The following is a 144,179-nucleotide window of genomic DNA, read 5'->3' as shown; positions in this document are numbered from 1 at the left end:
CTATAGCTTAGGGAAATTAAAATCAAAAAGACACAGCCACCCCAAAGTTTGGAACGGCTCTGTTTACAAGAACCTCGTTTACAGTACAAGTTCAACATCGCAGAAAGTGAAAAATGGATAAAGAAGTTGTGGTATTTACTTACAAAGCAATATCACTCAGCAATGAAATCTGTGTCATCAGGCCCTTAGCAGCACAATGAGTGGATTCAGGTACGATGATTCTAACTAAAATAAGTCACACAGAAAAAGAAACATCATAAGATATCAGTAATACACGGAATGTAAACTTGGCTATACAGGAACTGAATTACAGAACAGAACAGGGTCTCAAATTTAGAAAAACAACTTATGCTTGCTTAAGGGGAAAGGTGAGTTGGGTTGCTGCATAAAACCAGAGATTGAAATGAGCACAGATAAAGTTCCTTAAGCCAAATATGGAATAGACAAGAGCTACTCCTTGCTCAACGAAATGGACTCAACACCGCATATTAAACGCCTAAGAATGTACCTGACTAGTAAGTATCTTAAAACCTATGGATTGCTATGTCTCCGAAAGAGAATCAAGCATGTGTACAGGGGCATAAACGCAGCAGTGATAGGATTGGAGAGGTTCGGTGAGCAAATGAAGACCCTTTGAAGTCATATTGCATGGTACCCATTCCACGGGTTTCAACTACCCAGGTTTTAGGTATTCTTCCTACAGCTAAAACATGCATGTGGAACCCAGAGTATGATCAACCATGTGATTGGGAGACGTGTTCAAATATGTCTCAGTTTTCCTCCCCTGGTACTCGGGTGCAACATTCCAGACGCTTTACTAACACTCTCCCCACTTGGAGAGTCAGCGCCTTTAACCTCCTGTTTGGCCCAGTTTGCAATTTCTGCAGAAGATGAACAGGAATAGTGAGAACCAATGAGAGACTAGCTGGAGGTGTCTGGACGGGCAAATTTAACTCTCATTTCCCACCAGGAAGAGGAAATAACCAAAGGCTCAGCGTGCCGTGCCGGAACCAGATTAGGGCCTGAAGCCATCCTGCGGTGTTGCGGCCAGGTCACAAGAAAGCGAGTTGAAGAAAGGAGCTCAGGGGCACTGTAATTCACAAACCTGCAGAGTTATAAATGACAGCTATCGTCCAAAAATAGACTGAAGTAAGGCTGCCAAAAGGACTTGAAAGCGGGGCAGAATTGCAGGAAACCGATTTCAGGAGGTAGACTGGAATTGCATTGAAAGCATAGGAAAAGAGGCAGAACGTCCACAATGATGCACTTGGCCAAAAAGGGCGTATGCGTTTTTTCCTGAATATATTCAGGAAAAAACGCATACGCCCTTTTTGGCCAACCAAGCAAACTTGCAAAGAAATCTGCACTACAATGAAGTCTCACTTCTCCCCGGTCAAAAGGTCCATCTGAAAAAAGTGTAAAATCCAGAAAGGCAGGACAGGCCATGGAGAACTGGGAGCCTTGTTATGCTGATGGGCGGGATGTAAATTGCCAACAGACACTCAGGAGAAGTGTATGGTGTTTCCTGAAACATCTAAAAAACAAAGCAACAGAGCCTAGGGCACTTCCACTTATGGTCCTATAGCTTAGGGAAATTAAAATCAAAAAGACACAGCCACCCCAAAGTTTGGAACGGCTCTGTTTACAAGAACCTCGTTTACAGTACAAGTTCAACATCGCAGAAAGTGAAAAATGGATAAAGAAGTTGTGGTATTTACTTACAAAGCAATATCACTCAGCAATGAAATCTGTGTCATCAGGCCCTTAGCAGCACAATGAGTGGATTCAGGTACGATGATTCTAACTGAAATAAGTCACACAGAAAAAGAAACATCATAAGATATCAGTAATACACGGAATGTAAACTTGGCTACACAGGAACTGAATTACAGAACAGAACAGGGTCTCAAATTTAGAAAACCAACTTATGCTTGCTTAAGGGGAAAGGTGAGTTGGGGTGCTGCATAAAAGCAGAGATTGAAATGAGCACAGATAAAGTTCCTTAAGCCAAATATGGAATAGACAAGAGCTACTCCTTGCTCAACGAAATGGACTCAACACCGCATATTAAACGCCTAAGAATGTACCTGACTAGTAAGTATCTTAAAACCTATGGATTGCTATGTGTCCGAAAGAGAATCAAGCATGTGTACAGGGGCATAAACGCAGCAGTGATAGGATTGGAGAGGTTTGGTGAGCAAATGAAGACCCTTTGAAGTCATATTGCATGGTACCCATTACACGGGTCTTAACTCTCCAGGTTTAAGGTATTCTTCCTTCAGCTAAAACATGCATGTGGAACCCAAGTATGATCAACCATGTGAACGGGAGACGTGTTCAAATATGTCTCAGTTTTCCTCCCCTGGTACTCGGGTGCAACATTCCAGACACTTTACTAACACTCTCCCCACGTGGAGAGTCAGCGCCTTTAACCTCCTGTTTGGCCCAGTTTGCAATTTCTGCGGAAGATGAACAGGAATAGCGAGAACCAATGAGAGACTAGCTGGAGGTGTCTGGACGGGCAAATTTAACTCTCATTTCCCACCAGGAAGAGGAAATAACCAAAGGCTCAGCGTGCCGTGCTGGAACCAGATTAGGGCCTGAAGCCATCCTGCGGTGTTGCGGCCAGGTCACAAGAAAGCGAGTTGAAGAAAGGAGCTCAGGGGCACTGTAATTCACAAACCTGCAGAGTTATAAATGACAGCTATCGTCCAAAAATAGACTGAAGTAAGGCTGCCAAAAGGACTTGAATGCGGGGCAGAATTGCAGGAAACCGATTTCAGGAGGTAGACTGGAATTGCATTGAAAGCATAGGAAAAGAGGCAGAACGTCCACAATGATGCACTTGGCCAAAAAGGGCGTATGCGTTTTTTCCTGAATATATTCAGGAAAAAACGCATACGCCCTTTTTGGCCAACCAAGCAAGCTTGCAAAGGAAATCTGCACTACAATGAAGTCTCACTTCCCCCCGGTCAAAAGGGCCATCTGAAAAAAGTGTAAAATCCAGAAAGGCAGGACAGGCCATGGAGAACTGGGAGCCTTGTTATGCTGATGGGCGGGATGTAAATTGCCAACAGACATTCGGGAGAAGTGTATGGTGTTTCCTGAAACATCTAAAAAACAAAGCAACAGAACCTAGGGCACTTCCACTTATGGTCCTATAGCTTAGGGAAATTAAAATCAAAAAGACACAGCCAGCCCAAAGTTTGGAACGGCTCTGTTTACAAGAACCTCGTTTACAGTACAAGTTCAACATCGCAGAAAGTGAAAAATGGATAAAGAAGTTGTGGTATTTACTTACAAAGGAATATCACTCAGCAATGAAATCTGTGTCATCAGGCCCTTAGCAGCACAATGAGTGGATTCAGGTATGATGATTCTAACTGAAATAAGTCACACAGAAAAAGAAACATCATAAGATATCAGTAATACACGGAATGTAAACTTGGCTACACAGGAACTGCATTCCAAAACAGAACAGGGTCTCAAATTTAGAAAACCAACTTATGCTTGCTTAAGGGGAAAGGTGAGTTGGGGTGCTGCATAAAACCAGAGATTGAAATGAGCACAGATAAAGTTCCTTAAGCCAAATATGGAATAGACAAGAGCTACTCCTTGCTCAACGAAATGGACTCAACACCGCATATTAAACGCCTAAGAATGTACCTGACTAGTAAGTATCTTAAAACCTATGGATTGCTATGTGTCCGAAAGAGAATCAAGCATGTGTACAGGGGCATAAACGCAGCAGTGATAGGACTGGAGAGGTTCGGTGAGCAAATGAAGACCCTTTGAAGTCATATTGCATGGTACCCATTACACGGGTTTCAACTACCCAGGTTTTAGGTATTCTTCCTTCAGCTAAAACATGCATGTGGAACCCAGAATATGATCAACCATGTGATCGGGAGACGTGTTCAAATATGTCTCAGTTTTCGTACCCTGGTACTCGGGTGCAACATTCCAGACGCTTTACTAACACTCTCCCCACTTGGAGAGTCAGTCCCTTTAACCTCCTGTTTGGCCCAGTTTGCAATTTCTGCGGAAGATGAACAGGAATAGCGAGAACCAATGAGAGGCTAGCTGGAGGTGTCTGGACGGGCAAATTTAACTCTCATTTCCCACCAGGAAGAGGAATTAACCAAAGGCTCAGCATGCCGGGCCGGAACCAGATTAGGGCCTGAAGCCATCCTGCGGTGTTGCGGCAAGCTCACAAGAAAGCGAGTTGAAGAAAGGAGCTCAGGGGCACTGCAATTGACAAACCAGCAGAGTTATAAATGACAGCTATCGTCCAAAAATAGACTGAAGTAAGGCTGCCAAGAGGACTTGAAAGTGGGGCAGAATTGCAGGAAACCGATTTCAGGAGGTAGACTGGAATTGCATTGAAAGCATAGGAAAAGAGGCAGAACGTCCACAATGATGCACCTGGCCAAAAAGGGCGTATGCGTTTTTTCCTGAATATATTCAGGAAAAAACGCATACGCCCTTTTTGGCCAACCAAGCAAGCTTGCAAAGGAAATCTGCACTACAATGAAGTCTCACTTCCACCTGGTCAAAAGGGCCATCTGAAAAAAGTGTAAAATCTAGAAAGGCAACAGGCCATGGAGAACTGGGAGCCTTGTTATGCTGATGGGTGGGATGTAAATTGCCAACAGCCACTCCGGAGAAGCGTATGGTGTTTCCTGAAACATCTAAAAAACAATGCTACAGAACCTAGGGCACTTCCACTTATGGTCCTATAGCTTAGGGAAATTAAAATCAAAAAGACACAGCCACCCCAAAGTTTGGGACGCCTCTGTTTACAAGAACCTCGTTTACCGTACAAGTTCAATATCACAGAAAGTGAAAAATGGATAAAGAATTTGTGGTACTCATGTACAAAGCAATATCACTCAGCAATGAAATCTATGTCACCAGGCCCGTAGCAGCATAATGAGTGGATTCGGGTATGGTGATTCTAACTGAAATAAGTCTAACAGAAAAAGAAACATCAAAAAATATCACTAATACATGGAATTTAAACTTGGCTACAGAGGAACTGAATTACAAAACAGAACAGGGTCTCAAATTTAGAAAACCAACTTATGCTTGCTTAAGTGGAAAGGTGAGTTGGGGTGCTGCATAAAACCAGAGATTGAAATGAGCAAAGATAAAGTTCCTTAAGCCAAATATGGAATAGACAAGAGCTACTCCTTGCTCAACGAAATGGACTCCACACCCCATATTAAACGCCTAAGAATATACCTGACTAGTAAGTATCTTAAAACCTATGGATTGCTATGTCTCCAAAAGAGAATCAAGCGTGTGTACAAGGGTCTTAAACGCAGCAGTGATAGGATTGGAGAGATTCGGTGAGCAAATGAAGACCCTTTGAAGTCATATTGCATGGTACCCATTCCCCGGGTCTCAACTCTCCAGGTTTAAGGTATTCTTCCTTCAGCTAAAACATGCATGTGGAACCCAGAGTATGATCAACCGTGTGATCGGGAGACGTGTTCAAATATGTCTCAGTTTTCATACCCTGGTACTCGGGTGCAACATTCCAGACGCTTTACTAACACTCTCCCGACTTGGACAGTCAGTGCCTTTAACCTCCTGTTTGGCCCAGTTTGCAATTTCTGCGGAAGATGAACAGGAATAGGGAGAACCAATGAGAGACTAGCTTGAGGTGTCTGGACGGGCAAATTTAACTCTCATTTCCCACTAGGAAGAGGAATTAACCAAAGGCTCAACGTGCCGTGGCGGAAACAGATTAGGGCCTGAAGCCATCACGCAGTGTTGCGGCCAGCTCACAAGAAAGTGAGTTGAAGAAAGGAGCTCAGGGGCTCTGTAATTCACAAACCTGCAGAGTTATAAATGACAGCTATCGTCCAAAAATAGACTGAAGTAAGGCTGCCAAGAGGACTTGAAAGCGGGGCAGAATTGCAGGATACCGATTTCAGGAGGTAGACTGGAATTGCATTGAAAGCGTAGGAAAAGAGGCAGAACGTCCACAATGATGCACTTTGCCAAAAGGGCGTATGCGTTTTTTCCTGAATATATTCAGGAAAAAACGCATACGCCCTTTTTGGCCAACCAAGCAAGCTTGCAAAGGAAATCTGCACTACAATGAAGTCTCACTTCCCCCCGGTCAAAAGGGCCATCAGAATAAAGTGTAAAATCCAGAAAGGCAGGACAGGCCATGGAGAACTGGGAGCCTTGTTATGCTGATGGGCGGGATGTAAATTACCAACAGACACTCGGGAGAAGTGTATGGTGTTTCCTGAAACATCTAAAAAACAAAGCAACAGAGCCTAGGGCACTTCCACTTATGGTCCTATAGCTTAGGGAAATTAATATCAAAAAGACACAGCAACCCCAAAATTTGGGACGGCTCTTTTTACAGGAATCTCTTCTACGGCACAAGTTAAATATCCCAGAGAGCAAATAATGGATAAAGAAGTTGCGGTACTTCTGTACAACAGAATACCACTCAGCAATGAAATCTATGTCACCAGGCCCGTACCAGCATAATGAGTGGATTGAGGCACGATGATTCTAAGTGAAATAAGTCACACAGAAAAAGAAACATCATAAGGTATCACTAATACACGGAATGTGAACTTGGCTACACATGAACTGAATTACAAAACAGAACAGGGTCTCAAGTTTAGAAAACCAACTTATGCCTGCTTAAGGGGGAAGGTGAGTTGGGGTGCTGCATAAAAGCAGAGTTTGAAATTAGCACAGATACCGGTCCATAAGCCAAATATGTAATAGACAAGAGCTACCCCTTGCTCAACGAAATGGATTCAACAATGAGGTATCACCTCACACCTGGTAGAATAGGCATCATTGAAAATCTACAAACAAAAAATGCTGGAAAGGGTGTGAAGAAAAGGAACCCTCTTCCACTATTGTTGGGAATATAAATTGATACAGTCATTATGGAGAACAATATGGAATTTCTTAAGAAACTAACAATAGAACTACCATATGATACAGCAATCCCAGTACTGGACATATACCCAGACAAAACCATAAATCAAAAAGAGTCATTCACCGCAATGTTCATTGCATCACTATTTACAATATCGAGGTAATGGAAGCAACCTAAATGCCCACAGACAGACGAATGCATAAAGCTGTGGTACATATATAAAATGGAATATTACTAAGCCATGAAAAGGAATGAAATTGGGTCATTTGTAGAGACGTCGATGGATCTAGAGACTGTCATACAGAGTGAAGTAAGTCAGAAAGAGAAAAACAAATCTTGTATATTCATGCATATATGTGGAACCTAGAAAAACTGTACAGATTAACCATTTTGCAAGGCATAAACAGAGCAACAGATGTAGACAACAAACGTATGGACAACAAGGGGGGAAAGCTGTTGGGGGGGTGGTGGTGGGAGGAGTTGAGAGACTGGGATTGGCATGTATACATTTATATGTATAAAATAGATAACCAATAAGAACCTGCTGTATAAAAATATAAAATAAAATTCAAAATTAAAAAGAAGTAAAATTTAAAAAATAAAACAGAAAAAACAATTATTCCCTGCACATACATGTATTTATATGAATAAATTATTTCCATGCTTATATCTGTAAATACAAAAAAGAGGAATAAAATCTACCTTGAACCAAAAACGAAAAAGAGAAAAAAAACACAGAACCCACCAGTTCCACAGAGGAAAACCGTATCAGGGCACTTGCTCCAGTTGTAAACAATTCTGAAGTTGGTCAGTGGTGGGGAATCGTCTCCCATTCAGCCAGCAGCCCCCACGCAACAAGCGTCCTCATTGCAAAGCTGGGGCACCGTGCCGAGGCATCTGTGAGTAAACGTGAGCTGAGCCCCAGGCCAGTTGCTGCTGAACTATTCCCACCCGTCCCAGGTAAAACACCTGAATATATACAAGGACTTGAAAGCCTAGAGGAAGGGCCATAGAGCCACACGAGTGACAGCATGCCGGCCGACTTGGTGCCTGCAGGCCAGCCAGGATGGTCCTGGCCCTGGGTGCTCTTCTGGAAGATTTCCATTTCCCTGCCTGAGATACCCGTCCTGTCCCTGCCCCCACTGCTTTTTTCCTTCCTCACCTCTGCCCAGGGAGAAATTCCAGCAGCAGGTATGGGTGACACATCCTCTTCTTTAGCAGGTGGCAGCCTGGCAACTGCTGCAGAAAGTCCAGCAGAGCCCCACTCACACTGGGCCACCCACAAAGCCGTGGCCTCTCACTCCCTCCCACCAGCCCAGCCCCGAGACTGCTGACAGGGCAGAGAAAATGGCGTCAGGCACGGCTGCAGGGGCTCTTGCTGCCTGGAGTGGTATTTATATTGATCTCAACCCAGGCACACCTGGGGAGGGCTGGCCGGCACGGTAAGGCTGCCCAGCTCAGCCAATCATCACCCCTCAGGGGCTCACAGTTGCAGAAAATGGAACTTGCTGAACCGGCCAGGTCCAAGGAACAGGTGTGGGCTCCTGAGAGTCAGGATAGACAAGGGGCTGCAGCTTTGGCTTGTTTTCTAATCATTTTATCTGGCCCATGAGTGGGAGACAACTTCAAGAAAACCCTTTCCTAATGAGAGGAACCCAGGAGTCAGGCAGAGGAGGGGTGGGTGGTGGTTGGAGACAGAGGCCTGGTGCCCCGGGTGCAGTGGAAGTCTCTGGAAGACCAGGTGGAGGGAGGCCTCACGGAGTGATGCCCAGGGTCACAGACCTGTCGCAGCTGCTGTTTGTTAGTTCAAGTCCTGCTCTGAGGTGCTCTGTGTCAGCTCTGAGCGACAGGTGAGCTGGGGGTGCTCTGCAATGAGGGCTATGTGCACGGTTCCTGTGTGCCCAGCCCTGCCACGGTACCTGCAAGGGTAGCTCTGTATCCTGGGAGGGGCCTGACCACGAGAGCCCCGTGGGCTGGGGTGGGGGTGGGGTACCTGCCCAGGTGAGCTCCATATTCTGGGATTGGTCTGACCACGAGAGCCCCATGGGCTGCTGGGGACCTGGTAAAGGATGTCAGGACAGTCAGTGAAGCCACCGAGGATATACCTCCAGTTGCTCCTAATTCCTACACCCTGCTGGTCATTCTACCAACCACCAGGACATGGTATTCTGTATTAGTCTTCAATGATGCCTTCTTTTGTATTCCATTAGTCCCAGAGTCACAAGAAATTTTGGCTTGTGAGTGGCAGGACTCCACATACAACTAAAACAATACTTCCGGGCCGTCTGGCCCCAAGGGTGCAAAAATTCCCACACCATCTTTGGGGAAAGCTTAGCTAAAGACCTAAAAGTTCTACCTCTGGAAAAGGAAACCCTCCTTCAATATGCAGACGACATTCTGATCACCAGCCCTACTAAGGAGGCCTCTGAACTACCAAGCCAATAAAGGATAGAAGTTGTCCAAGAAAAAGCTCAAATATCACAGACTGCGGTGACCTGCCTGGGCTTCATTCTCACAGAAGGTCAGAGAAGCCCATCCCAGGAAAGGGAAGAAACCATTTTCAGCCTTACCCCTTTCTAAAACTAGAAGACAGCTTAGGGGTTCCTGGGGAGGCCAGGGTTTGCTGCTTCTGGATCCCTAGCTACAGTCTACTAGCTGGGCCTCTATATGAAACACTGAAAGGAAAAGATGATGATCCTTTTGAATAGAATCCAGAAGTGGCCTTTCAAGAATGGAAAGAGCAGTCAATTCAGACCCTTGCCCTGGAACTCCCTAATTTAGCTAAACCCTTTGACCTTTACATTCCCGGTGAAAGGTGAATCGCCATTGGAGAATTAGTGCAAAAACTGGGACCACTTGAAATGGAACAATGCAAGAATGCCATCCAGGTAGGTTAAACTACGGTCACTAAGGGGCTTGGCCCACTGCCACATCTGGCCAAGATACTGGCGGTATCTAAAAACCTGGAAATCAGCAGCCCAAAAGGCCACCTCCCTCCTAAGGGAAAAGGACCCCACGTGGTGATCCTAACCACCAACCATGCCCTGAAGTTGCAGGGTTCGCTCCGTGGGCACACCGACCTCGAGTGAGGAGGCCCTCCAACTCCAACATCCAGAGAGATAACCGGGGGCAACAGGGCACCATGACGACTCGTGTGAACATCACTTGACCTGGAGTTTCTCTCATAAAACAACAAGAGTGTGTCCCAAAAGAGTAGACTACTGCTTGCAGGACTTACTGCACCCAGAGGGGAGCTAATAATCTTGGCGGGGGAACAGTATACCACACTGTCACCATAGAAAAGCCTACAGACACCATGATGATGGTGGCCAATAAGACCGGCTGGACTCCTGTTTACTTCAAAAGGCTGTTGACTCAGTAGCCATCATGGTCCTTGATCACCACTGACCCTGGACTGTCTGGGAGTTGAGCGGGCAGGGCTCTGACACCTGGTGCTGTTTGTACGTTAATTCAGGGGCCTAACTGAAGAAAGCGCAGACTACTGGTCAGAGCATCTAGGCTGGCAGAGACGGTCAGCCTAAGGTGGCCGAACAAATGTGGGGCGGGGTGAAACCGGCCCCCACAGCGTCTCTGCACATCTCTTTCCTGGACCCTTAAAGGTCATTAGAATCTATAACACTTCCAATGCTGGTGCTCAGGTGGACGAGCAGGGAGGCAGGGGTCCTGGGGACAATCAACGTCACCGGGAGGCTGCTGGGGAGAAGCTCTGACCCTCGCCCCAGGGTATGAGGGCTCCCAACTCAGCACTCAGCAGTTACAGAAGAAGGGTCTGCACCCTCAGCACTCCAAGAATGAGGAACGGGACAAAAGGCAGAGGAGGGGTTTGTCCCCAGCAAAGCCCATTAAAAATCCCTGGGAGATAAAAATAGAATCTGGGCAATAAAGTCAAGTCTAACCTTTTTTATCCTTTGTGCTTTGTCTAATTTCACGTGCTCCTAGGGTCCCGCATGCAGAGGTTCCACACCCGGCACTTCAGACCAGATTTCCTAGTGCAGAATGGCTGGGTCGACACCTCAGCTCCTGGGGCCCAGTGCAGACTCCACGATATAGAGCCTGAGCTACAGCCAACCCGGCCCTCGAGAGCTCCGCCGCCTCCCTCCCTCCCACTGACTCTGACAGGATCTCTACACAGCAGCCCAGCCCACAGCCCACGGGGTAGTGCATGCTCTCACCTCTCCATTCTCTGATCAAAATATAAAGTTTCCTTTGCTTGTGAACCAAACTCAGTCTCGATCTGTTGGCCCCAATGACACTGGGCAGGGGGACACTTGTTGGGGTCCACTCTGGAGGATCAGTAACAGAAATTGAGACTATTGTAACCTCAATGAACAGATGTGTGAGCCAAACTGTAGTTAACATAGAACAGTGTATAAGGCTCGGGTAAAATAAGATGTTTTTAACACTTCCATTTGATATTTCCATCACTTTTTATAAGCAAGTTCAGTGAAAAGGTTTGTCTTATTTGTCAGGTCAATATTAGAGAAACGAAGTGATTTCTTTCCAAGGATGTACAGCTAATAATCTTGGTTAAACCTTCAATCTTGTTTTAAATGCTTTTCCATTGAAAATGATACCTCTCTTTCAGCTCCCCCATTTCTGAGAAGTATAAAATCTTATAATTTATTATTACCAAAGGGGAAAGGTGGGAGGAGGGATAAATTAACAGTTTGGAATGAACACATACACACTGCTATGTATAAAATAGATCATCAACAAGGAACTACTGTATAGCACAGGGAACTACACTCAACATTTTGCAATAACCTATAAGGGGAAATAATCTGAAAAAGAATAGATATTTTTATTGACATCATCTATCAATGACAGTTAAAGTGTAGCCTAAGGGAAGCTGGTGGTGAGTGCTTCTGACCCTGAAGACTTCAATCATCTAAAGTTTGGACTCTGCCTACTTCCCAAGGCCCTTAATGAACATATGTGTAGCCGTAGCTTAAAAACTTCCCCAGTTTGGGTTTCGGGGAGACACTGATTTTGAAAAAGCCCTGGTGTTCTCCTTACATGAATGGGACTCTTCCTACTGCTAAAACATGTCTGTCACACCCAGAGGATGGTATACCATCTGATCGGGAAGAGTTTGGAAAAGGCATCTTATCTCCTCATCTCCTGGTGCTCGGGTTCACCCCTCCAGCGTCTTTACTAACAGTCTCCCCACTTGGAGATGTCAGCACTGTCAACATCCTGTTGCGTACAGTTTGGAATTTGTCCAGAGGATGAAGCGGAAGGATGAGGAACAATGAGAGACAAGTCCTAGGTGTTCAGACAGGCACATGTCACTCTAATTTCCAATCAGGAAGACGAATTGACCAAAGGCTAGGGTTGCCCATGGAAACAGTATAGGGCTTGAGGAAATCCCGCTGCTTTGTGGCCAGTTCCCATAAACACGAGTTGAACAATGGAACTCAGGGGCAGTAAAATTCACAAAACTGCAGAGTTGAAAATATCCATCACTGAAAAATGTCTTGAGGAAAGTCAGAGAAAAGGACTTGTAAGCAAGGGAGAATGGCAGGAAAGGGATTTGAGGAGGTAGAAAGGACTCGCCATTAAGCACAAGAAAAGGAGCTGAACATTGCCAACATTGCAGTTGGCCAAAAAGGGTGTATGCGTTCTTTTCTGTATATATTCAAGAAAAGGGCATACACTTTTTTAGCCAACCAAACAGGTGGGCACTGGAAGTCAATACTACAAAAGATATCACTTCGCATCAGTCAGAAGAGCCATCCTCATAAAGCGTAAACAACAGAAATGCAGGACAGGGCAACGAGAAGAGGGAGCCCTGTGAGACTTATAGTGGAAATGTATATTGCCAACGGCCATTCTGGAGAAGTGTATTGTGTTTACTAAAGCATCTAAAAAATGAGCTACAGAGCATAGGGCACTTGCACTCATGGGCGTATATCTTGGGAAAAACAAAAATCGAGAGGACACAGGCACCCCAATGTTTACCCCCTCTCTGTTTAAAAGATCCTCGACTAGGATATAACTTAAATGTCTCTGGAGGGAAAAAATGGATAGAGATGTGGTACTTAGGTAGAGTGGAATATTATTCAGCCTGGAAATCAATGAAATATGGCCAGTTGTAACGACTCCGGAGGAGTTACGTATGATCATTCTAAGTGACAGAATTCAAAAAGAAAAAGACACATATCATAAGATATCACTTAAAGGTGGAATCCAAAATGGCTACACATGAAATAAATTACAAAACAAAAACATAGTCAAATATGTAGAAAACACGCATAAGGCTGCTAAACGGGAAAGGTGGGGAGGGGTGAGGCATCATCCAGGAGGTTGAAATTAGCAAAGATACCATTCCAAATACCAAACTGATAATCAACAAGGCCTACACGGTAGCTAAAAGAACTGCACTCAGCACACTCAAGTCACCGGAAAAGAATATATACGACTGGTAAGAATCTGAAAAAGAATTTATTGATGTCTCTCTGTACGCGAATCAAGTGGATGTACAGCAGCAAGAAACAGAGCTTTGAAAATCAGCTGTAACCAATATAGTAATAAATTGAAAAAAATAAACGACAGAGAGACAGAGAAAACCTCTTACAACTTTTCCTCAGGGACGGTGATGCAACATGGATTGAACACATCTAGACCCACAGCAGGATGAGACATAAGGCTGGAAACTGTTTGCGCTAAGAGAAATGTGAGGTTGGGTGAGGAAATGCACACCCTTTAAAGTAATACTACCTGGTACCCATTCAATGGGTCCCAAATCTGCAGGTTCAAGGGATCTTCCTACAGCTAAAACATGCATGGAAAACCCAGAGGACTGTACACCATGTGATCGGGAGATGTGTCTAAAATGCACCTCATTTATCCTCTCCTGGTGCTCCTGTTCACCATTCCAGCCACGCTACTTAGAATCTCCCCACTTGGAGAATCAGCACATTTAAACTTCTGTTTCACACATTTTGCAAATTGTGAGGAGGATGAACGGGAAGAGGGGGAACCAATGAGAGAAGAGTTGTAGGGGTTTGGACGGGCACATATCACTCTAATTTCCCACTAAGAATAAGAATTAAAGAAAGGCTCAGCCTGCCTCGCCGGAGCCAAAATAGGGCCTGAAGCAATCCTGTGGGTTTGAGGCCAGCTCACAAAAGAGCAACTTAAAAAATGGAGCTCAGGGTCACTGCAATTCACAAACCTGCAGAGTTATAAATGAAAACTAACGTCCAAAAATATGTTGAGGTAAGGCAAAGAAGAGGATCTGAATGCAAGACAGAATTGCAAGAAACAGATTTCAAGAGATAGATTGGACTCGTCTTTAACGCACATGAAAAGCGGCAGAATTTCGACAATGATGCAGTTGGCCCAAAAGGGCGTATGCGTTTTTTCCTGATTATATCCAGGAAAAAACGCATACGCACTTTATGGGCAATGAAGCAAGCAAGCAATGCAAATGTGCACAACAAAGAAGTCTCACTTCCCACCGGTCAAAAGGGCCATCCTAAAAAATTGTAAAAACCAGAAATGCAGGACAGGCCATGGAGAACAGGGAGCCTTTATACGCTGATGGGCAGTGTGTGAACTGCCGAGAGCCACTCTGGAGAAGTGTATGGTGGTTCCTAAATCATCTAAAAAACAGAGCTACAGAGCATAGGACACTTCCAATCATGGGAGTATATCTAGGGAAGTCTAAAAATCAACAAGACACAAGCACACCACAGTTTAGGGCTACTCTGTTTACAAGAACCTCAACTTCAGTACACCTTAAATATCCCAGGAAAGAGAACAATGGATAAAGAAGATGTGGTACTTATGTACAATGGAATATCTCTTCACCATGAAATCAATGTAATAAGGCTAGTAGAAGGATAAAGAGTGGATTTAGGTCCGATAATACTACTTGAAATAAGTCAAACAGAAAAAGAAACATATCATAAGATATCACTTATAGAGGGAGGGTAAATATGGCTGCACAAGAAATGAATTACAGAACAGAACAGTGTCTCACACTTAGAAAACACACTTATGTCAGCTTAAGGGGAAAGGAGAGGTGGGGTGATGCATAAAACCAGAGTTTGAAATTAGCACAGATACCGTTCAATAAACCAAATAGGTATTAGACAAGATCTACACCTTGCTCAATGAACAGGCCTCAACACACCCTATACACCGCAGAGAAATATATCTGAGGAATAAGAATCTTAAAACCCATGTATTGATATATCTCCATAAGGGAATCAAGTGTGTGCAGAGCGGCACAAACACAGCAGTGAAAAGGAGCTAAACCCCATTATAGAAATAAATTTTAAAAACAAAACGCTGAAACAATGAAAGAGAGAAAAATTCTTACAAAATTCGCTCAGGGGCTGTGATGCAACCTGGATTGACCACATATAAACCCACAGCTGGATAAGACATAAGGCTGGACACTTGGGGCTGACAGGATTGGTGAGCTTTGGTGAGCAACTGCCGAAAGTTTAATGCAATACTTCATGCTACTCAGTCCAAGGGTCCCAACACTCCAGGTTGAAGGGAATCTTCCTACAGCTAAACCATGCTTGGGAAACCCAGCGACTGGTATACCATATGATCGGGAAAGGTTTCTAAAACGCACCTCATTTTTCCTCTCCTGGGGCTCCGGATCGACATTCCAGCCGCTTTACTAACAACATCCCCACATGGAGTCAATGCCTTTAAGTTCTGGTATCGCACAGTCTGCAGTTAGTGCAGAGGATGAATGGGAATAGGGGGAACCAGTGAGAAACTAGCTGTAGCGGTTTCAATGGGCACATGTCACTCTAATATCACATCAGTAAGAAGAATTAACCAAAGGCACAGCAGGTGCCCCAGAAGAAAAATAGGGCTTCAAGGAATCCTGTGGTTATGGGGCAATACCACAAAAATAAGAGCTAAAAAATGGAGCTAAGGGCCACTGCAATTCAAAAACCTGCAGAGTTATAAAGGCCAACTATTTTTAAAAAATATATTGAGGTAAGGCTATGAAGAGGCATTGAAAGCAAGGCAGAATTGCAGGAAACCGATTTCAGGAGGTAGACTGGAATTGCATTGAAAGCATATGAAGAGAGTCAGAAACTCGACAATGATGCACTTGGCCAAAAAGGGCGTATGTGTTTTTTCCTGAATATATTCAGGAAAAAACGCATACGCACTTTTTGGCCAACCAAGCAAGCTTGCAAAGGAAATCTGCACTACAATGAAGTCTCATTTCCACCTGGTCAAAAGGGCCATCTGAAAAAAGTGTAAAATCCATAAAGGCACGACAGGACATGGAGAACTGGGAGCCTTCTTATGCTGATGGGCGGGATGTAAATTGCCAACAGCCACACTGGAGAAGTGTATGGTGTTTCCTGAAACATCTAAAAAACAAAGAAACAGAACCTAGGGCACTTCCACTTATGGTCCTATAGCTTAGGGAAATTAAAATCAAAAAGACACAGCCACCCCAAAGTTTGGGACGGCTCTGTTTACAAGAACCTCGTTTACGGTACAAGTTCAATATCGCAGAAAGTGAAAAATGGATAAAGAACTTGTGGTACTTACGTACAATGCAATATCACTCAGCAATGAAATCTATGTCATCAGGCCCGTAGCAGCATAATGAGTGGATTCAGGTATGATGATTCGAACTGAAATAAGTCACACAGAAAAGAAACATCATAAGGTATCACTAATACACAGAATGTGAACTTGGCTACACATGAACTGAATTACAAAACAGAACAGTGTCTCAAGTTTAGAAAACCAACTTATGCTTGCTTAAGGGTAAAGGTGAGTTGGGGTGCTGCATAAAACCAGAGATTGAAATGAGCACAGATAAAGTTCCTTAAGCCAAATATGGAATAGACAAGAGCTACTCCTTGCTCAACGAAATGGACTCAACACCCCATATTAAACGCCTAAGAATGTACCTGACTAGTAAGTATCTTAAAACCTATGGATTGCTATGTCTCCGAAAGAGAATCAAGCATGTGTACAGGGGCATAAACGCAGCAGTGATAGGATTGGAGAGGTTCGGTGAGCAAATGAAGACCCTTTGAAGTCATATTGCATGGTACCCATTCCACGGGTTTCAACTACCCAGGAACTGAATTACAGAACAGAACAGGGTCTCAAATTTAGAAAACCAACTTATGCTTGCTTAAGGGGAAAGGTGAGTTGGGGTGCTGCATAAAACCAGAGATTGAAATGAGCACAGATAAAGTTCCTTAAGCCAAATATGGAATAGACAAGAGCTACTCCTTGCTCAACGAAATGGACTCAACACCGCATATTAAACGCCTAAGAATGTACCTGACTAGTAAGTATCTTAAAACCTATGGATTGCTATGTCTCCGAAAGAGAATCAAGCATGTGTACAGGGGCATAAACGCAGCAGTGATAGGACTGGAGAGGTTCGTGAGCAAATGAAGACCCTTTGAAGTCATATTGCATGGTACCCATTCCACGGGTTTCAACTACCCAGGTTTAAGGTATTCTTCCTTCAGCTAAAACATGCATGTGGAACCTAGAGTATGATCAACCATGTGATCGGGAGACGTGTTCAAATATGTCTCAGTTTTCGTACCCTGGTACTCGGGTGCAACATTCCAGACGCTTACTAACACTCTCCCCACTTGGCGAGTCAGTCCCTTTAACCTCCTGTTTGGCCCAGTTTGCAATTTCTGCGGAAGATGAACAGGAACAGCGAGAATCAATGAGAGACTAGCTGGAGGTGTCTGGATGGGCAAATTTAACTCTCATTTCCCACCAGGAAGAGGAATTAACGAAAGGCTCAGCGTGCCGTGCCAGAAGCAGATTAGGGCCTGAAGCCATCCTGCGGTGTTGCGGCCAGCTCAAAAGAAAGCGAGTTGAAGAAAGGAGCTCAGGGGCACTGTAATTCACAAACCTGCAGAGTTATAAGTGACAGCTATCGTCCAAAAATAGACTGAAGAAGGCTGCCAAGAGGACTTGAAAGCGGGGCAGAATTGCAGGAAACCGATTTCAGGAGGTAGACTGGAATTGCATTGAAAGCATAGGAAAAGAGGCAGAACGTCCACAATGATGCACTTGGCCAAAAAGGGCGTATGCGTTTTTTCCTGAATATATTCAGGAAAAAACGCATACGCCCTTTTTGGCCAACCAAGCAAACTTGCAAAGGAAATCTGCACTACAATGAAGTCTCACTTCTCCCCAGTCAAAAGGTCCATCTGAAAAAAGTGTAAAATCCAGAAAGGCAGGACAGGCCATGGAGAACTGGGAGCCTTGTTATGCTGATGGGCCGGATGTAAATTGCCAACAGACACTCAGGAGAAGTGTATGGTGTTTCCTGAAACATCTAAAACACAAAGCAACAGAGCCTAGGGCACTTCCACTTATGGTCCTATAGCTTAGGGAAATTAAAATCAAAAAGACACAGCCACCCCAAAGTTTGGGACGCCTCCGTTTACAAGAACCTCATTTACCGTACAAGTTCAATATCACAGAAAGTGAAAAATGGATAAAGAACTTGTGGTACTTACGTACAATGCAGTATCACTCAGCAATGAAATCTATGTCATCAGGCCCGTAGCAGCATAATGAGTGGATTCAGGTACGATGATTCTAACTGAAATAAGTCACACAGAAAAAGAAACATCATAAGATATCAGTAATACACGGAATGTAAACTTGGCTACACGGGAACTGCATTCCAAAACAGAACAGGGTCTCAAATTTAGAAAACCAACTTATGCTTGCTTAAGGGGAAAGGTGAGTTGGGGTGCTGCATAAAACCAGAGATTGAAATGAGCACAGATAAAGTTCCTTAAGCCAAATATGGAATAGACAAGAGCTACTCCTTGCTCAACGAAATGGACTCAACACCGCATATTAAACGCCTAAGAATGTACCTGACTAGTAAGTATCTTAAAACCTATGGATTGCTATGTCTCCGAAAGAGAATCAAGCATGTGTACAGGGGCATAAACGCAGCAGTGATAGGATTGGAGAGGTTCGGTGAGCAAATGAAGACCCTTTGAAGTCATATTGCATGGTACCCATTCCACGGGTTTCAACTACCGAGGTTTAAGGTATTCTTCCTTCAGCTAAAACATGCATGTGGAACCCAGAGTATGATCAACCATGTGATCGGGAGACGTGTTCAAATATGTCTCAGTTTTCGTACCCTGGTACTCGGGTGCAACATTCCAGACGCTTTACTAACACTCTCCCGACTTGGAGAGTCAGTCCCTTTAACCTCCTGTTTGGCCCAGTTTGCAATTTCTACGGAAGATGAACAGGAATAGCGAGAAGCAATGAGAGACTAGCTGGAGGTGTCTGGACGGGCAAATTTAACTCTCATTTCCCACCAGGAAGAGGAATTAACCAAAGGCTCAGCCTGCCGTGCCAGAACCAGATTAGGGCCTGAAGCCATCCTGCGGTGTTGTGGCCAGGTCACAAGAAAGCGAGTTGAAGAAAGGAGCTCAGGGGCACTGTAATTCACAAACCTGCAGAGTTATAAATGACAGCTATCGTCCAAAGATAGACTGAAGTAAGGCTGCCAAGAGGACTTGAAAGCGGGGCAGCATTGCAGGAAACCGATTTCAGGAGGTAGACTGGAATTGCATTGAAAGCATAGGAAAAGAGGCAGAACGTCCACAATGATGCACTTGGCCAAAAAGGGCGTATGCGTTTTTTCCTGAATATATTCAGGAAAAAACGCATACGCCCTTTTTGGCCAACCAAGCAAGCTTGCAAAGGAAATCTGCACTACAATGAAGTCTCACTTCCCCCCGGTCAAAAGGGCCATCTGAAAAAAGTGTAAAATCCAGAAAGGCAGGACAGGCCATGGAGAACTGGGAGCCTTGTTATGCTGATGGGCGGGATGTAAATTGCCAACAACCACACTGGAGAAGTGTATGGTGTTTCCTGAAACATCTAAAAAACAAAGCAACAGAGCCTAGGGCACTTCCACTTATGGTCCTATAGCTTAGGGAATTTAAAATCAAAAAGACACAGCCACCCCAAAGTTTGGAACGGCTCTGTTTACAAGAACCTCGTTTACAGTACAAGTTCAACATCGCAGAAAGTGAAAAATGGAGAAAGAAGTTGTGGTATTTACTTACAAAGCAATATCACTCAGCAATGAAATCTGTGTCATCAGGCCCTTAGCAGCACAATGAGTGGATTCAGGTATGATGATTCTAACTGAAATAAGTCACACAAAAAAAGAAACATCATAAGATATCAGTAATACACGGAATGTAAACTTGGCTACACAGGAACTGAATTACAGAACAGAACAGGGTCTCAAATTTAGAAAACCAACTTATTCTTGCTTAAGGGGAAAGGTGAGTTGGGGTGCTGCATAAAACCAGAGATTGAAATGAGCACAGATAAAGTTCCTTAAGCCAAATATGGAATAGACAAGAGCTACTCCTTGCTCAACGAAATGGACTCAACACCGCATATTAAACACCTAAGAATGTACCTGACTAGTAAGTATCTTAAAACCTATGGATTGCTATGTCTCCAAAAGAGAATCAAGCATGTGTACAGGGGTGTAAACGCAGCAGTGATAAGATTGGAAAGGTTCGGTGAGCAAATGAAGACCCTTTGAAGTCATATTGCATGGTACCCATTCCACGGGTTTCAACTACCCAGGTTTTAGGTATTCTTCCTTCAGCTAAAACATGCATGTGGAACCCAGAGTATGATCAACCATGTGATCGGGAGACGTGTTCAAATATGTCTCAGTTTTCGTACCCTGGTACTCGGGTGCAACATTCCAGATGCTTTACTAACACTCTCCCGACTTGGAGAGTCAGTCCCTTTAACCTCCTGTTTGGCCCAGTTTCCAATTTCTGCGGAAGATGAACAGGAATAGCGAGAACCAATGAGAGACTAGCTGGAGGTGTCTGGACGGGCAAATTTAACTCTCATTTCCCACCAGGAAGAGGAATTAACCAAAGGCTCAGCGTGCCGTGCCGGAACCAGATTAGGGCCTGAAGCCATCCTGCGGTGTTGCGGCCAGCTCACAAGAAAGCGAGTTGAAGAAAGGAGCTCAGGGGCACTGTAATTCACAAACCTGCAGAGTTATAAATAACAGCTATCGTCCAAAAATATACTGAAGTAAGCCTGCCAAGAGGACTTGAAAGCGGGGCAGAATTGCAGGAAACCGATTTCAGGAGGTAGACTGGAATTGCATTGAAAGCATAGGAAAAGAGGCAGAACGTCCACAATGATGCACTTGGCCAAAAAGGGCGTATGCGTTTTTTCCTGAATATATTCAGGAAAAAACGCATACGCCCTTTTTGGCCAACCAAGCAAACTTGCAAAGGAAATCTGCACTACAATGAAGTCTCACTTCCCTCTGGTCAAAAGGGCCATCTGAAAAAAGTGTAAAATCCAGAAAGGCAGGACAGGCCATGGAGAACTGGGAGCCTTGTTATGCTGTTGGGCGGGATGTAAATTGCCAACAGACACTCGGGAGAAGTGTATGGTGTTTCCTGAAACATCTAAAAAACAAAGCAACAGAGCCTAGGGCACTGCAACTTATGGTCCTATAGCTTAGGGAAATTAAAATCAAAAAGACACAGCCACCCCAAAATTTGGAACGGCTCTGTTTACAAGAACCTCGTTTACAGTACAAGTTCAACATCGCAGAAAGTGAAAAATGGATAAAGAAGTTGTGGTATTTACTTACAAAGCAATATCACTCAGCAATGAAATCTGTGTCATCAGGCCCTTAGCAGCACAATGAGTGGATTCAGGTATGATGATTCTAACTGAAATAAGTCACACAGAAAAAGAAACATCATAAGCTATCCGTAATACACGGAATGTAAACTTGGCTACACAGGAACTGAATTACAGAACAGAACAGGGTCTCAAATTTAGAAAAACAACTTATGCTTGCTTAAGGGTAAAGGTGAGTTGGGGTGCTGCATAAAACCAGAGATTGAAATGAGCACAGATAAAGTTCCTTAAGCCAAATACGGAATAGACAAGAGCTACTCCATGCTCAACGAAATGGACTCAACACACCATATTAAACGCCTAAGAATGTACCTGACTAGTAAGTATCTTAAAACCTATGGATTGCTATGTCTCCGAAAGAGAATCAAGCATGTGTACAGGGGCATAAACGCAGCAGTGATAGGATTGGAGAGGTTCGGTGAGCAAATGAAGACCCTTTGAAGTCATACTGCATGGTACCCATTCCACGGGTTTCAACTACCCAGGTTTAAGGTATTCTTCCTTCAGCTAAAACATGCATGTGGAACCAAGAGTATGATCATCCGTGTGAACGGGAGACGTGTTCAAATATGTCTCAGGTTTCGTACCCTGGTACTCGGGTGCAACATTCCAGACGCTTTACTAACACTCTCCCGACTTGGAGAGTCAGCGCCTTTAACCTCCTGTTTGGCCCAGTTTGCAATTTCTGCGGAAGATGAACAGGAATAGCGAGAACCAATGAGAGACTAGCTGGAGGTGTCTGGACGGGCAAATTTAACTCTCATTTCCCACCAGGAACAGGAAATAACCAAAGGCTCAGCATGCCGGGCCGGAACCAGATTAGGGCCTGAAGCCATCCTGCGGTGTTGCGGCCAGGTCACAAGAAAGCGAGTTGAAGAAAGGAGCTCAGGGGCACTGTAATTCACAAACCTGCAGAGTTATAAATGACAGCTATCGTCCAAAAATAGACTGAAGTAAGCCTGCCAAGAGGACTTGAAAGCGGGGCAGAATTGCAGGAAACCGATTTCAGGAGGTAGACTGGAATTGCATTGAAAGCATAGGAAAAGAGGCAGAACGTCCACAATGATGCACTTGGCCAAAAAGGGCGTATGCGTTTTTTCCTGAATATATTCAGGAAAAAACGCATACGCCCTTTTTGGCCAACCAAGCAAGCTTGCAAAGGAAATCTGCACTACAATGAAGTCTCACTTCCCCTCTGTCAAAAGGGCCATCTGAAAAAAGTGTAAAATCCAGAAAGGCAACAGGCCATTGAGAACTGGGAGCCTTGTTATGCTGATGGGCGGGATGTAAATTGCCAACAGACACTAGGGAGAAGTGTATGGTGTTTCCTGAAACATCTAAAAAACAAAGCAACAGAGCCTAGGGCACTTCCATTTATGGTCCTATAGCTTAGGGAAATTAAAATCAAAAAGACACAGCCACCCCAAAGTTTGGAACGGCTCTGTTTACAAGAACCCCGTTTACAGTACAAGTTCAACATCACAGAAAGTGAAAAATGGATAAAGAACTTGTGGTACTTACGTACAATGCAGTATCACTCAGCAATGAAATCTATGTCATCAGGCCCGTAGCAGCATAATGAGTAGATTCAGGTACGATGATTCTAACTGAAATAAGTCACACAGAAAAAGAAACATCATAAGATATCACTAATACACGGAATGTAAACTTGGCTACACAGGAACTGAATTCCAAAACAGAACAGGTTCTCAAATTTAGAAAACCAACTTATGCTTGCTTAAGGGGAAAGGTGAGTTGGGTTGCTGCATAAAACCAGAGATTGAAATGAGCACAGATAAAGTTCCTTAAGCCAAATATGGAATAGACAAGAGCTACTCCTCGCTCAACGAAATGGACTCAACACCGCATATTAAACGCCTAAGAATGTACCTGACTAGTAAGTATCTTAAAACCTATGGATTGCTATGTCTCCGAAAGAGAATCAAGCATGTGTACAGGGGCAAAAACGCAGCAGTGATAGGATTGGAGAGGTTGGGTGAGCAAATGAAGACCCTTTGAGGTCATATTGCATGGTACCCATTACACGGGTCTCAACTCTCCAGGTTTAAGGTATTCTTCCTTCAGCTAAAACATGCATGTGGAACCCAAGTATGATCAACCATGTGAACGGGAGACGTGTTCAAATATGTCTCAGTTTTCCTCCCCTGGTACTCGGGTGCAACATTCCAGACGCTTTACTAACACTCTCCCCACTTGGAGAGTCAGTCCCTTTAACCTCTTGTTTGGCCCAGTTTGCAATTTCTGCGGAAGATGAACAGGAATAGCGAGAACCAATGAGAGGCTAGCTGGAGGTGTCTGGACGGGCAAATTTAACTCTCATTTCCCACCAGGAAGAGGAAATAACCAAAGGCTCAGCGTGCCGTACCGGAACCAGATTAGGGCCTGAAGCCATCCTGCGGTGTTGCGGCCAGCTCAAAAGAAAGCGAGTTGAAGAAAGGAGCTCAGGGGCACTGTAATTCACAAACCTGCAGAGTTATAAATGACAGCTATTGTCCAAAAATATACTGAAGTAAGGCTGCCAAGAGGACTTGAAAGCGGGGCAGAATTGCAGGAAACCGATTTCAGGAGGTAGACTGGAATTGCATTGAAAGCATAGGAAAAGAGGCAGAACGTCCACAATGATGCACTTGGCCAAAACGGGGGTATGCGTTTTTTCCTGAATATATTCAGGAAAAAACGCATACGCCCTTTTTGGCCAACCAAGCAAGCTTGCAAAGGAAATCTGCACTACAATGAAGTCTCACTTCCCCCCGGTCAAAAGGGCCATCTGAAAAAAGTGTAAAATCCAGAAAGGCAGGACAGGCCATGGAGAACTGGGAGCCTTGTTATGCTGATGGGCGGGATGTAAATTGCCAACAACCACTCCGGAGAAGTGTATGGTGTTTCCTGAAACATCTAAAAAACAAAGCAACAGAACCTAGGGCACTTCCACTTATGGTCCTATAGCTTAGGGAAATTAAAATCAAAAAGACACAGCCACCCCAAAGTTTGGAACAGCTCTGTTTACAAGAACCTCGTTTACAGTACAAGTTCAACATCGCAGAAAGTGAAAAATGGAGAAAGAAGTTGTGGTATTTACTTACAAAGCAATATCACTCAGCAATGAAATCTGTGTCATCAGGCCCTTAGCAGCACAATGAGTGGATTCAGGTATGATGATTCTAACTGAAGTAAGTCACACAGAAAAAGAAACATCATAAGATATCAGTAATACACGGAATGTAAACTTGGCTACACAGGAACTGAATTACAGAACAGAACAGGGACTCAAATTTAGAAAAACAACTTATGCTTGCTTAAGGGTAAAGGTGAGTTGGGGTGCTGCATAAAACCAGAGATTGAAATGAGCACAGATAAAGTTCCTTAAGCCAACTATGGAATAGACAAGAGCTACTCCTTGCTCAACGAAATGGACTCAACACCGCATATTAAACGCCTAAGAATGTACCTGACTTGTAAGTATCTTAAAACCTATGGATTGCTATGTCTCCAAAAGAGAATCAAGCATGTGTACAGGGGCATAAATGCAGCAGTGATAGGATTGGAGAGGTTGGGTGAGCAAATGAAGACCCTTTGAAGTCATATTGCATGGTACCCATTCCATGGGTTTCAACTACCCAGGTTTAAGGTATTCTTCCTTCAGCTAAAACATGCATGTGGAACCTAGAGTATGATCAACCATGTGATCGGGAGACGTGTTCAAATATATCTCAGTTTTCGTACCCTGGTACTCGGGTGCAACATTCCAGACGCTTTACTAACACTCTCCCGACTTGGAGAGTCAGTCCCTTTAACCTCCTGTTTGGCCCAGTTTGCAATTTCTGCGGAAGATGAACAGGAATAGCGAGAACCAATGGAGACTAGCTGGAGGTGTCTGGACGGGCAAATTTAACTCTCATTTCCTACCAGGAAGAGGAATTAACCAAAGGCTCAGCGTGCCATGCCAGAATCAGATTAGGGCCTGAAGCCATCCTGCGGTGTTGCGGCCAGCTCAAAAGAAAGCGAGTTGAAGAAAGGAGCTCAGGGGCACTGTAATTCACAAACCTGCAGAGTTATAAATGACAGCTATCGTCCAAAAATAGACTGAAGTAAGGCTGCCAAGAGGACTTGAAAGCGGGGCAGAATTACAGGAAACCGATTTCAGGAGGTAGACTGGAATTGCATTGAAAGCATAGGAAAAGAGGCAGAACGTCCACAATGATGCACTTGGCCAAAAAGGGCGTATGCGTTTTTTCCTGAATATATTCAGGAAAAAACGCATACGCCCTTTTTGGCCAACCAAGCAAGCTTGCAAAGGAAATCTGCACTACAATGAAGTCTCACTTCCCCCCAGTCAAAAGGGCCATCTGAGAAAAGTGTAAAATCCAGAAAGGCAGGACAGGCCATGGAGAACTGGGAGCCTTGTTATGCTGATGGGCGGGATGTAAATTGCCAACAACCACTCGGGAGAAGTGTATGGTGTTTCCTGAAACATCTAAAAAACAAAGCAACAGAACCTAGGGCACTTCCACTTATGGTCCTATAGCTTAGGGAAATTAAAATCAAAAAGACACAGCCACCCCAAAGTTTGGAACGGCTCTGTTTACAAGAACCTCGTTTACAGTACAAGTTCAACATCGCAGAAAGTGAAAAATGGAGAAAGAAGTTGTGGTATTTACTTACAAAGCAATATCACTCAGCAATGAAATCTGTGTCATCAGGCCCTTAGCAGCACAATGAGTGGATTCAGGTATGATGATTCTAACTGAAGTAAGTCACACAGAAAAAGAAACATCATAAGATATCAGTAATACACGGAATGTAAACTTGGCTACACAGGAACTGAATTACAGAACAGAACAGGGACTCAAATTTAGAAAAACAACTTATGCTTGCTTAAGGGTAAAGGTGAGTTGGGGTGCTGCATAAAACCAGAGATTGAAATGAGCACAGATAAAGTTCCTTAAGCCAAATATGGAATAGACAAGAGCTACTCCTTGCTCAACGAAATGGACTCAACACCGCATATTAAACGCCTAAGAATGTACCTGACTTGTAAGTATCTTAAAACCTATGGATTGCTATGTCTCCAAAAGAGAATCAAGCATGTGTACAGGGGCATAAATGCAGCAGTGATAGGATTGGAGAGGTTGGGTGAGCAAATGAAGACCCTTTGAAGTCATATTGCATGGTACCCATTCCATGGGTTTCAACTACCCAGGTTTAAGGTATTCTTCCTTCAGCTAAAACATGCATGTGGAACCTAGAGTATGATCAACCATGTGATCGGGAGACGTGTTCAAATATATCTCAGTTTTCGTACCCTGGTACTCGGGTGCAACATTCCAGACGCTTTACTAACACTCTCCCGACTTGGAGAGTCAGTCCCTTTAACCTCCTGTTTGGCCCAGTTTGCAATTTCTGCGGAAGATGAACAGGAATAGCGAGAACCAATGGAGACTAGCTGGAGGTGTCTGGACGGGCAAATTTAACTCTCATTTCCTACCAGGAAGAGGAATTAACCAAAGGCTCAGCGTGCCATGCCAGAATCAGATTAGGGCCTGAAGCCATCCTGCGGTGTTGCGGCCAGCTCAAAAGAAAGCGAGTTGAAGAAAGGAGCTCAGGGGCACTGTAATTCACAAACCTGCAGAGTTATAAATGACAGCTATCGTCCAAAAATAGACTGAAGTAAGGCTGCCAAGAGGACTTGAAAGCGGGGCAGAATTGCAGGAAACCGATTTCAGGAGGTAGACTGGAATTGCATTGAAAGCATAGGAAAAGAGGCAGAACGTCCACAATGATGCACTGGGCCAAAAAGGGCGTATGCGTTTTTTCCTGAATATATTCAGGAAAAGACGCATACGCCCTTTTTGGCCAACCAAGCAAGCTTGCAAAGGAAATCTGCACTACAATGAAGTCTCACTTCCCCCCGGTCAAAAGGGCCATCTGAAAAAAGTGTAAAATCCAGAAAGGCAGGACAGGCCATTGAGAACTGGGAGCCTTGTTATGCTGATGGGCGGGATGTAAATTGCCAACAGACACTCCGGAGAAGTGTATGGTGTTTCCTGAAACATCTAAAAAACAAAGCAACAGAGCCTAGGGCACTTCCACTTATGGTCCTATAGCTTAGGGAAATTAAAATCAAAAAGACACAGCCACCCCAAAGTTTGGAACGGCTCTGTTTACAAGAACCCCGTTTACAGTACAAGTTCAATATCGCAGAAAGTGAAAAATGGATAAAGAACTTGTGGTACTTACGTACAATGCAGTATCACTCAGCAATGAAATCTATGTCATCAGGCCCGTAGCAGCATAATGAGTAGATTCAGGTACGATGATTCTAACTGAAGTAAGTCACACAGAAAAGAAACATCATAAGATATCACTAATACACGGAATGTAAACTTGGCTACACAGGAACTGAATTCCAAAACAGAACAGGTTCTCAAATTTAGAAAACCAACTTATGCTTGCTTAAGGGGAAAGGTGAGTTGGGTTGCTGCATAAAACCAGAGATTGAAATGAGCACAGATAAAGTTCCTTAAGCCAAATATGGAATAGACAAGAGCTACTCCTTGCTCAACGAAATGGACTCAACACCGCATATCAAACGCCTAAGAATGTACCTGACTAGTAAGTATCTTAAAACCTATGGATTGCTATGTCTCCGAAAGAGAATCAAGCATGTGTACAGGGGCATAAACGCAGCAGTGATAGGATTGGAGAGGTTCGGTGAGCAAATGAAGACCCTTTGAAGTCATATTGCATGGTACCCATTCCACGGGTTTCAACTACCCAGGTTTAAGGTATTCTTCCTTCAGCTAAAACATGCATGTGGAACCAAGAGTATGATCATCCGTGTGAACGGGAGACGTGTTCAAATATGTCTCAGTTTTCGTACCCTGGTACTCGGGTGCAACATTCCAGACGCTTTACTAACACTCTCCCGACTTGGAGAGTCAGCGCCTTTAACCTCCTGTTTGGCCCAGTTTGCAATTTCTGCGGAAGATGAACAGGAATAGCGAGAACCAATGAGAGACTAGCTGGAGGTGTCTGGACGGGCAAATTTAACTCTCATTTCCCACCAGGAACAGGAAATAACCAAAGGCTCAGCATGCCGGGCCGGAACCAGATTAGGGCCTGAAGCCATCCTGCGGTGTTGCGGCCAGGTCACAAGAAAGCGAGTTGAAGAAAGGAGCTCAGGGGCACTGTAATTCACAAACCTGCAGAGTTATAAATGACAGCTATCGTCCAAAAATAGACTGAAGTAAGCCTGCCAAGAGGACTTGAAAGCGGGACAGAATTGCAGGAAACCGATTTCAGGAGGTAGACTGGAATTGCATTGAAAGCATAGGAAAAGAGGCAGAACGTCCACAATGATGCACTTGGCCAAAAAGGGCGTATGCGTTTTTTCCTGAATATATTCAGGAAAAAACGCATACGCCCTTTTTGGCCAACCAAGCAAGCTTGCAAAGGAAATCTGCACTACAATGAAGTCTCACTTCCCCTCGGTCAAAAGGGCCATCTGAAAAAAGTGTAAAATCCAGAAAGGCAACAGGCCATTGAGAACTGGGAGCCTTGTTATGCTGATGGGCGGGATGTAAATTGCCAACAGACACTAGGGAGAAGTGTATGGTGTTTCCTGAAACATCTAAAAAACAAAGCAACAGAGCCTAGGGCACTTCCACTTATGGTCCTATAGCTTAGGGAAATTAAAATCAAAAAGACACAGCCACCCCAAAGTTTGGAACGGCTCTGTTTACAAGAACCCCGTTTACAGTACAAGTTCAACATCACAGAAAGTGAAAAATGGATAAAGAACTTGTGGTACTTACGTACAATGCAGTATCACTCAGCAATGAAATCTATGTCATCAGGCCCGTAGCAGCATAATGAGTAGATTCAGGTACGATGATTCTAACTGAAATAAGTCACACAGAAAAAGAAACATCATAAGATATCACTAATACACGGAATGTAAACTTGGCTACACAGGAACTGAATTCCAAAACAGAACAGGTTCTCAAATTTAGAAAACCAACTTATGCTTGCTTAAGGGGAAAGGTGAGTTGGGTTGCTGCATAAAACCAGAGATTGAAATGAGCACAGATAAAGTTCCTTAAGCCAAATATGGAATAGACAAGAGCTACTCCTTGCTCAACGAAATGGACTCAACACCGCATATTAAACGCCTAAGAATGTACCTGACTAGTAAGTATCTTAAAACCTATGGATTGCTATGTCTCCAAAAGAGAATCAAGCATGTGTGCAGCGACATAAATGCAGCAGTGATAGGATTGGAGAGGTTCGGTGAGCAAATGAAGACCCTTTGAAGTCATATTGCATGGTACCCATTCCACGGGTTTCAACTACCCAGGTTTTAGGTATTCTTCCTTCAGCTAAAACATGCATGTGGAACCCAGAGTATGATCAACCATGTGATCGGGAGACGTGTTCAAATATGTCTCAGTTTTCCTCCCCTGGTACTCGGGTGCAACATTCCAGACGCTTTACTAACACTCTCCCCACTTGGAGAGTCAGCGCCTTTAACCTCCTGTTTGGCCCAGTTTGCAATTTCTGCGGAAGATGAACAGAAATAGCGAGAACAAATGAGAGACTAGCTGGAGGTGTCTGGACGGGCAAATTTAACTCTCATTTCCCACCAGGAAGAGGAAATAACCAAAGGCTCAGCATGCCGGGCCGGAACCAGATTAGGGCCTGAAGCCATCCTGCGGTGTTGCGGCCAGGTCACAAGAAAGCGAGTTGAAGAAAGGAGCTCAGGGGCACTGTAATTCACAAACCTGCAGAGTTATAAATGACAGCTATCGTCCAAAAATAGACTGAAGTAAGGCTGCCAAGAGGACTTGAAAGCGGGGCAGAATTGCAGGAAACCGATTTCAGGAGGTAGACTGGAATTGCATTGAAAGCATAGGAAAAGAGGCAGAACGTCCACAATGATGCACTTGGCCAAAAAGGGCGTATGCGTTTTTTCCTGAATATATTCAGGAAAAAACGCATACGCCCTTTTTGGCCAACCAAGCAAGCTTGCAAAGGAAATCTGCACTACAATGAAGTCTCACTTCCCCCCGGTCAAAAGGGCCATCTGAAAAAAGTGTAAAATCCAGAAAGGCAGGACAGGCCATGGAGAACTGGGAGCCTTGTTATGCTGATGGGCGGGATGTAAATTGCCAACAACCACTCCGGAGAAGTGTATGGTGTTTCCTGAAACATCTAAAAAACAAAGCAACAGAACCTAGGGCACTTCCACTTATGGTCCTATAGCTTAGGGAAATTAAAATCAAAAAGACACAGCCACCCCAAAGTTTGGAACAGCTCTGTTTACAAGAACCTCGTTTACAGTACAAGTTCAACATCGCAGAAAGTGAAAAATGGAGAAAGAAGTTGTGGTATTTACTTACAAAGCAATATCACTCAGCAATGAAATCTGTGTCATCAGGCCCTTAGCAGCACAATGAGTGGATTCAGGTATGATGATTCTAACTGAAGTAAGTCACACAGAAAAAGAAACATCATAAGATATCAGTAATACACGGAATGTAAACTTGGCTACACAGGAACTGAATTACAGAACAGAACAGGGACTCAAATTTAGAAAAACAACTTATGCTTGCTTAAGGGTAAAGGTGAGTTGGGGTGCTGCATAAAACCAGAGATTGAAATGAGCACAGATAAAGTTTCTTAAGCCAAATATGGAATAGACAAGAGCTACTCCTTGCTCAACGAAATGGACTCAACACCGCATATTAAACGCCTAAGAATGTACCTGACTTGTAAGTATCTTAAAACCTATGGATTGCTATGTCTCCAAAAGAGAATCAAGCATGTGTACAGGGGCATAAATGCAGCAGTGATAGGATTGGAGAGGTTGGGTGAGCAAATGAAGACCCTTTGAAGTCATATTGCATGGTACCCATTCCATGGGTTTCAACTACCCAGGTTTAAGGTATTCTTCCTTCAGCTAAAACATGCATGTGGAACCTAGAGTATGATCAACCATGTGATCGGGAGACGTGTTCAAATATATCTCAGTTTTCGTACCCTGGTACTCGGGTGCAACATTCCAGACGCTTTACTAACACTCTCCCGACTTGGAGAGTCAGTCCCTTTAACCTCCTGTTTGGCCCAGTTTGCAATTTCTGCGGAAGATGAACAGGAATAGCGAGAACCAATGGAGACTAGCTGGAGGTGTCTGGACGGGCAAATTTAACTCTCATTTCCTACCAGGAAGAGGAATTAACCAAAGGCTCAGCGTGCCATGCCAGAATCAGATTAGGGCCTGAAGCCATCCTGCGGTGTTGCGGCCAGCTCAAAAGAAAGCGAGTTGAAGAAAGGAGCTCAGGGGCACTGTAATTCACAAACCTGCAGAGTTATAAATGACAGCTATCGTCCAAAAATAGACTGAAGTAAGGCTGCCAAGAGGACTTGAAAGCGGGGCAGAATTACAGGAAACCGATTTCAGGAGGTAGACTGGAATTGCATTGAAAGCATAGGAAAAGAGGCAGAACGTCCACAATGATGCACTTGGCCAAAAAGGGCGTATGCGTTTTTTCCTGAATATATTCAGGAAAAAACGCATACGCCCTTTTTGGCCAACCAAGCAAGCTTGCAAAGGAAATCTGCACTACAATGAAGTCTCACTTCCCCCCAGTCAAAAGGGCCATCTGAGAAAAGTGTAAAATCCAGAAAGGCAGGACAGGCCATGGAGAACTGGGAGCCTTGTTATGCTGATGGGCGGGATGTAAATTGCCAACAACCACTCGGGAGAAGTGTATGGTGCTTCCTGAAACATCTAAAAAACAAAGCAACAGAACCTAGGGCACTTCCACTTATGGTCCTATAGCTTAGGGAAATTAAAATCAAAAAGACACAGCCACCCCAAAGTTTGGAACGGCTCTGTTTACAAGAACCTCGTTTACAGTACAAGTTCAACATCGCAGAAAGTGAAAAATGGAGAAAGAAGTTGTGGTATTTACTTACAAAGCAATATCACTCAGCAATGAAATCTGTGTCATCAGGCCCTTAGCAGCACAATGAGTGGATTCAGGTATGATGATTCTAACTGAAGTAAGTCACACAGAAAAAGAAACATCATAAGATATCAGTAATACACGGAATGTAAACTTGGCTACACAGGAACTGAATTACAGAACAGAACAGGGACTCAAATTTAGAAAAACAACTTATGCTTGCTTAAGGGTAAAGGTGAGTTGGGGTGCTGCATGAAACCAGAGATTGAAATGAGCACAGATAAAGTTCCTTAAGCCAAATATGGAATAGACAAGAGCTACTCCTTGCTCAACGAAATGGACTCAACACCGCATATTAAACGCCTAAGAATGTACCTGACTTGTAAGTATCTTAAAACCTATGGATTGCTATGTCTCCAAAAGAGAATCAAGCATGTGTACAGGGGCATAAATGCAGCAGTGATAGGATTGGAGAGGTTGGGTGAGCAAATGAAGACCCTTTGAAGTCATATTGCATGGTACCCATTCCATGGGTTTCAACTACCCAGGTTTAAGGTATTCTTCCTTCAGCTAAAACATGCATGTGGAACCTAGAGTATGATCAACCATGTGATCGGGAGACGTGTTCAAATATATCTCAGTTTTCGTACCCTGGTACTCGGGTGCAACATTCCAGACGCTTTACTAACACTCTCCCGACTTGGAGAGTCAGTCCCTTTAACCTCCTGTTTGGCCCAGTTTGCAATTTCTGCGGAAGATGAACAGGAATAGCGAGAACCAATGGAGACTAGCTGGAGGTGTCTGGACGGGCAAATTTAACTCTCATTTCCTACCAGGAAGAGGAATTAACCAAAGGCTCAGCGTGCCATGCCAGAATCAGATTAGGGCCTGAAGCCATCCTGCGGTGTTGCGGCCAGCTCAAAAGAAAGCGAGTTGAAGAAAGGAGCTCAGGGGCACTGTAATTCACAAACCTGCAGAGTTATAAATGACAGCTATCGTCCAAAAATAGACTGAAGTAAGGCTGCCAAGAGGACTTGAAAGCGGGGCAGAATTACAGGAAACCGATTTCAGGAGGTAGACTGGAATTGCATTGAAAGCATAGGAAAAGAGGCAGAACGTCCACAATGATGCACTTGGCCAAAAAGGGCGTATGCGTTTTTTCCTGAATATATTCAGGAAAAAACGCATACGCCCTTTTTGGCCAACCAAGCAAGCTTGCAAAGGAAATCTGCACTACAATGAAGTCTCACTTCCCCCCAGTCAAAAGGGCCATCTGAGAAAAGTGTAAAATCCAGAAAGGCAGGACAGGCCATGGAGAACTGGGAGCCTTGTTATGCTGATGGGCGGGATGTAAATTGCCAACAACCACTCGGGAGAAGTGTATGGTGCTTCCTGAAACATCTAAAAAACAAAGCAACAGAACCTAGGGCACTTCCACTTATGGTCCTATAGCTTAGGGAAATTAAAATCAAAAAGACACAGCCACCCCAAAGTTTGGAACGGCTCTGTTTACAAGAACCTCGTTTACAGTACAAGTTCAACATCGCAGAAAGTGAAAAATGGAGAAAGAAGTTGTGGTATTTACTTACAAAGCAATATCACTCAGCAATGAAATCTGTGTCATCAGGCCCTTAGCAGCACAATGAGTGGATTCAGGTATGATGATTCTAACTGAAGTAAGTCACACAGAAAAAGAAACATCATAAGATATCAGTAATACACGGAATGTAAACTTGGCTACACAGGAACTGAATTACAGAACAGAACAGGGACTCAAATTTAGAAAAACAACTTATGCTTGCTTAAGGGTAAAGGTGAGTTGGGGTGCTGCATAAAACCAGAGATTGAAATGAGCACAGATAAAGTTTCTTAAGCCAAATATGGAATAGACAAGAGCTACTCCTTGCTCAACGAAATGGACTCAACACCGCATATTAAACGCCTAAGAATGTACCTGACTTGTAAGTATCTTAAAACCTATGGATTGCTATGTCTCCAAAAGAGAATCAAGCATGTGTACAGGGGCATAAATGCAGCAGTGATAGGATTGGAGAGGTTGGGTGAGCAAATGAAGACCCTTTGAAGTCATATTGCATGGTACCCATTCCATGGGTTTCAACTACCCAGGTTTAAGGTATTCTTCCTTCAGCTAAAACATGCATGTGGAACCTAGAGTATGATCAACCATGTGATCGGGAGACGTGTTCAAATATATCTCAGTTTTCGTACCCTGGTACTCGGGTGCAACATTCCAGACGCTTTACTAACACTCTCCCGACTTGGAGAGTCAGTCCCTTTAACCTCCTGTTTGGCCCAGTTTGCAATTTCTGCGGAAGATGAACAGGAATAGCGAGAACCAATGGAGACTAGCTGGAGGTGTCTGGACGGGCAAATTTAACTCTCATTTCCTACCAGGAAGAGGAATTAACCAAAGGCTCAGCGTGCCATGCCAGAATCAGATTAGGGCCTGAAGCCATCCTGCGGTGTTGCGGCCAGCTCAAAAGAAAGCGAGTTGAAGAAAGGAGCTCAGGGGCACTGTAATTCACAAACCTGCAGAGTTATAAATGACAGCTATCGTCCAAAAATAGACTGAAGTAAGGCTGCCAAGAGGACTTGAAAGCGGGGCAGAATTACAGGAAACCGATTTCAGGAGGTAGACTGGAATTGCATTGAAAGCATAGGAAAAGAGGCAGAACGTCCACAATGATGCACTTGGCCAAAAAGGGCGTATGCGTTTTTTCCTGAATATATTCAGGAAAAAACGCATACGCCCTTTTTGGCCAACCAAGCAAGCTTGCAAAGGAAATCTGCACTACAATGAAGTCTCACTTCCCCCCAGTCAAAAGGGCCATCTGAGAAAAGTGTAAAATCCAGAAAGGCAGGACAGGCCATGGAGAACTGGGAGCCTTGTTATGCTGATGGGCGGGATGTAAATTGCCAACAACCACTCGGGAGAAGTGTATGGTGCTTCCTGAAACATCTAAAAAACAAAGCAACAGAACCTAGGGCACTTCCACTTATGGTCCTATAGCTTAGGGAAATTAAAATCAAAAAGACACAGCCACCCCAAAGTTTGGAACGGCTCTGTTTACAAGAACCTCGTTTACAGTACAAGTTCAACATCGCAGAAAGTGAAAAATGGAGAAAGAAGTTGTGGTATTTACTTACAAAGCAATATCACTCAGCAATGAAATCTGTGTCATCAGGCCCTTAGCAGCACAATGAGTGGATTCAGGTATGATGATTCTAACTGAAGTAAGTCACACAGAAAAAGAAACATCATAAGATATCAGTAATACACGGAATGTAAACTTGGCTACACAGGAACTGAATTACAGAACAGAACAGGGACTCAAATTTAGAAAAACAACTTATGCTTGCTTAAGGGTAAAGGTGAGTTGGGGTGCTGCATGAAACCAGAGATTGAAATGAGCACAGATAAAGTTCCTTAAGCCAAATATGGAATAGACAAGAGCTACTCCTTGCTCAACGAAATGGACTCAACACCGCATATTAAACGCCTAAGAATGTACCTGACTTGTAAGTATCTTAAAACCTATGGATTGCTATGTCTCCAAAAGAGAATCAAGCATGTGTACAGGGGCATAAATGCAGCAGTGATAGGATTGGAGAGGTTGGGTGAGCAAATGAAGACCCTTTGAAGTCATATTGCATGGTACCCATTCCATGGGTTTCAACTACCCAGGTTTAAGGTATTCTTCCTTCAGCTAAAACATGCATGTGGAACCTAGAGTATGATCAACCATGTGATCGGGAGACGTGTTCAAATATATCTCAGTTTTCGTACCCTGGTACTCGGGTGCAACATTCCAGACGCTTTACTAACACTCTCCCGACTTGGAGAGTCAGTCCCTTTAACCTCCTGTTTGGCCCAGTTTGCAATTTCTGCGGAAGATGAACAGGAATAGCGAGAACCAATGGAGACTAGCTGGAGGTGTCTGGACGGGCAAATTTAACTCTCATTTCCTACCAGGAAGAGGAATTAACCAAAGGCTCAGCGTGCCATGCCAGAATCAGATTAGGGCCTGAAGCCATCCTGCGGTGTTGCGGCCAGCTCAAAAGAAAGCGAGTTGAAGAAAGGAGCTCAGGGGCACTGTAATTCACAAACCTGCAGAGTTATAAATGACAGCTATCGTCCAAAAATAGACTGAAGTAAGGCTGCCAAGAGGACTTGAAAGCGGGGCAGAATTACAGGAAACCGATTTCAGGAGGTAGACTGGAATTGCATTGAAAGCATAGGAAAAGAGGCAGAACGTCCACAATGATGCACTTGGCCAAAAAGGGCGTATGCGTTTTTTCCTGAATATATTCAGGAAAAAACGCATACGCCCTTTTTGGCCAACCAAGCAAGCTTGCAAAGGAAATCTGCACTACAATGAAGTCTCACTTCCCCCCAGTCAAAAGGGCCATCTGAGAAAAGTGTAAAATCCAGAAAGGCAGGACAGGCCATGGAGAACTGGGAGCCTTGTTATGCTGATGGGCGGGATGTAAATTGCCAACAACCACTCGGGAGAAGTGTATGGTGCTTCCTGAAACATCTAAAAAACAAAGCAACAGAACCTAGGGCACTTCCACTTATGGTCCTATAGCTTAGGGAAATTAAAATCAAAAAGACACAGCCACCCCAAAGTTTGGAACGGCTCTGTTTACAAGAACCTCGTTTACAGTACAAGTTCAACATCGCAGAAAGTGAAAAATGGAGAAAGAAGTTGTGGTATTTACTTACAAAGCAATATCACTCAGCAATGAAATCTGTGTCATCAGGCCCTTAGCAGCACAATGAGTGGATTCAGGTATGATGATTCTAACTGAAGTAAGTCACACAGAAAAAGAAACATCATAAGATATCAGTAATACACGGAATGTAAACTTGGCTACACAGGAACTGAATTACAGAACAGAACAGGGACTCAAATTTAGAAAAACAACTTATGCTTGCTTAAGGGTAAAGGTGAGTTGGGGTGCTGCATAAAACCAGAGATTGAAATGAGCACAGATAAAGTTTCTTAAGCCAAATATGGAATAGACAAGAGCTACTCCTTGCTCAACGAAATGGACTCAACACCGCATATTAAACGCCTAAGAATGTACCTGACTTGTAAGTATCTTAAAACCTATGGATTGCTATGTCTCCAAAAGAGAATCAAGCATGTGTACAGGGGCATAAATGCAGCAGTGATAGGATTGGAGAGGTTGGGTGAGCAAATGAAGACCCTTTGAAGTCATATTGCATGGTACCCATTCCATGGGTTTCAACTACCCAGGTTTAAGGTATTCTTCCTTCAGCTAAAACATGCATGTGGAACCTAGAGTATGATCAACCATGTGATCGGGAGACGTGTTCAAATATATCTCAGTTTTCGTACCCTGGTACTCGGGTGCAACATTCCAGACGCTTTACTAACACTCTCCCGACTTGGAGAGTCAGTCCCTTTAACCTCCTGTTTGGCCCAGTTTGCAATTTCTGCGGAAGATGAACAGGAATAGCGAGAACCAATGGAGACTAGCTGGAGGTGTCTGGACGGGCAAATTTAACTCTCATTTCCTACCAGGAAGAGGAATTAACCAAAGGCTCAGCGTGCCATGCCAGAATCAGATTAGGGCCTGAAGCCATCCTGCGGTGTTGCGGCCAGCTCAAAAGAAAGCGAGTTGAAGAAAGGAGCTCAGGGGCACTGTAATTCACAAACCTGCAGAGTTATAAATGACAGCTATCGTCCAAAAATAGACTGAAGTAAGGCTGCCAAGAGGACTTGAAAGCGGGGCAGAATTACAGGAAACCGATTTCAGGAGGTAGACTGGAATTGCATTGAAAGCATAGGAAAAGAGGCAGAACGTCCACAATGATGCACTTGGCCAAAAAGGGCGTATGCGTTTTTTCCTGAATATATTCAGGAAAAAACGCATACGCCCTTTTTGGCCAACCAAGCAAGCTTGCAAAGGAAATCTGCACTACAATGAAGTCTCACTTCCCCCCAGTCAAAAGGGCCATCTGAGAAAAGTGTAAAATCCAGAAAGGCAGGACAGGCCATGGAGAACTGGGAGCCTTGTTATGCTGATGGGCGGGATGTAAATTGCCAACAACCACTCGGGAGAAGTGTATGGTGCTTCCTGAAACATCTAAAAAACAAAGCAACAGAACCTAGGGCACTTCCACTTATGGTCCTATAGCTTAGGGAAATTAAAATCAAAAAGACACAGCCACCCCAAAGTTTGGAACGGCTCTGTTTACAAGAACCTCGTTTACAGTACAAGTTCAACATCGCAGAAAGTGAAAAATGGAGAAAGAAGTTGTGGTATTTACTTACAAAGCAATATCACTCAGCAATGAAATCTGTGTCATCAGGCCCTTAGCAGCACAATGAGTGGATTCAGGTATGATGATTCTAACTGAAGTAAGTCACACAGAAAAAGAAACATCATAAGATATCAGTAATACACGGAATGTAAACTTGGCTACACAGGAACTGAATTACAGAACAGAACAGGGACTCAAATTTAGAAAAACAACTTATGCTTGCTTAAGGGTAAAGGTGAGTTGGGGTGCTGCATGAAACCAGAGATTGAAATGAGCACAGATAAAGTTCCTTAAGCCAAATATGGAATAGACAAGAGCTACTCCTTGCTCAACGAAATGGACTCAACACCGCATATTAAACGCCTAAGAATGTACCTGACTTGTAAGTATCTTAAAACCTATGGATTGCTATGTCTCCAAAAGAGAATCAAGCATGTGTACAGGGGCATAAATGCAGCAGTGATAGGATTGGAGAGGTTGGGTGAGCAAATGAAGACCCTTTGAAGTCATATTGCATGGTACCCATTCCATGGGTTTCAACTACCCAGGTTTAAGGTATTCTTCCTTCAGCTAAAACATGCATGTGGAACCTAGAGTATGATCAACCATGTGATCGGGAGACGTGTTCAAATATATCTCAGTTTTCGTACCCTGGTACTCGGGTGCAACATTCCAGACGCTTTACTAACACTCTCCCGACTTGGAGAGTCAGTCCCTTTAACCTCCTGTTTGGCCCAGTTTGCAATTTCTGCGGAAGATGAACAGGAATAGCGAGAACCAATGGAGACTAGCTGGAGGTGTCTGGACGGGCAAATTTAACTCTCATTTCCTACCAGGAAGAGGAATTAACCAAAGGCTCAGCGTGCCATGCCAGAATCAGATTAGGGCCTGAAGCCATCCTGCGGTGTTGCGGCCAGCTCAAAAGAAAGCGAGTTGAAGAAAGGAGCTCAGGGGCACTGTAATTCACAAACCTGCAGAGTTATAAATGACAGCTATCGTCCAAAAATAGACTGAAGTAAGGCTGCCAAGAGGACTTGAAAGCGGGGCAGAATTACAGGAAACCGATTTCAGGAGGTAGACTGGAATTGCATTGAAAGCATAGGAAAAGAGGCAGAACGTCCACAATGATGCACTTGGCCAAAAAGGGCGTATGCGTTTTTTCCTGAATATATTCAGGAAAAAACGCATACGCCCTTTTTGGCCAACCAAGCAAGCTTGCAAAGGAAATCTGCACTACAATGAAGTCTCACTTCCCCCCAGTCAAAAGGGCCATCTGAGAAAAGTGTAAAATCCAGAAAGGCAGGACAGGCCATGGAGAACTGGGAGCCTTGTTATGCTGATGGGCGGGATGTAAATTGCCAACAACCACTCCGGAGAAGTGTATGGTGTTTCCTGAAACATCTAAAAAACAAAGCAACAGAACCTAGGGCACTTCCACTTATGGTCCTATAGCTTAGGGAAATTAAAATCAAAAAGACACAGCCACCCCAAAGTTTGGAACGGCTCTGTTTACAAGAACCTCGTTTACAGTACAAGTTCAACATCGCAGAAAGTGAAAAATGGAGAAAGAAGTTGTGGTATTTACTTACAAAGCAATATCACTCAGCAATGAAATCTGTGTCATCAGGCCCTTAGCAGCACAATGAGTGGATTCAGGTATGATGATTCTAACTGAAGTAAGTCACACAGAAAAAGAAACATCATAAGATATCAGTAATACACGGAATGTAAACTTGGCTACACAGGAACTGAATTACAGAACAGAACAGGGACTCAAATTTAGAAAAACAACTTATGCTTGCTTAAGGGTAAAGGTGAGTTGGGGTGCTGCATAAAACCAGAGATTGAAATGAGCACAGATAAAGTTCCTTAAGCCAAATATGGAATAGACAAGAGCTACTCCTTGCTCAACGAAATGGACTCAACACCGCATATTAAACGCCTAAGAATGTACCTGACTTGTAAGTATCTTAAAACCTATGGATTGCTATGTCTCCAAAAGAGAATCAAGCATGTGTACAGGGGCATAAATGCAGCAGTGATAGGATTGGAGAGGTTGGGTGAGCAAATGAAGACCCTTTGAAGTCATATTGCATGGTACCCATTCCATGGGTTTCAACTACCCAGGTTTAAGGTATTCTTCCTTCAGCTAAAACATGCATGTGGAACCTAGAGTATGATCAACCATGTGATCGGGAGACGTGTTCAAATATATCTCAGTTTTCGTACCCTGGTACTCGGGTGCAACATTCCAGACGCTTTACTAACACTCTCCCGACTTGGAGAGTCAGTCCCTTTAACCTCCTGTTTGGCCCAGTTTGCAATTTCTGCGGAAGATGAACAGGAATAGCGAGAACCAATGGAGACTAGCTGGAGGTGTCTGGACGGGCAAATTTAACTCTCATTTCCTACCAGGAAGAGGAATTAACCAAAGGCTCAGCGTGCCATGCCAGAATCAGATTAGGGCCTGAAGCCATCCTGCGGTGTTGCGGCCAGCTCAAAAGAAAGCGAGTTGAAGAAAGGAGCTCAGGGGCACTGTAATTCACAAACCTGCAGAGTTATAAATGACAGCTATCGTCCAAAAATAGACTGAAGTAAGGCTGCCAAGAGGACTTGAAAGCGGGGCAGAATTGCAGGAAACCGATTTCAGGAGGTAGACTGGAATTGCATTGAAAGCATAGGAAAAGAGGCAGAATGTCCACAATGATGCACTTGGCCAAAAAGGGCGTATGCGTTTTTTCCTGAATATATTCAGGAAAAAACGCATACGCACTTTTTGGCCAACCAAGCAAGCTTGCAAAGGAAATCTGCACTACAATGAAGTCTCACTTCCCCCCAGTCAAAAGGGCCATCTGAAAAAAGTGTAAAATCCAGAAAGGCAGGACAGGCCATGGAGAACTGGGAGCCTTGTTATGCTGATGGGCGGGATGTAAATTGCCAACAGACACTCGGGAGAAGTGTATGGTGTTTCCTGAAACATCTAAAAAACAAAGCAACAGAGCCTAGGGCACTGCCACTTATGGTCCTATAGCTTAGGGAAATTAAAATCAAAAAGACACAGCCACCCCAAAGTTTGGGACGCCTCTGTTTACAAGAACCTCGTTTACAGTACAAGTTCAACATCGCAGAAAGTGAAAAATGGATAAAGAAGTTGTGGTATTTACATACAAAGCAATATCACTCAGCAATGAAATCTATGTCATCAGGCCCTTAGCATCACAATGAGTGGATTCAGGTATGATGATTCTAACTGAAATAAGTCACACAGAAAAAGAAACATCATAAGATATCAGTAATACACGGAATGTAAACTTGGCTACACAGGAACTGAATTACAGAACAGAAAAGGGTCTCAAATTTAGAAAACCAACTTATGCTTGCTTAAGGGGAAAGGTGAGTTGGGGTGCTGCAAAAAACCAGAGATTGAAATGAGCACAGATAAAGTTCCTTAAGCCAAATATGGAATAGACAAGAGCTACTCCTTGCTCAACGAAATGGACTCAACACCGCATATTAAACGCCTAAGAATGTACCTGACTTGTAAGTATCTTAAAACCTATGGATTGCTATGTCTCCAAAAGAGAATCAAGCATGTGTACAGGGGCATAAACGCAGCAGTGATAGGATTGGAGAGGTTCGGTGAGCAAATGAAGACCCTTTGAAGTCATATTGCATGGTACCCATTCCACGGGTTTCAACTACCCAGGTTTAAGGTATTCTTCCTTCAGCTAAAACATGCATGTGGAACCTAGAGAATGATCAACCATGTGATCGGGAGACGTGTTCAAATATGTCTCAGTTTTCGTACCCTGGTACTCGGGTGCAACATTCTAGACGATTTACTAACACTCTCCCGACTTGGAGAGTCAGTCCCTTTAACCTCCTGTTTGGCCCAGTTTGCAATTTCTGCGGAAGATGAACAGGAATAGCGAGAACCAATGGAGACTAGCTGGAGGTGTCTGGACGGGCAAATTTAACTCTCATTTCCTACCAGGAAGAGGAATTAACCAAAGGCTCAGTGTGCCGTACCGGAGCCAGATTAGGGCCTGAAGCCATCCTGCGGTGTTGCGGCAAGCTCAAAAGAAACCGAGTTGAAGAAAGGAGCTCAGGGGCACTGTAATTCACAAACCTGCAGAGTTATAAATGACAGCTATCGTCCAAAAATAGACTGAAGTAAGGCTGCCAAGAGGACTTGAAAGCGGGGCAGAATTGCAGGAAACCGATTTCAGGAGGTAGACTGGAATTGCATTGAAAGCATAGGAAAAGAGGCAGAACGTCCACAATGATGCACTGGGCCAAAAAGGGCGTATGCGTTTTTTCCTGAATATATTCAGGAAAAGACGCATACGCCCTTTTTGGCCAACCAAGCAAGCTTGCAAAGGAAATCTGCACTACAATGAAGTCTCACTTCCCCCCGCTCAAAAGGGCCATCTGAAAAAAGTGTAAAATCCAGAAAGGCAGGACAGGCCATTGAGAACTGGGAGCCTTGTTATGCTGATGGGCGGGATGTAAATTGCCAACAGACACTCGGGAGAAGTGTATGGTGTTTCCTGAAACATCTAAAAAACAAAGCAACAGAGCCTAGGGCACTTCCACTTATGGTCCTATAGCTTAGGGAAATTAAAATCAAAAAGACACAGCCACCCCAAAGTTTGGAACGGCTCTGTTTACAAGAACCCCGTTTACAGTACAAGTTCAACATCGCAGAAAGTGAAAAATGGATAAAGAACTTGTGGTACTTACGTACAATGCAGTATCACTCAGCAATGAAATCTATGTCATCAGGCCCTTAGCATCACAATGAGTGGATTCAGGTACGATGATTCTAACTGAAGTAAGTCACACAGAAAAAGAAACATCATAAGATATCACTAATACACGGAATGTAAACTTGGCTACACAGGAACTGAATTCCAAAACAGAACAGGGTCTCAAATTTAGAAAACCAACTTATGCTTGCTTAAGGGGAAAGGTGAGTTGGGTTGCTGCATAAAACCAGAGATTGAAATGAGCACAGATAAAGTTCCTTAAGCCAAATATGGAATAGACAAGAGCTACTCCTTGCTCAACGAAATGGACTCAACACCGCATATTAAACGCCTAAGAATATACCTGACTAGTAAGTATCTTAAAACCTATGGATTGCTATGTCTCCGAAAGAGAATCAAGCATGTGTACAGGGGCATAAACGCAGCAGTGATAGGATTGGAGAGGTTTGGTGAGCAAATGAAGACCCTTTGAAGTCATATTGCATGGTACCCATTCCACGGGTTTCAACTACCCAGGTTTTAGGTATTCTTCCTTCAGCTAAAACATGCATGTGGAACCCAGAGTATGATCAACCATGTGATCGGGAGACGTGTTCAAATATATCTCTGTTTTCCTCCCCTGGTACTCGGGTGCAACATTCCAGACGCTTTATTAACACTCTCCCCACTTGGAGAGTCAGTCCCTTTAACCTCCTGTTTGGCCCAGTTTGCAATTTCTGCGGAAGACGAACAGGAATAGCGAGAACCAATGAGAGGCTAGCTGGAGGTGTCTGGACGGGCAAATTTAACTCTCATTTCCCAACAGGAAGAGGATATAACCAAAGGCTCAGCGTGCCGTACTGGAACCAGATTAGGGCCTGAAGCCATCCTGCGGTGTTGCGGCCAGGTCACAAGAAAGCGAGTTGAAGAAAGGAGCTCAGGGACACTGTAATTCACAAACCTGCAGAGTTATAAATGACAGCTATCGTCCAAAAATAGACTGAAGTAAGGCTGCCAAGAGGACTTGAAAGGGGGGCAGAATTGCAGGAAACCGATTTCAGGAGGTAGACTGGAATTGCATTGAAAGCATAGGAAATGAGGCAGAACGTCCACAATGATGCACTTGGCCAAAAAGGGCGTATGCGTTTTTTCCTGAATATATTCAGGAAAAAACGCATACGCCCTTTTTGGCCAACCAAGCAAGCTTGCAAAGGAAATCTGCACTACAATGAAGTCTCACATCCCCCCGGTCAAAAGGGCCATCTGAAAAAAGTGTAAAATCCAGAAAGGCAGGACAGGCCATGGAGAACTGGGAGCCTTGTTATGCTGATGGGCGGGATGTAAATTGCCAACAGACACTCGGGAGAAGTGTATGGTGTTTCCTGAAACATCTAAAAAACAAAGCAACAGAGCCTAGGGCACTGCCACTTATGGTCCTAGAGCTTAGGGAAATTAAAATCAAAAAGACACAGACACCCCAAAGTTTGGAACGGCTCTGTTTACAAGAACCTCGTTTACAGTACAAGTTCAACATCGCAGAAAGTGAAAAATGGATAAAGAAGTTGTGGTATTTACTTACAAAGCAATATCACTCAGCAATGAAATCTGTGTCATCAGGCCCTTAGCAGCACAATGAGTGGATTCAGGTATGATGATTCTAACTGAAATAAGTCACACAGAAAAAGAAACATCATAAGATATCAGTAATACACGGAATGTAAACTTGGCTACACAGGAACTGAATTACAGAACAGAACAGGGTCTCAAATTTAGAAAACCAACTTATTCTTGCTTAAGGGTAAAGGTGAGTTGGGGTGCTGCATAAAACCAGAGATTGAAACGAGAACAGATAAAGTTCCTTAAGCCAAATATGGAATAGACAAGAGCTACTCCTTGCTCAACGAAATGGACTCAACACCCCATATTAAACGCCTAAGAATGTACCTGACTAGTAAGTATCTTAAAACCTATGGATTGCTATGTCTCCGAAAGAGAATCAAGCATGTGTACAGGGGCATAAACGCAGCAGTGATAGGATTGGAGAGGTTCGGTGAGCAAATGAAGACTCTTTGAAGTCATATTGCATGGTACCCATTCCACGGGTTTCAACTACCCAGGTTTAAGTTATTCTTCTTTCAGCTAAAACATGCATGTGGAACCTAGAGTATGATCAACCATGTGATCGGGAGATGTGTTCAAATATGTCTCAGTTTTCCTCCCCTGGTACTCGGGTGCAACATTCCAGACGCTTTACTAACACTCTCCCCACTTGGAGAGTCAGTCCCTTTAACCTCCTGTTTGGCCCAGTTTGCAATTTCTGCGGAAGATGAACAGGAATAGCGAGAACCAATGAGAGGCTAGCTGGAGGTGTCTGGACGGGCAAATTTAACTCTCATTTCCCACCAGGAAGAGGAAATAACCAAAGGCTCAGCATGCCGTGCCGGAACCAGATTAGGGCCTGAAGCCATCCTGCGGTGTTGCGGCCAGGTCACAAGAAAGCAAGTTGAAGAAAGGAGCTCAGGGGCACTGTAATTCACAAACCTGCAGAGTTATAAATGACAGCTATCGTCCAAAAATAGACTGAAGTAAGGCTGCCAAGAGGACTTGAAAGCGGGGCAGAATTGCAGGAAACCAATTTCAGGAGGGAGACTGGAATTGCATTGAAAGCATAGGAAAAGAGGCAGAACGTCCACAATGATGCACTTGGCCAAAAAGGGCGTATGCGTTTTTTCCTGAATATATTCAGGAAAAAACGCATACGCCCTTTTTGGCCAACCAAGCAAGCTTGCAAAGGAAATCTGCACTACAATGAAGTCTCACTTCCCCCCGGTCAAAACGGCCATCTGAAAAAAGTGTAAAATCCAGAAAGGCAGGACAGGCCATGGAGAACTGGGAGCCTTGTTATGCTGATGGGCGGGATGTAAATTGCCAACAGACACTCGGGAGAAGTGTATGGTGTTTCCTGAAACATCTAAAAAACAAAGCAACAGAGCCTAGGGCACTTCCACTTATGGCCCTATAGCTTAGGGAAATTAAAATCAAAAAGACACAGCCACCCCAAAGTTTGGGACGCCTCCGTTTACAAGAACCTCGTTTACCGTACAAGTTCAATATCACAGAAAGTGAAAAATGGATAAAAAACTTTTGGTACTTACGTACAATGCAGTATCACTCAGCAATGAAATCTATGTCATCAGGCCTGTAGCAGCATAATGAGTGGATTCAGGTACGATGATTCTAACTGAAATAAGTCACACAGAAAAAGAAACATCATAAGATATCACTAATACACGGAATGTAAACTTGGCTACACAGGAACTGCATTCCAAAACAGAACAGGGTCTCAAATTTAGAAAACCAACTTATGCTTGCTTAAGGGGAAAGGTGAGTTGGGGTGCTGCATAAAACCAGAGATTGAAATGAGCACAGATAAAGTTCCTTAAGTCAAATATGGAATAGACAAGAGCTACTCCTTGCTCAACGAAATGGACTCAACACCGCATATTAAACGCCTAAAAATGTACCTGACTAGTAAGTATCTTAAAACCTATGGATTGCTATGTCTCCGAAAGAGAATCAAGCATGTGTACAGGGGCATAAACGCAGCAGTGATAGGATTGGAGAGGTTCGGTGAGCAAATGAAGACCCTTTGAAGTCATATTGCATGGTACCCATTCCACGGGTTTCAACTACCCAGGTTTTAGGTATTCTTCCTTCAGCTAAAATATGCATGTGGAACCCAGAGTATGATCAACCATGTGATCGGGAGACGTGTTCAAATATGTCTCAGTTTTCGTACCCTGGTACTCGGGTGCAACATTCCAGACGCTTTACTAACACTCTCCCGACTTGGAGAGTCAGTCCCTTTAACCTCCTGTTTGGCCCAGTTTGCAATTTCTGCGGAAGATGAACAGGAATAGCGAGAACCAATGAGAGGCTAGCTGGAGGTGTCTGGACGGGCAAATTTAACTCTCATTTCCCACCAGGAAGAGGAAATAACCAAAGGCTCAGCGTGCCGTACCGGAACCAGATTAGGGCCTGAAGCCATCCTGCGGTGTTGCGGCCAGCTCAAAAGAAAGCGAGTTGAAGAAAGGAGCTCAGGGGCACTGTAATTCACAAACCTGCAGAGTTATAAATGACAGCTATCGTCCAAAAATAGACTGAAGTAAGGCTGCCAAGAGGACTTGAAAGCGGGGCAGAATTGCAGGAAACCGATTTCAGGAGGTAGACTGGAATTACATTGAAAGCATAGGAAAAGAGGCAGAACGTCCACAATGATGCACTTGGCCAAAAAGGGCGTATGCGTTTTTTCCTGAATATATTCAGGAAAAAACGCATACGCCCTTTTTGGCCAACCAAGCAAGCTTGCAAAGGAAATCTGCACTACAATGAAGTCTCACTTCCCCCCGGTCAAAAGGGCCATCTGAAAAAAGTGTAAAATCCAGAAAGGCAGGACAAGCCATGGAGAACTGTGAGCCTTGTTACGCTGAAAGGCGGGATGTAAATTGCCAACAACCACTCGGGAGAAGTGTATGGTGTTTCCTGAAACATCTAAAAAACAAAGCAACAGAACCTAGGGCACTTCCACTTATGGTCCTATAGCTTAGGGAAATTAAAATCAAAAAGACACAGCCACCCCAAAGTTTGGAACGGCTCTGTTTACAAGAACCTCGTTTACAGTACAAGTTCAACATCGCAGAAAGTGAAAAATGGAGAAAGAAGTTGTGGTATTTACTTACAAAGCAATATCACTCAGCAATGAAATCTGTGTCATCAGGCCCTTAGCAGCACAATGAGTGGATTCAGGTATGATGATTCTAACTGAAGTAAGTCACACAGAAAAAGAAACATCATAAGATATCAGTAATACACGGAATGTAAACTTGGCTACACAGGAACTGAATTACAGAACAGAACAGGGACTCAAATTTAGAAAAACAACTTATGCTTGCTTAAGGGTAAAGGTGAGTTGGGGTGCTGCATAAAACCAGAGATTGAAATGAGCACAGATAAAGTTCCTTAAGCCAAATATGGAATAGACAAGAGCTACTCCTTGCTCAACGAAATGGACTCAACACTGCATATTAAACGCCTAAGAATGTACCTGACTTGTAAGTATCTTAAAACCTATGGATTGCTATGTCTCCAAAAGAGAATCAAGCATGTGTACAGGGGCATAAACGCAGCAGTGATAGGATTGGAGAGGTTCGGTGAGCAAATGAAGACCCTTTGAAGTCATATTGCATGGTACCCATTCCACGGGTTTCAACTACCCAGGTTTAAGGTATTCTTCCTTCAGCTAAAACATGCATGTGGAACCTAGAGTATGATCAACCATGTGATCGGGAGACGTGTTCAAATATGTCTCAGTTTTCGTACCCTGGTACTCGGGTGCAACATTCCAGACGCTTTACTAACACACTCCCGACTTGGAGAGTCAGTCCCTTTAACCTCCTGTTTGGCCCAGTTTGCAATTTCTGCGGAAGATGAACAGGAATAGAGAACCAATGGAGACTAACTGGAGGTGTCTGGACGGGCAAATTTAACTCTCATTTCCTACCAGGAAGAGTAATTAACCAAAGGCTCAGCGTGCCATGCCAGAATCAGATTAGGGCCTGAAGCCATCCTGCGGTGTTGCGGCCAGCTCAAAAGAAAGCGAGTTGAAGAAAGGAGCTCAGGGGCACTGTAATTCACAAACCTGCAGAGTTATAAATGACAGCTATCGTCCAAAAATAGACTGAAGTAAGGCTGCCAAGAGGACTTGAAAGTGGGGCAGAATTGCAGGAAACCGATTTCAGCAGGTAGACTGGAATTGCATTGAAAGCATAGGAAAAGAGGCAGAACGTCCACAATGATGCACTTGGCCAAAAGGGCGTATGCGTTTTTTCCTGAATATATTCAGGAAAAAACGCATACGCCCTTTTTGGCCAACCAAGCAAGCTTGCAAAGGAAATCTGCACTACAATGAAGTCTCACTTCCCCCCGGTCAAAAGAGCCATCAGAAAAAAGTGTAAAATCCAGAAAGGCAGGACAGGCCATGGAGAACTGGGAGCCTTGTTATGCTGATGGGCGGGATGTAAATTGCCAACAACCACTCGGGAGAAGTGTATGGTGTTTCCTGAAACATCTAAAAAACAAAGCAACAGAGCCTAGGGCACTTCCACTTATGGTCCTATAGCTTAGGGAAATTAAAATCAAAAAGACACAGCCACCCCAAAGTTTGGGACACCTCCGTTTACAAGAACCTCGTTTACCGTACAAGTTCAATATCACAGAAAGTGAAAAATGGATAAAGAACTTGTGGTACTTACGTACAATGCAGTATCAGTCAGCAATGAAATCTATGTCATCAGGCCCGTAACAGCATAATGAGTGGATTCAGGTATGATGATTCTAACTGAAATAAGTCACACAGAAAAAGAAACATCATAAGATATCACTAATACACGGAATGTAAACTTGGCTACACAGGAACTGCATTCCAAAACAGAACAGGGTCTCAAATTTAGAAAACCAACTTATGCTTGCTTCAGGGGAAAGGTGAGTTGGGTTGCTGCATAAAACCAGAGATTGAAATGAGCACAGATAAAGTTCCTTAAGCCAAATATGGAATAGACAAGAGCTACTCCTTGCTCAACGAAATGGACTCAACACCCCATATTAAACGCCTAAGAATGTACCTGACTAGTAAGTATCTTAAAACCTATGGATTGCTATGTCTCCAAAAGACAATCAAGCGTGTGTACAGGGGCATAAACGCAGCAGTGATAGGATTGGAGAGGTTCGGTGAGCAAATGAAGACCCTTTGAAGTCATATTGCATGGTACCCATTCCACGGGTCTCAACTCTCCAGGTTTAAGGTATTCTTCCTTCAGCTAAAACATGCATGTGGAACCCAGTGTATGATCAACCATGTGAACGGGAGACGTGTTCAAATATGTCTCAGGTTTCCTCCCCTGGTACTCGGGTGCAACATTCCAGACGCTTTACTAACACTGTCCCGACTTGGAGAGTCAGTCCCTTTAACCTCCTGTTTGGCCCAGTTTGCAATTTCTGCGGAAGATGAACAGGAATAGCGAGAACCAATGAGAGACTAGCTGGAGGTGTCTGGACGGGCAAATTTAACTCTCATTTCCCACCAGGAAGAGGAATTAACCAAAGGCTCAGCATGCCGGGCCGGAACCAGATTAGGGCCTGAAGCCATCCTGCGGTGTTGCGGCCAGGTCACAAGAAAGCGAGTTGAAGAAAGGAGCTCAGGGGCACTGTAATTCACAAACCTGCAGAGTTATAAATGACAGCTATCGTCCAAAAATAGACTGAAGTAAGGCTGCCAAGAGGACTTGAAAGCGGGGCAGAATTGCAGGAAACCGATTTCAGGAGGTAGACTGGAATTGCATTTAAAGCATAGGAAAAGAGGCAGAACGTCCACAATGATGCACTTGGCCAAAAAGGGCGTATGCGTTTTTTCCTGAATATATTCAGGAAAAAACGCATACGCCCTTTTTGGCCAACCAAGCAAGCTTGCAAAGGAAATCTGCACTACAATGAAGTCTCACTTCCCCCCGGTCAAAAGGGCCATCTGAAAAAAGTGTAAAATCCAGAAAGGCAACAGGCCATTGAGAACTGGGAGCCTTGTTATGCTGATGGGCGGGATGTAAATTGCCAACAGACACTCGGGAGAAGTGTATGGTGTTTCCTGAAACATCTAAAAAACAAAGCAACAGAGCCTAGGGCACTTCCACTTATGGTCCTATAGCTTAGGGAAATTAAAATCAAAAAGACACAGCCACCCCAAAGTTTGGAATGGCTCTGTTTACAAGAACCCCGTTTACAGTACAAGTTCAACATCGCAGAAAGTGAAAAATGGATAAAGAACTTGTGGTACTTACGTACAATGCAGTATCACTCAGCAATGAAATCTATGTCATCAGGCCCGTAGCAGCATAATGAGTAGATTCAGGTACGATGATTCTAACTGAAATAAGTCACACAGAAAAAGAAACATCATAAGATATCACTAATACACGGAATGTAAACTTGGCTACACAGGAACTGAATTCCAAAACAGAACAGGTTCTCAAATTTAGAAAACCAACTTATGCTTGCTTAAGGGGAAAGGTGAGTTGGGTTGCTGCATAAAACCAGAGATTGAAATGAGCACAGATAAAGTTCCTTAAGCCAAATATGGAATAGACAAGAGCTACTCCTTGCTCAACGAAATGGACTCAACACCGCATATTAAACGCCTAAGAATGTACCTGACTAGTAAGTATCTTAAAACCTATGGATGGCTATGTCTCCGAAAGAGAATCAAGCATGTGTACAGGGGCATAAACGCAGCAGTGATAGGATTGGAGAGGTTCGGTGAGCAAATGAAGACCCTTTGAAGTCATATTGCATGGTACCCATTCCACGGGTTTCAACTACCCAGGTTTTAGGTATTCATCCTTCAGCTAAAACATGCATGTGGAACCCAGAGTATGATCAACCATGTGAACGGGAGACGTGTTCAAATATGTCTCAGTTTTCCTCCCCTGGTACTCGGGTGCAACATTCCAGACGCTTTACTAACACTCTCCCCACTTGGAGAGTCAGTCCCTTTAACCTCCTGTTTGGCCCAGTTTGCAATTTCTGCGGAAGATGAACAGAAATAGCGAGAACCAATGAGAGACTAGCTGGAGGTGTCTGGACGGGCAAATTTAACTCTCATTTCCCACCAGGAAGAGGAAATAACCAAAGGCTCAGCATGCCGGGCCGGAACCAGATTAGGGCCTGAAGCCATCCTGCGGTGTTGCGGCCAGGTCACAAGAAAGCGAGTTGAAGAAAGGAGCTCAGGGGCACTGTAATTCACAAACCTGCAGAGTTATAAATGACAGCTATCGTCCAAAAATAGACTGAAGTAAGGCTGCCAAGAGGACTTGAAAGCAGGGCAGAGTTGCAGGAAACCGATTTCAGGAGGTAGACTGGAATTGCATTGAAAGCATAGGAAAAGAGGCAGAACGTCCACAATGATGCACTTGGCCAAAAAGGGCGTATGCGTTTTTTCCTGAATATATTCAGGAAAAAACGCATACGCCCTTTTTGGCCAACCAAGCAAGCTTGCAAAGGAAATCTGCACTACAATGAAGTCTCACTTCCCCCCGGTCAAAAGGGCCATCTGAATAAAGTGTAAAATCCAGAAAGGCAAGACAGGCCATGGAGAACTGGGAGCCTTGTTATGCTGATGGGAGGGATGTAAATTGCCAACAGACACTCGGGAGAAGTGTATGGTGTTTCCTGAAACATCTAAAAAACAAAGCAACAGAGCCTAGGGCACTGCCACTTATGGTCCTATAGCTTAGGGAAATTAAAATCAAAAAGACACAGCCACCCCAAAGTTTGGGACGCCTCTGTTTACAACAACCTCGTTTACAGTACAAGTTCAACATCGCAGAAAGTGAAAAATGGATAAAGAAGTTGTGGTATTTACTTACAAAGCAATATCACTCAGCAATGAAATCTATGTCAACAGGCCCTTAGCATCACAATGAGTGGATTCAGGTATGATGATTCTAACTGAAATAAGTCACACAGAAAAAGTAATATCATAAGATATCATTAATACACGGAATGTAAACTTGGCTACACAGGAACTGAATTACAGAACAGAACAGGGTCTCAAATTTAGAAAACCAACTTATGCTTGCTTAAGGGGAAAGGTGAGTTGGGGTGCTGCATAAAACCAGAGATTGAAATGAGCACAGATAAAGTTCCTTAAGTCAAATGTGGAATAGACAAGAGCTACTCCTTGCTCAACGAAATGGACTCAACACCGCATATTAAACGCCTAAGAATGTACCTGACTAGTAAGTGTCTTAAAACCTATGGATTGCTATGTCTCCGAAAGAGAATCAAGCATGTGTACAGGGGCATAAACGCAGCAGTGATAGGATTGGAGAGGTTCGGTGAGCAAATGAAGACCCTTTGAGGTCATATTGCATGGTACCCATTACACGGGTCTCAACTCTCCAGGTTTAAGGTATTCTTCCTTCAGCTAAAACATGCATGTGGAACCCAAGTATGATCAACCATGTGAATGGGAGACGTGTTCAAATATGTCTCAGTTTTCCTCCCCTGGTACTCGGGTGCAACATTCCAGACGCTTTACTAACACTCTCCCCACTTGGAGAGTCAGCGCCTTTAACCTCTTGTTTGGCCCAGTTTGCAATTTCTGCGGAAGATGAACAGGAATAGCGAGAACCAATGAGAGGCTAGCTGGAGGTGTCTGGACGGGCAAATTTAACTCTCATTTCCCACCAGGAAGAGGAAATAACCAAAGGCTCAGCGTGCCGTACCGGAACCAGATTAGGGCCTGAAGCCATCCTGCGGTGTTGCGGCCAGCTCAAAAGAAAGCGAGTTGAAGAAAGGAGCTCAGGGGCACTGTAATTCACAAACCTGCAGAGTTATAAATGACAGCTATTGTCCAAAAATATACTGAAGTAAGGCTGCCAAGAGGACTTGAAAGCGGGGCAGAATTGCAGGAAACCGATTTCAGGAGGTAGACTGGAATTGCATTGAAAGCATAGGAAAAGAGGCAGAATGTCCACAATGATGCACTTGGCCAAATCGGGCGTATGCGTTTTATCCTGAATATATTCAGGAAAAAACGCATACGCCCTTTTTGGCCAACCAAGCAAGCTTGCAAAGGAAATCTGCACTACAATGAAGTCTCACTTCCCCCCGGTCAAAAGGGCCATCTGAAAAAAGTGTAAAATCCAGAAAGGCAGGACAGGCCATGGAGAACTGGGAGCCTTGTTATGCTGATGGGCGGGATGTAAATTGCCAACAACCACTCGGGAGAAGTGTATGGTGTTTCCTGAAACATCTAAAAAACAAAGCAACAGAACCTAGGGCACTTCCACTTATGGTCCTATAGCTTAGGGAAATTAAAATCAAAAAGACACAGCCACCCCAAAGTTTGGAACGGCTCTGTTTACAAGAACCTCGTTTACAGTACAAGTTCAACATCGCAGAAAGTGAAAAATGGATAAAGAAGTTGTGGTATTTACTTACAAAGCAATATCACTCAGCAATGAAATCTGTGTCATCAGGCCCTTAGCAGCACAATGAGTGGATTCAGGTATGATGATTCTAACTGAAGTAAGTCACACAGAAAAAGAAACATCATAAGATATCAGTAATACACGGAATGTAAACTTGGCTACACAGGAACTGAATTACAGAACAGAACAGGGACTCAAATTTAGAAAACCAACTTATGCTTGCTTAAGGGTAAAGGTGAGTTGGGGTGCTGCATAAAACCAGAGATTGAAATGAGCACAGATAAAGTTCCTTAAGCCAAATATGGAATAGACAAGAGCTACTCCTTGCTCAACGAAATGGACTCAACACCGCATATTAAACGCCTAAGAATGTACCTGACTTGTAAGTATCTTAAAACCTATGGATTGCTATGTCTCCGAAAGAGAATCAAGCATGTGTACAGGGGCATAAACGCAGCAGTGATAGGATTGGAGAGGTTCGGTGAGCAAATGAAGACCCTTTGAAGTCATATTGCATGGTACCCATTACACGGGTCTTAACTCTCCAGGTTTAAGGTATTCTTCCTTCAGCTAAAGCATGCATGTGGAACCCAAGTATGATCAACCATGTGAACGGGAGACGTGTTCAAATATGTCTCAGTTTTCCTCCCCTGGTACTCGGGTGCAACATTCCAGACGCTTTACTAACACTCTCCTCACTTGGAGAGTCAGCGCCTTTAACCTCCTGTTTGGCCCAGTTTGCAATTTCTGCGGAAGATGAACAGGAATAGCGAGAACCAATGAGAGACTAGCTGGAGGTGTCTGGACGGGAAAATTTAACTCTCATTTCCCACCAGGAAGAGGAAATAACCAAAGGCTCAGCGTGCCGTGCCGGAACCAGATTAGGGCCTGAAGCCATCCTGCGGTGTTGCGGCCAGGTCACAAGAAAGCTAGTTGAAGAAAGGAGCTCAGGGGCACTGTAATTCACAAACCTGCAGAGTTATAAATGACAGCTATCGTCCAAAAATAGACTGAAGTAAGGCTGCCAAGAGGACTTGAAAGCGGGGCAGAATTGCAGGAAACCGATTTCAGGAGGGAGACTGGAATTGCATTGAAAGCATAGGAAAAGAGGCAGAACGTCCACAATGATGCACTTGGCCAAAAAGGGCGTATGCGTTTTTTCCTGAATATATTCAGGAAAAAACGCATACGCCCTTTTTGGCCAACCAAGCAAGCTTGCAAAGGAAATCTGCACTACAATGAAGTCTCACTTCCCCCAGGTCAAAACGGCCATCTGAAAAAAGTGTAAAATCCAGAAAGGCAGGACAGGCCATGGAGAACTGGGAGCCTTGTTATGCTGATGGGCGGGATGTAAATTGCCAACAGACACTTGGGAGAAGTGTATGGTGTTTCCTGAAACATCTAAAAAACAAAGCAACAGAGCCTAGGGCACTTCCACTTATGGCCCTATAGCTTAGGGAAATTAAAATCAAAAAGACACAGCCACCCCAAAGTTTGGGACGCCTCCGTTTACAAGAACCTCGTTTACCGTACAAGTTCAATATCACAGAAAGTGAAAAATGGATAAAGAACTTTTGGTACTTACGTACAATGCAGTATCACTCAGCAATGAAATCTATGTCATCAGGCCCGTAGCAGCATAATGAGTGGATTCAGGTACGATGATTCTAACTGAAATAAGTCACACAGAAAAAGAAACATCATAAGATATCACTAATACACGGAATGTAAACTTGGCTACACAGGAACTGCATTCCAAAACAGAACAGGGTCTCAAATTTAGAAAACCAACTTATGCTTGCTTAAGGGGAAAGGGGAGTTGGGGTGCTGCATAAAACCAGAGATTGAAATGAGCACAGATAAAGTTCCTTAAGTCAAATATGGAATAGACAAGAGCTACTCCTTGCTCAACGAAATGGACTCAACACCGCATATTAAACGCCTAAGAATGTACCTGACTAGTAAGTCTCTTAAAACCTATGGATTGCTATGTCTCCGAAAGAGAATCAAGCATGTGTACAGGGGCATAAACGCAGCAGTGATAGGATTGGAGAGGTTCGGTGAGCAAATGAAGACCCTTTGAAGTCATATTGCATGGTACCCATTCCACGGGTTTCAACTACCCAGGTTTTAGGTATTCTTCCTTCAGCTAAAATATGCATGTGGAACCCAGAGTATGATCAACCATGTGATCGGGAGACGTGTTCAAATATGTCTCAGTTTTCGTACCCTGGTACTCGGGTGCAACATTCCAGACGCTTTACTAACACTCTCCCGACTTGGAGAGTCAGTCCCTTTAACCTCCTGTTTGGCCCAGTTTGCAATTTCTGCGGAAGATGAACAGGAATAGCGAGAACCAATGAGAGGCTAGCTGGAGGTGTCTGGACGGGCAAATTTAACTCTCATTTCCCACCAGGAAGAGGAAATAACCAAAGGCTCAGCGTGCCGTACCGGAACCAGATTAGGGCCTGAAGCCATCCTGCGGTGTTGCGGCCAGCTCAAAAGAAAGCGAGTTGAAGAAAGGAGCTCAGGGGCACTGTAATTCACAAACCTGCAGAGTTATAAATGACAGCTATCGTCCAAAAATACACTGAAGTAAGGCTGCCAAGAGGACTTGAAAGCGGGGCAGAATTGCAGGAAACCGATTTCAGGAGGTAGACTGGAATTACATTGAAAGCATAGGAAAAGAGGCAGAACGTCCACAATGATGCACTTGGCCAAAAAGGGCATATGCGTTTTTTCCTGAATATATTCAGGAAAAAACGCATACGCCCTTTTTGGCCAACCAAGCAAGCTTGCAAAGGAAATCTGCACTACAATGAAGTCTCACTTCCCCCCGGTCAAAACGGCCATCTGAAAAAAGTGTAAAATCCAGAAAGGCAGGACAGGCCATGGAGAACTGTGAGCCTTGTTACGCTGAAAGGCGGGATGTAAATTGCCAACAACCACTCGGGAGAAGTGTATGGTGTTTCCTGAAACATCTAAAAAACAAAGCAACAGAACCTAGGGCACTTCCACTTATGGTCCTATAGCTTAGGGAAATTAAAATCAAAAAGACACAGCCACCCCAAAGTTTGGAACGGCTCTGTTTACAAGAACCTCGTTTACAGTACAAGTTCAACATCGCAGAAAGTGAAAAATGGAGAAAGAAGTTGTGGTATTTACTTACAAAGCAATATCACTCAGCAATGAAATCTGTGTCATCAGGCCCTTAGCAGCACAATGAGTGGATTCAGGTATGATGATTCTAACTGAAGTAAGTCACACAGAAAAAGAAACATCATAAGATATCAGTAATACACGGAATGTAAACTTGGCTACACAGGAACTGAATTACAGAACAGAACAGGGACTCAAATTTAGAAAAACAACTTATGCTTGCTTAAGGGTAAAGGTGAGTTGGGGTGCTGCATAAAACCAGAGATTGAAATGAGCACAGATAAAGTTCCTTAAGCCAAATATGGAATAGACAAGAGCTACTCCTTGCTCAAAAAAATGGACTCAACACCGCATATTAAACGCCTAAGAATGTACCTGACTAGTAAGTATCGTAAAACCTATGGATTGCTATGTCTCCAAAAGAGAATCAAGCATGTGTACAGGGGCATAAACGCAGCAGTGATAGGATTGGAGAGGTTCGGTGAGCAAATGAAGACCCTTTGAAGTCATATTGCATGGTACCCATTCCACGGGTCTCAACTCTCCAGGTTTAAGGTATTCTTCCTTCAGCTAAAACATGCATGTGGAACCCAGTGTATGATCAACCATGTGAACGGGAGACGTGTTCAAATATGTCTCAGTTTTCCTCCCCTGGTACTCGGGTGCAACATTCCAGACGCTTTACTAACACTCTCCCGACTTGGAGAGTCAGTCCCTTTAACCTCCTGTTTGGCCCAGTTTGCAATTTCTGCGGAAGATGAACAGGAATAGCGAGAACCAATGAGAGACTAGCTGGAGGTGTCTGGACGGGCAAATTTAACTCTCATTTCCCACCAGGAAGAGGAATTAACCAAAGGCTCAGCATGCCGGGCCGGAACCAGATTAGGGCCTGAAGCCATCCTGCGGTGTTGCGGCCAGGTCACAAGAAAGCGAGTTGAAGAAAGGAGCTCAGGGGCACTGTAATTCACAAACCTGCAGAGTTATAAATGACAGCTATCGTCCAAAAATAGACTGAAGTAAGGCTGCCAAGAGGACTTGAATGCGGGGCAGAATTGCAGGAAACCGATTTCAGGAGGTAGACTGGAATTGCATTGAAAGCATAGGAAAAGAGGCAGAACGTCCACAATGATGCACTTGGCCAAAAAGGGTGTATGCGTTTTTTCCTGAATATATTCAGGAAAAAACGCATACGCCCTTTTTGGCCAACCAAGCAAGCTTGCAAAGGAAATCTGCACTACAATGAAGTCTCACTTCCCCTCGGTCAAAAGGGCCATCTGAAAAAAGTGTAAAATCCAGAAAGGCAACAGGCCATTGAGAACTGGGAGCCTTGTTATGCTGATGGGCGGGATGTAAATTGCCAACAGACACTCGGGAGAAGTGTATGGTGTTTCCTGAAACATCTAAAAAACAAAGCAACAGAGCCTAGGGCACTTCCACTTATGGTCCTATAGCTTAGGGAAATTAAAATCAAAAAGACACAGCCACCCCAAAGTTTGGGACACCTCCGTTTACAAGAACCTCGTTTACCGTACAAGTTCAATATCACAGAAAGTGAAAAATGGATAAAGAACTTGTGGTACTTACGTACAATGCAGTATCAGTCAGCAATGAAATCTATGTCATCAGGCCCGTAACAGCATAATGAGTGGATTCAGGTATGATGATTCTAACTGAAATAAGTCACACAGAAAAAGAAACATCATAAGATATCACTAATACACGGAATGTAAACTTGGCTACACAGGAACTGCATTCCAAAACAGAACAGGGTCTCAAATTTAGAAAACCAACTTATGCTTGCTTCAGGGGAAAGGTGAGTTGGGTTGCTGCATAAAACCAGAGATTGAAATGAGCACAGATAAAGTTCCTTAAGCCAAATATGGAATAGACAAGAGCTACTCCTTGCTCAACGAAATGGACTCAACACCCCATATTAAACGCCTAAGAATGTACCTGACTAGTAAGTATCTTAAAACCTATGGATTGCTATGTCTCCAAAAGACAATCAAGCGTGTGTACAGGGGCATAAACGCAGCAGTGATAGGATTGGAGAGGTTCGGTGAGCAAATGAAGACCCTTTGAAGTCATATTGCATGGTACCCATTCCACGGGTCTCAACTCTCCAGGTTTAAGGTATTCTTCCTTCAGCTAAAACATGCATGTGGAACCCAGTGTATGATCAACCATGTGAACGGGAGACGTGTTCAAATATGTCTCAGGTTTCCTCCCCTGGTACTCGGGTGCAACATTCCAGACGCTTTACTAACACTGTCCCGACTTGGAGAGTCAGTCCCTTTAACCTCCTGTTTGGCCCAGTTTGCAATTTCTGCGGAAGATGAACAGGAATAGCGAGAACCAATGAGAGACTAGCTGGAGGTGTCTGGACGGGCAAATTTAACTCTCATTTCCCACCAGGAAGAGGAATTAACCAAAGGCTCAGCATGCCGGGCCGGAACCAGATTAGGGCCTGAAGCCATCCTGCGGTGTTGCGGCCAGGTCACAAGAAAGCGAGTTGAAGAAAGGAGCTCAGGGGCACTGTAATTCACAAACCTGCAGAGTTATAAATGACAGCTATCGTCCAAAAATAGACTGAAGTAAGGCTGCCAAGAGGACTTGAAAGCGGGGCAGAATTGCAGGAAACCGATTTCAGGAGGTAGACTGGAATTGCATTGAAAGCATAGGAAAAGAGGCAGAACGTCCACAATGATGCACTTGGCCAAAAAGGGCGTATGCGTTTTTTCCTGAATATATTCAGGAAAAAACGCATACGCCCTTTTTGGCCAACCAAGCAAGCTTGCAAAGGAAATCTGCACTACAATGAAGTCTCACTTCCCCTCGGTCAAAAGGGCCATCTGAAAAAAGTGTAAAATCCAGAAAGGCAACAGGCCATTGAGAACTGGGAGCCTTGTTATGCTGATGGGCGGGATGTAAATTGCCAACAGACACTCGGGAGAAGTGTATGGTGTTTCCTGAAACATCTAAAAAACAAAGCAACAGAGCCTAGGGCACTTCCACTTATGGTCCTATAGCTTAGGGAAATTAAAATCAAAAAGACACAGCCACCCCAAAGTTTGGAACGGCTCTGTTTACAAGAACCCCGTTTACAGTACAAGTTCAACATCGCAGAAAGTGAAAAATGGATAAAGAACTTGTGGTACTTACGTACAATGCAGTATCACTCAGCAATGAAATCTATGTCATCAGGCCCGTAGCAGCATAATGAGTAGATTCAGGTACGATGATTCTAACTGAAATAAGTCACACAGAAAAAGAAACATCATAAGATATCACTAATACACGGAATGTAAACTTGGCTACACAGGAACTGAATTCCAAAACAGAACAGGGTCTCAAATTTAGAAAACCAACTTATGCTTGCTTAAGGGGAAAGGTGAGTTGGGTTGCTGCATAAAACCAGAGATTGAAATGAGCACAGATAAAGTTCCTTAAGCCAAATATGGAATAGACAAGAGCTACTCCTTGCTCAACGAAATGGACTCAACACCGCATATTAAACGCCTAAGAATGTACCTGACTAGTAAGTATCTTAAAACCTATGGATGGCTATGTCTCCGAAAGAGAATCAAGCATGTGTACAGGGGCATAAACGCAGCAGTGATAAGATTGGAGAGGTTCGGTGAGCAAATGAAGACCCTTTGAAGTCATATTGCATGGTACCCATTCCACGGGTTTCAACTACCCAGGTTTTAGGTATTCATCCTTCAGCTAAAACATGCATGTGGAACCCAGAGTATGATCAACCATGTGAACGGGAGACGTGTTCAAATATGTCTCAGTTTTCCTCCCCTGGTACTCGGGTGCAACATTCCAGACGCTTTACTAACACTCTCCCCACTTGGAGAGTCAGTCCCTTTAACCTCCTGTTTGGCCCAGTTTGCAATTTCTGCGGAAGATGAACAGAAATAGCGAGAACAAATGAGAGACTAGCTGGAGGTGTCTGGACGGGCAAATTTAACTCTCATTTCCCACCAGGAAGAGGAAATAACCAAAGGCTCAGCATGCCGGGCCGGAACCAGATTAGGGCCTGAAGCCATCCTGCGGTGTTGCGGCCAGGTCACAAGAAAGCGAGTTGAAGAAAGGAGCTCAGGGGCACTGTATTTCACAAACCTGCAGAGTTATAAATGACAGCTATCGTCCAAAAATAGACTGAAGTAAGGCTGCCAAGAGGACTTGAAAGCAGGGCAGAGTTGCAGGAAACCGATTTCAGGAGGTAGACTGGAATTGCATTGAAAGCATAGGAAAAGAGGCAGAACGTCCACAATGATGCACTTGGCCAAAAAGGGCGTATGCGTTTTTTCCTGAATATATTCAGGAAAAAACGCATACGCCCTTTTTGGCCAACCAAGCAAGCTTGCAAAGGAAATCTGCACTACAATGAAGTCTCACTTCCCCCCGGTCAAAAGGGCCATCTGAAAAAAGTGTAAAATCCAGAAAGGCAGGACAGGCCATGGAGAACTGGGAGCCTTGTTATGCTGATGGGCGGGATGTAAATTGCCAACAACCACTCGGGAGAAGTGTATGGTGTTTCCTGAAACATCTAAAAAACAAAGCAACAGAACCTAGGGCACTTCCACTTATGGTCCTATAGCTTAGGGAAATTAAAATCAAAAAGACACAGCCACCCCAAAGTTTGGAACGGCTCTGTTTACAAGAACCTCGTTTACAGTACAAGTTCAACATCGCAGAAAGTGAAAAATGGATAAAGAAGTTGTAGTATTTACTTACAAAGCAATATCACTCAGCAATGAAATCTGTGTCATCAGGCCCTTAGCAGCACAATGAGTGGATTCAGGTATGATGATTCTAACTGAAGTAAGTCACACAGAAAAAGAAACATCATAAGATATCAGTAATACACGGAATGTAAACTTGGCTACACAGGAACTGAATTACAGAACAGAACAGGGACTCAAATTTAGAAAACCAACTTATGCTTGCTTAAGGGTAAAGGTGAGTTGGGGTGCTGCATAAAACCAGAGATTGAAATGAGCACAGATAAAGTTCCTTAAGCCAAATATGGAATAGACAAGAGCTACTCCTTGCTCAACGAAATGGACTCAACACCGCATATTAAACGCCTAAGAATGTACCTGACTTGTAAGTATCTTAAAACCTATGGATTGCTATGTCTCCGAAAGAGAATCAAGCATGTGTACAGGGGCATAAACGCAGCAGTGATAGGATTGGAGAGGTTCGGTGAGCAAATGAAGACCCTTTGAAGTCATATTGCATGGTACCCATTACACGGGTCTTAACTCTCCAGGTTTAAGGTATTCTTCCTTCAGCTAAAACATGCATGTGGAACCCAAGTATGATCAACCATGTGAACGGGAGACGTGTTCAAATATGTCTCAGTTTTCCTCCCCTGGTACTCGGGTGCAACATTCCAGACGCTTTACTAACACTCTCCTCACTTGGAGAGTCAGCGCCTTTAACCTCCTGTTTGGCCCAGTTTGCAATTTCTGCGGAAGATGAACAGGAATAGCGAGAACCAATGAGAGACTAGCTGGAGGTGTCTGGACGGGCAAATTTAACTCTCATTTCCCACCAGGAAGAGGAAATAACCAAAGGCTCAGCGTGCCGTGCCGGAACCAGATTAGGGCCTGAAGCCATCCTGCGGTGTTGCGGCCAGGTCACAAGAAAGCAAGTTGAAGAAAGGAGCTCAGGGGCACTGTAATTAACAAACCTGCAGAGTTATAAATGACAGCTATCGTCCAAAAATAGACTGAAGTAAGGCTGCCAAGAGGACTTGAAAGCGGGGCAGAATTGCAGGAAACCGATTTCAGGAGGGAGACTGGAATTGCATTGAAAGCATAGGAAAAGAGGCAGAACGTCCACAATGATGCACTTGGCCAAAAAGGGCGTATGCGTTTTTTCCTGAATATATTCAGGAAAAAACGCATACGCCCTTTTTGGCCAACCAAGCAAGCTTGCAAAGGAAATCTGCACTACAATGAAGTCTCACTTCCCCCCGGTCAAAACGGCCATCTGAAAAAAGTGTAAAATTCAGAAAGGCAGGACAGGCCATGGAGAACTGGGAGCCTTGTTATGCTGATGGGCGGGATGTAAATTGCCAACAACCACTCAGGAGAAGTGTATGGTGTTTCCTGAAACATCTAAAAAACAAAGCAACAGAGCCTAGGGCACTTCCACTTATGGCCCTATAGCTTAGGGAAATTAAAATCAAAAAGACACAGCCACCCCAAAGTTTGGGACGCCTCCGTTTACAAGAACCTCGTTTACCGTACAAGTTCAATATCACAGAAAGTGAAAAATGGATAAAGAACTTTTGGTACTTACGTACAATGCAGTATCACTCAGCAATGAAATCTATGTCATCAGGCCCGTAGCAGCATAATGAGTGGATTCAGGTACGATGATTCTAACTGAAATAAGTCACACAGAAAAAGAAACATCATAAGATATCAGTAATACACGGAATGTAAACTTGGCTACACAGGAACTGAATTACAGAACAGAACAGGGTCTCAAATTTAGAAAACCAACTTATTCTTGCTTAAGGGGAAAGGTGAGTTGGGGTGCTGCATAAAACCAGAGATTGAAATGAGCACAGATAAAGTTCCTTAAGCCAAATATGGAATAGACAAGAGCTACTCCTTGCTCAACGAAATGGACTCAACACCGCATATTAAACGCCTAAGAATGTACCTGACTAGTAAGTATCTTAAAACCTATGGATTGCTATGTCTCCGAAAGAGAATCAAGCATGTGTACAGGGGCATAAACGCAGCAGTGATAGGATTGGAGAGGTTCGGTGAGCAAATGAAGACCCTTTGAAGTCATATTGCATGGTACCCATTCCACGGGTTTCAACTACCCAGGTTTTAGGTATTCTTCCTTCAGCTAAATCATGCATGTGGCACCCAGAGTATGATCAACCATGTGATCGGGAGACGTGTTCAAATATGTCTCAGTTTTCCTCCCCTGGTACTCGGGTGCAACATTCCAGACGCTTTACTAACACTCTCCCCACTTGGAGAGTCAGTCCCTTTAACCTCCTGTTTGGCCCAGTTTGCAATTTCTGCGGAAGATGAACAGGAATAGCGAGAACCAATGAGTGGCTAGCTGGAGGTGTCTGGACGGGCAAATTTAACTCTCATTTCCCACCAGGAAGAGGAATTAACCAAAGGCTCAGCATGCCGGGCCGGAACAAGATTAGGGCCTGAAGCCATCCTGCGGTGTTGCGGCCAGGTCACAAGAAAGCGAGTTGAAGAAAGGAGCTCAGGGGCACTGTAATTCACAAACCTGCAGAGTTATAAATGACAGCTATCGTCCAAAAATAGACTGAAGTAAGGCTGCCAAGAGGACTTGAAAGCGGGGCAGAATTGCAGGAAACCGATTTCAGGAGGTAGACTGGAATTGCATTGAAAGCATAGGAAAAGAGGCAGAACGTCCACAATGATGCACTTGGCCAAAAAGGGCGTATGCGTTTTTTCCTGAATATATTCAGGAAAAAACGCATACGCCCTTTTTGGCCAACCAAGCAAGCTTGCAAAGGAAATCTGCACTACAATGAAGTCTCACTTCCGCCCGGTCAAAAGGGCCATCTGAAAAAAGTGTAAAATCCAGAAAGGCAGGACAGGCCATGGAGAACTGGGAGCCTTGTTATGCTGATGGGCGGGATGTAAATTGCCAACAACCACTCGGGAGAAGTGTATGGTGTTTCCTGAAACATCTAAAATACAAAGCAACAGAGCCTAGGGCACTTCCACTTATGGTCCTATAGCTTAGGGAAATTAAAATCAAAAAGACACAGCCACCCCAAAGTTTGGAACGGCTCTGTTTACAAGAACCCCGTTTACAGTACAAGTTCAACATCGCAGAAAGTGAAAAATGGATAAAGAACTTGTGGTACTTACGTACAATGCAGTATCACTCAGCAATGAAATCTATGTCATCAGGCCCGTAGCAGCATAATGAGTAGATTCAGGTACGATGATTCTAACTGAAGTAAGTCACACAGAAAAGAAACATCATAAGATATCACTAATACACGGAATGTAAACTTGGCTACACAGGAACTGAATTCCAAAACAGAACAGGTTCTCAAATTTAGAAAACCAACTTATGCTTGCTTAAGGGGAAAGGTGAGTTGGGTTGCTGCATAAAACCAGAGATTGAAATGAGCACAGATAAAGTTCCTTAAGCCAAATATGGAATAGACAAGAGCTACTCCTTGCTCAACGAAATGGACTCAACACCGCATATCAAACGCCTAAGAATGTACCTGACTAGTAAGTATCTTAAAACCTATGCATTGCTATGTCTCCGAAAGAGAATCAAGCATGTGTACAGGGGCATAAAAGCAGCAGTGATAGGATTGGAGAGGTTCGGTGAGCAAATGAAGACCCTTTGAAGTCATATTGCATGGTACCCATTCCACGGGTTTCAACTACCCAGGTTTAAGGTATTCTTCCTTCAGCTAAAACATGCATGTGGAACCTAGAGTATGATCAACCATGTGATCGGGAGACGTGTTCAAATATGTCTCAGTTTTCCTCCCCTGGTACTCGGGTGCAACATTCCAGACGCTTTACTAACACTCTCCCCACTTGGAGAGTCAGTCCCTTTAACCTCCTGTTTGGCCCAGTTTGCAATTTCTACGGAAGATGAACAGGAATAGCTAGAACCAATGAGAGGCTAGCTGGAGGTGTCTGGACGGGCAAATTTAACTCTCATTTCCCACCAGGAAGAGGAATTAACCAAAGGCTCAGCGTGCCGTACCGGAGCCAGATTAGGGCCTGAAGCCATCCTGCGGTGTTGCGGCCAGGTCACAAGAAAGCGAGTTGAAGAAAGCAGCTCAGGGGCACCGTAATTCACAAACCTGCAGAGTTATAAATGACAGCTATCGTCCAAAAATAGACTGAAGTAAGGCTGCCAAGAGGACTTGAAAGCGGGGCAGAATTGCAGGAAACCGATTTCAGGAGGTAGACTGGAATTGCATTGAAAGCATAGGAAAAGAGGCAGAACGTCCACAATGATGCACTTGGCCAAAAAGGGCGTATGCGTTTTTTCCTGAATATATTCAGGAAAAAACGCATACGCCCTTTTTGGCCAACCAAGCAAGCTTGCAAAGGAAATCTGCACTACAATGAAGTCTCACTTCCCCCCGGTCAAAAGGGCCATCTGAAAAAAGTGTAAAATCCAGAAAGGCAGGACAGGCCATGGAGAACTGGGAGCCTTGTTATGCTGATGGGCGGGATGTAAATTGCCAACAGACACTCGGGAGAAGTGTATGGTGTTTCCTGAAACATCTAAAAAACAAAGCAACAGAGCCTAGGGCCCTGCCACTTATAGTCCTATAGCTTAGGGAAATTAAAATCAAAAAGACACAGCCACCCCAAAGTTTGGGACGCCTCTGTTTACAAGAACCTCGTTTACAGTACAAGTTCAACATCGCAGAAAGTGAAAAATGGATAAAGAAGTTGTGGTATTTACTTACAAAGCAATATCACTCAGCAATGAAATCTGTGTCATCAGGCCCTTAGCATCACAATGAGTGGATTCAGGTATGATGATTCTAACTGAAATAAGTCACACAGAAAAAGAAACATCATAAGATATCAGTAATACACGGAATGTAAACTTGGCTACACAGGAACTGAATTACAGAACAGAACAGGGTCTCAAATTTAGAAAACCAACTTATGCTTGCTTAAGGGTAAAGGTGAGTTGGGGTGCTGCATAAAACCAGAGATTGAAATGAGCACAGATAAAGTTCCTTAAGTCAAATATGGAATAGACAAGAGCTACTCCTTGCTCAAAGAATTGGACTCAACACCGCATATTAAACGCCTAAGAATGTACCTGACTAGTAAGTATCGTAAAACCTATGGATTGCTATGTCTCCAAAAGAGAATCAAGCATGTGTACAGGGGCAAAAACGCAGCAGTGATAGGATTGGAGAGGTTCGGTGAGCAAATGAAGACCCTTTGAAGTCATATTGCATGGTACCCATTACACGGGTCTCAACTCTCCAGGTTTAAGGTATTCTTCCTTCAGCTAAAACATGCATGTGGAACCCAAGTATGATCAACCATGTGAACGGGAGACGTGTTCAAATATGTCTCAGTTTTCCTCCCCTGGTACTTGGGTGCAACATTCCAGACGCTTTACTAACACTCTCCCCTCTTGGAGAGTCAGCGCCTTTAACCTCCTGTTTGGCCCAGTTTGCAATATCTGCGGAAGATGAACAGGAATAGCGAGAACCAATGAGAGGCTAGCTGGAGGTGTCTGGACAGGCAAATTTAACTCTCATTTCCCACCAGAAAGAGGAAATAACCAAAGGCTCAGCGTGCCGTACCGCAGCCAGATTAGGGCCTGAAGCCATCCTGCGGTGTTGCGGCCAGCTGAAAAGAAAGCGAGTTGAAGAAAGGAGCTCAGGGGCACTGTAATTCACAAACCTGCAGAGTTATAAATGACAGCTATCGTCCAAAAATAGACTGAAGTAAGGCTGCCAAGAGGACTTGAAAGCGGGGCAGAATTGCAGGAAACCGATTTCAGGAGGTAGACTGGAATTGCATTGAAAGCATAGGAAAAGAGGCAGAACGTCCACAATGATGCACTTGGCCAAAAAGGGCGTATGCGTTTTTTCCTGAATATATTCAGGAAAAAACGCATACGCCCTTTTTGGCCAACCAAGCAAGCTTGCAAAGGAAATCTGCACTACAATGAAGTCTCACTTCCCCCCGGTCAAAAGGGCCATCTGAAAAAAGTGTAAAATCCAGAAAGGCAGGACAGGCCATGGAGAACTGGGAGCCTTGTTATGCTGATGGGCGGGATGTAAATTGCCAACAACCACTCGGGAGAAGTGTATGGTGTTTCCTGAAACATCTAAAAAACAAAGCAACAGAACCTAGGGCACTTCCACTTATGGTCCTATAGCTTAGGGAAATTAAAATCAAAAAGACACAGCCACCCCAAAGTTTGGAACGGCTCTGTTTACAAGAACCTCGTTTACAGTACAAGTTCAACATCGCAGAAAGTGAAAAATGGATAAAGAAGTTGTGGTATTTACTTACAAAGCAATATCACTCAGCAATGAAATCTGTGTCATCAGGCCCTTAGCAGCACAATGAGTGGATTCAGGTATGATGATTCTAACTGAAGTAAGTCACACAGAAAAAGAAACATCATAAGATATCAGTAATACACGGAATGTAAACTTGGCTACACAGGAACTGAATTACAGAACAGAACAGGGTCTCAAATTTAGAAAACCAACTTATGCTTGCTTAAGGGGAAAGGTGAGTTGGGGTGCTGCATAAAACCAGAGATTGAAATGAGCACAGATAAAGTTCCTTAAGTCAAATATGGAATAGACAAGAGCTACTCCTTGCTCAACGAAATGGACTCAACACCGCATATTAAACGCCTAAGAATGTACCTGACTAGTAAGTATCTTAAAACCTATGGATTGCTATGTCTCCGAAAGAGAATCAAGCATGTGTACAGGGGCATAAACGCAGCAGTGATAGGATTGGAGAGGTTCGGTGAGCAAATGAAGACCCTTTGAAGTCATATTGCATGGTACCCATTACACGGGTCTTAACTCTCCAGGTTTAAGGTATTCTTCCTTCAGCTAAAACATGCATGTGGAACCCAAGTATGATCAACAATGTGATCGGGAGACGTGTTCAAATATGTCCCAGTTTTCCTCCCCTGGTACTCGGGTGCAACATTCCAGACGCTTTACTAACACTCTCCCCACTTGGAGAGTCAGTCCCTTTAACCTCCTGTTTGGCCCAGTTTGCAATTTCTGCGGAAGATGAACAGGAATAGCGAGAACCAATGAGAGGCTAGCTGGAGGTGTCTGGACGGGCAAATTTAACTCTCATTTCCCACCAGGAAGAGGAATTAACCAAAGGCTCAGCATGCGGGGCCGGAACCAGATTAGGGTCTGAAGCCATCCTGCGGTGTTGCGGCCAGGTCACAAGAAAACGAGTTGAAGACAGGAGCTCAGGGGCACTGTAATTCACAAACCTGCAGAGTTATAAATGACAGCTATCGTCCAAAAATAGACTGAAGTAAGGCTGCCAAGAGGACTTGAAAGCGGGGCAGAATTGCAGGAAACCGATTTCAGGAGGTAGACTGGAATTGCATTGAAAGCATAGGAAAAGAGGCAGAACGTCCACAATGATGCACTTGGCCAAAAAGGGCGTATGCGTTTTTTCCTGAATATATTCAGGAAAAAACGCATACGCCCTTTTTGGCCAACCAAGCAAGCTTGCAAAGGAAATCTGCACTACAATGAAGTCTCACTTCCCGCCGGTCAAAAGGGCCATCTGAAAAAAGTGTAAAATCCAGAAAGGCAACAGGCCATTGAGAACTGGGAGCCTTGTTATGCTGATGGGCGGGATGTAAATTGCCAACAGACACTTGGGAGAAGTGTATGGTGTTTCCTGAAACATCTAAAAAGCAAAGCAACAGAGCCTAGGGCACTTCCACTTATGGTCCTATAGCTTAGGGAAATTAAAATCAAAAAGACACAGCCACCCCAAAGTTTGGAACGGCTCTGTTTACAAGAACCTCGTTTACAGTACAAGTTCAACATCGCAGAAAGTGAAAAATGGATAAAGAAGTTGTGGTATTCACTTACAAAGCAATATCACTCAGCAATGAAATCTATGTCATCAGGCCCTTAGCAGCACAATGAGTGGATTCAGGTATGATGATTCTAACTGAAATAAGTCACACAGAAAAAGAAACATCATAAGATATCAGTAATACACGGAATGTAAACTTGGCTACACAGGAACTGAATTACAGAACAGAACAGGGTCTCAAATTTAGAAAACCAACTTATGCTTGCTTAAGGGTAAAGGTGAGTTGGGGTGCTGCATAAAACCAGAGATTGAAATGAGCACAGATAAAGTTCCTTAGGCCAAATATGGAATAGACAAGAGCTACTCCTTGCTCAACGAAATGGACTCAACACCGCATATTAAACGCCTAAGAATGTACCTGACTAGTAAGTATCGTAAAACCTATGGATTGCTATGTCTCCGAAAGAGAATCAAGCATGTGTACAGGGGCATAAACGCAGCAGTGATAGGATTGGAGAGGTTCGGTGAGCAAATGAAGACCGTTTGAAGTCATATTGCATGGTACCCATTACACGGGTCTCAACTCTCCAGGTTTAAGGTATTCTTCCTTCAGCTAAAACATGCATGTGGAACCCAAGTATGATCAACCATGTGAATGGGAGACGTGTTCAAATATGTCTCAGTTTTCCTCCCCTGGTACTCGGGTGCAACATTCCAGACGCTTTACTAACACTCTCCCCACTTGGAGAGTCAGCGCCTTTAACCTCCTGTTTGGCCCAGTTTGCAATTTCTGCGGAAGATGAACAGGAATAGCGAGAACCAATGAGAGGCTAGCTGGAGGTGTCTGGACGGGCAAATTTAACTCTCATTTCCCACCAGGAAGAGGAAATAACCAAAGGCTCAGCGTGCTGTACCGGAACCAGATTAGGGCCTGAAGCCATTCTGCGGTGTTGCGGCCAGCTCAAAAGAAAGCGAGTTGAAGAAAGGAGCTCAGGGGCACTGTAATTCACAAACCTGCAGAGTTATAAATGACAGCTATCGTCCAAAAATAGACTGAAGTAAGGCTGCCAAGAGGACTTGAAAGCGGGGCAGAATTGCAGGAAACCGATTTCAGGAGGTAGACTGGAATTGCATTGAAAGCATAGGAAAAGAGGCAGAACGTCCACAATGATGCACTTGGCCAAAAAGGGCGTATGCGTTTTTTCCTGAATATATTCAGGAAAAAACGCATATGCCCTTTTTGGCCAACCAAGCAAGCTTGCAAAGGAAATCTGCACTACAATGAAGTCTCACTTCCCCCCAGTCTAAAGGGCCATCTGAAAAAAGTGTAAAATCCAGAAAGGCAGGACAGGCCATGGAGAACTGGGAGCCTTGTTATGCTGATGGGCGGGATGTAAATTGCCAACAACCACTCGGGAGAAGTGTATGGTGTTTCCTGAAACATCTAAAAAACAAAGCAACAGAACCTAGGGCACTTCCACTTATGGTCCTATAGCTTAGGGAAATTAAAATCAAAAAGACACAGCCACCCCAAAGTTTGGAACGGCTCTGTTTACAAGAACCTCGTTTACAGTACAAGTTCAACATCGCAGAAAGTGAAAAATGGATAAAGAAGTTGTGGTATTTACTTACAAAGCAATATCACTCAGCAATGAAATCTGTGTCATCAGGCCCTTAGCAGCACAATGAGTGGATTCAGGTATGATGATTCTAACTGAAGTAAGTCACACAGAAAAAGAAACATCATAAGATATCAGTAATACACGGAATGTAAACTTGGCTACACAGGAACTGAATTACAGAACAGAACAGGGTCTCAAATTTAGAAAACCAACTTATGCTTGCTTAAGGGGAAAGGTGAGTTGGGGTGCTGCATAAAACCAGAGATTGAAATGAGCACAGATAAAGTTCCTTAAGTCTAATATGGAATAGACAAGAGCTACTCCTTGCTCAACGAAATGGACTCAACACCACATATTAAACGCCTAAGAATGTACCTGACTAGTAAGTATCTTAAAACCTATGGATTGCTATGTCTCCGAAAGAGAATCAAGCATGTGTACAGGGGCATAAACGCAGCAGTGATAGGATTGGAGAGGTTCGGTGAGCAAATGAAGACCCTTTGAAGTCATATTGCGTGGTACCCATTACACGGGTCTTAACTCTCCAGGTTTAAGGTATTCTTCCTTCAGCTAAAACATGCATGTGGAACACCAGTATGATCAAGCATGTGAACGGGAGACGTGTTCAAATATGTCTCAGTTTTCCTCCCCTGGTACTCGGGTGCAACATTCCAGACGCTTTACTAACACTCTCCCCACTTGGAGAGTCAGCGCCTTTAACCTCCTGTTTGGCCCAGTTTGCAATTTCTGCGGAAGATGAACAGGAATAGCGAGAACCAATGAGAGGCTAGCTGGAGGTGTCTGGACGGGCAAATTTAACTCTCATTTCCCACCAGGAAGAGGAATTAACCAAAGGCTCAGCATGCCGGGTCGGAACCAGATTAGGGCCTGAAGCCATCCTGCGGTGTTGCGGCCAGGTCACAAGAAAACGAGTTGAAGACAGGAGCTCAGGGGCACTGTAATTCACAAACCTGCAGAGTTATAAATGACAGCTATCGTCCAAAAATAGACTGAAGTAAGGCTGCCAAGAGGACTTGAAAGCGGGGCAGAATTGCAGGAAACCGATTTCAGGAGGTAGACTGGAATTGCATTGAAAGCATAGGAAAAGAGGCAGAACGTCCACAATGATGCACTTGGCCAAAACGGGCGTATGCGTTTTTTCCTGAATATATTCAGGAAAAAACGCATACGCCCTTTTTGGCCAACCAAGCAAGCTTGCAAAGGAAATCTGCACTACAATGAAGTCTCACTTCCCCTCGGTCAAAAGGGCCATCTGAAAAAAGTGTAAAATCCAGAAAGGCAACAGGCCATTGAGAACTGGGAGCCTTGTTATGCTGAGGGGCGGGATGTAAATTGCCAACAGACACTTGGGAGAAGTGTATGGTGTTTCCTGAAACATCTAAAAAACAAAGCAACAGAGCCTAGGGCACTTCCACTTATGGTCCTATAGCTTAGGGAAATTAAAATCAAAAAGACACAGCCACCCCAAAGTTTGGAATGGCTCTGTTTACAAGAACCTCGTTTACAGTACAAGTTCAACATCGCAGAAAGTGAAAAATGGATAAAGAACTTGTGGTACTTACGTACAATGCAGTATCACTCAGCAATGAAATCTATGTCATCAGGCCCGTAGCAGCATAATGAGTAGATTCAGGTACGATGATTCTAACTGAAATAAGTCACACAGAAAAAGAAACATCATAAGATATCAGTAATACACGGAATGTAAACTTGGCTACACAGGAACTGAATTCCAAAACAGAACAGGTTCTCAAATTTAGAAAACCAACTTATGCTTGCTTAAGGGGAAAGGTGAGTTGGGTTGCTGCATAAAACCAGAGATTGAAATGAGCACAGATAAAGTTCCTTAAGCCAAATATGGAATAGACAAGAGCTACTCCTTGCTCAACGAAATGGACTCAACACCGCATATTAAACGCCTAAGAATGTACCTGACTAGTAAGTATCTTAAAACCTATGGATTGCTATGTCTCCGAAAGAGAATCAAGCATGTGTACAGGGGCATAAAAGCAGCAGTGATAGGATTGGAGAGGTTCGGTGAGCAAATGAAGACCCTTTGAAGTCATATTGCATGGTACCCATTCCACGGGTTTCAACTACCCAGGTTTAAGGTATTCTTCCTTCAGCTAAAACATGCATGTGGAACCTAGAGTATGATAAACCATGTGATCGGGAGACGTGTTCAAATATGTCTCAGTTTTCCTCCCCTGGTACTCGGGTGCAACATTCCAGACGCTTTACTAACACTCTCCCGACTTGGAGAGTCAGTCCCTTTAACCTCCTGTTTGGCCCAGTTTGCAATTTCTGCGGAAGATGAACAGGAATAGCGAGAACCAATGAGAGGCTAGCTGGAGGTGTCTGGACGGGCAAATTTAACTCTCATTTCCCACCAGGAAGAGGAATTAACCAAAGGCTCAGCATGCCGGGCCGGAACAAGATTAGGGCCTGAAGCCATCCTGCGGTGTTGCGGCCAGGTCACAAGAAAACGAGTTGAAGACAGGAGCTCAGGGGCACTGTAATTCACAAACCTGCAGAGTTATAAATGACAGCTATCGTCCAAAAATAGACTGAAGTAAGGCTGCCAAGAGGACTTGAAAGCGGGGCAGAATTGCAGTAAACCGATTTCAGGAGGTAGACTGGAATTGCATTGAAAGCATAGGAAAAGAGGCAGAACGTCCACAGTGATGCACTTGGCCAAAAAGGGCGTATGCGTTTTTTCCTGAATATATTCAGGAAAAAACGCATACGCCCTTTTTGGCCAACCAAGCAAGCTTGCAAAGGAAGTCTGCACTACAATGAAGTCTCACTTCCCCCTGGTCAAAAGGGTCATCTGAAAAAAGTGTAAAATCCAGAAAGGCAGGACAGGCCATGGAGAACTGGGAGCCTTGTTATGCTGATGGGCGGGATGTAAATTGCCAACAACCACTCGGGAGAAGTGTATGGTGTTTCCTGAAACATCTAAAAAACAAAGCAACAGAACCTAGGGCACTTCCACTTATGGTCCTATAGCTTAGGGAAATTAAAATCAAAAAGACACAGCCACCCCAAAGTTTGGAACGGCTCTGTTTACAAGAACCTCGTTTACAGTACAAGTTCAACATCGCAGAAAGTGAAAAATGGATAAAGAAGTTGTGGTATTTACTTACAAAGCAATATCACTCAGCAATGAAATCTGTGTCATCAGGCCCTTAGCAGCACAATGAGTGGATTCAGGTATGATGATTCTAACTGAAGTAAGTCACACAGAAAAAGAAACATCATAAGATATCAGTAATACACGGAATGTAAACTTGGCTACACAGGAACTGAATTACAGAACAGAACAGGGTCTCAAATTTAGAAAAACAACTTATGCTTGCTTAAGGGTAAAGGTGAGTTGGGGTGCTGCATAAAACCAGAGATTGAAATGAGCACAGATAAAGTTCCTTAAGCCAAATATGGAATAGACAAGAGCTACTCCTTGCTCAACGAAATGGACTCAACACCCCATATTAAACGCCTAAGAATGTACCTGACTAGTAAGTATCTTAAAACCTATGGATTGCTATGTCTCCGAAAGAGAATCAAGCATGTGTACAGGGGCATAAACGCAGCAGTGATAGGATTGGAGAGGTTCGGTGAGCAAATGAAGACCCTTTGAAGTCATATTGCATGGTACCCATTACACGGGTCTTAACTCTCCAGGTTTAAGGTATTCTTCCTTCAGCTAAAACATGCATGTGGAACCCAAGTATGATCAACCATGTGAACGGGAGACGTGTTCAAATATGTCTCAGTTTTCCTCCCCTGGTAATCGGGTGCAACATTCCAGACGCTTTACTAACACTCTCCCCACTTGGAGAGTCAACGCCTTTAACCTCCTGTTTGGCCCAGTTTGCAATTTCTGTGGAAGATGAACAGAAATAGCGAGAACCAATGAGAGACTAGCTGGAGGTGTCTGGACGGGCAAATTTAACTCTCATTTCCCACCAGGAAGAGGAAATAACCAAAGGGTCAGCGTGCCGTCCCGGAACCAGATTAGGGCCTGAAGCCATCTTGCGGTGTTGCGGCCAGGTCACAAGAAAGCGAGTTGAAGAAAGGAGCTCAGGGGCACTGTAATTCACAAACCTGCAGAGTTATAAATGACAGCTATCGTCCAAAAATAGACTGAAGTAAGGCTGCCAAGAGGACTTGAAAGCGGGGCAGAATTGCAGGAAACCGATTTCAGGAGGTAGACTGGAATTGCATTGAAAGCATAGGAAAAGAGGCAGAACGTCCACAATGATGCACTTGGCCAAAAAGGGCGTATGCGTTTTTTCCTGAATATATTCAGGAAAAAACGCATACGCCCTTTTTGGCCAACCAAGCAAGCTTGCAAAGGAAATCTGCACTACAATGAAGTCTCACTTCCCCCCGGTCAAAAGGGCCATCTGAAAAAAGTGTAAAATCCAGAAAGGCAGGACAGGCCATGGAGAACTGGGAGCCTTGTTATGCTGATGGGCGGGATGTAAATTGCCAACAGACACTCGGGAGAAGTGTATGGTGTTTCCTGAAACATCTAAAAAACAAAGCAACAGAGCCTAGGGCACTGCCACTTATGGTCCTATAGCTTAGGGAAATTAAAATCAAAAAGACACAGCCACCCCAAAGTTTGGGACGCCTCTGTTTACAAGAACCTCGTTTACAGTACAAGTTCAACATCGCAGAAAGTGAAAAATGGATAAAGAACTTGTGGTACTTACGTACAATGCAGTATCACTCAGCAATGAAATCTATGTCATCAGGCCCGTAGCAGCATAATGAGTGGATTCAGGTACGATGATTCTAACTGAAATAAGTCACACAGAAAAAGAAACATCATAAGATATCAGTAATACACGGAATGTAAACTTGGCTACACAGGAACTGCATTCCAAAACAGAACAGGGTCTCAAATTTAGAAAACCAACTTATGCTTGCTTAAGGGGAAAGGTGAGTTGGGGTGCTGCATAAAACCAGAGATTGAAATGAGCACAGATAAAGTTCCTTAAGCCAAATATGGAATAGACAAGAGCTACTCCTTGCTCAACGAAATGGACTCAAAACCCCATATTAAACCCCTAAGAATGTACCTGACTAGTAAGTATCTTAAAACCTATGCATTGCTATGTCTCCGAAAGAGAATCAAGCATGTGTACAGGGGCATAAACGCAGCAGTGATAGGATTGGAGAGGTTCGGTGATCAAATGAAGACCCTTTGAAGTCATATTGCATGGTACCCATTACACGGGTCTCAACTCTCCAGGTTTAAGGTATTCTTCCTTCAGCTAAAACATGCATGTGGAACCCAGAGTATGATCAACCATGTGAACGGGAGACGTGTTCAAATATGTCTCAGTTTTCCTCCCCTGGTACTCGGGTGCAACATTCCAGACGCTTTACTAACACTCTCCCGACTTGAAGAGTCAGTCCCTTTAACCTCCTGTTTGGCCCAGTTTGCAATTTCTGCGGAAGATGAACAGGAATAGCGAGAACCAATGAGAGGCTAGCTGGAGGTGTCTGGACGGGCAAATTTAACTCTCATTTCCCGCCAGGAAGAGGAATTAACCAAAGGCTCAGCATGCCGGGCCGGAACCAGATTAGGGCCTGAAGCCATCCTGCGGTGTTGCGGCCAGGTCACAAGAAAGCAAGTTGAAGAAAGGAGCTCAGGGGCACTGTAATTCACAAACCTGCAGAGTTATAAATGACAGCTATCGTCCAAAAATAGACTGAAGTAAGGCTGCCAAGAGGACTTGAAAGCGGGGCAGAATTGCAGGAAACCGATTTCAGGAGGTAGACTGGAATTGCATTGAAAGCATAGGAAAAGAGGCAGAACGTCCACAATGATGCACTTGGCCAAAAAGGGCGTATGCGTTTTTTCCTGAATATATTCAGGAAAAAACGCATACGCCCTTTTTGGCCAACCAAGCAAGCTTGCAAAGGAAATCTGCACTACAATGAAGTCTCACTTCCCCCCGGTCAAAAGGGCCATCTGAAAAAAGTGTAAAATCCAGAAAGGCAGGACAGGCCATGGAGAACTGGGAGCCTTGTTATGCTGAGGGGCGGGATGTAAATTGCCAACAACCACTCGGGAGAAGTGTATGGTGTTTCCTGAAACATCTAAAAAACAAAGCAACAGAACCTAGGGCACTTCCACTTATGGTCCTATAGCTTAGGGAAATTAAAATCAAAAAGACACAGCCACCCCAAAGTTTGGAACGGCTCTGTTTACAAGAACCTCGTTTACAGTACAAGTTCAACATCGCAGAAAGTGAAAAATGGATAAAGAAGTTGTGGTATTTACTTACAAAGCAATATCACTCAGCAATGAAATCTGTGTCATCAGGCCCTTAGCAGCACAATGAGTGGATTCAGGTATGATGATTCTAACTGAAATAAGTCACACAGAAAAAGAAACATCATAAGATATCAGTAATACACGGAATGTAAACTTGGCTACACAGGAACTGAATTACAGAACAGAACAGGGTCTCAAATTTAGAAAACCAACTTATGCTTGCTTAAGGGGAAAGGTGAGTTGGGGTGCTGCATAAAACCAGAGACTGAAATGAGCACAGATAAAGTTCCTTAAGCCAAATATGGAATAGACAAGAGCTACTCCTTGCTCAACGAAATGGACTCAACACCGCATATTAAACGCCTAAGAATGTACCTGACTAGTAAGTATCTTAAAACCTATAGATTGCTATGTCTCCGAAAGAGAATCAAGCATGTGTACAGGGGCATAAACGCAGCAGTGATAGGATTGGAGAGGTTCGGTGAACAAATGAAGACCCTTTGAAGTCATATTGCATGGTACCCATTCCATGGGTTTCAACTACCCAGGTTTAAGGTATTCTTCCTTCAGCTAAAACATACATGTGGAACCTAGAGTATGATCAACCATGTGATCGGGAGACGTGTTCAAATATGTCTCAGTTTTCCTCCCCTGGTACTCGGGTGCAACATTCCAGACGCTTTACTAACACTCTCGCCACTTGGAGAGTCAGTCCCTTTAACCTCCTGTTTGGCCCAGTTTGCAATTTCTGCGGAAGATGAACAGGAATAGCGAGAACTAATGAGAGACTAGCTGGAGGTGTCTGGACGGGCAAATTTAACTCTCATTTCCCACCAGGAAGAGGAATTAACCAAAGGCTCAGCGTGCCGTACCGGAACCAGATTAGGGCCTGAAGCCATCCTGCGGTGTTGCGGCCAGCTCAAAAGAAAGCGAGTTGAAGAAAGGAGCTCAGGGGCACTGAAATTCACAAACCTGCAGAGTTATAAATGACAGCTATCGTCCAAAAATAGACTGAAGTAAGGCTGCCAAGAGGACTTGAAAGCGGGGCAGAATTGCAGGAAACCGATTTCAGGATGTAGACTGGAATTGCATTGAAAGCATAGGAAAAGAGGCAGAACGTCCACAATGATGCACTTGGCCAAAAAGGGCGTATGCGTTTTTTCCTGAATATATTCAGGAAAAAACGCATACGCCCTTTTTGGCCAACCAAGCAAGCTTGCAAAGGAAATCTGCACTGCAATGAAGTCTCACTTCCCCCCGGTCAAAAGGGCCATCTGAAAAAAGTGTAAAATCCAGAAAGGCAGGACAGGCCATGGAGAACTGGGAGCCTTGTTATGCTGATGGGCGGGATGTAAATTGCCAACAACCACTCGGGAAAAGTGTATGGTGTTTCCTGAAACATCTAAAAAACAAAGCAACAGAACCTAGGGCACTTCCACTTATGGTCCTATAGCTTAGGGAAATTAAAATCAAAAAGACACAGCCACCCCAATGTTTGGAACGGCTCTGTTTACAAGAACCTCGTTTACAGTACAAGTTCAACATCGCAGAAAGTGAAAAATGGATAAAGAACTTGAGATACTTACGTACAATGCAGTATCACGCAGCAATGAAATCTATGTCATCAGGCCCGTAGCAGCATAATGAGTAGATTCAGGTACGATGATTCTAACTGAAATAAGTCACACAGAAAAAGAAACATCATAAGATATCAGTAATACACGGAATGTAAACTTGGCTACACAGGAACTGCATTCCAAAACAGAACAGGGTCTCAAATTTAGAAAACCAACTTATGCTTGCTTAAGAGGAATGGTGAGTTGGGTTGCTGCATAAAACCAGAGATTGAAATGAGCACAGATAAAGTTCCTTAAGCCAAATATGGAATAGACAAGAGCTACTCCTTGCTCAACGAAATGGACTCAACACCGCATATTAAACACCTAAGAATGTACCTGACTAGTAAGTATCTTAAAACCTATGGATTGCTATGTCTCCGAAAGAGAATCAAGCATGTGTACAGGGGCATAAACGCAGCAGTGATAGGATTGGAGAGGTTCGGTGAGCAAATGAAGACCCTTTGAAGTCATATTGCATGGTACCCATTCCACGGGTTTCAACTACCCAGGTTTTACGTATTCTTCCTTCACCTAAAACATGCATGTGGAACCCAGAGTATGATCAACCATGTGATCGGGAGACGTGTTCAAATATGTCTCAGTTTTCCTCCCCTGGTACTCGGGTGCAACATTCCAGACGCTTTACTAACACTGTCCCCACTTGGAGAGTCAGCGCCTTTACCTCCTGTTTGGCCCAGTGTACAATTTCTGCGGAAGATGAACAGGAATAGCGAGAACCAATGAGAGGCTAGCTGGAGGTGTCTGGACGGGCAAATTTAACTCTCATTTCCCACCAGGAGGAGGAAATAACCAAAGGCTCAGTGTGCCATGCCAGAACTAGATTAGGGCCTGAAGCCATCCTGCGGTGTTGCGGCCAGGTCACAAGAAAGCAAGTTGAAGAAAGGAGCTCAGGGGCACTGTAATTCACAAACCTGCAGAGTTATAAATGACAGCTATCGTCCAAAAATAGACTGAAGTAAGGCTGCCAAGAGGACTTGAAAGCGGGGCAGAATTGCAGGAAACCGATTTCAGGAGGTAGACTGAAATTGCATTGAAAGCATAGGAAAAGAGGCAGAACGTCCACAATGATGCACTTGGCCAAAAAGGGCGTATGCGTTTTTTCCTGAATATATTCAGGAAAAAACGCATACGCCCTTTTTGGCCAACCAAGCAAGCTTGCAAAGGAAATCTGCACTGCAATGAAGTCTCACTTCCCCCCGGTCAAAAGGGCCATCTGAAAAAAGTGTAAAATCCAGAAAGGCAGGACAGGCCATGGAGAACTGGGAGCCTTGTTATGCTGATGGGCGGGATGTAAATTGCCAACAGACACTCGGGAGAAGTGTATGGTGTTTCCTGAAACATCTAAAAAACAAAGCAACAGAGCCTAGGGCACTGCCACTTATGGTCCTATAGCTTAGGGAAATTAAAATCAAAAAGACACAGCCACCCCAAAGTTTGGAACGGCTCTGTTTACAAGAACCTCGTTTACAGTACAAGTTCAACATCGCAGAAAGTGAAAAATGGATAAAGAAGTTGTGGTATTTACTTACAAAGCAATATCACTCAGCAATGAAATCTATGTCATCAGGCCCTTAGCATCACAATGAGTGGATTCAGGTATGATGATTCTAACTGAAATAAGTCACACAGAAAAAGAAACATCATAAGATATCAGTAATACACGGAATGTAAACTTGGCTACACAGGAACTGAATTACACAACAGAACAGGGTCTCAAATTTAGAAAACCAACTTATGCTTGCTTAAGGGTAAAGGTGAGTTGGGGTGCTGCATAAAACCATAGATTGAAATGAGCACAGATAAAGTTCCTTAAGTCAAATATGGAATAGACAAGAGCTACTCCTTGCTCAACGAAAGGGACTCAACACCGCATATTAAACGCCTAAGAATGTACCTGACTAGTAAGTATCGTAAAACCTACAGATTGCTATGTCTCCGAAAGAGAATCAAGCATGTGTACAGGGGCATAAACGCAGCAGTGATAGGATTGGAGAGGTTCGGTGAGCAAATGAAGACCCTTTGAAGTCATATTGCATGGTACCCATTACACGGGTCTCAACTCTCCAGGTTTAAGGTATTCTTCCTTCAGCTAAAACATGCATGTGGAACCCAAGTATGATCAACCATGTGAATGGGAGACGTGTTCAAATATGTCTCAGTTTTCGTACCCTGGTACTCGGGTGCAACATTCCAGACGCTTTACTAACACTCTCCCCACTTGGAGAGTCAGTCCCTTTAACCTCCTGTTTGGCCCGGTTTGCAATTTCTGCGGAAGATGAACAGGAATAGCGAGAACCAATGAGAGGCTAGCTGGAGGTGTCTGGACGGGCAAATTTAACTCTCATTTCCCACCAGGAAGAGGAAATAACCAAAGGCTCAGCGTGCCGTACCGGAACCAGATTAGGGCCTGAAGCCATCCTGCGGTGTTGCGGCCAGCTCAAAAGAAAGCGAGTTGAAGAAAGGAGCTCAGGGGCACTGTAATTCACAAACCTGCAGAGTTATAAATGACAGCTATCGTCCAAAAATAGACTGAAGTAAGGCTGCCAAGAGGACTTGAAAGCGGGGCAGAATTGCAGGAAACCGATTTCAGGAGGTAGACTGGAATTGCATTGAAAGCATAGGAAAAGAGGCAGAACGTCCACAATGATGCACTTGGCCAAAAAGGGCGTATGCGTTTTTTCCTGAATATATTCAGGAAAAAACGCATACGCCCTTTTTGGCCAACCAAGCAAGCTTGCAAAGGAAATCTGCACTACAATGAAGTCTCACTTCCCCCCGGTCAAAAGGGCCATCTGAAAAAAGTGTAAAATCCAGAAAGGCAGGACAGGCCATGGAGAACTGGGAGCCTTGTTATGCTGATGGGCGGGATGTAAATTGCCAACAACCACTCGGGAGAAGTGTATGGTGTTTCCTGAAACATCTAAAAAACAAAGCAACAGAACCTAGGGCACTTCCACTTATGGTCCTATAGCTTAGGGAAATTAAAATCAAAAAGACACAGCCACCCCAAAGTTTGGAACGGCTCTGTTTACAAGAACCTCGTTTACAGTACAAGTTCAACATCACAGAAAGTGAAAAATGGATAAAGAAGTTGTGGTATTTACTTACAAAGCAATATCACTCAGCAATGAAATCTGTGTCATCAGGCCCTTAGCAGCACAATGAGTGGATTCAGGTATGATGATTCTAACTGAAGTAAGTCACACAGAAAAAGAAACATCATAAGATATCAGTAATACACGGAATGTAAACTTGGCTACACAGGAAATGAATTACAGAACAGAACAGGGTCTCAAATTTAGAAAACCAACTTATGCTTGCTTAAGGGTAAAGGTGAGTTGGGGTGCTGCATAAAACCAGAGATTGAAATGAGCACAGATAAAGTTCCTTAAGTCAAATATGGAATAGACAAGAGCTACTCCTTGCTCAACGAAATGCACTCAACATCGCATATTAAACGCCTAAGAATGTACCTGACTAGTAAGTATCTTAAAACCTATGGATTGCTATGTCTCCAAAAGAGAATCAAGCATGTGTACAGGGGCATAAACGCAGCAGTGATAGGATTGGAGAGATTCGGTGAGCAAATGAAGACCCTTTGAAGTCATATTGCATGGTACCCATTCCACGGGTTTCAACTACCCAGGTTTAAGGTATTCTTCCTTCAGCTAAAACATGCATGTGGAACCTAGAGTATGATCAACCATGTGATCGGGAGACGTGTTCAAATATGTCTCAGTTTTCGTACCCTGGTACTCTGGTGCAACATTCCAGACGCTTACTAACACTCTCCCCACTTGGAGAGTCAGTCCCTTTAACCTCCTGTTTGGCCCAGTTTGCAATTTCTGCGGAAGATGAACAGGAATAGCGAGAATCAATGAGAGACTACCTGGAGGTGTCTGGATGGGCAAATTTAACTCTCATTTCCCACCAGGAAGAGGAATTAACCAAAGGCTCAGCAGCCGTGCCAGAACCAGATTAGGGCCTGAAGACATCCTGCGGTGTTGCGGCCAGCTCACAAGAAAGCGAGTTGAAGAAAGGAGCTCAGGGGCACTGTAATTCACAAACCTGCAGAGTTATAAATGACAGCTATCGTCCAAAAATAGACTGAAGTAAGGCTGCCAAGAGGACTTGAAAGCCGGGCAGAATTGCAGGAAACCGATTTCAGGAGGTAGACTGGAATTGCATTGAAAGCATAGGAAAAGAGGCAGAACGTCCACAATGATGCACTTGGCCAAAAAGGGCGTATGCGTTTTTTCCTGAATATATTCAGGAAAAAACGCATACGCCCTTTTTGGCCAACCAAGCAAGCTTGCAAAGGAAATCTGCACTACAATGAAGTCTCACTTCCCCCCCGGTCAAAAGGGCCATCTGAAAAAAGTGTAAAATCCAGAAAGGCAGGACAGGCCATGGAGAACTGGGAGCCTTGTTATGCTGATGGGCGGGATGTAAATTGCCAACAGACACTTGGGAGAAGTGTATGGTGTTTCCTGAAACATCTAAAAAACAAAGCAACAGAGCCTAGGGCACTTCCACTTATGGTCCTATAGCTTAGGGAAATTAAAATCAAAAAGACACAGCCACCCCAAAGTTTGGGACGCCTCCGTTTACAAGAACCTCGTTTACCGTACAAGTTCAATATCACAGAAAGTGAAAAATGGATAAAGAACTTGTGGTACTTACGTACAATGCAGTATCACTCAGCAATGAAATCTATGTCATCAGGCCCGTAGCAGCATAATGAGTGGATTCAGGTACGATGATTCTAACTGAAATAAGTCACACAGAAAAAGAAACATCATAAGATATCAGTAATACACGGAATGTAAATTTGGCTACACAGGAACTGCATTCCAAAACAGAACAGGGTCTCAAATTTAGAAAACCAACTTATGCTTGCTTAAGGGGAAAGGTGAGTTGGGGTGCTGCATAAAACCAGAGATTGAAATGAGCACAGATAAAGTTCCTTAAGCCAAATATGGAATAGACAAGAGCTACTCCTTGCTCAACGAAATGGACTCAACACCGCATATTAAACGCCTAAGAATGTACCTGACTAGTAAGTATCTTAAAACCTATGGATTGCTATGTCTCCGAAAGAGAATCAAGCATGTGTACAGGGGCATAAACGCAGCAGTGATAGGATTGGAGAGGTTTGGTGAGCAAATGAAGACCCTTTGAAGTCATATTGCATGGTACCCATTCCACGGGTTTCAACTACCCAGGTTTTAGGTATTCTTCCTTCAGCTAAAACATGCATGTGGAACCCAGAATATGATCAACCATGTGAACGGGAGACGTGTTCAAATATGTCTCAGTTTTCCTCCCCTGGTACTCGGGTGCAACATTCCAGACGCTTTACTAACACTCTCCCGACTTGGAGAGTCAATCCCTTTAACCTCCTGTTTGGCCCAGTTTGCAATTTCTGCGGAAGATGAACAGGAATAGCGAGAACCAATGAGAGACTAGCTGGAGGTGTCTGGACGGGCAAATTTAACTCTCATTTCCCACCAGGAAGAGGAATTAACCAAAGGCTCAGCGTGCCGTGCCGGAACAAGATTAGGGCCTGAAGCCATCCTGCGGTGTTGCGGCCAGCTCACAAGAAAGCGAGTTGAAGAAAGGAGCTCAGGGGCACTGTAATTCACAAACCTGCAGAGTTATAAATGACAGCTATCGTCCAAAAATAGACTGAAGTAAGGCTGCCAAGAGGACTTGAAAGCGGGGCAGAATTGCAGGAAACCGATTTCAGGAGGTAGACTGGAATTGCATTGAAAGCATAGGAAAAGAGGCAGAACGTCCACAATGATGCACTTGGCCAAAAAGGGCGTATGCGTTTTTTCCTGAATATATTCAGGAAAAAACGCATACGCCCTTTTTGGCCAACCAAGCAAGCTTGCAAAGGAAATCTGCACTACAATGAAGTCTCACTTCCCCCCGGTCAAAAGGGCCATCTGAAAAAAGTGTAAAATCCAGAAAGGCAGGACAGGCCATAGAGAACTGGGAGCCTTTTTATGCTGATGGGTGGGATGTAAGTTGCCAACAGACACTTGGGAGAAGTGTATGGTGTTTCCTGAAACATCTAAAAAACAAAGCAACAGAGCCTAGGGCACTTCCACTTATGGTCCTATAGCTTAGGGAAATTAAAATCAAAAAGACACAGCCACCCCAAAATTTGGGACGGCTCTGTTTACAGGAACCTCTTCTGCAGCACAAGTTAAATATGCCAGAGAGCAAATAATGCATAAAGAAGTTGCGGTACTTACGTACAACAGAATACCTCTCAGCAATGAAAACTATGTCACCAGGCCTGTACCAGCATAATGAGTGGATTGAGGCACGGTGATTCTAAATGAAAAAAGTCACAGAGAAAAAGAAACATCATAAGGTATCACTAATACATGGAATGAGAACTTGGCTACACATGAACTGAATTACCAAATAGAACAGGGTCTCATGTTTAGAAAACCAACTTATGCTTGCTTAAGGGGGAAGGTGAGTTGGGGTGCTGCATAAAACCAGAGTTTGAAATTAGCACAGATACCGTTCCATAAGCCACATATGTAATAGCCAAGACCTACCCCTTGCTCAACAAAATGGACTCAACAATGAGGTATCACCTCACATCTGATTGAATGCACATCATCAGAAAATCTACAAACAAAAAATGCTGGAAAGGGTGTGGAGAAAAGGAACCCTCTTCCACTATTGTTGGGAATATAAATTGATACAGTCACTATGGAGAACAATATGGAGTTTCTTAAGAAACTAACAGTAGAATTACCATATGATACAGCAATCCCAGTTCTGGACATATACCCAGACAAAACCATAAATCAGAAAGAGACATTCACCGCAATGTTCATTGCCTCACTCTTTACAATATCGAGGTAATGAAAGCAACCTAAATGCCCACAGACAGACGAATGCATAAAGCTGTGGTACATATATAAAATGGAATATTACTAAGCCATGAAAAGGAATGAAATTGGGTCATTTGTAGAGACGTCGATGGATCTAGAGACTGTCATACAGAGTGAAGTAAGTCAGAAAGAGGAAAACAAATCTTGTATATTCATGCATATATGTGGAACCTAGAAAAACTGTACAGATTAACCATTTTGCAAGGCATAAATAGAGCAACAGATGTAGACAACAAACGTATGGACAACAAGGGGGGAAAGCTCTTGGGGGGGTGGTGGTGGGAGGAGTTGAGAGACTGGGATTGGCATGTATACATTTATATGTATAAAATAGATAACCAATAAGAACCTGCTGTATAAAAATATAAAATAAAATTCAAAATTAAAAAGAAGTAAAATTTAAAAAATAAAACAGAAAAAACAATTATTCCCTGCACATACATGTATTTATATGAATAAATTATTTCCATGCTTATATCTGTAAATACAAAAAAGAGGAATAAAATCTACCTTGAACCAAAAACGAAAAAGAGAAAAAAAACACAGAACCCACCAGTTACACAGAGGAAAACCGTATCAGGGCACTTGCTCCAGTTGTAAACAATTCTGAAGTTGGTCAGTGGTGGGGAATCGTCTCCCATTCAGCCAGCAGCCCCCACGCAACAAGCGTCCTCATTGCAAAGCTGGGGCACCGTGCCGAGGCATCTGTGAGTAAACGTGAGCTGAGCCCCAGGCCAGTTGCTGCTGAACTATTCCCACCCGTCCCAGGTAAAACACCTGAATATATACAAGGACTTGAAAGCCTAGAGGAAGGGCCATAGAGCCACACGAGTGACAGCATGCCGGCCGACTTGGTGCCTGCAGGCCAGCCAGGATGGTCCTGGCCCTGGGTGCTCTTCTGGAAGATTTCCATTTCCCTGCCTGAGATACCCGTCCTGTCCCTGCCCCCACTGCTTTTTTCCTTCCTCACCTCTGCCCAGGGAGAAATTCCAGCAGCTGGTATGGGTGACACATCCTCTTCTTTAGCAGGTGGCAGCCTGGCAACTGCTGCAGAAAGTCCAGCAGAGCCCCACTCATACTGGGCCACCCACAAAGCCGTGGCCTCTCACTCCCTCCCACCAGCCCAGCCCCGAGACTGCTGACAGGGCAGAGAAAATGGCGTCAGGCACGGCTGCAGGGGCTCTTGCTGCCTGGAGTGGTATTTATATTGATCTCAACCCAGGCACACCTGGGGAGGGCTGGCCGGCACGGTAAGGCTGCCCAGGTCAGCCAATCATCACCCCTCAGGGGCTCACAGTTGCAGAAAATGGAACTTGCTGAACCGGCCAGGTCCAAGGAACAGGTGTGGGCTCCTGAGAGTCAGGATAGACAAGGGGCTGCAGCTTTGGCTTGTTTTCTAATCATTTTATCTGGCCCATGAGTGGGAGACAACTTCAAGAAAACCCTCTCCTAATGAGAGGAACCCAGGAGTCAGGGAGAGGAGGGGTGGGTGGTGGTTGGAGACAGAGGCCTGGTGCCCCGGGTGCAGTGGAAGTCTCTGGAAGACCAGGTGGAGGGAGGCCGTACAGAGTGATGCCCAGGGTCACAGACCTGTCACAGCTGCTGTTTGTTAGTTCAAGTCCTGCTCTGAGGTGTTCTGTGTCAGCTCTGAGCGACAGGTGAGCTGGGGGTGCTCTGCAATGAGGGCTGTGTGCACGGTTCCTGTGTGCCCAGCCCTGCCACGGTACCTACAAGGGTAGCTCTGTATCCTGGGAGGGGCCTGACCACGAGAGCCCCATGGGCTGGGGTGGGGGTGGGGTACCTCCCCAGGTGAGCTCCATATTCTGGGATTGGTCTGACCACGAGAGCCCCATGGGCTGCTGGGGACCTGGTAAAGGATGTCAGGACAGTCAGTGAAGCCACCGAGGATATACCTCCAGCTGCTCCTAATTCCTACACCCTGCTGGTCATTCTACCAACCACCAGGACATGGTATTCTGTATTAGTCTTCAATGATGCCTTCTTTTGTATTCCATTAGTCCCAGAGTCACAAGAAATTTTGGCTTGTGAGTGGCAGGACTCAACATACAACTAAAACAATACTTCCGGGCCGTCTTACCCAAGGGTGCAAAAATTCCCACACCATCTTTGGGGAAAGCTTAGCTAAAGACCTAAAAGTTCTACCTCTGGAAAAGGAAACCCTCCTTCAGTACGCAGACGACATTCTGATCGCCAGCCCTACTAAGGAGGCCTCTGAACTACCAAGCCAATAAAGGATAGAAGTTGTCCAAGAAAAAGCTCAAATATCACAGACTGCGGTGATCTGCCTGGGCTTCATTCTCACAGAAGGTCAGAGAAGCCCATCCCAGGAAAGGGAAGAAACCATTTTCAGCCTTACCCCTTTCTAAAACTAGAAGACAGCTTAGGGGTTCCTGGGGAGGCCAGGGTTTGCTGCTTCTGGATCCCTAACTACAGTCTACTAGCTGGGCCTCTATATGAAACACTGAAAGGAAAAGATGATGATCCTTTTGAATAGAATCCAGAAGTGGCCTTTCAAGAATGGAAAGAGCAGTCAATTCAGACCCTTGCCCTGGAACTCCCTAATTTAGCTAAACCCTTTGACCTTTACATTCCCGGTGAAAGGTGAATCGCCATTGGAGAATTAGTGCAAAAACTGGGACCACTTGAAATGGAACAATGCAAGAATGCCATCCAGGTAGGATAAACTACGGTCACCAAGGGGCTTGGCCCACTGCCACATCTGGCCAAGATACTGGCGGTATCTAAAAACCTGGAAATCAGCAGCCCAAAAGGCCACCTCCCTCCTAAGGGAAAAGGACCTCACGTGGTGATCCTAACCACCAACCATGCCCTGAAGTTGCAGGGTTCGCTCCGTGGGCACACCAACCTCGAGTGAGGAGGCCCTCCAACTCCAACATCCAGAGAGATAACCGGGGGCAACAGGGCACCATGACGACTCGTGTGAACATCACTTGACCTGGAGTTTCTCTCATAAAACAACAAGAGTGTGTCCCAAAAGAGTAGACTACTGCTTGCAGGACTTACTGCACCCAGAGGGGAGCTAATAATCTTGGCGGGGGAACCGTATATCACACTGTCACCATAGAAAAGCATACAGACACCATGATGATGGTGGCCAATAAGACCGGCTGGACTCCTGTTTACTTCAAAAGGCTGTTGACTCAGTGGCCATCATGGTCCTTGATCACCACTGACCCTGGACTGTCTGGGAGTTGAGTGGCCAGGGCTCTGACACCTGGTGCTGTTTGTACGTTAATTCAGGGGCCTAATTGAAGAAAGCGCAGACTACTGGTCAGAGCATCTAGGCTGGCAGAAACGGTCAGCCTAAGGTGGCCGAACAAATGTGGGGTGGGGTGAAACCGGCCCCCACAGCGTCTCTGCACATCTCTTTCCTGGACCCTTAAAGGTCATTAGAATCTATAACACTTCCAATGCTGGTGCTCAGGTGGACGAGCAGGGAGGCAGGGGGCCTTTGGACAATCAATGTCACCTGGAGGCTGCTGGGGAGAAGCTCTGACCCTGCCACCAGGTATGAGGGCTCCCAACTCAGCACTCAGCAGTTACAGAAGAAGGGTCTGCACCCTCAGCACTCCAAGAATGAGGAACGGGACAAAAGACAGAGGAGGGGTTTGTCCCCAGCAAAGCCCATTAAAACTCCCTGGGAGATAAAAATAGAATCTGGGCAATAAAGTCAAGTCTAACCTTTTTTATCCTTTGTGCTTTGTCTAATTTCATGTGCTCCTAGGGTCCCGCATGCAGAGGTTCCACACCTGGCACTTCAGACCAGATTTCCTAGTGCAGAATGGCTGGGACGACACCTCAGATCCTGGGACCTAGTGCAGACTCCGCGATATAGAGCCTGAGCTGCAGCCAACCTGGCCCTCGAGAGCTCCGCCCCCTCCCTCCCACTGACTCTGACAGGATCTCTACACAGCAGCCCAGCCCACAGCCCACGGGGTAGTGCATGCTCTCACCTCTCCATTCTCTGATCAAAATATAAAGTTTCCTTTGCTTGTGAACCAAACTCAGTCTCGATCTGTTGGCCCCAATGACACTGGGCAGGGGGACACTTGTTGGGGTCCACTCTGGAGGATCAGTAACAGAAATTGAGACTATTGTAACCTCAATGAACAGATGTGTGAGCCAAACTGTAGTTAACATAGAACAGTGTATAAGGCTCAGGTAAAATAAGATGTTTCTAACACTTCCATTTGATATTTCCATCACTTTATTATAAGCAAGTTCAGTGAAAGGGTTTGTCTTATTTGTCAGGTCAATATTAGAGAAACGAAGTGATTTCTTTCCAAGGATGTACATCTAATAATCTTGGTTAAAGCTTCAATCTTGTTTTAAATGCTTTTCCATTGAAAATGATACCTCTCTTTCAGCTCCCCCATTTCTGAGAAGTATAAAATCTTATAATTTATTATTACCAAAGGGGAAAGGTGGGAGGAGGGATAAATTAACAGTTTGGGATTAACACATACACACTGCTATGTATAAAATAGATCATCAACAAGGAACTACTGTATAGCACAGGGAACTACACTCAACATTTTGCAATAACCTATAAGGGGAAATAATCTGAAAAAGAATAGATATTTTTATTGACATCATCTATCAATGACAGTTAAAGTGTAACCTAAGGGAAGCTGGTGGTGAGTGCTTCTGACCCTGAAGACTTCAATCATCTAAAGTTTGGACTCTGCCTACTTCCCAAGGCCCTTAATGAACATATGTGTAGCCGTAGCTTAAAAACTTCCCCAGTTTGGGTTTCGGGGAGACACTGATTTTGAAAAAGCCCTGGTGTTCTCCTTACATGAATGGGACTCTTCCTACTGCTAAAACATGTCTGTCACACCCAGAGGATGGTATACCGTCTGATCGGGAAGAGTTTGGAAAAGGCATCTCATCTCCTCAACTCCTGATGCTCGGGTTCACCCCTCCAGCGTCTTTACTAACAGTCTCCCCACTTGGAGATGACAGCACTGTCAACATCCTGTTGCGTACAGTTTGGAATTTGTCCAGAGGATGAAGCGGAAGGATGAGGAACAATGAGAGACAAGTCCTAGGTGTTCAGACAGGCACATGTCACTCTAATTTCCAATCAGGAAGACGAATTGACCAAAGGCTAGGGTTGCCCATGGAAACAGTATAGGGCTTGAGGAAATCCCGCTGCTTTGTGGCCAGTTCCCATAAACACAAGTTGAACAATGGAACTCAGGGGCAGTAAAATTCACGAAACTGCAGAGTTGAAAATATCCATCACTGAAAAATGTCTTGAGGAAAGTCAGAGAAAAGGACTTGTAAGCAAGGGAGAATGGCAGGAAAGGGATTTGAGGAGGTAGAAAGGACTCGCCATTAAGCACAAGAAAAGGAGCTGAACATTGCCAACATTGCAGTTGGCCAAAAAGGGTGTATGCGTTCTTTTCTGTATATATTCAAGAAAAGGGCATACACTTTTTTAGCCAACCAAACAGGTGGGCACTGGAAGTCAATACTACAAAAGATATCACTTCGCATCAGTCAGAAGAGCCATCCTCATAAAGCGTAAACAACAGAAATGCAGGACAGGGCAACGAGAAGAGGGAGCCCTGTGAGACTTATAGTGGAAATGTATATTGCCAACGGCCATTCTGGAGAAGTGTATTGTGTTTACTAAAGCATCTAAAAAATGAGCTACAGAGCATAGGGCACTTGCACTCATGGGCGTATATCTTGGGAAAAACAAAAATCGAGAGGACACAGGCACCCCAATGTTTACCCACTCTCTGTTTAAAAGATCCTCGACTAGGATATAACTTAAATATCTCTGGAGGGAAAAAATGGATAGAGATGTGGTACTTATGTAGAGTGGAATATTATTCAGCCTGGAAATCAATGAAATATGGCCAGTTGTAACAACTCCGGAGGAGTTACATATGATCTTTCTAAGTGACATAATTCAAAAAGAAAAAGACACATATCATAAGATATCACTTAAAGGTGGAATCCAAAATGGCTACACATGAAATAAATTACAAAACAAAAACATAGTCAAATATGTAGAAAACACGCATAAGGCTGCTAAACGGGAAAGGTGGGGAGGGGTGAGACATCATCCAGGAGGTTGAAATTAGCAAAGATACCATTCCAAATACCAAACTGATAATCAACAAGGCCTACACGGTAGCTAAAAGAACTGCACTCAGCACACTCAAGTCACCGGAAAAGAATATATATGACTGGTAAGAATCTGAAAAAGAATTTACTGATATCTCTCTGTACGTGAATCAAGTGGATGTACAGCAGCAAGAAACAGAGCTTTGAAAATCAGCTGTAACCAATATAGTAATAAATTGAAAAAAATAAACGACAGAGAGACAGAGAAAACCTCTTACAACTTTTCCTCAGGGACGGTGATGCAACATGGATTGAACACATCTAGACCCACAGCAGGATGAGACATAAGGCTGGAAACTGTTTGCGCTAAGAGAAATGTGAGGTTGGGTGAGGAAATGCACACCCTTTAAAGTAATACTACCTGGTGCCCATTCAATGGGTCCCAAATCTGCAGGTTCAAGGGATCTTCCTACAGCTAAAACATGCATGGAAAACCCAGAGGACTGTACACCATGTGATCGGGAGATGTGTCTAAAATGCAGCTCATTTATCCTCTCCTGGTGCTCCTGTTCACCATTCCAGCCACGTTACTTAGAATCTCCCCACTTGGAGAATCAGCACATTTCAACTTCTGTTTCACACATTTTGCAAATTGTGAGGAGGATGAACGGGAAGAGGGGGAACCAATGAGAGAATAGTTGTAGGGGTTTGGACGGGCACATATCACTCTAATTTCCCATTAAGAATAAGAATTGAAAAAAGGCTCAGCCCGCCTCGCCGGAGCCAAAATAGGGCCTGAAGCAATCCTGCGGGTTTGAGGCCAGCTCACAAAAGAGCAACTTAAAAAATGGAGCTCAGGGTCACTGCAATTCACAAACCTGCAGAGTTATAAATGAAAACTAACGTCCAAAAATATGTTGAGGTAAGGCAAAGAAGAGGATCTGAATGCAAGACAGAATTGCAAGAAACAGATTTCAAGAGATAGATTGGACTCGTCTTTAAAGCACATGAAAAGCGGCAGAATTTCGACAATGATGCAGTTGGCCCAAAAGGGCGTATGCGTTTTTTCCTGATTATATCCAGGAAAAAACGCATACGCACTTTATGGACAACGAAACAAGCAAACAATGCAAATGTGCACAACAAAGAAGTCTCATTTCCCACCGGTCAAAAGGGCCATCCTAAAAAATTGTAAAAACCAGAAATGCAGGACAGGCCATGGAGAACAGGGAGCCTTTATACGCTGATGGGCAGTGTGTGAACTGCCGAGAGCCACTCTGGAGAAGTGTATGGTGGTTCCTAAATCATCTAAAAAACAGAGCTACAGAGCATAGGACACTTCCAATCATGGGAGTATATCTAGGGAAGTCTAAAAATCAACAAGACACAAGCACACCACAGTTTAGGGCTACTCTGTTTACAAGAACCTCAACTTCAGTACACCTTAAATATCCCAGGAAAGAGAACAATGGATAAAGAAGATGTGGTACTTATGTACAATGGAATATCTCTTCACCATGAAATCAATGTAATAAGGCTAGTAGAAGGATAAAGAGTGGATTTAGGTCCGATAATACTACTTGAAATAAGTCAAACAGAAAAAGAAACATATCATAAGATATCACCTATAGAGGGAGGGTAAATATGGCTGCACAAGAAATGAATTACAGAACAGAACAGTGTCTCACATTTAGAAAACACACTTATGTCAGCTTAAGGGGAAAGGAGAGGTGGGGTGATGCATAAAACCAGAGTTTGAAATTAGCACAGATACCGTTCAATAAACCAAATAGATATTAGACAAGATCTACACCTTGCTCAATGAACTGGCCTCAACACACCCTATACACCGCAGAGAAATATATCTGAGTAATAAGAATCTTAAAACCCATGTATTGATATATCTCCATAAGGGAATCAAGTGTGTGCAGAGCGGCACAAACACAGCAGTGAAAAGGAGCTAAACCCCATTATAGAAATAAATTTTAAAAACAAAATGCAGAAACAATGAAAGAGAGAAAAATTCTTACAAAATTTGCTCAGGGGCTGTGATGCAACCTGGATTGACCACATATAAACCCACAGCTGGATAAGACATAAGGCTGGACACTTGGGGGTGAGAGGATTGGTGAGCTTTGGTGAGCAACTGCCAAAAGTTTAATGCAATACTTCATGCTACTCATTCCAAGGGTCCCAACACTCCAGGTTGAAGGGAATCTTCCTACAGCTAAACCATGCTTGGGAAACCCAGCGACTGGTATACCATATGATCGGGAAAGGTTTCTAAAACGCACCTCATTTTTCCTCTCCTGGGACTCCAGATCGACATTCCAGCCACTTTACTAAAAACATCCCCTCATGGAGAGTCAATGCCTTTAAGTTCTGGTATCGCACAGTCTGCAGTTAGTGCGGAGGATGAATGGGAATAGGGGGAACCAGTGAGAAACTAGCTGTAGCGGTTTCAATGGGCACATGTCACTCTAATTTCACATCAGTAAGAAGAATTAACCAAAGGCACAGCAAGGTGCCCCAGAAGAAGAATAGGGCCTGAAGGAATCCTGTGGTTATGAGGCAAGATCACAAAAATAAGAGCTGAAAAATGGAGCTAAGGGCCACTGCAAGTCAAAAACCTGCAGAGTTATAAAGGCCAACTATTTTCAAAAAATATATTGAGGTAAGGCTATGAAGTGGCAATGAAATGAAGGCAGAATTGCAGAAAAACCAATTTCAGGAGGTAGACTGGAAATGCACTGAAAACATATGAAGAAAGTCAGAACCTCGACAATGATGCACTTGGCCAAAAAGGGCGTATGCGTTTTTCCCTGAATATATTCAGGGAAAAACGCATACGCCCTTTCTGGCCAACCAAGCAAGCTTGCAAAGGAAATCTGCACTACAATGAAGTCTCACTTCCCCCCGGTCAAAAGGGCCATCTGAAAAAAGTGTAAAATCCAGAAAGGCAGGACAGGCCATGGAGAACTGGGAGCCTTGTTATGCTGATGGGTGGGATGTAAATTGCCAACAGACACTCGGGAGAAGTGTATGGTGTTTCCTGAAACATCTAAAAAACAAAGCAACAGAGCCTAGGGCACTTCCACTTATGGTCCTATAGCTTAGGGAAATTAAAATCAAAAAGACACAGCCACCCCAAAGTTTGGGACGGCTCTGTTTACAAGAACCTCGTTTACGGTACAAGTTCAATATCGCAGAAAGTGAAAAATGGATAAAGAATTTGTGGTACTTACGTACAATGCAATATCACTCAGCAATGAAATCTATGTCATCAGGCCCGAAGCAGCATAATGAGTGGATTCAGGTATGATGATTCTAACTGAAATAAGTCACAGAGAAAAAGAAACATCATAAGATATCACTAATACACGGAATGTAAACTTGGCTACACAGGAACTGGATTACAAAAGAGAACAGGGTTTCAAATTTAGAAAACGAACTTATGATTGCTTAAGGGGAAAGGTGAGTTGGGGTGCTGCATAAAACCAGAGATTGAAACGAGCACAGATAAAGTTCCTTAAGCCAAATATGTAATAGACAAGAGCTACTCCTTGCTACACGAAATGGACTCAACACCCCATATTAAACGCCTAAGAATGTACCTGACTAGTAAGTATCTTAAAACCTATGGATTGCTATGTCTCTGAAAGAGAATCAAGCGTGTGTACAGGGGCATAAACGCAGCAATGATAGGATTGGAGAGCTTCGGTGAGCAAATGAAGACCCTTTGAAGTCATATTGCATGGTACCCATTCCACGGGTCTCAACTCTCCAGGTTTAAGGGATTCTTCCTTCAGCTAAAACATGCATGTGGAATCCAGAATATGATCCACCCTAAACCTTCCCCGAAGCCTTACCCTCACCCGTTCCCTAGTCCTAACCCGTACGCTAACACTAACCCATGCCCTCACACGTACGCTCACCCTAAACCATTTTCGTAACCGCACCTGGACCCTAAACCGTACTCAAACCCTAACCCTAACCCTCGCCCGAACCCTAACCCTAACACTTCCCCGGAGCCTTCCCCTCACCCGTCACCTAATCCTAACGCGTACGCGAACACTAAACCGTGCCCTCACACGTACGCTCCCCCTAAACCGTTGCCGTACCCTCATCTGGACCCTAAACCATCCCCGTCCCCTACCCCTAACCCTAGACCGAACCCTAACCCTAACCCTTCCCCGAAGCCTTCCCGTCACACGTCCCCTAATCCTAACCTGTACGCTAACACTAACCCATGCCCTCACACGTACGATCAACCTGAAACGTTGTCATAACCTCACCTGGACCCTAAACCGTCCCCGTCCCCTAACCCTAACTCTAGCCCGAACCCTAACCCTAAACCTTCCCCGAAGCCTTCCCCTCACACGTCCCCTAATCCTAACCCTTACGCTAACACTAACCCGTGCCCTCACACGCACGTTCCCCCTAAACCATTGTCGTACCCTCACCTGGACCCTAAACCGTCCCCGTCCCCTAACCCTAACCCTAGCCCAAACCCTAACCGTAACACTTCCCAGAAGCCTGACCCTCACCCGTTCCCTAATCCTAACCCGTACACTAACAATAACACGTGCCCTCACACGTACGCTCCACCTAAACCGTTGTCGTACCCTCATCTGGACCCTAAACCGTACCCTTCCCTTAAGACTAATTATAGCCCGATCCCTAACCCTAACCCTTCCCCGAAGCCTTACCCTCACCCGTCCCCTAATCCTAACCCGTATGGTAACACTAACCCATGCCCTCACACGTACGCTCCCCCTAACCCGTCATCGTACCCTCACCTGGACCCTAAACCGTCCCCGTCCCCTAACCCTAACCCTAGCCCGAACCCTAACCCTAACCCTTCCCCTAATCCTCACCCTCACCCGTGCCCTAATCCTAACCCGTACGATAACACTAACCCGTGCTCTCACACGTACGCTCCCCCTAAACCGTTGTCGTACCCTCAACTGGACGCTAAACCGTCCCCTTCCCCTAACCCTAACCCTAGCCCGAACACTAACCCTAAGACTTCCCCGAAGCCTACCTCTCATCCGTCCCCTAATCCTAACCCGTACGCTCACACTAACCCGTGCCCTCACACATACGCTCCCCCTAAACCGTTGTCATACCCTCACTTGGACCCTAAACCGTCCCTATCCCCAAACCCTAACCCTAGCCGGAACCCTAACCCTAACCCTTCCCAGGAGCCTTCCCCTCACCCGTCCCCTAATCCGAACCCGTACGCTAACACTAACCCGTGCCCTACACGTACGCTCCCCGTGAACCATTGTCGTACCCTCACCTGGACCCTAAACCGTCCCCGTACACTAACCCTAACCCTAGCCCGAACCCTAAACATAACCCTTCCCGAAGCCTTCCCCTCATCCGTCCCCTATTCCTAAGCCGTACGCTAACACTAACCCGTGCCCTCACAGGTACGCTCCCCCTAAAATGTTGTCGTACACTCACTTGGAACCTAAACTGTCCCCGTCCCCTAACCCTAACCCTAGCCCGAACCGTAACCCTAACTCTTCCCCGAACCCTTCCCCTCACCCGTCCCCTAATCCTAAGCCGTATGCTAACACTAACCCGTTCCCTCACAAGTACGCTCCCCCTAAACGGTTGTCGTACCCTCACCTGGAACCTAACCGTCCCCGTCCCCTAACCCGAGCCCTAGCTGGAAACCTAACCCTAACACTTCCCCGAAGCCTGACCCTCACCCGTCCCCTAATCCTAACCCGTACGCTAACACTAACCCGCGCCCTCACACGCACGCTCCCCCTAAAGCGTTGTCGTACCCTCACCTGGACCCTAAACCGTCCCCTAACCCTAACCCTAACCCTAGCACGAACCCTAACCCTAACCCTTCCCCGAAGCCTGACCCTCACCCGTCCCCTAATCCTAACCCGTACGCTAACGCTAACCCGCGCCCTCACACATACACTCCCCCTAAAGCGTTGTCGTACCCTCACCTGGACCCTAAACCGTCCCCGTCCCCTAACCCTAGCCCGAACCCTAACCCTAACCCTTCCCCGAAGCCTGACCCTCACCCGTCCCCTAATCCTAACCCGTACGCTAACACTAACCCGCGCCCTCACATGAACACTCCCCCTAAAGCGTTGTCGTACCCTCACCTGGACCTAAACCGTCCCCGACCTTAACCCTAACCCTAGCCCGAACCCTAACCCTAACCCTTCCCCGAAGCCTGACCTTCACCCGTCCCCTAATCCTAACCTGTACGCTAACACTAACCCACGCCCTCACACGTACACTCCCCCTAAAGCGTTGTCGTACCCTCCCCTGGACCCTAAACTGTCCCCTAGCCCTAACCCTAACCCTAGTCCGAACCCTAACCCTAACCCTTCCCCGAAGCCTGACCCTCACCCGTCCCCTAATCCTAACCCGTACGCTAACACTAACCCCCGCCCTCACACGTACGCTCCCCCTAAAGCGTTGTCGTACCCTCACCTGGACCCTAAACCGTCCCCGACCTCAACCCTAACCCTAGCACGAACCCTAACCCTAAACCTTCCCCGAAGCCTGACCCTCACCCGTCCCCTAATCCTAACCGGTACGCTAACACTAACCGACGCCCTCACACGCATGCTCCCCCTAAAGCGTTGTCGTACCCTCCCCTGGACCCTAAACCGTCCCCTAACCCTAACCCTAACCCTAGCTCAAACCCTAACCCTAACCCTTCCCCGAAGCCTGACCCTCACCCGTCCCCTAATCCTAACCCGTACGCTAACACTAACCCGCGCCCTCACAGGTTCGCTCCCCCTAAAGCGTTGTCGTACCCTCACCTGGAATCTAAACCGTCCCGGTCCCCTAACCCTAACCCTAGCCCGAACACTAACCCTAACCCTTCCCCGAAGCCTAACCCTCACCCGTCCCCTAATCCTAACCCGTACGCTAACACTAACCCGCACCCTCACACGTACGCTCCCCCTAAAGCGTTGTCGTACCCTCACCTGGACCCTAAACCGTCCTCGTCCCCTAACCCTAACTCTAGCCCGAACCCTAACCCTAACCCTTCCCCGAAGCCTGACCCTCACACGTCCCCTAATCCTAACCCGTACGCTAACCCGAACACGCGCCCTCACACGTACGGTCCCCCTAAAGCATTGTCGTACCCTCCCCTGGAACCTACACCGTCCCCGTCCCCTAACCCTAACCCTAGCCCGAACCCTAACCCTAACCCTTCTCCGAAGCCTGACCCTCACCCGTCCCATAATCCTAACCCGTACGCTGACACTAACCGGCGCCCTCACACGTACGCTCCCCCTAAAGCGTTGTCGTACCCTCACCTGGACCCTAAACCGTCCCCGTCCCCTAACCCTAACCCTACCCCGAACCCTACCCTAACCCTTCCCCGAAGCCTGACCCTCACCCGTCCCCTAATCCTAACCCGTACGCTAACACTAACCCGCTCCCTCACATGAACGCTCCCACTAAAGCATTGTCGTACCCTCACCTGGACCCTAAACCGTCCCCGTCCCCTAACCCTAGCCCGAACCCTAACCCTACCACTTCCCCGAAGCCTGACCCTCACCCGTCCCCTAATCCTAACCCGTACGATAACACTAACCGGCGCCCTCACACGTACGCTCCCCCTAAAGCGCTGTCGTACCCTCATCTGGACCATAAACCGTCCCCGTCCCCTAACCCTAACCCTAGCCCGAACCCCAGCCCTAACCCTTCCCCGAAGCCTGACCCTCACCCATTCCCTAATCCTAACCCGTATGCTAACACTAACCCGTGCCCTCATACGTACGCTCACCTAAACCGTTGTCGTAACCTCACCTGGACCCTAAACCGTCCCTGTCCCCTAACCGTAACCCTAGCCCGAACCCTAAACCTAACACTTCCCCGAAGACTTCTCCTCACCCGTCCCCTAATCCTAACCCGTACGCTAACACTAACACGCGCCCTCACACGAAAGCTCCCCTAAAGCGTTGCCGTACCCTCACCTAGACCCTAAACCGTCCCAGTCTCCTAACCCTAATCCGAGACCGAACCCTAACCCTAACCCTTCCCTGAAGCCTTCCCCTCACCCGTCCCCATCCTAACCCGTACTCTAACACTAACCCGTGCCCTCACATGTACGCTCCCCCTAAACCATTGTCGTACCCTCACCTGGACCCTAAACTTTCCCCGTTCCCTAAACCTAACCCTAGCCCAAACCCTAACCCTAACACTTCCCCGAAGACTTCCCCTCACCCGTCCCCTATTTGTAAGCCGTACGCTAACACTAACCTGTGCCCTCACACCTACGCTCCCCATGAACCGTTGTCGTACCCTCACCTGGACCCTAAACCGTCCCCGTCCCCTAACCCTAACCCTAGCCCGAACCCTAACCCTACACCCTTCCCCGAAGCCTGACCCTCACCCGTCCCCTAATCCTAACCCGTACGCTAACACTAACCCGCGCCCTCACACGCACGCTCCCCCTAAAGCATTGCCGTACCCTCACCTGGACCCTAAACCTTCCCCGTCCCCTAACCCTAACCGTAGCCCGAACCCTAACCCCAACCCTTCCCCGAAGCCTGACCCTCACCCGTCCCCTAATCCTAACCCGTACGCTAACACTAACCCGCGCCCTCACACGCACGCTCCCCCTAAAGCGTTGCCGTACCCTCACCTGGACCCTAAACCGTCCCCGTCCCCTAACCCTAACCCTAGCCCGAACCCTAACCCTAACCCTTCCCCGTAGCCTGACCCTCACCCGTCCCCTAATCGTAACCCATACGCTAACACTAACCTTCGCCCTCACACGCACGCTCCCCCTAAAGCGTTACCGTACCCTCACCTGGACCCTAAACCGTCCCCGTCCCCTAACCCTAACCCTAGCCCGAACCCTAACCCTAAACCTTCCCCGAAGCCTGACCCTCACCCGTCCCCTAATCCTAACCCGTACGCTCACACTAACCCGCGCCCTCACACACACGCTCCCCCTAAAGCGTTGCCGTACCCTCAGCTGGACCCTAAACCGTCCCCGTCCCCTAACAATAACCCTAGCCCGAACCCTAACCCTAACCCTTCCCCGAAGCCTGACCCTCACCCGTCCCCTAATCCTAACCCGTACGCTCACACTAACCCGCACCCTCACACACACGCTCCCCCTAAAGCGTTGCCGTACCCTCACCTGGACCCTAAACCGTCCCCGTCCCCTAACACTAACCCTAGCCCGAACCCTAACCCTAACCCTTCCCCGTAGCCTGACCCTCACCCGTCCCCTAATCCTAACCCGTACACTAACACTAACCCGCGCCCTCACACGCACGCTCCCCCTAAAGCGTTGCCATACCCTCACCTGTACCCTAAACCGTCCCCGTCCCCTAACCCTAACCCTAGCCCGAACCCTAACCCTAACCCTTCCCTGAAGCCTGACCCTCACCCGTCCCCTAATCCTAACCCGTACGCTCACATTAACCCGCGCCCTCATACGCACGCTCCCCCTAAAGCGTTGCCGTACCCTCACCTGGACCCTAAACCGTCCCCGTCCCCTAACCCTAACCCTAGCCCGAACCCTAACCCTAACCCTTCCCCGAAGCCTGACCCTCACCAGTCCCCTAATCCTAACCCGTACGCTCACACTAACCCGCGCCGTCACACGCACGCTCCCCCTAAAGCGTTGCCGTACCCTCACCTGGACCCTAAACCGTCCCCGTCCCTTAACCCTAACCCTAGACCGAACCCTAACCCTAACCCTTCCCCGAAGCCTGACCCTCAACCGTCACCTAATCCTAACCCGTACGCTAACACTAACCCGGGCCCTCACACGCACGCTCCCCCTAAAGCGTTGCCGTACCCTCACCTGGACCCTAAACCGTCCCCGTCCCCTAACCCTAACCCTAGCCCGAACCCTAACCCTAACCCTTCCCCGAAGCCTGACCCTCACCCGTCCCCTAATCCTAACCCGTACGCTAACACTAACCCACACCCTCACACGCAAGCTCCCCCTAAAGCGTTGCCGTACCCTCACCTGGACCCTAAACCGTCCCCGTCCCCTAACCCTAACCCTAGCTCGAACCCTAACCCTAACCCTTCCCTGAAGCCTGACCCTCACCCGTCCCCTAATCCTAACCCGTACGCTCACACTAACCCGCGCCCTCACAGGCACGCTCCCGCTAAAGCGTTGCCGTACCCTCACCTGGACCCTAAACCGTCCCCATCCCCTAACCCTAACCCTAGCCCGAACCCAGCCCTAACCCTTCCCCGAAGCCTGACCCTCACCCGTCCCCTAATCCTAACCCGTACGCTCACACTAACCCGCGCCCTCACACGCACGCTCCCCCTAAAGCGTTGCCGTACCCTCACCTGGACCCTAAACCGTCCCCGTCCCCTAACCCTAACCCTAGCCCGAACCCTAACCCTAACCCTTCCCCGAAGCCTGACCCTCACCCGTCCCCTAATCCTAACCCGTACACTAACACTAACCCGCGCCCTCACACGCACGCTCCCCCTAAAGCGTTGCCGTACCTTCACCTGGACCCTCAACCGTCCCCGTCCCCTAGCCCTAACCCTAGCCCGAACCCTAACCCTAACCCTTCCCCGAAGCCTGACCCTCACCCGTCCCCTAATCCTAACCCGTACGCTAACACTAACCCGCGCCCTCACACGCACGCTCCCCCTAAAGCGTTGCCGTACCCTCACCTGGACGCTAAACCGTCCCCATCCCCTAACCCTAACCCTAGCCCGAACCCTAACCCTAACCCTTCCCCGAAGCCTGAACCTCACCTGTCCCCTAATCCTAACCCGTACGCTAACACTAACCCGTGCCCTCACACGCACGCTCCCCCTAAAGCGTTGCCATACCCTCACCTGGACTCTAAACCGTCCCCGTCCCCTAACCCTAACCCTAGCCCGAACCCTAACCCTAACCCTTCCCCGAAGCCTGACCCTCACCCGTCCCCTAATCCTAACCCGTACGCTAACACTAACCCGTGCCCTCACACGCACGCTCCCCCTAAAGCGTTGCCGTACCCTCACCTGGACCCTAAACCGTCCCCCTCCCCTAACCCTAACCCTAGCCCGAACCCTAAACCTAACCCTTCCCCGAAGCCTGACCCTCACCCGTCCCCTAATCCTAACCCGTACGCTAACACTAACCCGCGCCCTCACACTCATGCTCCCCCTAAAGCGTTGCTGTACCCTCACCTGGACCCTAAACCGTCCCCGTCCCCTATCCCTAACCCTAGCCTGAACCCTAACCCTGACCCTTCCCCGAAGCCTGACCCTCACACGTCCCCTAATCCTAACCCGAACGCTAACACTAACCCGCGCCCTCACACGCACGCTCCCCCTAAAGCGTTGCCGTACCCTCAGCTGGACCCTAAACCGTCCCCGTCCCCTAACCCTAACCCTAGCCCGAACCCTAACCCTAACCCTTCCCCGAAGCCTGACCCTCACCCGTCCCCTAATCCTAACCCGTACGCTAACACTAACCCACGCCCTCACACGCACGCTCCCCCTAAAGCATTGCCATACCCTCACCTGGACCCTAAACCGTCCCCGTCCCCTAACCCTAACCCTAGCCCGAACCCTAACCCTAACCCTTCCCCGAAGCCTGACCCTCACCCGTCCCCTAATCCTAACCCGTACGCTTACACTAACCCGCGCCCCCACATGCACGCTCCCCCTAATGCGTTGCCGTACCCTCAGCTGGACCCTAAACCGTCCCCGTCCCCTAACCCAAACCCTAGCCCGAACCCTAACCCTGACCCTTCCCCGAAGCCTGAACCTCACCCGTCCCCTAATCCTATCACGTACGCTAACACTAACCCGCGCCCTCACACGCACGCTCCCCCTAAAGCGTTGCAGTACCCTCAACTGGACCCTAAACTGTCCCCGTCCCCTAACCCTAACCCTAGCCCGAACCCTAACCCTAACCCTTCCCCGAAGCCTGACCCTCACCCGTCCCCTAATCCTAACCCGTACGCTAACACTAAACCGCGACCTCACACGCACGCTCCCCCTAAAGCATTGCCGTACCCTCACCTGGATCCTAAACCGTCCCCGTCCCCTAACCCTAACCCTAGCCCGAACCCTAACCCTAACCCTTCCCCGAAGCCTGACCCTCACCCGTCCCCTAATCCTAACCCGTACGCTTACACTAACCCGCGCCCTCACACGCACGCTCCCCCTAAAGCGTTGCCATACCCTCACCTGGACCCTAAACCGTCCCCGTCCCCTAACCCTAACCCTAGCCCGAACCCTAACCCTGACCCTTCCCCAAAGCCTGACCCTCACCCGTGCCCTAATCCTAACCCGTAGGCTAACACTAACCCGCGCCCTCACACGCACGCTCCCCCTAAAGCGTTGCCGTACCCTCACCTGGACCCTAAACCGTCCCCGTCCCCTAACCCTAACCCTAGCCCGAACCCTAACCCTGACCCTTCCCCGAAGCCTGACCCTCACCCGTCCCCTAAATCTAACCCGTACGCTAACACTAACCCGCGCCCTCACACGCACGCTCCCCCTAAAGCATTGCCGTACCCTCACCTGGACCCTAAACCGTCCCCGTCCCCTAACCCTAACCCTAGCCCGAACCCTAACCCTAACCCTTCCCTGAAGCCTGACCCACACCCGTCCCCTAATCCTAACCCGTACGCTTACACTAACCCGCGCCCTCACACACACGCTCCCCCTAAAGCATTGCCGTACCCTCACCTGGACCCTAAACCGTCCCCGTCCCCTAAGCCTAACCCTAGCTCGAACCCTAACCCTGACCCTTCCCCGAAGCCTGACCCTCACCCGTCCCCTAATCCTAACACTTACGCTAACACTAACCCGCGCCCTCACACGCACGCTCCCCCTAAAGCGTTGCCGTACCCTCACCTGGACCCTAAACCGTCCCCGTCCCCTAACCCTAACCCTAGCCCGAACCCTAACCCTGACCCTTCCCCGAAGCCTGACCCTCACACGTCCCCTAATCCTAACCCGTACACTAACACTAAACCGCGCCCTCACACACACGCTCCCCCTAAATCGTTGCCGTACACTCAGCTGGACCCTAAACCGTCCCCATCCCCTAACCCTAACCCTAGCCCGAACCCTAACCCTGACCCTTCCCCGAAGCCTGACCCTCACACGTCCACTAATCCTAACCCGTACGCTAACACTAACCCGCGCCCTCACACGCACGCTCCCCCTAAAGCGTTGCCGTACCCTCACCTGGACCCTAAACCGTCCCCGTCCCCTAACCCTAACGCTAGCCCAAACCCTAACCCTAACCCTTCCCCGAAGCCTGACCCTCACCCGTCCCCTAATCCTAACACTTACACTAACACTAAACGGCGCCCTCACACGCACGCTCCCCCTAAAGCGTTGCCGTACCCTCACCTGGACCCTAAACCGTCCCCGTCCCCTAACCCTAACCCTAGCCCGAACCCTAGCCCTAACCCTTCCCCGAAGCCTGACCCTCACACGTCCCCTAATCCTAACCCGTACGCTAACGCTATCCCGCGGCCTCACACGCACGCTCCCCCTAAAGCGTTGCCGTACCCTCACCTGGACCCTAAACCGTCCCCGTCCCCTAACCCTAACCCTAGCCCAAACCCTAACCCTGACACTTCCCCGAAGCCTGACCCTCACCCTTCCCCTAATCCTATCCCGTACGCTAACACTAACCAGCGCCCTCACACGCACGCTCCCCCTAAAGCGTTGCCGTACCCTCACCTGGACCCTAAACCGTCCCCGTCCCCTATCCCTAACCCTAGCCCGAACCCTAAACCTGACCCTTCCCCGAAGCCTGACCCTGACCCGTCCCCTAATCCTATCACGTACGCTAACACTAACCCGCGCCCTCACACGCACGCTCCCCCTAAAGCGTTGCAGTACCCTCAACTGGACCCTAAACCGTCCCCGTCCCCTAACCCTAACCTTAGCCCGAACCCTAACCCTAACCCTTCCCCGAAGCCTGACCCTCACCCGTCCCCTAATCCTTACCCGTACGCTAACACTAACCCGCGCCCTCACACGCACGCTCCCCCTAAAGCGTTGCCGTACCCTCACCTGGACCCTAAACCGTCCCCGTCCCCTAACCCTAACCCTAGCCCGAACCCTAACCCTAACCCTTCCCCGAAGCCTGACCCTCACCCGTCCCCTAATCCTAACCCGTACGCTTACACTAACCCGCGGCCTCACACGCACGCTCCCCCTAAAGCATTGCCGTACCCTCACCTGGACCCTAAACCGTCCCCGTCCCCTAACCCTAACCCTAGCCCGAACCCTAACCCTGACCCTTCCCCGAAGCCTGACCCTCACACGTCCCCTAATCCTAACCCATACGTTAACACTAACCCGCGCCCTCACACGCACGCTCCCCCTAAAGCGTTGCCGTACCCTCACCTGGACCCTAAACCGTCCCCGTCCCCTAAGCCTAACCCTAGCTCGAACCCTAACCCTGACCCTTCCCCGAAGCCTGACCCTCACCCGTCCCCTAATCCTAACACTTACGCTAACACTAACCCGCGCCCTCACACGCACGCTCCCCCTAAAGCGTTGCCGTACCCTCACCTGGACCCTAAACCGTCCCCGTCCCCTAACCCTAACCCTAGCCCGAACCCTAAACCTGACCCTTCCCCGAAGCCTGACCCTCACACGTCCCCTAATCCTAACCCGTACACTAACACTAAACCGCGCCCTCACACACACGCTCCCCCTAAATCGTTGCCGTACACTCAGCTGGACCCTAAACCGTCCCCATCCCCTAACCCTAACCCTAGCCCGAACCCTAACCCTGACCCTTCCCCGAAGCCTGACCCTCACACGTCCACTAATCCTAACCCGTACGCTAACACTAACCCGCGCCCTCACACGCACGCTCCCCCTAAAGCGTTGCCGTACCCTCACCTGGACCCTAAACCGTCCCCGTCCCCTAACCCTAACGCTAGCCCAAACCCTAACCCTAACCCTTCCCCGAAGCCTGACCCTCACCCGTCCCCTAATCCTAACACTTACACTAACACTAAACGGCGCCCTCACACGCACGCTCCCCCTAAAGCGTTGCCGTACCCTCACCTGGACCCTAAACCGTCCCCGTCCCCTAACCCTAACCCTAGCCCGAACCCTAGCCCTAACCCTTCCCCGAGCCTGACCCTCACACGTCCCCTAATCCTAACCCGTACGCTAACGCTATCCCGCGGCCTCACACGCACGCTCCCCCTAAAGCGTTGCCGTACCCTCACCTGGACCCTAAACCGTCCCCGTCCCCTAACCCTAACCCTAGCCCAAACCCTAACCCTGACACTTCCCCGAAGCCTGACCCTCACCCTTCCCCTAATCCTATCCCGTACGCTAACACTAACCAGCGCCCTCACACGCACGCTCCCTCTAAAGCGTTGCCGTACCCTCACCTGGACCCTAAACCGTCCCCGTCCCCTAACCCTAACCCTAGCCCGAACCCTAAACCTGACCCTTCCCCGAAGCCTGACCCTGACCCGTCCCCTAATCCTATCACGTACGCTAACACTAACCCGCGCCCTCACACGCACGCTCCCCCTAAAGCGTTGCAGTACCCTCAACTGGACCCTAAACCGTCCCCGTCCCCTAACCCTAACCCTAGCCCGAACCCTAACCCTAACCCTTCCCCGAAGCCTGACCCTCACCCGTCCCCTAATCCTTACCCGTACGCTAACACTAACCCGCGCCCTCACACGCACGCTCCCCCTAAAGCGTTGCCGTACCCTCACCTGGACCCTAAACCGTCCCCGTCCCCTAACCCTAACCCTAGCCCGAACCCTAACCCTAACCCTTCCCCGAAGCCTGACCCTCACCCGTCCCCTAATCCTAACCCGTACGCTTACACTAACCCGCGGCCTCACACGCACGCTCCCCCTAAAGCATTGCCGTACCCTCACCTGGACCCTAAACCGTCCCCGTCCCCTAACCCTAACCCTAGCCCGAACCCTAACCCTGACCCTTCCCCGAAGCCTGACCCTCACACGTCCCCTAATCCTAACCCATACGTTAACACTAACCCGCGCCCTCACACGCACGCTCCCCCTAAAGCGTTGCCGTACCCTCACCTGGACCCTAAACCGTCCCCGTCCCCTAACCCTAACGCTAGCCCGAACCCTAACCCTAACCCTTCCCCGAAGCCTGACCCTCACCCGTCCCCTAATCCTAACACTTACGCTAACACTAAACGGCGACCTCACACGCACGCTCCCCCTAAAGCGTTGCTGTACCCTCAGCTGGACCCTAAACCGTCCCCGTCCCCTAACCCTAACCCTAGCCCGAACCCTAACCCTAACCCTTCCCCGAAACCTGACCCTCACCCGTCCCCTAATCCTAACCCGTACGCTAACACTAACCCGCGACCTCACACGCACGCTCCCACTAAAGCATTGCCGTACACTCACCTGGACCCTAAACCGTCCCCGTCCCCTAACCCTAACCCTAGCCCGAACCCTAACCCTAACCCTTCCCCGAAGCCTGACCCTCACCCGTCCCCTAATCCTAACCCGTACGCTAACACTAACCCGCGACCTCACACGCACGCTCCCACTAAAGCATTGCCGTACCCTCACCTGGACCCTAAACCGTCCCCATCCCCTAACCCTAACCCTAGCCCGAACCCTAGCCCTAACCCTTCCCCGAAGCCTGACCCTCACCCGTCCCCTAATCCTAACCCGTACGCTAACGCTATACCGCGGCCTCACACGCACGCTCCCCCTAAACCGTTGCCGTAACCTCACCTGGACCCTAAACCGTCCCCGTCCCCTAACCCTAACCCTAGCCCGAACCCTAACCCTGACCCTTCCCCGAAGCCTGACCCTCACCCGTCCCCTAATCCTATCCCGTACGCTAACACTAACCAGCTCCCTCACACGCACGCTCCCCCTAAAGCGTTGCCGTACCCTCACCTGGACCCTAAACCGTCCCCGTCCCCTAACCCTAACCCTAGCCCGAACCCTAACCCTGACACTTCCCCGAAGCCTGACCCTCACACGTCCCCTAATCCTAACCCGTACACTAACACTAACCCGTGCCCTCACACACACGCTCCCCCTAAATCGTTGCCGTACCCTCACCTGGACCCTAAACCGTCCCCGTCCCCTAACCCTAACCCTAGCCCGAACTCAAACACTAACCCTTCTCCGAAGCCTGACCCTCACCCGTCCCCTAATCCTAACCCGTACGCTAACACTAACGCGCGCCCTCACACGCACGCTCCCCCTAAAGCGTGGACGTACCCTCACCTGGACCCTAAACCGTCCCCGTCCCCTAACCCTAACCCTAGCCCGAACCCTAACCCTAACCCTTCCCCGAAGCCTGACCCTCACCCGTCCCCTAATCTTAACCCGTACGCTAACACTAACCCGCGCCCTCACACGCACGCTCCCCCTAAAGCGTTGCCGTACCCTCACCTGGACCCTAAACCGTCCCCGTCCCCTAACCCTAACCCTAGCCCGAACCCTAACCCTAACCCTTCCCCGAAGCCTGACCCTCACCCGTCCCCTAATCCTAACCCGTATGCTAACACTAACCCGCGGCCTCACACGCACGCTCCCCCTAAAGCATTGCCGTACCCTCACCTGGACCCTAAACCGTCCCCGTCCCCTAACCCTAACCCTAGACCGAACCCTAACCCTAACCCTTCCCCAAAGCCTGACCCTCACCCGTCCCCTAATCCTAAGCCGTACGCTAACACTAACCCGTGCCCTCACACGCACGCTCCCCCTAAAGCGTTGCCGTACCCTCACCTGGACCCTAAACCGTCCCCGTCCCCTAACCCTAACCCTAGCCCGAACCCTAACCCTAACCCTTCCCCGAAGCCTGACCCTCACCCGTCCCCTAATCCTAACCCGTACTCTAACACTAACGCGCGCGCTCACACGCACGCTCCCCCTAAAGCGTTGCCGTACCCTCACCTGGACCCTAAACCGTCCCCGTCCCCTAACCCTAACCCTAGCCCGAACCCTAACCCTAACCCTTCCCCGAAGCCTGACCATCACCCGTCCCCTAATCCTTACCCGTACGCTAACACTAACCCGCGACCTCACACGCACGCTCCCCCTAAAGCATTGCCGTACCCTCACCTGGACCCTAAACCGTCCCCGTCCCCTAACCCTAACCCTAGCCCAAACCCTAACCCTAACCCTTCCCCGAAGCCTGACCCTCACCCGTCCCCTAATCCTAACCCGTACGCTTACACTAACCCGCGCCCTCACACGCACGCTCCCCCTAAAGCGTTGCCATACCCTCACCTGGACCCTAAACCGTCCCCGTCCCCTAACCCTAACCCTAGCCCGAACCCTAACCCTGACCCGACCCCGAAGCCTGACCCTCACCCGTGCCCTAATCCTAACCCGTACGCTAACACTAACCCACGCCCTCACATGCACGCTCCCCCTAAAGCGTTGCCGTACCCTCACCTGGACCCTAAACCGTCCCCGTCCCCTAACCCTAACCCTAGCCCGAACCCTAACACTAACCCTTCCCCGAAGCCTGACCCTCACCCGTCCCCTAATCCTAACCCGTACGCTAACACTAACCCGCGCCCTCACACGCACGCTCCCCCTAAAGCGTTGCCGTACCCTCACCTGGACCCTAAACCGTCCCCGTCCCCTAACCCTAAACCTAGCCCGAACCCTAACCCTAACCCTTCCCCGAAGCCTGACCCTCACCCGTCCCCTAATCCTAACCCGTACGCTTACACTAACCCGCGGCCTCACACGCACGCTCCCCCTAAAGCATTGCCGTACCCTCACCTGGACCCTAAACCGTCCCCGTCCCCTAACCCTAACCCTAGCCCGAACCCTAACCCTGACCCTTCCCCGAAGCCTGACCCTCACACGTCCCCTAATCCTAACCCATACGTTAACACTAACCCGCGCCCTCACACGCACGCTCCCCCTAAAGCGTTGCCGTACCCTCACCTGGACCCTAAACCGTCCCCGTCCCCTAACCCTAACGCTAGCCCGAACCCTAACCCTGACCCTTCCCCGAAGCCTGACCCTGACCCGTCCCCTAATCCTATCACGTACGCTAACACTAACCCGTGCCCTCACACGCACGCTCCCCCTAAAGCGTTGCAGTACCCTCAACTGGACCCTAAACCGTCCCCGTCCCCTAACCCTAACCCTAGCCCGAACCCTAACCCTAACCCTTCCCCGAAGCCTGACCCTCACCCGTCCCCTAATCCTTACCCGTACGCTAACACTAACCCGCGCCCTCACACGCACGCTCCCCCTAAAGCGTTGCCGTACCCTCACCTGGACCCTAAACCGTCCCCGTCCCCTAACCCTAACCCTAGCCCGAACCCTAACCCTAACCCTTCCCCGAAGCCTGACCCTCACCCGTCCCCTAATCCTAACCCGTACGCTTACACTAACCCGCGGCCTCACACGCACGCTCCCCCTAAAGCATTGCCGTACCCTCACCTGGACCCTAAACCGTCCCCGTCCCCTAACCCTAACCCTAGCCCGAACCCTAACCCTGACCCTTCCCCGAAGCCTGACCCTCACACGTCCCCTAATCCTAACCCATACGTTAACACTAACCCGCGCCCTCACACGCACGCTCCCCCTAAAGCGTTGCCGTACCCTCACCTGGACCCTAAACCGTCCCCGTCCCCTAACCCTAACGCTAGCCCGAACCCTAACCCTAACCCTTCCCCGAAGCCTGACCCTCACCCGTCCCCTAATCCTAACACTTACGCTAACACTAAACGGCGACCTCACACGCACGCTCCCCCTAAAGCGTTGCTGTACCCTCAGCTGGACCCTAAACCGTCCCCGTCCCCTAACCCTAACCCTAGCCCGAACCCTAACCCTAACCCTTCCCCGAAGCCTGACCCTCACCCGTCCCCTAATCCTAACCCGTACGCTAACACTAACCCGCGACCTCACACGCACGCTCCCACTAAAGCATTGCCGTACACTCACCTGGACCCTAAACCGTCCCCGTCCCCTAACCCTAACCCTAGCCCGAACCCTAACCCTAACCCTTCCCCGAAGCCTGACCCTCACCCGTCCCCTAATCCTAACCCGTACGCTAACACTAACCCGCGACCTCACACGCACGCTCCCACTAAAGCATTGCCGTACCCTCACCTGGACCCTAAACCGTCCCCATCCCCTAACCCTAACCCTAGCCCGAACCCTAGCCCTAACCCTTCCCCGAAGCCTGACCCTCACCCGTCCCCTAATCCTAACCCGTACGCTAACGCTATACCGCGGCCTCACACGCACGCTCCCCCTAAACCGTTGCCGTACCCTCACCTGGACCCTAAACCGTCCCCGTCCCCTAACCCTAACCCTAGCCCGAACCCTAACCCTGACCCTTCCCCGAAGCCTGACCCTCACCCGTCCCCTAATCCTATCCCGTACACTAACACTAACCAGCTCCCTCACACGCACGCTCCCCCTAAAGCGTTGCCGTACCCTCACCTGGACCCTAAACCGTCCCCGTCCCCTAACCCTAACCCTAGCCCGAACCCTAACCCTGACACTTCCCCGAAGCCTGACCCTCACACGTCCCCTAATCCTAACCCGTACACTAACACTAACCCGTGCCCTCACACACACGCTCCCCCTAAATCGTTGCCGTACCCTCACCTGGACCCTAAACCGTCCCCGTCCCCTAACCCTAACCCTAGCCCGAACTCAAACACTAACCCTTCTCCGAAGCCTGACCCTCACCCGTCCCCTAATCCTAACCCGTACGCTAACACTAACGCGCGCCCTCACACGCACGCTCCCCCTAAAGCGTGGACGTACCCTCACCTGGACCCTAAACCGTCCCCGTCCCCTAACCCTAACCCTAGCCCGAACCCTAACCCTAACCCTTCCCCGAAGCCTGACCCTCACCCGTCCCCTAATCTTAACCCGTACGCTAACACTAACCCGCGCCCTCACACGCACGCTCCCCCTAAAGCGTTGCCGTACCCTCACCTGGACCCTAAACCGTCCCCGTCCCCTAACCCTAACCCTAGCCCGAACCCTAACCCTAACCCTTCCCCGAAGCCTGACCCTCACCCGTCCCCTAATCCTAACCCGTATGCTAACACTAACCCGCGGCCTCACACGCACGCTCCCCCTAAAGCATTGCCGTACCCTCACCTGGACCCTAAACCGTCCCCGTCCCCTAACCCTAACCCTAGACCGAACCCTAACCCTAACCCTTCCCCAAAGCCTGACCCTCACCCGTCCCCTAATCCTAAGCCGTACGCTAACACTAACCCGTGCCCTCACACGCACGCTCCCCCTAAAGCGTTGCCGTACCCTCACCTGGACCCTAAACCGTCCCCGTCCCCTAACCCTAACCCTAGCCCGAACCCTAACCCTAACCCTTCCCCGAAGCCTGACCCTCACCCGTCCCCTAATCCTAACCCGTACTCTAACACTAACGCGCGCGCTCACACGCACGCTCCCCCTAAAGCGTTGCCGTACCCTCACCTGGACCCTAAACCGTCCCCGTCCCCTAACCCTAACCCTAGCCCGAACCCTAACCCTAACCCTTCCCCGAAGCCTGACCCTCACCCGTCCCCTAATCCTTACCCGTACGCTAACACTAACCCGCGACCTCACACGCACGCTCCCCCTAAAGCATTGCCGTACCCTCACCTGGACCCTAAACCGTCCCCGTCCCCTAACCCTAACCCTAGCCCAAACCCTAACCCTAACCCTTCCCCGAAGCCTGACCCTCACCCGTCCCCTAATCCTAACCCGTACGCTTACACTAACCCGCGCCCTCACACGCACGCTCCCCCTAAAGCGTTGCCATACCCTCACCTGGACCCTAAACCGTCCCCGTCCCCTAACCCTAACCCTAGCCCGAACCCTAACCCTGACCCGACCCCGAAGCCTGACCCTCACCCGTGCCCTAATCCTAACCCGTACGCTAACACTAACCCACGCCCTCACATGCACGCTCCCCCTAAAGCGTTGCCGTACCCTCACCTGGACCCTAAACCGTCCCCGTCCCCTAACCCTAACCCTAGCCCGAACCCTAACACTAACCCTTCCCCGAAGCCTGACCCTCACCCGTCCCCTAATCCTAACCCGTACGCTAACACTAACCCGCGCCCTCACACGCACGCTCCCCCTAAAGCGTTGCCGTACCCTCACCTGGACCCTAAACCGTCCCCGTCCCCTAACCCTAAACCTAGCCCGAACCCTAACCCTAACCCTTCCCCGAAGCCTGACCCTCACCCGTCCCCTAATCCTAACCCGTACGCTTACACTAACCCGCGGCCTCACACGCACGCTCCCCCTAAAGCATTGCCGTACCCTCACCTGGACCCTAAACCGTCCCCGTCCCCTAACCCTAACCCTAGCCCGAACCCTAACCCTGACCCTTCCCCGAAGCCTGACCCTCACACGTCCCCTAATCCTAACCCATACGTTAACACTAACCCGCGCCCTCACACGCACGCTCCCCCTAAAGCGTTGCCGTACCCTCACCTGGACCCTAAACCGTCCCCGTCCCCTAACCCTAACCCTAGCCCGAACCCTAACCCTAACCCTTCCCCGAAGCCTGACCCTCACCCGTCCCCTAATCCTAACACTTACGCTAACACTAAACGGCGACCTCACACGCACGCTCCCCCTAAAGCGTTGCTGTACCCTCAGCTGGACCCTAAACCGTCCCCGTCCCCTAACCCTAACCCTAGCCCGAACCCTAACCCTAACCCTTCCCCGAAGCCTGACCCTCACCCGTCCCCTAATCCTAACCCGTACGCTAACACTAACCCGCGACCTCACAGCACGCTCCCACTAAAGCATTGCCGTACCCTCACCTGGACCCTAAACCGTCCCCGTCCCCTAACCCTAACCCTAGCCCGAACCCTAACCCTAACCCTTCCCCGAAGCCTGACCCTCACCCGTCCCCTAATCCTAACCCGTACGCTAACACTAACCCGCGACCTCACACGCACGCTCCCACTAAAGCATTGCCGTACCCTCACCTGGACCCTAAACCGTCCCCATCCCCTAACCCTAACCCTAGCCCGAACCCTAGCCCTAACCCTTCCCCGAAGCCTGACCCTCACCCGTCCCCTAATCCTAACCCGTACGCTAACGCTATACCGCGGCCTCACACGCACGCTCCCCCTAAAGCGTTGCCGTAACCTCACCTGGACCCTAAACCGTCCCCGTCCCCTAACCCTAACCCTAGCCCGAACCCTAACCCTGACCCTGCCCCGAAGCCTGACCCTCACCCGTCCCCTAATCCTAACCCGTACGCTAACACTAACCAGCTCCCTCACACGCACGCTCCCCCTAAAGCGTTGCCGTACCCTCACCTGGACCCTAAACCGTCCCCGTCCCCTAACCCTAACCCTAGTCCGAACCCTAACCCTGACACTTCCCCGAAGCCTGACCCTCACACGTCCCCTAATCCTAACCCGTACACTAACACTAACCCGTGCCCTCACACACACGCTCCCCCTAAATCGTTGCCGTACCCTCACCTGGACACTAAACCGTCCCCGTCCCCTAACCCTAACCCTAGCTCGAACTCAAACACTAACCCTTCCCCGAAGCCTGACCCTCACCCGTCCCCTAATCCTAACCCGTACGCTAACACTAACCCGTGCCCTCACACGCACGCTCCCCCTAAAGCGTTGCCGTACCCTCACCTGGACCCTAAACCGTCCCCGTCCCCTAACCCTAACCGTAGCCCGAACCCTAACCCTAACCCTTCCCCGAAGCCTGACCCTCACCCGTCCCCTAATCCTAACCCGTACGCTTACACTAACCCGCGCCCCAACACGCACGCTCCCCCTAAAGCTTTGCCGTACTCTCACCTGGACCCGAAACCGTCCCCGTCCCCTAACCCTAACCCTAGCCCGAACCCTAACCCTAACACTTCCCCGAAGCCTGACCCTCGCCCGTCCCCTAATCCTAACCCGTACGCTAACACTAACCCGCGCCCTCACACGCACGCTCCCCCTAAAGCGTTGCCGTACACTCACCTGGACCATAAACCGTCCCCATCCCCTAAACCTAACCCTAGCCCGAACCCTAACCCTAACACTTCCCCGAAGCCTGACCCTCGCCCGTCCCCTAATCCTAACCCGTACGCTAACACTAACCCGCGCCCTCACACGCACGCTCCCCCTAAAGCGTTGCCGTACCCTCACCTGGACCCTAAACCGTCCCCGTCCCCTAACCCTAACAGTAGCCCGAACCCTAACCCTAACCCTTCCCCGAAGCCTGACCCTCACCCGTGCCCTAATCCTAACCCGTATGCTAACACTAACCCGTGCCCTCACACGCACGCTCCCCCTAAAGAGTTGCCGTACCCTCACCTGGACCCTAAACCGTCCCCGTCCCCTAACCCTAACCCTAGCCCGAACCCTAACCCTAACCCTTCCCCGAAGCCTGACCCTCACCCGTCCCGTAATCCTAAGCCATACGCTAACACTAACGCGCGCCCTCACACGCACGCTCCCCCTAAAGCGTGGACGTACCCTCACCTGGACCCTAAACCGTCCCCGTCCGCTAACCCTAACCCTAGCCCGAACCCTAACCCTAACCCTTCCCCGAAGCCTGACCCTCACCCGTCCCATAATCCTAAGCCGTACGCTAACACTAACCCGCGCCCTGACACGCACGCTCCCCCTAAAGCGTTGCCGTACCCTCACCTGGACCCTAAACAGTCCCCGTCCCCTAACCCTAACCCTAGCCCGAACCCTAACCCTAACCCTTCCCCGAAGCCTGACCCTCACCCGTCCCCTAATCCTAACCCGGACGCTAACACTAACCCGCGCCCTCACACGCACGCTCCCCCTAAAGCGTTGCCGTACCCTCACCTGGACCCTAAACCGTCCTCGTCCCCTAACCCTAACCCTAGCCCGAACCCTAACCCTAACCCTTCCCCGAAGCCTGACCCTCACCCGTCCCCTAATCTTAACCCGTACGCTAACACTAACCCGCGCCCTCACACGCACGCTCCCCCTAAAGCGTTGCCGTACCCTCACCTGGACCCTAAACCGTCCCCGTCCCCTAACCCTAACCCTAGCCCGAACCCTAACACTAACCCTTCCCCGAAGCCTGACCCTCACCCGTCCCCTAATCCTAACCCGTATGCTAACACTAACCCGCGGCCTCACACGCACGCTCCCCCTAAAGCATTGCCGTACCCTCACCTGGACCCTAAACCGTCCCCGTCCCCTAACCCTAACCCTAGACCGAACCCTAACCCTAACCCTTCCCCAAAGCCTGACCCTCACCCGTCCCCTAATCCTAAGCCGTACGCTAACACTAACCCGCGCCCTCACACGCACGCTCCCCCTAAAGCGTTGCCGTACCCTCACCTGGACCCTAAACCGTCCCCGTCCCCTAACCCTAACCCTAGCCCGAACCCTAACCCTAACCCTTCCCCGAAGCCTGACCCTCACCCGTCCCCTAATCCTAACCCGTACTCTAACACTAACGCGCGCCCTCACACGCACGCTCCCCCTAAAGCGTTGCCGTACCCTCACCTGGACCCGAAACCGTCCCCGTCCCCTAACCCTAACCCTAGCCCGAACCCTAACCATAACCCTTCCCCGAAGCCTGACCCTCACCCGTCCCCTAATCCTAAGCCGTACGCTAACACTAACCCGCGCCCTGACACGCACGCTCCCCCTAAAATGTTACCGTACCCTCACCTGGACCCTAAACCGTCCCCGTCCCCTAACCCTAACCGTAGCCCGAACCCTAACCCTAACTCTTCCCCGAAGCCTGACACTCACCCGTCCCCTAATCCTAACCCGTACGCTTACACTAACCCGCGCCCCAACACGCACGCTCCCCCTAAAGCGTTGCCGTACCCTCACCTGGACCCTAAACCGTCCCCGTCCCCTAACCCTAACCCTAGCCCGAACCCTAACCCTAACACTTCCCCGAAGCCTGACCCTCGCCCGTCCCCTAATCCTAACCCGAACGCTAACACTAACCCGCGCCCTCACACGCACGCTCCCCCTAAAGCGTTGCCGTACACTCACCTGGACCCTAAACCGTCCCCATCCCCTAAACCTAACCCTAGCCCGAACCCTAACCCTAACCCTTCCCCGAAGCCTGACCCTCACCCGTCCCCTAATCCTAACCCGTACGCTTACACTAACCCGCGCCCTCACATGCACGCTCCCCCTAAAGCATTGACGTACCCTCACCTGGACCCTAAACCGTCCCCATCCCCTAACCCTAACCCTAGCCCGAACCCTAACCCTGACCCTTCCCCGAAGCCTGACCCTCACCCGTGCCCTATTCCTAACCCGTACGCTAACACTAACCCGCGCCCTCACACGCACACTCCCCTTAAAGCGTTGCCGTACCCTCACCTGGACCCTAAACCGTCCCCGTCCCCTAACCCTAACCCTAGCCCGAACCCTAACCCTAACCCTTCCCCGAAGCCTGACCCTCACCCGTGCCCTAATCCTAACCCGTACGCTAACACTAACCTGTGCCCTCACACGCACGCTCAACCTAAAGCGTTGCCGTACCCTCACCTGGACCCTAAACCGTTCCCGTCCCCTAACCCTAACCGTAGCCCGAACCCTAACCCTAACACTTCCCCGAAGCCTGACCCTCACCCGTCCCCTAATCCTAACCCGTACGCTTACACTAACCCGCGCCCCTACACGCACGCTCCCCCTAAAGCGTTGCCGTACCCTCACCTGGACCCTAAACCGTCCCCGTCCCCTAACCCTAACCCTAGCCCGAACCCTAACCCTAACATTTCCCCGAAGCCTGACCCTCGCCCGTCCCCTAATCCTAACCCGTACGCTAACACTAACCCGCGCCCTCACACGCACGCTCCCCCTAAAGCGTTGCCGTACCCTCACCTGGACCCTAAACCGTCCCCGTCCCCTAACCCTAACAGTAGCCCGAACCCTAACCCTAACCCTTCCCCGAAGCCTGACCCTCACCCGTGCCCTAATCCTAACCCGTACGCTAACACTAACCCGTGCCCTCACACGCACGCTCCCCCTAAAGCGTTGCCGTACCCTCACCTGGACCCTAAACCGTCCCCGTCCCCTAACCCTAACCGTAGCCCGAACCCTAACCCTAACCCTTCCCCGAAGCCTGACCCTCACCCGTGCCCTAATCCTAACCCGTACGCTAACACTAACCCGTGCCCTCACACGCACGCTCCCCCTAAAGCGTTGCCGTACCCTCACCTGGACCCGAAACCGTCCCCGTCCCCTAACCCTAACCCTAGCCCGAACCCTAACCCTAACCCTTCCCCGAAGCCTGACCCTCACCCGTCCCCTAATCCTAACCCGTACGCTAACACTAACCCGCGCCCTCACACGCACGCTCCCCCTAAAGCGTTGCCGTACCCTCACCTGGACCCGAAACCGTCCCCGTCCCCTAACCCTAACCCTAGCCCGAACCCTAACCCTAACCCTTCCCCGAAGCCTGACCCTCACCCGTCCCGTAATCCAGAGCCGTACGCTAACACTAACCCGCGCCCTCACACGCACGCTCCCCCTAAAGCGTTGCCGTACCCTCACCTGGACCCTAAACCGTCCCCATCCCCTAACCCTAACCCTAGCCCGAACCCTAACCCTAACCATTCCCCGAAGCCTGACCCTCACCCGTCCCCTAATCCTAAGCCGTACGCTAACACTAACGCGCGCCCTCACACGAACGCTCCCCCTAAAGCGTTGCCGTACCCTCACCTGGACCCGAAACCGTCCCCGTCCCCTAACCCTAACCCTAGCCCGAACCCTAACCCTAACCCTTCCCCGAAGCCTGACCCTCACCCGTCCCGTAATCCTAAGCCGTACGCTAACACTAACGCGCGCCCTCACACGCACGCTCCCCCTAAAGCGTGGCCGTACCCTCACCTGGACCCTAAACCGTCCCCGTCCGCTAACCCTAACCCTAGCCCGAACCCTAACCCTAACCCTTCCCCGAAGCCTGACCCTCACCCGTCCCCTAATCCTAACCCGTACGCTAACACTAACCTGCGCCCTCACACGCACGCTCCCCCTAAAGCGTTGCCGTACCCTCACCTGGACCCTAAACAGTCCCCGTCCCCTAACCCTAACCCTAGCCCGAACCCTAACCCTAACCCTTCCCCGAAGCCTGACCCTCACCCGTACCCTAATCCTAACCCGTACGCTAACACTAACCCGCGCCCTCACACGCACGCTCCCCCTAAAGCGTTGCCGTACCCTCACCTGGACCCTAAACCGTCCCCGTCCCCTAACCCTAACCCTAGCCCGAACCCTAACCCTAACCCTTCCCCGAAGCCTGACCCTCACCCGTCCCCGAATCTTAACCCGTACGCTAACACTAACCCGCGCCCTCACACGCACGCTCCCCCTAAAGCGTTGCCGTACCCTCACCTGGACCCTAAACCGTCCCCGTCCCCTAACCCTAACCCTAGCCCGAACCCTAACCCTAACCCTTCCCCGAAACCTGACCCTCACCCGTCCCCTAATCCTAACCCGTATGCTAACACTAACCCGCGCCCTCACACGCACGCTCCCCCTAAAGCGTTGCCGTACCCTCACCTGGACCCTAAACCGTCCCCGTCCCCTAACACTAACCCTAGACCGAACCCTAACCCTAACCCTTCCCCGAAGCCTGACCCTCACCCGTCCCCTAATCCTAAGCCGTACGCTAACACTAACCCGCGCCCTCACACGCACGCTCCCCCTAAAGCGTTGCCGTACCCTCACCTGGACCCTAAACCGTCCCCGTCCCCTAACCCTAACCCTAGCCCGAACCCTAACCCTAACCCTTCCCCGAAGCCTGACCCTCACCCGTCCCCTAATCCTAACCCGTACTCTAACACTAACGCGCGCCCTCACACGCACGCTCCCCCTAAAGCGTTGCCGTACCCTCACCTGGACCCTAAACCGTCCCCGTCCCCTAACCCTAACCCTAACCCGAACCCTAACCCTAACCCTTCCCCGAAGCCTGACCCTCACCCGTCCCCTAATTCTAAGCCGTACGCTAACACTAACGCGCGCCCTCACACGCACGCTCCCCCTAAAGCGTTGCCGTACCCTCACCTGGACCCGAAACCGTCCCCGTCCCCTAACCCTAACCCTAGCCCGAACCCTAACCCTAACACTTCCCCGAAGCCTGACCCTCACCCGTCCCCTAATCCTAAGCCGTACGCTAACACTAACCCGCGCCCTCACACGCACGCTCCCCCTAAAACGTTGCCGTACACTCACCTGGACCCTAAACCGTCCCCGTCCCCTAACCCTAACCCTAGCCCGAACCCTAACCCTAACCCTTCCCCGAAGCCTGACCCTCACCCGTCCCCTAATCCTACGCCGTACGCTAACACTAACGCGCGCCCTCACACGCACGCTCCCCCTAAAGCGTTGCCGTACCCTCACCTGGACCCTAAACCGTCCCCGTCTGCTAACCCTAACCCTAGCCTGAACCCTAACCCTAAACTTTCCCCGAAGCCTGACCCTCACCCGTCACCTAATCCTAAGCCGCACGCTAACACTAACCCGCACCCTCACACGCACGCTCCCCCTAAAGCGTTGCCGTACCCTCACCTGGACCCTAAACCGTCCCCGTCCCCTAACCCTAACCCTAGCCCGAACCCTAACCCTAACCCTTCCCCGAAGCCTGACCCTCACCCGTCCCCTAATCCTAACCCGGACGCTAACACTAACCCGCGCCCTCACACGCACGCTCCCCCTAAAGCGTTGCCGTACCCTCACCTGGACCCTAAACCGTCCCCGTCCCCTAACCCTAACCCTAGCCCGAACCCTAACCCTAACACTTCCCCGAAGCCTGACCCTCACCCGTCCCCTAATCCTAAGCCGTACGCTAACACTAACCCGCGCCCTCACACGCACGCTCCCCCTAAAACGTTGCCGTACCCTCACCTGGACCCTAAACCGTCCCCGTCCCCTAACCCTAACCCTAGCCCGAACCCTAACCCTAACCCTTCCCCGAAGCCTGACCCTCACCCGTCCCCTAATCCTAAGCCGTACGCTAACACTAACGCGCGCCCTCACACGCACGCTCCCCCTAAAGCGTTGCCGTACCCTCACCTGGACCCTAAACCGTCCCCGTCCCCTAACCCTAACCCTAGCCCGAATCCTAACCCTAACCCTTCCCCGAAGCCTGACCCTTACCCGTCCCCTAATCCTAACCCGGACGCTAACACTAACCCGCGCCCTCACACGCACGCTCCCCCTAAAGCGTTGCCGTACCCTCACCTGGACCCTAAACCGTCCCCGTCCCCTAACCCTAACCCTAGCCCGAACCCTAACCCTAACCCTTCCCCGAAGCCTGACCCTCACCCGTCCCCTAATCTTAACCCGTACGCTAACACTAACCCGCGCCCTCACACGCACGCTCCCCCTAAAGCGTTGCCGTACCCTCACCTGGACCCTAAACCGTCCCCGTCCCCTAACCCTAACCCTAGCCCGAACCCTAACCCTAACCCTTCCCCGAAGCCTGACACTCACCCGTCCCCTAATCCTAACCCGTACGCTAACACTAACCCGCGCCCTCACACTCACGCTCCCCCTAAATCGTTGCCGTACCCTCACCTGGACCCTAAACCGTGCCCGTCCCCTAACCCTAACCCTAGACCTAACCCTAACCCTAACCCTTCCCCGAAGCCTGACCCTCACCCGTCCCCTAATCCTAAGCCGTACGCTAACACTAACCCGCGCCCTCACACGCACGCTCCCCCTAAAGCGCTGCCGTACCCTCACCTGGACCCTAAACCGTCCCCGTCCCCTAACCCTAACCCTAGCCCGAACCCTAACCCTAACCCTTCCCCGAAGCCTGACCCTCACCCGTCCCCTAATCCTAACCCGTACGCTAACACTAACCCGCGCCCTCACACGCACGCTCCCCCTAAAGCGTTGCCGTACCCTCACCTGGACCCTAAACCGTCCCCGTCCCCTAACCCTAACCCTAGCCCGAACCCTAACCCTAACCCTTCCCCGAAGCCTGACCCTCACCCGTCCCCTAATCCTAACCCGTACGCTAACACTAACCCACGCCCTCACATGCACGCTCCCCCTAAAACGTTGCCGTACCCTCACCTGGACCCTAAACCGTCCCCGTCCCCTAACCCTAACCCTAGCCCGAACCCTAACCCTAACCCTTCCCCGAAGCCTGACCCTCACCCGTGCCCTAATCCTAACCCGTACGCTAACACTAACCCGTGCCCTCACACGCACGCTCCCCCTAAAGCGTTGCCGTACCCTCACCTGGACCCTAAACCGTCCCCGTCCCCTAACCCTAACCGTAGCCCGAACCCTAACCCTAACCCTTCCCCGAAGCCTGACCCTCACCCGTGCCCTAATCCTAACCCGTACGCTAACACTAACCCGTGCCCTCACACGCACGCTCCCCCTAAAGCGTTGCCGTACCCTCACCTGGACCCGAAACCGTCCCCGTCCCCTAACCCTAACCCTAGCCCGAACCCTAACCCTAACCCTTCCCCGAAGCCTGACCCTCACCCGTCCCCTAATCCTAACCCGTACGCTAACACTAACCCGCGCCCTCACACGCACGCTCCCCCTAAAGCGTTGCCGTACCCTCACCTGGACCCGAAACCGTCCCCGTCCCCTAACCCTAACCCTAGCCCGAACCCTAACCCTAACCCTTCCCCGAAGCCTGACCCTCACCCGTCCCCTAATCCTAAGCCGTACGCTAACACTAACCCGCGCCCTCACACGCACGCTCCCCCTAAAGCGTTGCCGTACCCTCACCTGGACCCTAAACCGTCCCCGTCCCCTAACCCTAACCCTAGCCCGAACCCTAACCCTAACCATTCCCCGAAGCCTGACCCTCACCCGTCCCCTAATCCTAACCCGTACGCTAACACTAACGCGCGCCCTCACACGAACGCTCCCCCTAAAGCGTTGCCGTACCCTCACCTGGACCCTAAACCGTCCCCGTCCCCTAACCCTAACCCTAGCCCGAACCCTAACCCTAACCCTTCCCCGAAGCCTGACCCTCACCCGTCCCCTAATCCTAACCCGTACTCTAACACTAACGCGCGCCCTCACACGCACGCTCCCCCTAAAGCGTTGCCGTACCCTCACCTGGACCCTAAACCGTCCCTGTCCCCTAACCCTAACCCTAGCCCGAACCCTAAACCTAACCCTTCCCCGAAGCCTGACCCTCACCCGTCCCCTAATTCTAAGCCGTACGCTAACACTAACGCGCGCCCTCACACGCACGCTCCCCCTAAAGCGTTGCCGTACCCTCACCTGGACCCTGAACCGTGCCCGTCCCCTAACCCTAACCCTAGCCCGAACCCTAACCCTAACCCTTCCCCAAAGCCTGACCCTCACCCGTCCCCTAATCTTAAGCCGTACGCTAACACTAACCCGCGCCCTCACACGCACGCTCCCCCTAAAGCGTGGCCGTACCCTCACCTGGACCCTAAACCGTCCCCGTCCCCTAACCCTAACCCTAGCCCGAACCCTAACCCTAACCCTTCCCCGAAGCCTGACCCTCACCCGTCCCCTAATCCTAACCCGTACGCTAACACTAACCCGCGCCCTCACACGCACGCTCCCCCTAAAGCGTTGCCGTACCCTCACCTGGACCCTAAACCGTCCCCGTCCCCTAACCCTAACCCTAGCCCGAACCCTAACCCTAACCCTTCCCCGAAGCCTGACCCTCACCCGTCCCCTAATCCTAACCCGTACGCTAACACTAACCCGCGCCCTCACACGCACGCTCCCCCTAAAACGTTGCCGTACCCTCACCTGGACCCTAAACCGTCCCCGTCCCCTAACCCTAACCCTAGCCCGAACCCTAACCCTAACCCTTCCCCAAAGCCTGACACTCACCCGTCCCCTAATCCTAAGCCGTACGCTAACACTAACGCGCGCCCTCACACGCACGCTCCCCCTAAAGCGTTGCCGTACCCTCACCTGGACCCTAAACCGTCCCCATCCCCTAACCCTAACCCTAGCCCGAACCCTAACCCTAACCCTTCCCCGAAGCCTGACCCTCACCCGTCCCCTAATCCTAACCCGGACGCTAACACTAACCCACGCCCTCACACGCACGCTCCCCCTAAAGCGTTGCCGTACCCTCACCTGGACCCTAAACCGTCCCCGTCCCCTAACCCTAACCCTAGCCCGAACCCTAACCCTAACACTTCCCCGAAGCCTGACCCTCACCCGCCCCTAATCTTAACCCGTACGCTAACACTAACCCGCGCCCTCACACGCACGTTCCCCCTAAAGCGTTGCCGTACCCTCACCTGGACCCTAAACTGTCCCCGTCCCCTAACCCTAACCCTAGCCCGAACCCTAACCCTAACCCTTCCCCGAAGCCTGACCCTCACCCGTCCCCTAATCCTAAGCCGTACGCTAACACTAACCCGCGCCCTCACACGCACGCTCCCCCTGAAGCGTTGCCGTACCCTCACCTGGACCCTAAACCGTCCCCGTCCCCTAACCCTAACCCTAGCCCGAACCCTAACCCTAACCCTTCCCCGAAGCCTGACCCTCACCCGTCCCCTAATCCTAAGCCGTACGCTAACACTAACCCGCGCCCTCACACGCACGCTCCCCCTAAAACGTTGCCGTACCCTCACCTGGACCCGAAACCGTCCCCTAACCCTAACCCTAACCCTAGCCCGAACCCTAACCCTAACCCTTCCCCGAAGCCTGACCCTCACCCGTCCCCTAATCCTAACCCGTACGCTAACACTAACCCGCGCCCTCACACGCACGCTCCCCCTAAAGCGTTGCCGTACCCTCACCTGGACCCGAAACCGTCCCCGTCCCCTAACCCTAACCCTAGCCCGAACCCTAACCCTAACCCTTCCCCGAAGCCTGACCCTCACCCGTCCCCTAATCCTAAGCCGTACGCTAACACTAACCCGCGCCCTCACACGCACGCTCCCCCTAAAGCGTTGCCGTACCCTCACCTGGACCCTAAACCGTCCCCGTCCCCTAACCCTAACCCTAGCCCGAACCCTAACCCTAACCCTTCCCCGAAGCCTGACCCTCACCCGTCCCCTAATCGTAACCCGTACGCTAACACTAACCCGCGCCCTCACACGCACGCTCCCCCTAAAACGTTGCCGTACCCTCACCTGGACCCTAAACCGTCCCCGTCCCCTAACCCTAACCCTAGCCCGAACCCTAACCCTAACCCTTCCCCGAAGCCTGACCTTCACCCGTCCCCTAATCCTAAGCCGTACGCTAACACTAACGCGCGCCCTCACACGCACGCTCCCCCTAAAGCGTTGCCGTACCCTCACCTGGACCCTAAACCGTCCCCATCCCCTAAACCTAACCCTAGTCCGAACCCTAACCCTAACCCTTCCCCGAAGCCTGACCCTCACCCGTCCCCTAATCCTAACCCGGACGCTAACACTAACCCGCGCCCTCACACGCACGCTCCCCCTAAAGCGTTGCCGTACCCTCACCTGGACCCTAAACCGTCCCCGTCCCCTAACCCTAACCCTAGCCCGAACCCTAACCCTAACCCTTTCCCGAAGCCTGACCCTCACCCGCCCCTAATCTTAACCCGTACGCTAACACTAACACGCGCCCTCACACGCACGTTCCCCCTAAAGCGTTGCCGTACCCTCACCTGGACCCTAAACCGTGCCCGTCCCCTAACCCTAACCCTAGACCGAACCCTAACCCTAACCCTTCCCCGAAACCTGACCCTCACCCGTCCCCTAATCCTAAGCCGTACGCTAACACTAACCCACGCCCTCACACGCACGCTCCCCCTAAAGCGTTGCCGTACCCTCACCTGGACCCTAAACCGTCCCCGTCCCCTAACCCTAACCCTAGCCCGAACCCTAACCCTAACCCTTCCCCGAAGCCTGACCCTCACCCGTCCCCTAATCCTAAGCCGTACGCTAACACTAACCCGCGCCCTCACACGCACGCTCCCCCTAAAGCGTTGCCGTACCCTCACCTGGACCCTAAACCGTCCCCGTCCCCTAACCCTAACCCTAGCCCGAACCCTAACCCTAACCCTTCCCCGAAGCCTAACCCTCACCCGTCCCGTAATCCTAACCCGTACGCTAACACTAACCCGCGCCCTCACACGCACGCTCCCCCTAAAACATTGCCGTACCCTCACCTGGACACGAAACCGTCCCCGTCCCCTAACCCTAACCCTAGCCCGAACCCTAACCCTAACCCTTCCCCGAAGCCTGACCCTCACCCGTCCCCTAATCCTAACCCGTACGCTAACACTAACCCGCGCCCTCACACGCACGCTCCCCCTAAAGCGTTGCCGTACCCTCACCTGGACCCGAAACCGTCCCCGTCCCCTAACCCTAACCCTAGCCCGAACCCTAACCCTAACCCTTCCCCGAAGCCTGACCCTCACCCGTCCCCTAATCTTAACCCGTACGCTAACACTAACCCGCGCCCTCACACGCACGCTCCCCCTAAAGCGTTGCCGTACCCTCACCTGGACCCTAAACCGTCCCCGTCCCCTAACCCTAACCCTAGCCCGAACCCTAACCCTAACCCTTCCCCGAAGTCTGACCCTCACCCGTCCCCTAATCCTAACCCGTATGCTAACACTAACCCGCGCCCTCACACGCACGCTCCCCCTAAAGCGTTGCCGTACCCTCACCTGGACCCTAAACCGTGCCCGTCCCCTAACCCTAACCCTAGACCGAACCCTAACCCTAACCCTTCCCCGAAGCCTGACCCTCACCCGTCCCCTAATCCTAAGCCGAACGCTAACACTAACCCGCGCCCTCACACGCACGCTCCCCCTAAAGCGTTGCCGTACCCTCACCTGGACCCTAAACCGTCCCCGTCCCCTAACCCTAACCCTAGCCCGAACCCTAACCCTAACCCTTCCCCGAAGCCTGACCCTCACCCGTCCCCTAATCCTAACCCGTACGCTAACACTAACCCGCGCCCTCACACGCACGCTCCCCCTAAAGCGTTGCCGTACCCTCACCTGGACCCGAAACCGTCCCCGTCCCCTAACCCTAACCCTAGCCCGAACCCTAACCCTAACCCTTCCCCGAAGCCTGACCCTCACCCGTCCCCTAATCCTAACCCGTACGCTAACAGTAACCCGCGCCCTCACACGCACGCTCCCCCTAAAGCGTTGCCGTACCCTCACCTGGACCCGAAACCGTCCCCGTCCCCTAACCCTAACCCTAGCCCGAACCCTAACCCTAACCCTTCCCCGAAGCCTGACCCTCACCCGTCCCCTAATCCTAACCCGTACGCTAACACTAACCCGCGCCCTCACACGCACGCTCCCCCTAAAGCGTTGCCGTACCCTCACCTGGACCCGAAACCGTCCCCGTCCCCTAACCCTAACCCTAGCCCGAACCCTAACCCTAACCCTTCCCCGAAGCCTGACCCTCACCCGTCCCCTAATCCTAACCCGTACACTAACACTAACCCGCGCCCTCACACGCACGCTCCCCCTAAAGCGTTGCCGTACCCTCACCTGGACCCTAAACCGTCCCCGTCCCCTAACCCTAACCCTAGCCCGAACCCTAACCCTAACCCTTCCCCGAAGCCTGACCCTCACCCGTCCCCTAATCCTAAGCCGTACGCTAACACCAACGCGCGCCCTCACACGCACGCTCCCCCTAAAGCGTTGCCGTACCCTCACCTGGACCCGAAACCGTCCCCGTCCCCTAACCCTAACCCTAGCCCGAACCCTAACCCTAACCCTTCCCCGAAGCCTGACCCTCACCCGTCCCCTAATCCTAAGCCGTACGCTAACACTAACGCGCGCCCTCACACGCACGCTCCCCCTAAAGCATTGCCGTACCCTCACCTGGACCCGAAACCGTCCCCGTCCCCTAACCCTAACCCTAGCCCGAACCCTAACCCTAACCCTTCCCCGAAGCCTGACCCTCACCCGTCCCCTAATCCTAACCCGGACGCTAACACTAACCCACGCCCTCACACGCACGCTCCCCCTAAAGCGTTGCCGTACCCTCACCTGGACCCTAAACGGTCCCCGTCCCCTAACCCTAACCCTAGCCCGAACCCTAACCCTAACCCTTCCCCGAAGCCTGACCCTCACCCGTCCCCTAATCTTAACCCGTACGCTAACACTAACCCGCGCCCTCACACGCACGCTCCCCCTAAAGCGTTGCCGTACCCTCACCTGGACCCTAAACCGTCCCCGTCCCCTAACCCTAACCCTAGACCGAACCCTAACCCTAACCCTTCCCCGAAGCCTGACCCTCACCCGTCCCCTTATCCTAAGCCGTACGCTAACACTAACCCGCGCCCTCACACGCACGCTCCCCCTAAAGCGTTGCCGTACCCTCACCTGGACCCTAAACCGTCCCCGTCCCCTAACCCTAACCCTAGACCGAACCCTAACCCTAACCCTTCCCCGAAGCCTGACCCTCACCCGTCCCCTAATCCTAAGCCGTACGCTAACACTAACCCGCGCCCTCACACGCACGCTCCCCTTAAAGCGTTGCCGTACCCTCACCTGGACCCGAAACCGTCCCCGTCCCCTAACCCTAACCCTAGCCCGAACCCTAACCCTAACCCTTCCCCGAAGCCTGACCCTCACCCGTCCCCTAATCCTAAGCCGTACGCTAACACTAACCCGCGCCCTCACACGCACGCTCCCCCTAAAACGTTGCCGTACCCTCACCTGGACCCTAAACCGTCCCCGTCCCCTAACCCTAACCCTAGCCCGAACCCTAACCCTAACCCTTCCCCGAAGCCTGACCCTCACCCGTCCCCTAATCATAAGCCGTACGCTAACACTAACCCGCGCCCTCACACGCACGCTCCCCCTAAAGCGTTGCCGTACCCTCACCTGGACCCTAAACCGTCCCCGTCCCCTAACCCTAACCCTAGCCCGAACCCTAATCCTAACCCTTCCCCGAAGCCTGACCCTCACCCGTCCCCTAATCCTAAGCCGTACGCTAACACTAACCCGCGCCCTCACACGCACGCTCCCCCTAAAACGTTGCCGTACCCTCACCTGGACCCTAAACCGTCCCCGTCCCCTAACCCTAACCCTAGCCCGAACCCTAACCCTAACCCTTCCCCGAAGCCTGACCCTCACCCGTCCCCTAATCATAAGCCGTACGCTAACACTAACCCGCGCCCTCACACGCACGCTCCCCCTAAAGCGTTGCCGTACCCTCACCTGGACCCTAAACCGTCCCCGTCCCCTAACCCTAACCCTAGCCCGAACCCTAATCCTAACCCTTCCCCGAAGCCTGACCCTCACCCGTCACCTAATCCTAAGCCGTATGCTAACACTAACGCGCGCCCTCACACGCACGCTCCCCCTAAAGCGTTGCCGTACCCTCACCTGGACCCTAAACCGTCCCCGTCCCCTAACCCTAACCCTAGCCCGAACCCTAACCCTAACCCTTCCCCGAAGCCTGACCCTCACCCGTCCCCTAATCCTAAGCCGTACGCTAACACTAACCCGCGCCCTCACACGCACGCTCCCCCTAAAGCGTTGCCGTACCCTCACCTGGACCCTAAACCGTCCCCGTCCCCTAACCCTAACCCTAGCCCGAACCCTAACCCTAACCCTTCCCCGAAGCCTGACCCTCACCCGTACACTAATCCTAACCCGGACGCTAACACTAACCCGCGCCCTCACACGCACGCTCCCCCTAAAGCGTTGCCGAACCCTCACCTGGACCCTAAAACGTCCCCGTCCCCTAACCCTAACCCTAGCCCGAACTCTAACCCTAACCCTTCCCCGAAGCCTGACCCTCACCCGTCCCCTAATCTTAACCCTTACGCTAACACTAACCCGCGCCCTCACACGCACGCTCCCCCTAAAGCGTTGCCGTACCCTCACCTGGACCCTAAACCGTCCCCGTCCCCTAACACTAACCCTAGCCCGAACCCTAACCCTAACCCTTCCCCGAAGCCTGACCCTCACCCGTCCCCTAATCCTAACCCGTACGCTAACACTAACCCGCGCCCTCACACGCACGCTCCCCCTAAAGCGTTGCCGTACCCTCACCTGGACCCTAAACCGTCCCTGTCCCCTAAACCTAACCCTAGCCCGAACCCTAACCCTAACCCTTCCCCGAAGCCTGACCCTCACCCGTCCCCTAATCCTAAGCCGTACGCTAACACTAACCCGCGCCCTGACACGCACGCTCCCCCTAAAGCATTGCCGTACCCTCACCTGGTCCCTAAACAGTCCCCGTCCCCTAACCCTAACCCTAGCCCGAACCCTAACCCTAACCCTTCCCCGAAGCCTGACCCTCACCCGTCCCCTAATCCTAACCCGGACGCTAACACTAACCCGCGCCCTCACACGCACGCTCCCCCTAAAGCGTTGCCGTACCCTCACCTGGACCCTAAACCGTCCCCGTCCCCTAACCCTAACCCTAGCCCGAACCCTAACCCTAACCCTTCCCCGAAGCCTGACCCTCACCCGTCCCCTAATCTTAACCCGTACGCTAACACTAACCCGCGCCCTCACACGCACGCTCCCCCTAAAGCATTGCCGTACCCTCACCTGGACCCTAAACCGTCCCCGTCCCCTAACCCTAACCCTAGCCCGAACCCTAACCCTAACACTTCCCCGAAGCCTGACCCTCACCCGTCCCCTAATCCTAAGCCGTACGCTAACACTAACCTGCGCCCTCACACGCACGCTCCCCCTAAAGCGTTGCCGTACCCTCACCTGGACCCTAAACCGACCCGTCCCCTAACCCTAACCCTAGCCCGAACCCTAACCCTAACCCTTCCCCGAAGCCTGACCCTCACCCGTCCCCTAATCCTAACCCGGACTCTAACACTAACGCGCGCCCTCACACGCACGCTCCCCCTAAAGCGTTGCCGTACCCTCACCTGGACCCTAAACCGTCCCCGTCCCCTAACCCTAACCCTAGCCCGAACCCTAACCCTAACCCTTCCCCGAAGCCTGACCCTCACCCGTCCCCTAATCCTAAGCCGTACGCTAACACTAATGCGCGCCCTCACACGCACGCTCCCCCTAAAGCGTTGCCGTACCCTCACCTGGACCCGAAACCGTCCCCGTCCCCTAACCCTAACCCTAGCCCGAACCCTAACCCTAACCCTTCCCCGAAGCCTGACCCTCACCCGTCCCCTAATCCTAAGCCGTACGCTAACACTAACCCGCGCCCTCACACGCACGCTCCCCCTAAAACGTTGCCGTACCCTCACCTGGACCCTAAACCGTCCCCGTCCCCTAACCCTAACCGTAGCCCGAACCCTAACCCTAACCCTTCCCCGAAGCCTGACCCTCACCCGTCCCCTAATCCTAACCCGTACGCTTACACTAACCCGCGCCCCAACACGCACGCTCCCCCTAAAGCGTTGCCGTACCCTCACCTGGACCCTAAACCGTCCCCGTCCCCTAACCCTAACCCTAGCCCGAACCCTAACCCTAACACTTCCCCGAAGCCTGACCCTCGCCCGTCCCCTAATCCTAACCCGTACGCTAACACTAACCCGCGCCCTCACACGCACGCTCCCCCTAAAGCGTTGCCGTACACTCACCTGGACCCTAAACCGTCCCCATCCCCTAAACCTAACCCTAGCCCGAACCCTAACCCTAACCCTTCCCCGAAGCCTGACCCTCACCCGTCCCCTAATCCTAACCCGTACGCTTACACTAACCCGCGCCCTCACATGCACGCTCCACCTAAAGCGTTGCCGTACCCTCACCTGGACCCTAAACCGTCCCCGTCCCCTAACCCTAACCCTAGCCCGAACCCTAACCCTAACCCTTCCCCGAAGCCTGACCCTCACCCGTCACCTAATCTTAACCCGTACGCTAACACTAACCTGCGCCCTCACACGCACGCTCCCCCTAAAGCGTTGCCGTACCCTCACCTGGACCCTAAACCGTCCCCGTCCCCTAACCCTAACCCTAGCCCGAACCCTAACCCTAACCCTTCCCCGAAGCCTGACCCTCACCCGTCCCCTAATCCTAACCCGTATGCTAACACTAACCCGCGCCCTCACACGCACGCTCCCCCTAAAGCATTGCCGTACGCTCACCTGGACCCTAAACCGTCCCCGTCCCCTAACCCTAACCCTAGACCGAACCCTAACCCTAACCCTTCCCCAAAGCCTGACCCTCACCCGTCCCCTAATCCTAAGCCGTACGCTAACACTAACCCGCGCCCTCGCACGCACGCTCCCCCTAAAGCGTTGCCGTACCCTCACCTGGACCCGAAACCGTCCCCGTCCCCTAACCCTAACCCTAGCCCGAACCCTAACCCTAACCCTTCCCCGAAGCCTGACCCTCACCCGTCCCCTAATCCTAAGCCGTACGCTAACACTAACGCGCGCCCTCACACGCACGCTCCCCCTAAAGCGTTGCCGTACCCTCACCTGGACCCGAAACCGTCCCCGTCCCCTAACCCTAACCCTAGCCCGAACCCTAACCCTAACCCTTCCCCGAAGCCTGACCCTCACCCGTCCCCTAATCCTAAGCCGTACGCTAACACTAACCCGCGCCCTCACACGCACGCTCCCCCTAAAACGTTGCCGTACCCTCACCTGGACCCTAAACCGTCCCCGACCCCTAACCCTAACCGTAGCCCGAACCCTAACCCTAACCCTTCCCCGAAGCCTGACCCTCACCCGTCCCCTAATCCTAACCCGTACGCTTACACTAACCAGCGCCCCAACACGCACGCTCCCCCTAAAGCGTTGCCGTACCCTCACCTGGACCCTAAACCGTCCCCGTCCCCTAACCCTAACCCTAGCCCGAACCCTAACCCTAACACTTCCCCGAAGCCTGACCCTCGCCCGTCCCCTAATCCTAACCCGTACGCTAACACTAACCCGCGCCCTCACACGCACGCTCCCCCTAAACCGTTGCCGTACCCTCACCTGGACCCTAAACCGTCCTCGTCCCCTAACCCTAACCCTAGCCCGAACCCTAACCCTAACCCTTCCCCGAAGCCTGACCCTCACCCGTCCCCTAATCCTAACCCGTATGCTAACACTAACCCGCGCCCTCACACGCACGCTCCCCCTAAAGCATTGCCGTACCCTCACCTGGACCCTAAACCGTCCCCGTCCCCTAACCCTAACCCTAGACCGAACCCTAACCCTAACCCTTCCCCAAAGCCTGACCCTCACCCGTCCCCTAATCCTAAGCCGTACGCTAACACTAACCCGCGCCCTCACACGCACGCTCCCCCTAAAGCGTTGCCGTACCCTCACCTGGACCCGAAACCGTCCCCGTCCCCTAACCCTAACCCTAGCCCGAACCCTAACCCTAACCTTTCCTCGAAGCCTGACCCTCACCCGTCCCCTAATCCTAAGCCGCACGCTAACACTAACCCGTGCCCTCACACGCACGCTCCCCCTAAAGCGTTGCCGTACCCTCACCTGGACCCGAAACCGTCCCCGTCCCCTAACCCTAACCCTAGCCCGAACCCTAACCCTAATCCTTCCCCGAAGCCTGACCCTCACCCGTCCCCTAATCCTAACCCGTACGCTAACACTAACCCGCGCCCTCACACGCACGCTCCCCCTAAAGCGTTGCCGTACCCTCACCTGGACCCGAAACCGTCCCCGTCCCCTAACCCTAACCCTAGCCCGAACCCTAACCCTAACCCTTCCCCGAAGCCTGACCCTCACCCGTCCCCTAATCCTAAGCCGTACGCTAACACTAACCCGCGCCCTCACACGCACGCTCCCCCTAAAGCGTTGCCGTACCCTCACCTGGACCCTAAACCGTCCCCGTCCCCTAACCCTAACCCTAGCCCGAACCCTAACCCTAACCATTCCCCGAAGCCTGACCCTCACCCGTCCCCTAATCCTAAGCCGTACGCTAACACTAACGCGCGCCCTCACACGAACGCTCCCCCTAAAGCGTTGCCGTACCCTCACCTGGACCCGAAACCGTCCCCGTCCCCTAACCCTAACCCTAGCCCGAACCCTAACCCTAACCCTTCCCCGAAGCCTGACCCTCACCCGTCCCGTAATCCTAAGCCGTACGCTAACACTAACGCGCGCCCTCACACGCACGCTCCCCCTAAAGTGTGGTCGTACCCTCACCTGGACCCTAAACCGTCCCCGTCCGCTAACCCTAACCCTAGCCCGAACCCTAACCCTAACCCTTCCCCGAAGCCTGACCCTCACCCGTCCCCTAATCCTAAGCCGTACGCTAACACTAACCCGCGCCCTGACACGCACGCTCTCCCTAAAGCGTTGCCGTACCCTCACCTGGACCCTAAACAGTCCCCGTCCCCTAACCCTAACCCTAGCCCGAACCCAAACCCTAACCCTTCCCCGAAGCCTGACCCTCACCCGTCCCCTAATCCTAACCCGGACGCTAACACTAACCCGCGCCCTCACACGCACGCTCCCCCTAAAGCGTTGCCGTACCCTCACCTGGACCCTAAACCGTCCCCGTCCCCTAACCCTAACCCTAGCCCGAACCCTAACCCTAACCCTTCCCCGAAGCCTGACCCTCACCCGTCCCCTAATCTTAACCCGTACGCTAACACTAACACGCGCCCTCACACGCACGCTCCCCCTAAAGCGTTGCCGTACCCTCACCTGGACCCTAAACCGTCCCCGTCCCCTAACCCTAACCCTAGCCCGAACCCTAACCCTAACCCTTCCCCGAAGCCTGACCCTCACCCGTCCCCTAATCCTAACCCGTATGCTAACACTAACCCGCGCCCTCACACGCACGCTCCCCCTAAAGCATTGCCGTACCCTCACCTGGACCCTAAACCGTCCCCGTCCCCTAACCCTAACCCTAGACCGAACCCTAACCCTAACCCTTCCCCAAAGCCTGACCCTCACCCGTCCCCTAATCCTAAGCCGTACGCTAACACTAACCCGCGCCCTCACACGCACGCTCCCCCTAAAGCGTTGCCGTACCCTCACCTGGACCCTAAACCGTCCCCGTCCCCTAACCCTAACCCTAGCCCGAACCCTAACCCTAACCCTTCCCCGAAGCCTGACCCTCACCCGTCCCCTAATCCTAACCCGTACTCTAACACTAACGCGCGCCCTCACACGCACGCTCCCCCTAAAGCGTTGCCGTACCCTCACCTGGACCCTAAACCGTCCCCGTCCCCTAACCCTAACCCTAGCCCGAACCCTAACCCTAACCCTTCCCCGAAGCCTGACCCTCACCCGTCCCCTAATCCTAAGCCGTACGCTAACACTAACGCGCGCCCTCACACGCACGCTCCCCCTAAAGCGTTGCCATACCCTCACCTGGACCCGAAACCGTCCCCGTCCCCTAACCCTAACCCTAGCCCGAACCCTAACCCTAACCCTTCCCCGAAGCCTGACCCTCACCCGTCCCCTAATCCTAAGCCGTACGCTAACACTAACCCGCGCCCTCACACGCACGCTCCCCCTAAAACGTTGCCGTACCCTCACCTGGACCCTAAACCGTCCCCGTCCCCTAACCCTAACCGTAGCCCGAACCCTAACCCTAACCCTTCCCCGAAGCCTGACCCTCACCCGTCCCCTAATCCTAACCCGTACGCTTACACTAACCCGCGCCCCAACACGCACGCTCCCCCTAAAGCGTTGCCGTACTCTCACCTGGACCCTAAACCGTCCCCGTCCCCTAACCCTAACCCTAGCCCGAACCCTAACCCTAACACTTCCCCGAAGCCTGACCCTCGCCCGTCCCCTAATCCTAACCCGTACGCTAACACTAACCCGCGCCCTCACACGCACGCTCCCCCTAAAGCGTTGCCGTACACTCACCTGGACCCTAAACCGTCCCCATCCCCTAAACCTAACCCTAGCCCGAACCCTAACCCTAACCCTTCCCCGAAGCCTGACCCTCACCCGTCCCCTAATCCTAACCCGTACGCTTACACTAACCCGCGCCCTCACATGCACGCTCCCCCTAAAGCGTTGCCGTACCCTCACCTGGACCCTAAACCGTCCCCGTCCCCTAACCCTAACCCTAGCCCGAACCCTAACCCTAACCCTTCCCCGAAGCCTGACCCTCACCCGTCACCTAATCTTAACCCGTACGCTAACACTAACCCGCGCCCTCACACGCACGCTCCCCCTAAAGCGTTGCCGTACCCTCACCTGGACCCTAAACCGTCCCCGTCCCCTAACCCTAACCCTAACCCGAACCCTAACCCTAACCCTTCCCCGAAGCCTGAACCTCACCCGTCCCCTAATCCTAACCCGTATGCTAACACTAACCCGCGCCCTCACACGCACGCTCCCCCTAAAGCATTGCCGTACCCTCACCTGGACCCTAAACCGTCCCCGTCCCCTAACCCTAACCCTAGACCGAACCCTAACCCTAACCCTTCCCCAAAGCCTGACCCTCACCCGTCCCCTAATCCTAAGCCGTACGCTAACACTAACCCGCGCCCTCACACGCACGCTCCCCCTAAAGCGTTGCCGTACCCTCACCTGGACCCTAAACCGTCCCCGTCCCCTAACCCTAACCCTAGCCCGAACCCTAACCCTAACCGTTCCCCGAAGCCTGACCCTCACCCGTCCCCTAATCCTAACCCGTACTCTAACACTAACGCGCGCCCTCACACGCACGCTCCCCCTAAAGCGTTGCCGTACCCTCACCTGGACCCTAAACCGTCCCCGTCCCCTAACCCTAACCCTAGCCCGAACCCTAACCCTAACCCTTCCCCGAAGCCTGACCCTCACCCGTCCCCTAATCCTAAGCCGTACGCTAACACTAACGCGCGCCCTCACACGCACGCTCCCCCTAAAGCGTTGCCGTACCCTCACCTGGACCCGAAACCGTCCCCGTCCCCTAACCCTAACCCTAGCCCGAACCCTAACCCTAACCCTTCCCCGAAGCCTGACCCTCACCCGTCCCCTAATCCTAACCCGTACGCTAACACTAACCCGCGCCCTCACACGCACGCTCCCCCTAAAGCGTTGCCGTACCCTCACCTGGACCCGAAACCGTCCCCGTCCCCTAACCCTAACCCTAGCCCGAACCCTAACCCTAACCTTTCCCCGAAGCCTGACCCTCACCCGTCCCCTAATCCTAAGCCGCACGCTAACACTAACCCGTGCCCTCACACGCACGCTCCCCCTAAAGCGTTGCCGTACCCTCACCTGGACCCGAAACCGTCCCCGTCCCCTAACCCTAACCCTAGCCCGAACCCTAACCCTAATCCTTCCCCGAAGCCTGACCCTCACCCGTCCCCTAATCCTAACCCGTACGCTAACACTAACCCGCGCCCTCACACGCACGCTCCCCCTAAAGCGTTGCCGTACCCTCACCTGGACCCGAAACCGTCCCCGTCCCCTAACCCTAACCCTAGCCCGAACCCTAACCCTAACCCTTCCCCGAAGCCTGACCCTCACCCGTCCCCTAATCCTAAGCCGTACGCTAACACTAACCCGCGCCCTCACACGCACGCTCCCCCTAAAGCGTTGCCGTACCCTCACCTGGACCCTAAACCGTCCCCGTCCCCTAACCCTAACCCTAGCCCGAACCCTAACCCTAACCATTCCCCGAAGCCTGACCCTCACCCGTCCCCTAATCCTAAGCCGTACGCTAACACTAACGCGCGCCCTCACACGAACGCTCCCCCTAAAGCGTTGCCGTACCCTCACCTGGACCCGAAACCGTCCCCGTCCCCTATCCCTAACCCTAGCCCGAACCCTAACCCTAACCCTTCCCCGAAGCCTGACCCTCACCCGTCCCGTAATCCTAAGCCGTACGCTAACACTAACGCGCGCCCTCACACGCACGCTCCCCCTAAAGCGTGGTCGTACCCTCACCTGGACCCTAAACCGTCCCCGTCCGCTAACCCTAACCCTAGCCCGAACCCTAACCCTAACCCTTCCCCGAAGCCTGACCCTCACCCGTCCCCTAATCCTAAGCCGTACGCTAACACTAACCCGCGCCCTGACACGCACGCTCCCCCTAAAGCGTTGCCGTACCCTCACCTGGACCCTAAACAGTCCCCGTCCCCTAACCCTAACCCTAGCCCGAACCCTAACCCTAACCCTTCCCCGAAGCCTGACCCTCACCCGTCCCCTAATCCTAACCCGGACGCTAACACTAACCCGCGCCCTCACACGCACGCTCCCCCTAAAGCGTTGCCGTACCCTCACCTGGACCCTAAACCGTCCCCGTCCACTAACCCTAACCCTAGCCCGAACCCTAACCCTAACCCTTCCCCGAAGCCTGACCCTCACCCGTCCCCTAATCTTAACCCGTACGCTAACACTAACCCGCGCCCTCACACGCACGCTCCCCCTAAAGCGTTGCCGTACCCTCACCTGGACCCTAAACCGTCCCCGTCCCCTAACCCTAACCCTAGCCCGAACCCTAACCCTAACCCTTCCCCGAAGCCTGACCCTCACCCGTCCCCTAATCCTAACCCGTATGCTAACACTAACCCGCGCCCTCACACGCACGCTCCCCCTAAAGCATTGCCGTACCCTCACCTGGACCCTAAACCGTCCCCGTCCCCTAACCCTAACCCTAGACCGAACCCTAACCCTAACCCTTCCCCAAAGCCTGACCCTCACCCGTCCCCTAATCCTAAGCCGTACGCTAACACTAACCCGCGCCCTCACACGCACGCTCCCCCTAAAGCGTTGCCGTACCCTCACCTGGACCCTAAACCGTCCCCGTCCCCTAACCCTAACCCTAGCCCGAACCCTAACCCTAACCCTTCCCCGAAGCCTGACCCTCACCCGTCCCCAAATCCTAACCCGTACTCTAACACTAACGCGCGCCCTCACACGCACGCTCCCCCTAAAGCGTTGCCGTACCCTCACCTGGACCCTAAACCGTCCCCGTCCCCTAACCCTAACCCTAGCCCGAACCCTAACCCTAACCCTTCCCCGAAGCCTGACCCTCACCCGTCCCCTAATCCTAAACCGTACGCTAACACTAACGCGCGCCCTCACACGCACGCTCCCCCTAAAGCGTTGCCGCACCCTCACCTGGACCCGAAACCGTCCCCGTCCCCTAACCGTAACCCTAGCCCGAACCCTAACCCTAACCCTTCCCCGAAGCCTGACCCTCACCCGTCCCCTAATCCTAAGCCGTACGCTAACACTAACCCGCGCCCTCACACGCACGCTCCCCCTAAAACGTTGCCGTACCCTCACCTGGACCCTAAACCGTCCCCGTCCGCTAACCCTAACCGTAGCCCGAACCCTAACCCTAACCCTTCCCCGAAGCCTGACCCTCACCCGTCCCCTAATCCTAACCCGTACGCTTACACTAACCCGCGCCCCAACACGCACGCTCCCCCTAAAGCGTTGCCGTACTCTCACCTGGACCCTAAACCGTCCCCGTCCCCTAACCCTAACCCTAGCCCGAACCCTAACCCTAACACTTCCCCGAAGCCTGACCCTCGCCCGTCCCCTAATCCTAACCCGTACGCTAACACTAACCCGCGCCCTCACACGCACGCTCCCCCTAAAGCGTTGCCGTACACTCACCTGGACCCTAAACCGTCCCCATCCCCTAAACCTAACCCTAGCCCGAACCCTAACCCTAACCCTTCCCCGAAGCCTGACCCTCACCCGTCCCCTAATCCTAACCCGTACGCTTACACTAACCCGCGCCCTCACATGCACGCTCCCCCTAAAGCGTTGCCGTACCCTCACCTGGACCCTAAACCGTCCCCGTCCCCTAACCCTAACCCTAGCCCGAACCCTAACCCTAACCCTTCCCCGAAGCCTGACCCTCACCCGTCACCCAATCTTAACCCGTACGCTAACACTAACCCGCGCCCTCACACGCACGCTCCCCCTAAAGCGTTGCCGTACCCTCACCTGGACCCGAAACCGTCCCCGTCCCCTAACCCTAACCCTAGCCCGAACCCTAACCCTAATCCTTCCCCGAAGCCTGACCCTCACCCGTCCCCTAATCCTAACCCGTACGCTAACACTAACCCGCGCCCTCACACGCACGCTCCCCCTAAAGCGTTGCCGTACCCTCACCTGGACCCGAAACCGTCCCCGTCCCCTAACCCTAACCCTAGCCCGAACCCTAACCCTAACCCTTCCCCGAAGCCTGACCCTCACCCGTCCCCTAATCCTAAGCCGTACGCTAACACTAACCCGCGCCCTCACACGCACGCTCCCCCTAAAGCGTTGCCGTACCCTCACCTGGACCCTAAACCGTCCCCGTCCCCTAACCCTAACCCTAGCCCGAACCCTAACCCTAACCATTCCCCGAAGCCTGACCCTCACCCGTCCCCTAATCCTAAGCCGTACGCTAACACTAACGCGCGCCCTCACACGAACGCTCCCCCTAAAGCGTTGCCGTACCCTCACCTGGACCCGAAACCGTCCCCGTCCCCTAACCCTAACCCTAGCCCGAACCCTAACCCTAACCCTTCCCCGAAGCCTGACCCTCACCCGTCCCGTAATCCTAAGCCGTACGCTAACACTAACGCGCGCCCTCACACGCACGCTCCCCCTAAAGCGTGGTCGTACCCTCACCTGGACCCTAAACCGTCCCCGTCCGCTAACCCTAACCCTAGCCCGAACCCTAACCCTAACCCTTCCCCGAAGCCTGACCCTCACCCGTCCCCTAATCCTAAGCCGTACGCTAACACTAACCCGCGCCCTGACACGCACGCTCCCCCTAAAGCGTTGCCGTACCCTCACCTGGACCCTAAACAGTCCCCGTCCCCTAACCCTAACCCTAGCCCGAACCCTAACCCTAACCCTTCCCCGAAGCCTGACCCTCACCCGTCCCCTAATCCTAACCCGGACGCTAACACTAACCCGCGCCCTCACACGCACGCTCCCCCTAAAGCGTTGCCGTACCCTCACCTGGACCCTAAACCGTCCCCGTCCCCTAACCCTAACCCTAGCCCGAACCCTAACCCTAACCCTTCCCCGAAGCCTGACCCTCACCCGTCCCCTAATCTTAACCCGTACGCTAACACTAACCCGCGCCCTCACACGCACGCTCCCCCTAAAGCGTTGCCGTACCCTCACCTGGACCCTAAACCGTCCCCGTCCCCTAACCCTAACCCTAGCCCGAACCCTAACCCTAACCCTTCCCCGAAGCCTGACCCTCACCCGTCCCCTAATCCTAACCCGTATGCTAACACTAACCCGCGCCCTCACACGCACGCTCCCCCTAAAGCATTGCCGTACCCTCACCTGGACCCGAAACCGTCCCCGTCCCCTAACCCTAACCCTAGCCCGAACCCTAACCCTAACATTTCCCCGAAGCCTGACCCTCACCCGTCCCCTAATCCTAACCCGTACGCTAACACTAACCCGCGCCCTCACACGCACGCTCCCCCTAAAGCGTTGCCGTACCCTCACCTGGACCCGAAACCGTCCCCGTCCCCTAACCCTAACCCTAGCCCGAACCTAACCCTAACCCTTCCCCGAAGCCTGACCCTCACCCGTCCCCTAATCCTAAGCCGTACGCTAACACTAACCCGCGCCCTCACACGCACGCTCCCCTTAAAGCGTTGCCGTACCCTCACCTGGACCCTAAACCGTCCCTGTCCCCTAACCCTAACCCTAGCCCGAACCCTAACCCTAACCCTTCCCCAAAGCCTGACCCTCACCCGTCCCCTAATCCTAACCCGTAAGCTAACACTAACCCGCGCCCTCACACGCACGCTCCCCCTAAAGCGTTGCCATACCCTCACCTGGACCCTAAACCGTCCCCGTCCCCTAACCCTAACCCTAGCCCGAACCCTAACCCTAACCCTTCCCCGAAGCCTGACCCTCACCCGTCCCCTAATCCTAACCAGGACGCTAACACTACCCAGCGCCCTCACATGCATGCTCCCCCTAAAGCGTTGCCATACCCTCACCTGGACCCTAAACCGTCCCTGTCCCGTAACCCTAACCCTAGCCCGAACCCTAACCCTAACCCTTCCCCGAAGCCTGACCCTCACCCGTCCCCTAATCCTAACCCGTACGCTAACACTAACCCACGCCCTCACACACATTCTCCCCCTAAAGTGTTGCCGTACCCTCACCTGGACCCTAAACCGTCCCCGTCCACTAACCCTAACCCTAGCCCGAAACCTAACCCTAACCCTTCCCCGAAGCCTGACCCTCACCCGTCCCCTAATCCTAAGCCGTACGCTAACACTAACCCGCGCCCTCACACGCACGCTCCCTCTAAAGCTTTGCCGTACCCTCACCTGGACCCTAAACCGTCCCCGTCCCCTAACCCTAACCCTAGCCCGAACCCTAACCCTAACCCTTCCCCGAAGCCTGACCCTCACCTGTCCCCT

Source organism: Stenella coeruleoalba (genome assembly GCF_951394435.1).
Source record: "Stenella coeruleoalba genome assembly, contig: scaffold_142, whole genome shotgun sequence".
Taxonomy (NCBI): Eukaryota; Metazoa; Chordata; class Mammalia; order Artiodactyla; family Delphinidae; genus Stenella; species Stenella coeruleoalba.
The sequence above is the reverse complement of the archived record's forward strand: the minus strand, read 5'-3'. Positions refer to the sequence as shown.